This window comes from Coregonus clupeaformis, chromosome 15 (genome assembly GCF_020615455.1).
Source record: "Coregonus clupeaformis isolate EN_2021a chromosome 15, ASM2061545v1, whole genome shotgun sequence".
NCBI lineage: Eukaryota > Metazoa > Chordata > Actinopteri > Salmoniformes > Salmonidae > Coregonus > Coregonus clupeaformis.
Genome location: NC_059206.1, coordinates 33,474,775 through 33,618,748, shown reverse-complemented (window position 1 = coordinate 33,618,748; position 143,974 = coordinate 33,474,775). Strand labels below are relative to the sequence as shown.

The 143,974-nt window shown below is 44.0% G+C and overlaps 1 protein-coding gene across 1 annotated transcript; it reads right to left on the bottom strand.

Moving 5' to 3' along the window:
• Window positions 1-45,861: 45,861 nt before the first annotated feature.
• On the bottom strand, window positions 45,862-142,462 carry LOC121582571 (transmembrane protein 132D-like; the record flags this gene model as incomplete). Its single annotated transcript, XM_041898460.2, has 7 exons — window positions 45,862-48,181; window positions 48,898-49,089; window positions 58,746-59,028; window positions 62,167-62,375; window positions 73,590-73,733; window positions 102,977-103,163; window positions 142,317-142,462. Coding segments are annotated over 7 exons (2,217 nt in total), but the record flags the coding sequence as incomplete, so codon positions are not given.
• Window positions 142,463-143,974: the final 1,512 nt, after the last annotated feature.

The window sequence follows — 143,974 nt, the reverse complement described above, 5'->3', positions numbered from 1 at the left end:
TTGTAAGTGCTATGCAAACACAGTTCATGTAGAGTTGGAATTTAATATTTGCACCTACCGAACAATTAAGTTACCTCTGCTACAATACTTTCCTTGGAAAAAATAGTTATTCCATTTGTAAAAAAAATAATCTCTCTCTCTCTCTCTCTCTCTCTCTCTCTCTCTCTATATATATATATATATATATATATATATATATAGATATATATATATACAGTGAGGGAAAAAAGTATTTGATCCCCTGCTGATTTTGTACGTTTGCCCACTGACAAAGACATGATCAGTCTATAATTTTAATGGTAGGTTTATTTGAACACTGAGAGACAGAATAACAACACAAAAATCCAGAAAAACGCATGTCAAAAATGTTATGAATTGATTTGCATTTTAATGAGGGAAATAAGTATTTGACCCCTCTACAAAACATGACTTAGTACTTGGTGGCAAAACCCTTGTTGGCAATCACAGAGGTCAGACGTTTCTTGTAGTTGGCCACCAGGTTTGCATACATCTCAGGAGGGATTTTGTCCCACTCCTCTTTGCAGATCTTCTCCAAGTCATTAAGGTTTCAAGGCTGACGTTTGGCAACTCGAACCTTCAGCTCCCTCCACAGATTTTCTATGGGATTAAGGTCTGGAGACTGGCTAGGCCACTCCAGGACCTTAATGTGCTTCTTCTTGAGCCACTCCTTTGTTGCATTGGCCGTGTGTTTTGGGTCATTGTCATGCTGGAATACCCATCCACAACCCATTTTCAATGCCCTGGCTGAGGGAAGGAGGTTCTCACCCAAGATTTGACGGTACATGGCCCCGTCCATCGTCCCTTTGATGCGGTGAAGTTGTCCTGTCCCCTTAGCAGAAAAACACCCCCAAAGCATAATGTTTCCACCTCCATGTTTGACGGTGGGGATGGTGTTCTTGGGGTCATAGGCAGCATTCCTCCTCCTCCAAACACGGCGAGTTGAGTTGATGCCAAAGAGCTCGATTTTGGTCTCATCTGACCACAACACTTTTACCCAGTTCTCCTCTGAATCATTCAGATGTTCATTGGCAAACTTCAGACGGCCCTGTATATGTTCTTTCTTGAGCAGGGGGACCTTGCAGGCGCTGCAGGACTTCAGTCCTTCACGGCATAGTGTGTTACCAATTGTTTTCTTGGTGACTATGGTCCCAGCTGCCTTGAGATCATTGACAAGATCCTCCTGTGTAGTTCTGGGCTGATTCCTCACCGTTCTCATGATCATTGCAACTCCACGAGGTGAGATCTTGCATGGAGCCCCAGGCCGAGGGAGATTTACAGTTATTTTGTGTTTCTTCCATTTGCGAATAATCGCACCAACTGTTGTCACCTTCTCAACAAGCTTGTAGCCCATTCCAGCCTTGTGTAGGTCTATAATCTTGTCCCTGACATCCTACGAGAGATCTTTGGTCTTGGCCATGGTGGAGAGTTTGGAATCTGATTGATTGATTGCTTCTGTGGACAGGTGTCTTTTATACAGGTAACAAACTGAGATTAGGAGCACTCCCTTTAAGAGTGCGCTCCTAATCTCAGCTCGTTACCTGTATAAAAGACACCTGGGAGGCAGAAATCTTTCTGATTGAGAGGGGGTCAAATACTTATTTCCCTCATTAAAATGCAAATAAATTTATAACATTTTTCACATGCATTTTTCTGGATTTTTTTTTTTGTTATTCTGTCTCTCAGTGTTCAAATAAACCTACCATTAAAATTATAGACTGATCATTTCTTTGTCAGTGGGCAAACATACAAAATCAGCAGGGGATCAAATACTTTTTTCCCTCACTGTATATATATAATCTTGTCCTCAGCACAGAGTAATTTTTTCATGTGTAAATGAAGACGAATGGTGCTCTGTCTATGCAATGCTGTTGCCTTTTTTAGGCTGAAATGTGATGTTCAATTCCTATGAGATTTAAAGTGGAACTGACAGCATTTTAGCAACATCAAATCTTATTAAAATCTGTTCATATACACCCCCAGGGAGAATATTAATTTTTTTTTTTGTTACATTTTCTGACAAGCGAGCGCTTAGATATGGGCATTTTCACACGTTCATAAATTCTTTGAATATTTTGGAATTACGTATAGCAGCCGTGCGTTTGGTTTGGACAATTAATATAATTAATAGACACTGCAGTAAATAAAACATAATAAAAACATCTGTCTCGTCCAGGACCGGAGTCTACGCAGACCGGTGCGCTATAGCCAATCAGAGCTACAGTAGGCCTTTATGTAGACAAGCCATTTGCCACACGGGCCTGCCATCATTCACTTTGAACTGGACAGTGTGTTTACAGGCAGTTGCAAATGCTCAACTTTAGATAATTAGAATGCTTTCGGCAAAAACCACAAAACACACCTGAATGGATTTCTGCAAATATGTAAAGACGACGGGAGTCATCTTACATTTGGGAACTTTACAGTCCTATTGATCAACAACCATAAAAAGGTAGGCTATCTTTCCCTATATGCACATCAACAACAACAAAATCAACAACTAATGCTAGCCAGAGCAGGATGAGCTAAAATCTAACAAAATAACATTAGATAAACCCTCTCAAACCTTTTTAGCTAGTTGGCCATCAAAATTGCACTGATAAACGATGGGGAATAGTAAGTAGCCTGCTCGTCCTTCTGCAGCTTGCCTGCCAATACATGCTTGTCCTAACCAAGCACCCAAGCTAACTGGCTAAAGTTGTCTAGCTTGATAGCTAGCTACTTCTAGACACAAATGAGAGAACACCTCACTCTGACCATTTTACTCGCCCAAGGAGAGCTAGTTAGGCTGTTTACATGTTATCTAAAGTGTTCGTGACTAACTATTACTTTTTTTTGTCTACGCTTACTGACACTGGTCATATTCAGCGGGTGTTGCATGTTTGTAAATCCATCGGTTATTCTGTGCTCTGTCACACTCAGATGAGAGTGCTCTGAAATCGGAGTAGATAGCCAGAGTGAATTTGTGAATGCAAGAGATATGCTAACTGGATAACTGTCGTTCCAAGTTCAGTGTAGCTAGCTAGCGATTCACATTTCTTGCTAGCTAACGAAATGACACCTGAATCTCTAGCTGTGTAGCCACCGATAAAGGATATGAGGGGGAAAAGTCAGTCACTCACCCACCCCTCCAATGATGTGACATCCTCCTATCAGCTAGCTAGCTATCTAGCTAACGTTAGGCTCTGTGTTTTTAGCTTGTTACATAAATAGATACGCTAGCCTATTAGCCACATTATGACTGACTTGTGATCATTGCCCTTGCTAGTTTGATTGTATTGACATTCCCAACCTTAGTTACATTCGTCCGTTTTGGTCCAAATTATTAAGTCATTAAAACTGAAACAGTGCATCCTAAATGGAGGCAGCCAGTAACATACCTGGCCAGCTGTGATTTACAACTGCTAGCAATATTTTTGGGACTACTAAGAAATGTATTGGTGAATTACATTAATCATGCATTGAACCGCATCAATCTATTCTGCCGACAATGCCTTACTGTACGTCATGAAACGTTGAGTAAAATATAATCAATCTTTAAAACCTCTTATGGTTTTGTAGCATAAACTGGGAATTGTATATTTGGACAGATTTTATGATTGTCTGTTTGTTTCATATCTGCAAAGTAGTTAAAACGCTGTCAGTTCCACTTTAACCAATAAATGGATAAAGGACTAAGTGGATACATCGGGAGCAGAATTTAATCAGTATTGTCTTCCACCATCATTCCTTTTTTATTTAAAACACATAGTAATTGGTGAAATTGTCTGAATAGTTTTTTCTTTAATACTATAGAGGCCATTGGAAATTGTGAGAGTCCCTGAGTATTGGTTTGTCCATCTGTGTGGTGTGGCATACAGTACAGTATGTGTCAGGGGGCCTCAGAGGTCCCTACCTGTATGCTGCCTGTGACCTGAAGTCACCCACTGAATGAGGTCCATTTTGACTGCTGGAAGTGAATGAGAGAGAGAGAGAGAGAGAGAGAGAGAGAGAGAGAGAGAGAGAGAGAGAGAGAGAGAGAGAGAGAGAGAGAGAGAGAGAGAGAGAGAGAGAGAGAGAGAGAGAGAGAGAGAGAGAGAGAGAGAGCAAGCGAGAGATCTCCCTCTTGCTTCTTGCGATAGTGCCACCACACACCTGAGGAAATGCTGTTTTCTATCTTTTGTCGGAGTACACAAGTGATAACTCTCTCCCTCTCTAAGGTGTAACAGTGGCGACACATCTCTAAATTACATTTCAGCAGCAGATTTATAAAAAGCAGGTGCCCGGCTTACACTAGCCCAGATAATCTGATGCGCTGAGCCTCGAAAACTGGCAGCGGAGGATTTGACAGCATGCATCATTCCCTCCTGCTGTAGTGGGTGGCGGATTTGAAATGTTGATAAAGGCACTTTTAATAACTTTCCCCCAAAATGGTCTCCCTCTACATGTCCAGCATGTTTGCTATGTGGGTAAATTCTCTCCCCTCCAGTTGGTTTATCTTTCTTACAGGAGCTGGAGAGGTAAATACACTTTCACCTCTGAGAGTTCCACTGAATCAAAGTGGTTTCTGTAGTGTCTCTGACCACAAAATTCATGTAATAATAGAGATTACATTAACTGATATTAATGTATAAAGGCAAAAATCACAGAATATACTTCACACTTGACATTCTATTTTAAAAAATCGGCTATTTCAAATGTACAACAACGCAATAATGGCACGGTAGTTAAGACATTTTTCTAGATAAAACATGTTTTGGATTGACATGCTTTCTCTAAAGCCCTTTGCATTTCTTGTTTCTCATTAGTGAACAACAGGGAGGAAGGACAATCTCCCTGCATCCGCACTATCATTACAGTGACCCTTTAATCTGGAGCATCAGTTTCCCTATTGACAGATTTAAGGGATTTGTGTCATTGTGTTGGAGAGGGATTAGTGTGAATTAGTGGACCCTATCCATGGCACATGCCCTTTAATGTGGGCCAGAGACGAGATTGTCGCTTACTTGTTGCTATGCTAACAACAGTACCCTCTGTTATATTCAGTACGCTCTAATGGGGACAAATGCTGTTCAACTGAAATCGAACAGGAGCACTCGTACTCGACAGGTTTGAATGTTGCCATCTCAGTTTAGTGGTTAATGCCTATTTAACATGACTCTGCTTCAGGTTTGCCATAATAGATGGAATGTTATTCTAATTATGTAGTGTTTTTTTTACTAATGATATACAGTGCCTCTAGCCTTGTGCTTCGGTTGTTTCATGTAGGCTACAGTATTTTCTTATTGAATTCTCTGATCCTATGTTACTCAAACTTTACCTTTACTGTACCTGTCCTTGTGAGAGTGAAGTGACTGTTAAAGGAAGTTTATATGTGAGAAGTGTTTAATAGAAAGCACCTAGCCCCAGGTACTGTTTTGAGATGAAGAAGAGAGGAGATCAGAAAACCAACAGTCTAACAGTGTCACGGTGTGCAACAGGAGTTCTGCCTGGTGGTTCATTAACTCACAAAAGGCAGGCATCAACAGATCTCCTGGTGCTTGTTACTGCCGTCACACACATCTCACCGATCGACAGTCTCCTGCGTCACTCACTGCTAAGCAACGATAATATCAGTCTGTAAAGCAGGGCAGGGTTACTATGGAGCACAATGATGAGGATGAACACAAATGAAACAGCGGCAGAGAAAAGGAAACCAGGCCAGTAGAGCTTAGCAGCCAAGTCGACTGACATCTGGAGAACAGGGGAAGGAAGAGAGGGAGGGAGAGAGAGAGGGAGGGAGAGAGCGAGTCAGAGGGAGGGAGAGGGGGGAGAGAGAGAGGGAGGGAGAGAGAGAGGGAGGGAGGGAGAGAGGGGGAGAGAGAGAGGGAGGGAGAGAGAGAGGGAGGGAGAGAGGGGGGAGAGAGAGAGGGCGAGAGAGAGGGAGGGAGGGAGAGAGCGAGTCAGAGGGAGGGAGAGAGGGGGAGAGAGAGAGGGCGAGAGCAAGGGAGGGAGATAGAAAGGGAGAGGACACAGTAAAACAAGGAGATTAAGCCCACAGCAGCCTGTGTATAATGAGGTAGCCAGTGAAGCCTGTGATGAGGACCTGAGAGTGACCACACACAGTCAATGCCCCACGGCCCCCTGGGACAGACACTCTCGGGTCAGGGGAGCACTGGAGCAGAACAAACAACAAAATACATTTTTCTCTCTCTTTCCCTCTCTCTGCGGAACTCGAGCCAGTCAATCAATACCCTAGCCTGAGGGAGAGGAATGTGACTCATTCACAGAAAATGTTTTTGGGAGAGTAGAGGTCTCACAGTGTGTCTAGATTGTTTGTGGAGCAGAAGATTTAAACTGGTGGCAGATACATGTTTCATACTGTATATAATCACTCCATGATTATATTAGTACGGGGGGTAAATTCTAGATCCTCTATTGATAAACCTGTAGGATGAATTTGCCCTACAATGTACCAGTGCAGATTTGCTTTTTGCTGAATCATCATGACTGTATATCTCCTTCCAGGAATCTGCAGGGTGCTTTCGGGGGAAAGTGATTTTTGGAAAGTGAGACAAAGGGTTCCACTGCAAGACCATGGTGCTTACCTACGGAGCAACAAGAGGAACTGACCCTCCCTACCTTCAGGCTATGCTCAAACCCTACACCCCAACCCGAGCATTCCGTTCTGCCACCTCAGGTCTCTTGGCCCTTCCACCCCTACGGGAGGGCAGCTCTGTCCTGGCACCCCAATGGTGGAACCAGCTTCCCCCTGAAGCTAGGACAGCAGAGTCCCTACCCATCTTCCAAAAACATCTGAAACCCTACCCCTTCAAACAGCAGTCTACTGATAGCTACGTTATTGAGGACAAATGTACTTTTTATGCCTGTGATATGTTGTTGTCCCACCTAGCTATCTTATGATGAATGTACTAACTGTAAGTCGCTCTGGATAAGAGCGTCTACTAAATTAATAAAATGTAAATGTAAATGTTAACTATCTACCCCATCTCTAAACAGGATTTACACAGTTGTACCAGTAGAGAAATGGACGGAGGAGGGTGGGAGGCTTTTACAGTAATCCAACAAACGCTTGCTGTCAAAACAATGTAGGGTCATCTAACTCATTAGAACTGTTCCGCTGTATTGTCGAGTATGAAGCTGTGATGACCGTTTTGCTTCCAGTGACATGTAATTAATGTGTACACTACACTCACTACATAAAGATAATCACGGCAATTGCACATTGAGTGACACAGCATCTATTGTTGTATGATGTAGCTGTTTTACACTGGAACCAGTCCAAGTTTGGTCTAAGAAGGTTAAATCATGTGTTTAACACCATATACGGTACTTTACCATAGTCTTTTCACAAAACATACACTATTGTATACAGTACTTGTGTAAAGGCGGAACATATGGTGAATTCAAACTATGTCGTTTGTCTTGGTACCAGACTGAAAATAAAAATGTTTCTTTACAGAGCTAGCTAAAACTTCCGTGGCAGCATAAAAGGTGTTTATTTATAATGGAATATTCGCATTCATCCCAGAGATAGCTGGAGGCATTAGTCTGGGTCTGCAGTTATTTTTCACTTCATTTCAGATCTAAAGAGCACAGGAGTGTGTGTGTGCACGTGTGTGTGTGTGTAGGATAAGGATAAAAGCAGCTAAAGCAAACTGGCCTGTCAAAGACAGCAGGAATAAGGGAAACAAATGAAGAGAGTGAGGAGGACTAGAGAACCTGCAATGTTTTCTCTTTGTTCAGCAGAGGAACATATTTGGCCAAATCGTCAGTATCAGCCATCCCCATTTGTTTGGAGAACTGCTCCTGTCTCACATGTAGCAACAGATTGTGTGTTCTCTATCCTTTTGATCTCTGACAACAGTTATTTTTCCATCACAGCACAGGTTGCTGTCATCCTGGCTGAGGCCCCGAAAACTCTATCTCTATCTCCTTCTCCTCCCTCTCCTCCCTCTCATCTCTCCTCCTTCTCATCTCTCTCCTCCCTCTCCTCCCTCTCCTCCCTCTCCTCTCCTCTCCTCCCACTCCTCTCTCTCGTCTCCTCCCTCTCCTCTCCTCTCATCCCTCTCCTCTCTCTCCTCCCTCTACTCCCTCTCCTCTCCTCCCTCTCCTCCCTCTCCTCTCCTCCCTCTCCTCCCTCTCCTCTCCTCTCCTCCCTCTCCTCTCCTCCCTCTCCTCCCTCTCCTCTCCTCTCCTCCCTCTCCTCCCTCTCATCTCCTCCCTCTCCCAGATCCCATTCCCTATTGCTCTCTTTTCCCTTCAGATTTCTGAAATGTGTTGACACTGTACTTTATGTAATTTTTTGGCCAAGGGGTATTAGGTATGACTTTCAAACTTCTGTGAACAAAATAGTGCGGTCAGTATGAGGCAAGAGGTGAAATAAGTCACGTTCTCTTTGGATGGGTCAGTTCTCTCTCATATGTACCTATACGGTAATAAACAATTGATGCTCTGTACATGGTCATGAACCGACAGTGCACTTCACTTACTACTCACTTCTCTCTCTCTCTCTCTCTCTCTCTCTCTCTCTCTCTCTCTCTTTCTGTAACGATCCCGGCAGTCTGAGTCGGGTCCTGTCTGTGGACTAGTTTTCTGCTCGTGATCTCCAGTTTCCCGAGGGTTCTGGAACGCTCCGGGGAGCTCTCTTGATTTCCGCACCTGCATCCCATCAGCAATCTGCACACCTGGTCCTGATCATCACCCTTCTTAGGCTCTGGCCAACATCCATTCCCTGCCGGATCGTTAGCCATGAACAGTAGGTTTACCAGAGTATCAGTCTTAGAGCGTCTAGCGTTAGTTTTGTTGTTTTGCACCTTGTTGATTTGTTGTTTACTTACCTCCGTTTTGTTCCATCTGCAGTCACTCGTCCGGAACCTTCATCCAACCTCTGCCTGGTGGTCGGCGGCTGCCGAGCCATGATCGGATCAACCACTGCACCCCCAACAACTAATCAACGCCGCCCGCTCTGTTCCCTGGATTATTCAGCATCACTCTTGAACTTGTAAATAAACACTCACCTTCGTTTCAACTTACCTTGTCCTGGTCTGCTTCTGGGTTCTGGCTTTGTAACTTCGTGACAGAACGATCCGGCCAGTAATGAACCCAGCGGACCTGGACTCTGTTCGCCATGCCATTTCCCATCAGGAGAAGATGTTGGGACAACATAGCATGGCACTACAGGAGATAGCGTTGTCAGTTCGGAACCTTTCTACCGGTCTGACGGAGGTCCAGAACCAGCGCAAGTTTCCGGTGGAGGATCCACTACGGGGTTTCACCCATCTCGCCTGCCGCGTCTGGAGCTGTGTCCTTCCGTGAGCCCAAGGTTCCGACGCCGGATAAATATGAGGGGGAGCTGGGAAGATGCCGTTCTTTCCTTATGCAGTGTGGGTTAGTGTTCGATCTACAGCCCTACTCTTATGCCACAGACAAGGCTAGGATAGCCTTTGTGATTGAGTTGCTGCGTGGTCGAGCGCTGGAGTGGGCTTCAGCCGTTTGGGAACGACAAGACCCTGCATGGCTTCATACCAGGGGTTCACGGCCGAGATGAGGAAGCTCTTCGACCATTCCGTCCGAGGGAGGGACGCAGCTAGGCGCCTGTTTTCGCTTCACCAAGGAACTCGCAGCGTGGCCGACTTCGTGATCGAGTTCAAGACGTTGGCTGTGGAGAGTGGGTGGAATGAGGAGTCTCTGCAAGCGGCCTTTTACCAGGGTCTGTCGGAGCAGCTCAAGGATGAGTTGATCTCCTATCCGGAGCCTAGTGACCTGGACAGCTTGGTAGCCTTGTCTATTCGGGTGGATAATCGAGTCCGAGAGCCGAAGGAGGGAGAAGCAATGGGGTCCGTCCAATCGATCAGCTTCTCAGTTCCCAGTCGGGTCGGGTGGTGGACCAGAACACGTCGATCATTCTCCACCACAAAGGATTAGTGGAGAGGTCCTCTCTCCCGATTCTGAACCCATGCAAGTGGGGCGGCACGGGTTAACCAAGGAGGAGCGTCAACATAGACGTAAGACCAACTGCTGCCTCTACTGTGGTAGCTCGGGACATTACATCTCCACTTGTTCCCGGGCGGTCGTCAAACTGCCCGGCTCGCTAAAGTTGGGAGGACTTTTAGCGAGCCAGTTTCAACCTCTCAGTACCTCTGTCAGACCCCGTTTCGGCTACCCTTGTGAACAGGAATCAGAGCTTAGCGATTAACGCTTTTATCGATTCAGGTGCCGATGGAAGCTTTCTTGATGCCGAGTTGGTGGAACAGCTGGGGCTTTCCAAGGAGCAATTGCCGGAAGCCATTGAAGCGACCACTCTGAACGGCAGTAGTCTGGCACGTATCACGATGAGGACTGAACCGGTTAAGATGCTGTTGTCGGGGAATCATTCGGAGATGATTTCATTCTTCATTCTGCCGTCTTCCCATGTTCCTCTGGTCCTTGGATACCCCCTGGCTGAAGGAACACAATCCCACGTTCGATTGGGTGACGGGCAAGGTAACGAGTTGGAGCCTTGATTGTCATGCTAACTGTCTCAAGACTGCCTGTCCCCATTCGGTTCCCAGTCAGGTGATTGAGGCTAAACCCCCAGATTTGTCCCTGGTTCCCGAGACATATCACGATTTGGGGGAAGTGTTCAGTAAGCAGAAGGCTCTGTCACTCCCTCCCCACCGACCATATGATTGTGCCATCAACCTGTTCCCTGGAGCTGTCTACCCCAAGGGAAGGTTATACAGTATCTCCCGCCCTGAACGTGAGGCTTTGGAGACCTACATCAAGGAGTCCCTAGCTGCTGGTCTCGTTCGTCCCTCGTCATCACCCCTGGGGGCAGGATTCTTCTTTGTGGGTAAGAAGGATGGCTCTCTTCGACCGTGTATTGATTATCGGGGGTTGAATGACATCACGGTCAAGAACAAGTATCCCCTGCCCTTGATGAGTTCTGCCTTCGACTCCTTACAGGGTGCTCACGGTGTTCACTAAGCTAGACCTACGCAATGCGTATCACATGGTCCGGATCAGAGAGGGAGACGAGTGGTTGACGGGTTTCAATACACCGATGGGTCACTTCGAGTATCAGGTGATGCCGTTTGGACTGACCAATGCTCCAGCGGTATTCCAGAGTATGGTGAACTGACGTTCCTGAGAGATATGATCGGTCTCTTTGTGTTTGTTTACCTGGATGACATTCTGATCTTCTCGAAGGAACCTTCCGACCACGTCCAGCATGTCCGGCAGGTTCTGCAGCGATTGTTGGAGAATCGCCTGTTCGTGAAGGCCGAGAAGTGCGAGTTTCACGCCCACACGACATCCTTTCTCGGGTACATCATCTCCAGGGGAGAGATTAGGATGGACCAGGAGAAGGTTAGAGCGGTTCTGGAATGGGCCCAGCCCGGTACGAGATTGCAGCTCCAGAGATTTTTGGGGTTTGCGAATTTCTACCGCAGATTCATCCGGGGATTACAGCCGTGTGGCCGCTCCGTTAACGGCCTTGACTTCCAGTATCAGGAGCTTCAAGTGGAATCCGGAGGCGGATCGAGCGTTTCTGGATTTGAAGAGGCGATTCACCAACGCACCGATTCTCTCTCAACCGGACACGCCCGTCAGTTCGTCGTTGAAGTGGACGCGTCTGATGTGGGAGTTGGCGCCATCCTGTCGCAGCGATGCTCCACGGACAGTAAAACTCCATCCCTGCGCCTACTACTCGTCGCCTTTCGCCTGCGGAGAGGAATTACGATGTGGGTAACCGGGAGCTTCTCGCGGTGAAACTTGCCTTGGAGGAGTGGCGCCACTGGTTGGAGGGGGCGGAGCAGCCGTTTATTGTCTGGACTGACCACAAGAATCTTGCTTACGTGCAATCGGCTAGACGTCTCAACTCCCGTCCAGGCCAGGTGGTCGTTGTTTTTCGGACGATTCAATTTTTCCCTGACGTTCCGACCTGGATCTAAGAACGGCAAGGCGGGACGCCTTGTCTCGGATGTTCTCCAAGACGGAGGAGAGTGGGTCCAAGACCGAGACAATTCTCCCCGAACTGCGTCGTGGGAGCGGTTAGGTGGAAGATTGAGGAGGAGGTGATGGCGGCTCTTCGGACGCAGCCCGGTCCCGTAACGGTCCACCCGGTCGGTTGTTTGTGCCTGAGTCGGTTCGTCCTGCGGTCCTCAAATGGTCCCACGCCAGCAAGATGGCTTGTCACCCTGGCGTGGCTCGGACGATGGCGTTTCTTCGCAGACGTTTTTGGTGGCCGCCATGGCCGAGGATACTCGGGGTTATGTTGCTGCCTGTCCAGTGTGTGCGCAGAATAAGAGTACCAATCGCCCAGCTCTGGACTACTTCACCCCCTTCCTATTCCCCGGCGACCATGGTCGCATCTGGCCCTGGACTTTGTCACTGGGTTGCCCGCTTCTGAGGGGAACACGGTCGTTCTGACTATCGTGGACAGATTCAGCAAGTTCGCCCACTTTGTGCCAATTGCCAAGCTTCCCCTCTGCCTCGAGACGTCCGAGGTCCTGGTTAGGGAGGTTTTCAGGGTCCACGGGTTGCCCAGTGATATCGTTTCCGACCGTGGCCCTCAGTTTACCTCTGCTGTCTGGAAGTCCTTCTGTTTGGCCATTGGAGCTACAGTCAGTCTCACATCTGGTTTTCACCCCCAATCTAATGGTCAGGCGGAGAGAGCCAACCAGAAGATGGAATCCACACTACGCTGCCTGGCCTCTTCCAACCCCACCTCCTGGGTCTCTCAGTTGCCTTGGGTTGAGTATGCCCACAATACTCTCCCTACATCTGCCACTGGGATGTCTCCCTTCCAGTGCCTGTATGGCTACCAACCTCCCCTTGTTCCCTTCTCAGGAGAAGGAGCTCTCAGTGCCTTCTGTTCAGGCCCATATTCGTCGTTGCCACCGGACCTGGCATCGGGCCAGAAAGGCACTCCTTAGAGTTTCGGACCGGTATCAGCTCCAGGCGAATCGTCGCCGGATCCCCGCTTCCCACCTACACCATCGGAGATAGGGTCTGGTTGGCCACACGGGATCTTCCTTTACGGACTGAGTCTAGGAAGTTGTTACCGAAGTTCATTGGTCCGTTTGTGGTGGAGAAGGTGATCAATCCGGTGGCAGTTCGACTCAAACTCCCGAGGACGCTCAGAGTCCATCCCACCTTTCATGTCTCCTGCCTCAAGCCTGTTTTCCTCAGTCCTCTGTTGCCTCCTCCGCCTCCTCCCTCCTCCTCCTCGGATGATCGGAGGTGGTCCTGCCTACACGGTGCGACGCATCATGGATTCCAGACGGCGGGCCGGGGTTTCCAGTATCTCGTGGACTGGGAGGGGTATGGTCCTGAAGAGAGGAGTTGGATTCCGCGGCGACAGATCCTAGATGCTGACCTCATCCGTGACTTCTACCGCCTCCATCCTGGCGCTCCGGGAGTCCGCCCGGTGGCGTTCGTCGGAGGGGGGTACTGTAACGATCCCGGCAGTCTGAGTCGGGTCCTGTCTGTGGACTAGTTTTCTGCTCGTGATCTCCAGTTTCCCCGAGGGTTCTGGAACGCTCGGGGAGCTCTCTTGATTTCCGCACCTGCATCCCATCAGCAATCTGCACACCTGGTCCTGATCATCACCCTTCTTAGGCTCTGGCCAACATCCATTCCCTGCCGGATCGTTAGCCATGAACAGTAGGTTTACCAGAGTATCAGTCTTAGAGCGTCTAGCGTTAGTTTTGTTGTTTTGCACCTTGTTGATTTGTTGTTTACTTACCTCCGTTTTGTTCCATCTGCAGTCACCGTCCGGAACCTTCATCCAACCTCTGCCTGCGTGGTGGCGGCTGCCGAGCCATGATCGGATCAACCACTGCACCCCCAACAACTAATCAACGCCGCCCGCTCTGTTCCCTGGATTATTCAGCATCACTCTTGAACTTGTAAATAAACACTCACCTTCGTTTCAACTTACCTTGTCCTGGTCTGCTTCTGGGTTCTGGCTTTGTAACTCGTGACACTCTCTCTCTCTCTCTCTCTCTCTCTCTCTCTCTCTCTCCTCCCTCCCTCCCTCCCTCCCTCCCTCCCTCCCTCTCAGCCAGGAGTCCGTTACACACCACTCAACAAGTCCTCACTATGACACAATAACAAGAAAAGGTGTTTTCGGTTTAGCTACTTACACAACTTGAATGTGTTTACCTCAGCTCTTTTCATCATTCAGGTTGTGCAGCGTTCAGGTTAGCAGCATTCCAATGATGACAGCAACGCCACAAATGAGGCGAGGTGTTGGGATGATGTCACAAGAAATGAGAACGCCCGCTGTGAGGGGATGTTTGTAGCCCTTTTAAGCAATGTTGTCAACACATTCAGTATCATCTGAGACCGTAAACCCTCTTTTAAAATATAATATTTCAAAAAATATATTCTCAGGATAGACAGCACCTAGAAATATATTACATGAGTATCTGTAGCTTAGAATGACAAAATGACAGATACAGTCACCTCCAAAATTATTGGCACCCTTGATAAAGATGAGCAAGAAATACTATAAAATAAATCAGAGCTCTTCTCTGTCCTGGCACCCCAATGGTGAAACCAGCTTCCCCCTGAAGCTAGGACAGCAGAGTCCCTGCCCATCTTCAGAAAGCACCAGAAACCCTACCTCTTCAAAGAGTATCTTAAATTATCCCCCCTTTATTGAAGAAAAGTGTACTTACTGTGACTGTCCAGAGTCGTTCCTGGGTCATCGCTCCATTTCCTGCTCCCCTGGCCTCTCTGCCCTTACATCCTAACTCGACAACTGGGGCCATGACCTGAAAAAGCCATCTGTTTGTGTTGCTGTCTCTTTTTTGGATGGACACATTTTAAAGCTTGGCTAATGTTTGGAGCGCTGCTAGATGGTTACTGGCATTTTGTGGATCTGAGATGAAAGAGATGAAATGTTCATCATATTTTCTCTCTGCCTTTTCATGTGAAATACCATCAACACCTTCCTTTGTCACCTGAAGTAGCTTGTGATAAAAACAAATGTACAGTTTCTTTGGAAATGAACGTCACAAGGCTAGGCATTAGCTCAGGAAATTAATGTCTACAGACATCTTCAGGTAGCAGGCAAGGTTAATTACAAGCATGATTCACAGTCTGTGTCCACAATAGAAATCTGATTGAGCTATGCAGGGCTAGACCTTCACCTATAGAGGAAGTGCTCAGCCACAGCAGTGACAACTTCAAAGGTTCTCACACATTATTGTAATGTCTGAGGGGAGAATTGCAATAGAGTGAAAGTCTCTATTTGTCAGTAGTGGCGGCAGAGACATCCTTTACAGCACAGCTAATGGGAGGGGCGTGTCCGTGGAAGGGACGCAAGATTTGGAAACAGTTTCCTCTATGACACGAGGCTTTGATTACTGTGTAGATTACTGTGCAGAACACCACAGACGCTGGATGTCACAAATTGTACTGGATTGCATTTCCTGATCAAGGGGCCGTGGGCGAGGGGGGCGGCACAGCAGGTGGTCTAGCTCACAAAGGCGTCTGATGTCGAGACATCTGCAGGGAGCCTCAGAGAAAGGTGTCTCACTGTCCAACGCTCTGACAGCACAGTCCAACGGCAGGCAGCGTAATGACAACGTGTGGCTGGTGTCGGAGTGGAGACAGAGGAAAGTTATTACCTGTGGGGTGGAGGCTCTCTGGCAGGCAGATATGGATGCTTTGATGGAAGGCTCTGTTCTCCGTGTGACGTTAACATGTACTATTGTACAACTCAAATATTCATAAGGCCATAGACATGACGTTTGGAGACTAGTTTAAGTTGTTTTTATTTGTTGACTTTCTATCAGCCTTTTATAGTCCAAAAAGCTGCCAAATGGATCATTTGATTTCTTGTCAGAGAGCAGCAAAGCTCCAGATAGTCATTAATCGAAGGGACTATAACAAAAAAACTGAAACAAACCTTAACGTAGCGTTGGGATGGTATGCCCCCCTTCAAGACATTTTTACAATACAGCTGGCCACACTTGAAACCTTTATTGATCCTGACATGCTTTAGCTTTAGCATCTGTCCTATTGTATTGGGCGAGCTTTAAACCATGTCAATGGTCTGTTTGTCACAGTGGAATTGAGAATGAATTAGCATTCAAACAAAATGTTTTTCCTTAAGTGCAAAAGTACTCATATAATCTGTGACTGGAGCTCAGTGATGTGAGAATGGACTGCTGGAATACTTGTCAAAAATGTGGTCACTTTATCCCACTCTGCGACTCAACGAATGGACTCTCTCTCTCTCTCTCTCTCTCTCTCTCTCTCTCTCTCTCTCTCTCTCTCTCTCTCTATCAAACACTCGCATACACAGACACACAGACACACACACACACACACACACACACACACACACACACACACACACACACACACACACACACACACACACACACACACACACACACACACACACACACACACACACACACACACACACACACACACACACACACACACACACACACACACACACACTGGACCAGTGGAGCAGCACAGCACAGCTCACTCAGGTGACCCATGCCTCTCTGGTGTCAATTGACCACAGTCAATTCGCATAAACACTAGATGAAAACAACGAGACACTACAACGCGACCAAGCTGATAGTGTCACTCAGCCACCAAGTCAACCAGCCTGACAAACAGGAAATACTGAGAGAGTAGTTGTCCGTCAAGCCAATACACAGAGACAGTGTCATAGTTTCACAGAGAACATGTACTGCAATTTTCTGCTGAAGTCTTGATTCGATTGTAATGGTTCTATTAAAAACACATGCTGACCTCTGATTTTGTCTCTAGGCAGTATTTTATCCTGTCTTGTTGAGTGAGGTAACCATAAAATAAAGAATTATTTATTTGGATCTCTATGGAAGTAACAGTATATAGTTTTAATAATACAATAGAATGCACTGATCAGATTAAAATACATTCGCCTCATAATCAATCAAAATGTATGACTATGATGGTAGACTCTCTGTGGTACGCATTGCTAGTTAACAGGCTTACCGATCCTGTTCTTTAATCCAGTGGGAATACTAACGTAATATGACAAGTGGCAGAGGGAGAGCCTGTATTTGTGCTAACTGTCAGAACAGGAGTCATAGTCATGCTAGCCAGATAATGGCTCTGATGTTGCTCATGTCTCCGTATGGGTCTCCAGGGTTTCAGAACACTGCAAGAACACAGGTTCAAGTAATTATCAAAAATACAATTCCCTCTAAGAGAGAGAAACATACCTTTTTTATTCTCACTTATACATTCACACTCCACATCTCTCTGGAGCCATGGTTTTCACTCACCACATCCATGTGATAATTCTAGCTAGTTAAGCAGACATGGTTTCAAAGGCTTCCGTACAGTAGGTGGGTAGTGTTGGACTCTTGACAACAGCAGTCATGATCTCACATAGACATTTGGTGCTCTCTGATGCCCACATGCTCTCTTCAGATCAGCGGTCAGGATGTTCAAATGAGCAAACGGACTGAGCCTTTTGAGAGGGACTTCAGTGGCAGTATAAGGGAAATAAATCAATGACTGAATGTTGGAGGCTCAAATATCAGGTGACACAGAGCTGAAATGTCAGTAGAGGTCTGGACAAAGTGTGTAAAACCTGCTAATCTTTTTTTTATGTTAAGTTATTTTGATGCCGATCACCTTTCAAGTGTTGATTCCATGCTATCTCCAGACTCCTGAGAGGTCTCCTGTGGACAAGGCCAGACCAGACCAGAGCAGCCTCTAATGAGCCTTAGCTGATTAACATAGAGCCTCTCACTGTGTCCCAGCCTCCACATCATTAACACCCACCTAAGCACACTAAACACAGTGACTGGCAGCACTGCTGAGGAAACAGCTGCATTAACCGACGCCAGCTTGTCTGTTAATACCTCTTCATTAGCTTGTTTTTCACATTGTCAAACACAAGGAACACAGGTGGACAAACAAATACGATAGTTGAGTGCACAAATACGTCAACATGACTCCTCAAAGGTACTCTTCTCGCCCCTGTTTATCAGTGAGATGTTAGTGAGTCCTCAGAGGATGTCAATAAATGTGTTAGCGCTCAAAATGCTCTATAGCAGTTAGTGAAGGGCTTTAACAACATAGAATGTAATTTAGTTACTAAGATAATCAGCCTCAACACATTCACACTTGCATTTAGTTTGTTATGCAGTTGCATCTCAGTGAAGCTATGGACAATCCATAATCTTTTTGGACCTGTTTTATGTAGGTTTAAAGGTTCATGGCCTTTCATATTTTCTTATTGGGTTGTTATGGGATTTTAGAGGTCAAACAAAAGTTTGATCTAGTTCAATACCTTCTCTCCAGCTGAGCCATTTAGGCTTCAGCAGATGTTGTTCAATTCATTTAAATTAGCTGATACGATATCTCAACTCAGCGCATTGTCATGAGTGGCCCATGCAGTTACATTTTACATTTATATTTTAGTAATCTCGCAGACGCTCTATTCCAGAGGGATTTACAATGCATTAGTGCATTCATCTTAAAATAACTAGGTGAGACAACAAAATATCACAATTGTAGCAAGTATATTTTCCCTCAACAAAGTCAGTGCTAGTAGGAAAAGACAAAAGCCGTGGGATTTATATAAGATAGTCTTTAAAGAGGTAGGTTTTCAGACATTTTCAGAAGATGTTGCAGGGTCTCCACTGTTCTGACATTAGGGGAAACTGGTTCCACCATTGGGGTGCCAGGACAGAGAAGAGCTTGAGGCCCAATCACACCTAGACCAAAGGTAAGACCAAGAACAAAGGTACACTTTGTTTCCAGACGCACGGCAGGACGCTGGTGTAGGTGGGGTCACCCCCCTGCCTGTGTTTGTGTCTGAGTAAGACTGAGTCTGGGTATCTGTTTATTGTACCCACCCGGCCTCCATCACACACACTGTCCAAAACATACACAGATACCTGCCCAACTGTCTCAGAGCTCTGTTTTCCATTAGCTTAGCAAAGAAGGCATGGAGAGAGGCAGAGACTGGAATGAGAAATAAGGGAACACACAGACGCTACAGAACTAAAATATGAGATGAATTTCCAGAAGTGAAAATGGCTGTAGCCAAGGTAAATTTGAGAGATGGATAGAAGCTTTGATTCAGGGTGTTGGTGGATAATAAGAAAATATTATTTTTTCTTTGTGTCCAGTAATAGTGTTGAACATGATTACGTAATGTTCTGATCATGTAATCTTATTCAACTAGCTACCTTCACACACAGACCTCCAACATGCACGCATGCACACACACACACACACATGTACAAACACACAAGCACGCGCACTTGCACACACACACATCCAATTAAACAGACTTGATTCATATCTGTGGTCAGGTAGCATCCTTTCAAAACTGCTATTCAAATTAGCTGTCTGGCTGGGCTCCACTGGGGAGCAGAAGAAAACAAAGGGTACGCTTGCTGTGTTTTGCTTCCTCTCTGTTGGCAATCCTCTCACGCCGCACTGGTTGGTTCCTGTTAAGGGCACATCTGCCATTTTTCACCCTCCCACTGCTCCTTGCCGCTCCCTCCCCCTCCCTCTCCTTCTTTTTCCCACCTCTCCCCCATATGCTCTCCTGCGTAATGATACCAGGCTCTGTCCAGTCTAATGTGAACCTGATGCTCGGTGGGAAAAAGGGAGCCAATGCAATATATGGGTCCATCTCTGGTCTTTAACCCATTAGATATTATGAAGCGATTGATAAACATAATGATTATGTTGATTCAGATTCAATTTTCCTGAAGTTTACCAGAAATAAATCTATCACTTGTGATTACTATAATGTTAAGCAATTTAACAGCTTGTATAGCAGTTTATCTAATTCCAAGACAAGCTTATTTTCTACCTTTCATTTGAACGTCTCGCAGTTTTCCTAAAAATCATGACCACCTTGTTCATTATCTGTCTTCTCTCTGTCATGAATGTTCCATTGTTGCCCTTTTCAGAAACATGGTTGACTGAAGAGACAGCCATGCTTTATGACACATCTCCTTATAATGCTGTTCACCACTGTAAAACATCAAGAGCGGGACGAGGAGTGACAATTTATTATCATAAACATTTTCTATTCTTTGTGAGAGAGGACCTCGCACTTACATCTGATAACGTTGATGTTGAATCTCTTTTCATAGAAATTCCCTCCTGTTCATTTTTTGGTGGTAAAAAAGTGGTAATTGGATGCATCTATCGGCCACCTGATTCTGACATTGGTAGTTTCATTGATATCCTTGCATCAACCTTGGATTTGATTAATAATGAAGAGAAAATGTGTTTACTATTGGGTGATTATAACATAAATGTATTTAAAACTCACTGACATCTGATTTGTTGAATACTTTACAGTCCGGCAATCTGTTTCCCCTCATCTTTATGCCCACAAGAGGGACCAGTTCATCTGCCACCCTTATTGATAATATGTTTTACAAATTATTTGAATAATGTGGCTAATACAGGTATACTTTATACTGACATTTCTGACCACTTTCCAATTTTTCACTTCTCTTTGGCAGCTGGAAAAGTTGGATGGGAAAGTAGAATATTTAACAAAAGTAATTGTGAGTGCTTTAAGATGTTGATTGATGATATTTCATGGGGAAATGTTTATAATCAGGCCGATGTGGAGTCTGCTTACCAGACTTTTCTCACATCTTTCAATTCTGTATTTCACCACTGCTTTCCCTTAGTTAAATCACATAAGAGAGCAGCAGAAGGGTTCTGGAAACAACCGGTCTCAAAAAAACAAAGTTTCTCACAAATCCCTCTCCCGTGAATTCTGCAAATTACAAAAGTATAAGAACAAATTTACTCACTGTTATGTAATTTTTTTTTAAAAAATGTTCTTAATTGAAGCTGACATTTATCTCAACGAGTAGCATCTCAAAATACAACGAAAATAGAACCACCAAATCACCTAGTAATTTCCGATAAACAAAATAGACTGTCCAATCGATGATATGAATCATGGATGCTATACTATACAATCAGTGATGAACACAACACAACACTCACCTACTTCGGATATCCCAGAAAATATATTTTACTAACAAATGTCAAGAATCCTTAAATAATATGAAGTCAACATAGAAAATCGCCAATCCACTATTGAATAAGAAAAAAGTATCTACAACTATTTCATCTCAATTTATTGTTGGAAATAAGACCTATAGTGAATGTGGGTTCCTCCCTGTCAAAGAAAATTGAGAAAGCTGATGGAAATCCCTTGTATTACATTAAGGGACATTTCCCTTCTGCTTAGTTTGATCCTCCTGATGTAATGTAGGTGATGGAGGTAATTGGTAACTTAAAGATATCAGCAGCAGGTCATGATGAGATTGATGCCTCTTTGGTGAAATCAGTGCCTTCCTCGATTTCTGAGCCTCTAACGTGCATTTTCACCAAATGTATGCAAACTGGTATTGTTCCTAAAGATGAGAAAATTGCCAAAGTTATCCCCCTCTTAGATCTGGGGATCCAATATCTTTTACATAGTATTGCCCAATATCTGTACTACCATGTTTTTCTAAAATCCTAGAAAAATTTGTGTATAAGAGAATCATTTTTTTAGATTTATCCAAACCGTTTAACACGGTAGATCATTAAATATTACTTTCTAAATTCCATTATTACGGTTTTCATGATTATACATATAATTGGTTATATAGTTATGTTTATGATAGACAACAATTTGTTTATGCAAACGCCTATAGGTGTGCCACAGGGTTCGGTAATTGAACGTTTGTTATTCCTAATCTATATCAATGACCTTGCTGCTTTGTCTTCTACCATACTTCCCATTCTCTTTGCTGATGATACCAGATAGATTTTATTACACAATAATTTTGATTCACTAATTAATGAAGCCAACTCAGGCATGGTCAAATTTTCTGAATGGTTCTAGATAAACAAATTATTTATAAATGTTAAAAAATCCAACTTTAGTTTATTCACTAGTAAAAATAAGAAATATTGTAAAACATTTTTTTTACAAAAAATATATATATTAAAAAGAGCCAGAATCTCAATTGGTGGGAATGAAATGGAACAAGTCACATCCTGTCACGACTTCCGCCAAGGCTGCCCCCCCTCCTGGTCCGGGCAGGCTTCGGCGTTCGTCGTCACCGGAGTACTAGCTACTGCCGATCCCATTCTCATCACTCCACTTGTCATGTCTTGTCAATCACACACACCTGGTGCTCATTCCCCTAATTAGTATGTGTATAAGTGTTCCCTCTGTTCCCCTTGTCTTTGTGAGTGATTGTTTTGTTGTGAGAGCGTGTAGCTCGGTTGAGCTACATTTCACTGTGTTATTGCCAAGGTGGATGTTTTCCCTTGTACAGTTTTGTTTGATGTTTGGGGCGTTTGATTTAGCCAAACGGATTAAACTCTGGACTTCGGTATTTTACCTCCTACGCCTGACTCCTTCTTTCACACCTCGTCACAAAATCACTCACCTGATCTGATATGGAGTCAGCAGGAGAAGACCGCATGCCTGGAGATGTGACAAGGGTCCCGGAGCATTCCACGAAGTTGGCCAGCTTGGGGGAAGCGATGGATCGGGTTCTACAGGTGGTAGAACACCTGGAGAGGAGAGGATCCGATCAATCGAGACCAGCTGGTCAACCGGATCCAGCCACCTACACACCAGCCCCTGGAGGGATCCAGATATCCCGGCCACCGGCATTTGACGGGACTGCAGCGCGATGTAAGGTATTCCTACTCCAACTGGAGTTGTATTTCTCCAGCATCAGACCGGAGCCCCGGGAGCGGGAGAAGGTATCCGTCCTCGTTTCCTGCCTTTGTGGAGAGCCCTGGAGTGGGCCAATGCGGTATGGAACGAGGGAGTGTACCAGGTTGAGAACTACGGGGAGTTTGCTTGCCTCTTCGGCCCATTTTTGATCACCCGCCTGAGGATTGAGAGGCGGGCGAATGACTGGTTCATCTAAGGCAGGACCGCTCAGGACTACGCGCTGGAGTTCCGGCCGCAGCTGGGTCCGGGTGGAACGAGCGGGCCCTGATAGACCATTTCCGGTGCCACCTAAGGGAGGACGTCCGACGGGCGCTAGCCTGCCGGGATGCCATGCTATCATTCTCCCAACTGGTGGACATGGCCATCCGGCTGGACAATCTGCTAGCAGCCAGAGGACGTCCTGGTAGGGGTCTGCCCGTTCCCACTCCGGAACGACTCAGACCCCGAGCAGATGGAGCTGGGGGGAGCCGCTGGTCGAGAGAGCGCAGGAGGACTGTGACAGTGCCACTCTGGTGGCACGAAGGGACAATCCACCTCACGTTGCAGTCAACGTTCTTTTGGGTCTGGAGGCGGTAGGCAGGGTACTCACGCGTCACCCCAGGTAACAAACACCCAAACGTGTTATGAGCCATTTGTGGCACACTGTACTTTATCTATCTCCTTTCCAGATCACTTGGTAGGTTCCCAGTGTAAGGCGTTAGTCGATTCAGGCGCAGCTGGGAATTTTATGGACAGGGCATTTGCACACCATCAAGGCATTTCATTGGTTCCCCTAACCATTCCACTTCTCATCAGAGCACTAGATAGTCAACCATTAGGGTCCGGGTTGGTTAAGGAAGTTACTGTACCAGTCATCATGATTATACAGGAGACACATGTTGAGCAGATCACCTTGATGATTATTGAGTCTCCTGCTTACCCTGTAGTCTTGGGTATCCCGTGGTTAGCCCTTCACAACCCCCAATTTCTCATGGCCGCAGAGGGTTCTCTACGGGGTGGTCGCGTTAGTGTCTGGGTAGGTGTCTAGGTGTTTCCGTTGGTGTGACCACGTTGGAAAGTCCAGACGGTACCCCCACCGTGCGCATTCCCCCCGAATACCATGATCTGGCACTCGCGTTTTCCAAGACGCAAGTGACTAAATTACCACCTCATCGGGAGGGGGATTGCACGATAAACCTTCGGGTAGACGCTGTACCTCCCAGGAGTCATATGTATCCCTCGTCGCAGGCTGAAACAGAGGCTATGGAAATATACATCACCGAGTCTCTGCACCAGGGGTATATATGTCCCTCCTCTTCACCTGCCTCCTCGAGTTTCTTCTTTGTGAAGAAGAAAGATGTCGGTTTACGCCTGTGCATTGATTATCAACCACTGAATAATGTGATGGTACGATTTAGTTATCCTCTTCCCCTCATTCCTTCAGTGATTGAGTCAATGCATGGGGCCCATTTTTTTCACCAAATTAGATCTCAGGAGCGCCACAACCTGGTGTGTATTCGGGAAGGGGATGAGTGAAAACAGCATTCAGCACAACCTCGGGGCATTATGAATACCTGGTGATGCCCTACGGTTTGATGAATGCTCCATCCGTTTTCCAGTCCTTTGTGAACGAGGTGTTTCCCTCCTGGTGTATTCCGCTATGCGCGCCGAGCATGTGTCCCTGGTTCGCAAAATACTGGTCCAACTGTTGGAAAATTATATTTATGCCAAGGCAGAGAAGTGTGAGTTTTTTCAGCAGTCAATCTCCTTCCTCGGATATCGCATTACCACCACAGGTGTGGAGATGGAGGGAGACCGCATTGCAGCCGTGCACAATTGGCTGACTCCAACCACGGTAAAGGAGGTGCAGCGCTTCCTGGGCTTTGCAAAAATGCTATCGAGGTTTATTCGGGTTTTGGCAAGGTCGCAGCTCCCATTACCTTCTTGTTGAAGGTGGGCCGTCCCGGCTCTGCTGGTCTGCTGAGGCTGATTTGGCATTCAGTAGATTGCGGGGGTCTGTTCACCTCAGCCCCGGCACAGGCCCACCCCGATCCATCACTACCGTTCGTAGTGGAGGTGGATGCGTCCGAGGTAGGTCTTATCCCAACGCTCGGGCACGCCACCCAAGCTCCGCCCCGTGCCTTCTTTTCTAAGAAGCTCAGCTTGGCAGAGCAGAACTACGGCGTTGGTGATCGGGAGCTGTTGGCTGTTGTCCGAGCTTTGACGGTGTGGAGACATTGGCTCGAAGGGGCGAATCACCCTTTCCTCGTCTGGACAGACCACCGTAACCTGAAGTACATTCGGGCAGCGAGGAGGCTGAATCCTCACCAGGCAAGGTGGGCCCTCTTCTTCAGCCGGTTTGATTTCACACTCTCATACATTCCGGGTACGAAGAACGTGAAGGCAGACGCACTGTCTCGGCTGTATGACACAGAGGAGAGGCCCAGAGACAACACCCCATACTCCCGGCCTCATGCATTGTGGCGCCGGTAGTATGGGTGATGGACGAGATATAGTGCAGGCATTACGCACAGATCCATCTCCACCGCAGTGTCAGCTGGGCTGCAGTATGTGATCGTCTGATCTACTGGGCACACATGTCAACCTCCTCTGGTCATCTAGGTATCGGTCGTACAATGCGCTGCCTGACCGAGAAGTACTGGTGGCCTACCTTGGCTAAGGACGTTAGGGTGTACAGTGAAGGAAAAAAGTATTTGATCCCCTGCTGAATTTGTATGTTTGCCCACTGACAAAGAAATTATCAGTCTATAATTTTAATGGTAGGTTTATTTGAACACTGAGAGACAGAATAACAACAAAAAAATCCAGAAAAAACGCATGTAAACATTTTTATAAATTGATTTGCATTTTAATGAGGGAAATAAGTATTTGACCCCCTCTCAATCAGAAAGATTTCTGGCTCCCAGGTATCATTTATAAAAGACACCTGTCCACAGAAGCAATCAATCAATCCGATTCCAAACTCTCCACCATGGCTAAGACCAAAGAGCTCTCCAAGGATGTCAGGGACAAGATTGTAGACCTACACAAGGCTGGAATGGGCTACAAGACCATCAACAAGCAGCTTGGTGAGTAGATGACAACTGTTGGTGCGATTATTCGCAAATGGAAGAAACACAAAAGAACTGTCAATCTCCCTCGGCCTGGGGCTCCATGCAAGATCTCACTCGTGAGTTGCAATGATCATGAGAACGGTGAGGAATCAGCCCAGAACTACACGGGAGGATCTTGTCAATGATCTCAAGGCAGCTGGGACCATAGTCACCAAGAAAACAATTGGTAACACACTACGCCGTGAAGGACTGAAATCCTGCAGCGCCCGCAAGGTCCCCCTGCTCAAGAAAGCACATATACAGGCCCGTCTGAAGTTTGCCAATGAACATCTGAATGATCCAGAGGAGAACTGGGTGAAAGTGTTGTGGTCAGATGTGACCAAAATAGAGCTCTTTGGCATCAACTCAACTAACTGTGTTTGGAGGAGGAGGAATGCTGCCTATGACCCCAAGAACACCATCCCCACCGTCAAACATGGAGGTGGAAACATTATGCTTTAGGGGTTTTTTCTGCTAAGGGGACAGGACAATTTGAACTCAGAGGAAATGCACTGCATCAAAGGGACGATGGATGGGGCCATGTACCGTCAAATCTTGGGTGAGAACCTCCTTCCCTCAGCCAGGGCATTGAAAATGGGTCGTGGATGGGTATTCCAGCATGACAATGACCCAAAACACACATCCACTAGTTTCCTCTGAGTTCAAATTGATGAAAAGATATCCTGCAAAGATCATATTCAATTTGTCTGTAGCAAAGTGATGAAATCTGTTGGTATCATCAGAAAGATTAGTGGTTTGGTTCATCAGGCTTGCTTCCTAACTCTATACTATAGCTTAATTTACCCATATCTCATTTACTGTAACATTGTCTGGGCCAGAACATATGCCTCCTACCTACACAAATTACTCATCCTACAAAATACATTTGCAAGACTAGCCACCTCTTCTAATTACCTGGTTCCATCTGCACCTTTGTTTAAGAGACTCAATAACTTGTCTATTTACGGCATTAATGTACGCCAATTATACACGCTCATCTACAAATACTCATAACTCCCAGACAGTTTACCTAAACCCTTCAATGGATTCTTCCAGGTTAATTCTGAAATCCATCTATATAATACAAGACACTGCGATAACCTTCACCCTCCCCACTGCCGCACGTCACATAGTCAATTCTCTATCAGATACAGAGGTACCATACTCTGGAATTCTTATCTTCACATTGCCAAAACATCATCATCCTTCAATAACTTCAAGTGAAGACTGGGATCAGCCTGATGAACCAAACTACCCAACATCCCCTCCATGTAGCCTAACTCTCACACTCACACACACATGCACACACACATAATCAAACATGTTTTTTCTTGTATACTGAGTATGTACAATTATAATTAAAAGTTTTGTTTAACTGATTGAACCAAACACATTTTTGGGAGGACTTATATTTGTGGTGTGGTTGCACACAGTTTGACCAGTTTTTTATCTTTACTGTTTTGTGTTTCACTTATTTTCTTTGGTGCGAATAAATAAAACCTGGAAGAAAAACTACAACCTAATGCACCCCAGTGCTCATTGCACCTGACATGCTTTCACTCTGCCCTCTCTCCACTCTCACTCTCAGACTGACTCACAGGCATTTGTTGCATTGTGAGACAGATGGTATGAAGCAGATTTCTGTGGATGTGAGGGAGGAATAGAGGAAGGGAGTGAGAGAAAATGTAGTGAGAGAGAAATATAGTAAGAGAGAGACAGAGAGAGAGAGAGAGAGAGAGAGAGAGCGAGAGAGAGAGAGAGAGAGAGAGAGAGAGAGAGAGAGAGAGAGAGAGAGAGAGAGAGAGAGAGAGAGACGGAGAGACAGAGAGAGAGAGAGAACAGAGAGAGAGAGAGAGAGAGAGAGAGACAGAGAGAGAGACAGAGACAGAGAGAGAGAGAGAGAGAGAGAGAGAGAGAGAGAGAGAGAGAGAGAGAGAGAGAGAGAGAGAGAGAGAGAGAGCGGTAGAGGAGGGAGTTACAGAGAGAGAGAGAAATTCCCAGATCTAGGGTTTGATGTCTAAATCCTCTGATTTAAAAACAACAGTTTGTTGTGGTGTGGGTGAGGCTGGTACTTTCACTGCGTGCTGACCTAGCAGGAATTCCAGCCTTCCTCTGTGAAGATATGCCTGGTATTTCTCTATGGTACGATTGGTCTGGCCTACAGTATATGATTTGACCTTATCTAGCATTCATAAAATGAACTTTGTGGCCCACCCACCTGTAAAGGGAATTTTAACTGAAAAGGGCTACATTTTCTAATTAGAAATAGGGCTAAAACCGGACGCTGTTAGTGAGGAATCGAGGCTCCTGATTGGCTGTTAGAGCAGACTGGACTGTGGTGTGTTATGGGCTCCTGAGTCACCACAGCTCTCATTAGCCACATTAGGAAAAGGACATTGCTCCACTGCTGCTTTCCCCCAGGCACCTCGGCAAATGGCACAAGGAATTATCTTCACATTTTATGCTTTTAAACAACCAGCTGTTCCACAAATGCCTTGTCCCAACGGTGACTCTTACTAGCGGTCTGGATCCAGCATCCACCCAGATGAATGTGAATCTGGGTTTGAGTGGAAAGGGTAACACAGAGAATCGGGCTGACTCTCTGCTTCCCCAAAAAGCTGATTTAGCCCTCACCTATAATGGTCAGGGTTAATTAAATTGGCAAGCCATTTACACTTCACCCCCCAATTATTGGCTCCATCGAGTGCTGAGTCATTGCGAGATCTAGAGAATCATTCTACCACCTGGACAATGGCCACACTCTCCAAGCCAACAGGATGCTAATGCCAGCACAGGGGCTGTGTCCCAAATGGAACCCTATTACCTATATAGTTTGGGACTCAATCTGTCCACTGACAGACAGAGAGAGGGTGTTTGACAGGGGACGTCAGGTCAGGGCAGCAAATAAATGTTTGAATGTGAAAGTGAGCACGTGTAAAGAGCAAAGGAAGACAGGCTGACACCACTGGGGTAATGGACCTGCCAGAGGCTCTTCTCTGTTCTTCTCTGAGAACACCTTACACACACACACACACACACACATTATCACTGATTCGTAACGAGCTGTAATCATTCGAAAACAGATACCTGAGAGAGAGAGAGAGAGAGAGAGAGGGGGGAGAAGAGACAGAGAAGCCGAGGTGAGTGCTGAATTTATTGGAGCTCCAGCGGGGGCTCTGAGATGCACCTCTTCTTCAGAGCGGGCTTGTAATCTCTCCTGTCAGCCCTCAGCTACAGGCTGTAATTGGATAAATCGCAAGCCTGAGATGAAGTGAAATTAGGCTTGGCAGCGCAAGGGCCTCCCCTCTCCTCTGACACAGATCATCTGATCCCTTTTTTACAGCACATTAAATATTGAGAGACCTGTTCTGCTGCTGCAGCCTCAAATTAAGAGATGCCTACTTACGATTTGTGTTGCCACAAGAAAGAGTATCACGTCGTCACCGAGCGATGGGGAACATGCAGGCCCTTAGGGTGGAGAGGGTAATTAAAATCTGAAGTAGTAGCTCTTTTGAACGTCTGTTAAAATATCTCAAGAGCACCAGACATATTCATCAGTCTGTATTGACGTCAGTGGCAGACCAAGTAAATATCGTAGCTGTGTGGTTTCTGTGGACAGTCTAAGAGCATTGGGAATAGCTTTGGAAGTATAAGACTTTACCCTTCGAGGATGGATGGTTTTTGTCTTTTTGCTGAGTCACCCTAATTTCCTAAAAAGCTAGGGTGATTATCAGGTCTTGACAGGTCAGAACTAACATCTAAAGATGGCATTTTTTTTAGTTGCTGTCTCCCTTTCGGCCTGACTTCTGTTCCATACTCACCTCTCTCTCTGGGTCTCTTTCACCTTCTGTGTCAACGCTCTCACTGACTGTCTTAGGGTAAAGAGACTCAGTTCTGTCGCCTCTTTGAACAAGAGATGAAAGCTTCTCCAAGGCCCTGTTTTCTCCACAGATGTTTGACATTAAAAAAGTTGTCCGACATCAGGAGGTATCTCTTTCTTTCTCTCTCTCTATCTCTCTCTCTCACACACACACAAGCACATACAGTGCCTATAGAAAGTTTACACCCCCCTTGGATTTCTTCAGATTTTCTTGTGTTACAAAGTGGGATTAAAAATGATTGAAATGTCATTTCTTGTCAATAATCTGCACAAAATAGTTTTTGTTGAGATTAATGAAAAATAAAACACTAAAATACAAAATACCTTGATTAGATAAGTATACACCCCCTGAGTCAATACATGTTAGAAACACCTTTGGCAGTGATTACAGCTGTGAGTCTCATAAGAGCTTTGCACACCTGTATTGTGCAATATTTGGCCATTATTCTTTAAAAAATTCTACAAGCTCTGTCAAGGTGTTGGGGAACATGGCTAGACAGCAATTTCCAAGTCTTGCCATAGATTTTCAAGCAGATTTAAGTCAAAACTGTAACTTGGCCTCTCAGGAACATTCACTGTCTTCTTCGTAAGCAACTCCAGTGTAGATTTGGCTTTGTGTTGTTGGTTATTGTCCTGCTGATAGGTGAATTCCTCTCCCAGTGTCTAGTGTAGAGCAGACTGAAGCAGGTTTTCGTCTAGGATTTTGCCTATGCTTAGTTGCATCCCATTTCTTTTCATCCTGAAAAACTCTGCAGGTCAAGCATACCAATACCATGATGCAACCACCACAATGCTTGAAAATAAGGAGGCATTATTCAGTGATGTGTTGTGTTGGATTTACCCCTACCATAAGGCTTTGCATTTAGGTGAAGAATGGTATTCCTGTGCCGTGTTTTTCTTTGCAGTATTACTTTAGTATGCATGTTTTGGAATATTTTTATTATGGATATTTTTATTATTCTTTTCACTCTGTCATTTAGGTCATTACCATCACAGCCATTGATATTTTTTATAAACATTTGTAGAATTTACTTTTCACTTTGACACTATAGAGTATTTTGTGTAGATCAAAGACAAAAAAAATACAAAAAATGTTTTATCTCAATAACACTTCAAATGTGAAAAAAGTTCAAGAGAGAGTAGGCTTTCTAAAGGCATTATTTCTATTCACAGACATGTGCACACAGAAACACACACACTGTCATTTATCAGTGTAATAAAACTCATTTCATGCCAATGTAGATACACACCATCAACTTTGCTCCTCTTTAATCTTGACTTTTTTTCAATTATGCAATATACCATTAGCAATCCCACACGGCACATCTCTCCAAAGACTGCCATATACATTTGATCACTGTCTGATTTGTACGTACATGTTATTTTCTGTGTACAGTACAGAACTAACCTCTGAATCCCTTTTCTAACACATATTTTATGTTCTCTGATGTATTTCTCCAACATACTGGCTTTGAATTGTGAAAAGAACACATTACAATGGACCAGTATCATCTAACGGACATTTCGAAATGTACTGCTCCAACTGCACCCCCTCCCCAACATTACAAATATTTTCCAAATGACCCTCCTCTTTTACTGCAAAATTTTTTTTTGCACACTATCCCCCTCATAAAATGAACTCAGAAATAATGATTTCTGTTTCACCACACACAACCAATAAGCAACGCATAACTGCATACCGATTACCGACTTCGAGCACTTCATCATGGTTTGTGTTTTCAACACCACAATCAAATAGAGTATGTCAATCTCGAAAAACTGAAAATACATCCCTCCCTACTCAGTATCATAGGCTTGGCTTGACAATCTCTGAATGTCATTAAACTTTTTTTGTGTTTTGTAACAGATGTCTCTTTCCATTCATCGAATGGCCGGTGCGCAGTTTGGATGCTGGAATTATATTTGAGTGGAGTGGACCAACGTGCGCACGTAGCCTACAGGAGACTTTTGAAGTAGCCTAATCAGATTTAAACATTGTGACTGGTTGTGTTTATGCCACACATAAAAGTTAATACATTTTAACATTTAAATGAAAAATATTTAGGCTATATTGAAGCGTTAGGTTCTAGGTCGAGGAATAGCCGCTCGGATCATAGGTAGAACGGCATAGGCCTATGTAGGATGACTTGGGAGAAGGATGATCGGCAACAGACAGCGCATCAGTAACAGAAAAAAAAATACAGCTAGACTGTCCTGTACTTTGCCTCTGTCGAGAGTAGACCCACAAATGATCCAAATGAAATGAAACATTCAAATAACAAGGCTTTTGCTCCATTATTCAAATTACATTTTCACTGCAGTTTACAGCCTAGAGTAGAATTGTACTTAATTGTACTCACTTGAAAACAATAATGCAAATATTCATTGCATTTTGGTGTTGTAGGCTAATCTAGGTAGGATAATTGTATTATCCCTAAGGCCATCCAAAATAAATTAACTGTATAACGGATAAACGTTTTTGAAAAGTGAGACGAGGCAGCGATAAAAAAAAATCATGATTAAAAAATGTATAAAAGCTGTACCCCTTTTATTAATACTAAACAAACTTTGACCAACACCTAGCGACCTCACCAATAGATTTTAGCCTTTTGTTATTGTAGCGAACGGTGGGGCAGGGAATACAACACCCTCTGCATCGTGCCAATAGGGTTAACCCACTTTCTGGGAATTGTAACGTTACTCATATCGTGAGGTTTGCTACTCTGCCCCCTCCGTACTTGAAGGCACCTCCCTGTGCTTCAACTACTCAGCCAATGTAGCAAACGGCAAGACAAGGAAGTGAAACCGGGTCACTGACGTGAAAGGCAAACACCCTTTGCATCTTGAAAATAGGGTTAACTAACTTGGTAGGAATAGTATTATGACATTTTACATTTGTCACATTTTGTTACATTTAGGGTTAAGTGCCTTGCTCAAGAGCACATCGACAGATGTTTCACCTTGTCAACTTGGGGATTAGAACCAGTGACCTTTCACTTACCTCTAGGCACCCTCATTATGGCTCATATGGGGAGGATTGTGACAGTGTCATGGTTTTGCAATGACAGTCACAGGGACCAGGGTTTGAGTCCCAGTCAAGGTACCTACCTAATCCACCAAGTTGGTGTTAGGTGTTGGAGAGCACCATTGAAAGTTTGTCCCAGCTGAGTTTTAGTAACAGTACATTTGTGTTAGTGTTTCTGTCAGGTTTCTGTACTGCACATGGGATGGCAGAGTATGCAATACAAATGTGCACCTGATTGATACAAATCATCATGATATTATTCTGCCAGGTAGGCCTACTTTGCAGTCAACATTTAATGGGAAGGTTTTTGGGGGGGAAACTTTGAAAATTACTGTTTCAGCATAATGAATGTTACAGAGCCGATAGGCTACAGATCAGCTTTAATATTGCAGATAGATTGCAACTTCCATCAATGTAATTGTCTGCATCACTTCCAATCCCCCATATGTTTTTTTTCTCGCAAATATATACATCCTAGTAAAAATTCCCTGTCTTAGGTCAGTTAGGATCACCACTTTATTTTAAGAATGTGAAATGTCAGAATAATATGTCACGCCCTGACTCAGGGGACTCTTATATGTTGAGTCAGGGTGTGTTATTCTATGTTGTGTATATCTATGTTGCAGTCTAGGTGTTGTATATCTATGTTTGGCCGGGTGTGATTCCCAATCAGAGACAGGTGTCGCTCGTTGATTGGGGATCATACTTAGGCAGCCTATTGGCACTAGTTAGTTGTGGGATCTTGTTCTGTGAGTAGGCTTGTTTTGTGTGTAGCCTTAGGACTTCACGTTTCGTTGGGTTGTTGTTTTGTCGTGTGTTTATCATTTAAATAAACATGTACGCATTTCACGCTGCGCCTTGGTCTGACCCGTCCTTAAACGAACGTGACATAACAGTAGAGAGAATAATTTATTTCAGCTTTTATTTCTTTCATCACATTCCCAGTGGGTCAGAAGTGTACACACACTCAATTGGTATTTGGTAGCATTGCCTTTAAATTGTTTAACTTGGGTCAAACGTTTCGGGTAGCCTTCCACAAGCTTCCCACAATAAGTTGGGTGAATTTTGGCCCATTCCTCCATACAGAGCTGGTGTAACTGAGTCAGGTTTGTAGGCCTCCTTGCTCGCACACGCTTTTTAAGTTCTGCCCACACATTTTCTACAGGATTGAGGTCAGGGCTTTATGATGGCGACTCCAATACCTTGACTTTGTTGTCCTTAAGCCATTTTGCCACAACTTTGGAAGTATGCTTGGAGTCATTGTCCATTTGGAAGACCCATTTGCAACCAAGCTTTAACTTCCTGACTGATGTCTTGAGATTTTGCTTCAATATATCCACATAATTTGCCTTCCTCATGATGCCATCTATTTTGTGAAGTGCACCAGACCCTCCTTCAGCAAAGCACCCCCACAGCATGATGCTTCTACCCCTGTTTTTCAAGGTTGGGATGGTGTTCTTCGGCTTGCAAGCCATCCCCTTTTTCATCAGACCAGAGGACATTTCTCCAAAAAATATGATCTTTGTCCCCATCTGCAGTTGCACACAGTGGTCTGGCTTTTTTATGGCGGTTTTGGAGCAGTGGCTTCTTCCTTGCTGAGCGGCCTTTCAGGTTATGTCGATATAGGACTTGTTTTACTGTGGATATTGATACTTTTGTACCTGTTTCCTCCAGCATCTTCACAAGGTCCTTTGCTGTTGTTCTGGGATTGATTTGCACTTTTCGCACCAAAGTACGTTCATCTCTAGGAGACAGAACGCGTCTCCTTCCTGAGCGGTATGACGGCTACGTGGTCCCATGGTGTTTATACTTGCGTACTATTGTTTGTACAGATGAACATGGTCCCTTTAAGCATTTGGAAATTGCTCCCAAGGATGAACCAGACTTGTGGAGGTCTACAATTTTCTTTCTGAGGTCTTGGCTGATTTCATTTGATTTTCCCATGATGTCAAGCAAAGAGGCACTGAGTTTGAAGGTAGGCCTTGAAATACATCCACAGGTACACCTCCAATTGACTCAAATTATGTCAATTAGCCTATCAGAAGTTTCTAAAGCCATGACATCATTTTCTGGAATTTTCCAAGCTGTTTAAAGGCACAGTCAACTTAGTGTATGTAAACTTCTGACCCACTGGAATTGTGATACAGTAAATTATAAGTGAAATAATCTGTCTGTAAACAATTGTTGGAAAAATTACTTGTGTCATGCACAAAGTAGATGTCCTAACCGACTTGCCAAAACTATAGTTTGTTAACAATACATTTGTGGAGTGGTTGAAAAACAAGTTTTAATGACTCCAACCTAAGTGTATGTAAACTTCCGACTTCAACTGTACATACACATGCATATACACATACATACATATAAATACATATACATACATACATACATACATACATACATACATACATACACATATCCTTTAAAAAAATATATTTCCCTTTATTACTTTCCAACCCCACCACCCCTTCCGTAATTGGGGTAAACTAGTGAACAATAACGCTTAGGCCTCTTCTTCCAGCTTATACATACTATATACATTTTATGGACCGGGTCAATTTTACAATAATTGTAATTTGTTTGCTTTTACTCCTGAACTTCCTCTACCCTCAACCTCTCCGATCATTTTCATGATGTCCATCCGGTTTGCTTCTATATGCCATATCTTTCTAACTATGCTCTTTCACAAAAGCTCTCAACCTATAACCTATATACTTGTTATGGACACAGTATGCTTTACATTAGTTATCTTGTTGTTATTAGTTGTTGTTATTAGTCCCATCATTCAGCTCCATTCAACACCTCCCATCTATCTCTTAACACCAACCATATTGGATTTCTATTTGCCATATATTTTTCAACTGTACTGTGATGTTTCACAAAAGTTCTGAACCCTTCTATTCTCATTGTTTAAATTATTGATCGATTTACTATTACTTTTCAAATCACCCAGTACTGCTATCTGCAGGGTCAGCTCCAGGTAAATATTGCAATCCTTCAGCCATTCCTGGACCTGTGACCAAAAACAAGCTACAAATGGACAGTACCAAAACAAATGATCTAATGATTCTGTCTCTTCGCAGCAAAATCTGCAAAGCTGGGAATATTGTGTCCCCCATATAAATAAAATTCTATTGGTAGCAAGAATTTTGTATAATAATTTAAATTGAAAAATTCGAACTTTTGAATCCAGTGTTGTTTTGCGTATCAGTTCATAAACACTATGCCTTGGAATCGGTACGTAAAAAATCTCTTCCCAACTATTTTGCAATCTATATAGGACGGCTGTCAATCCTTTGGTCCTTAAATGAAACTGGTATACTTATTTATTTATCACAATTTTCTTTAACCAATTATGTTCTTTAATGCAGGGCCGACAGACTTACCTGTAGAAGTGTTTACTTCAGGCTGACTACAATTGGTTGGACATGATTTGGAAAGGCACACACCTGTCTATATAAGGTCCCACAGTTGTCTATATAAGGCTGTAACGTAACAAAATATGGAAAAAGTCAAGGGGTCTGAATACTTTCCGAATGCACTGTATATACAAAATTAGTTTTGCAGTGACACAATTAGACCGGAAGGCTACAAAAACAACAACATTTTTACTGTTTGCGATTCACAAATGATTATTTTGATTCCCATGATTTAATTCAATTTTTTTTTATGTGAAGAGAGGCATCCGTTATATAGTAAATTATTTTTGTATGGCCTAAACAAGCTCAATAGAGGAGCTTTTTGAGCTGCGTGTCTCATGTCTTGACTCTTTCATGTGCAATGACACACCTAGCCTCTCTGTTGCCTATCAGCTATTCCTTTATGTTCTTGTGGAGTTATATAGAAAATTGGTGCAGGTTATTTTATGTGTGGTATGATTACTAGTTAACCTATTACAGATCTGGACAAACAATCCACCCTACCACTATTGTCACTATGGATAGAGGGCAGACTAGAGTTGACTGTATACCAAAATACCGTGATAGGGGAGGCGCATGCAAGCAGTTGAGGAATTTTGGCTACATGGAAGAAATCATGTAGTCAAACCTGCAAAATGGGGAATGTAAACCACTGAAAAAAATTCACTACCCTCCCCTGTGCCCAATACAAAAGTCACAACTCCCCCACCCCCCCACCCCCCAAAGCAAAGCAAAAAAGTAAGACAACCCTCCCCTAATTTGGACCAGCTCCCCCAACCCTGTACATTTCGAACGGTCACTAACATATAGATAATCAATAGGACGCTGAGGTTGTACCAGTGAACAGGAACACCCACATTTGATATGAAGGACGGTTCTACATTATTCATTGAAGCTGTATAACAGCATGATAATTTTGTATCAGTTGCTGTGATTTTAAACCACCCCTAATGTGTGTATACACATCTGAGTGTTTGTGTTCCTCATGGCATATCCTCTGTTGAAACACACTAATCACACCTGCCAAGGCATTCTACAGCAGCAGCCAAGGAGAGATGTTGTTACAATTACAAGTGTTGACGAGACTGCTGGCACTGTCTCAGTAGTCAACAAGCAACGACATAGGGAGAGGGAGAAAAACATTTCCTCAGACTCCTTTTAAGTCAGTCTGCATGAGAAGATGTCTCTGCGATGTCCGGGATCTGAGCAGACTGTGTATTGTGATCATACAGTATCATCTGTCCAGACAGAAGCTACTTATTTTAGTGTTGGTCTGGGCCTGATTCCATTCTATTATATCTCCCGACAATATGTACTGCCCTCTTGACACCTGCACAAACTTTCTATTACATGTAATTACAGTAGACTTTCCTAGCGTGGGTGGGTTGATCACTTCACTGTCACAATGAGAGTGTCAACAGTCATCATTACCACGATCACAGCCCTAAGTGCCAATCCCCACCAGACACTGACAACATAGACCTAAATACAGAAATACCATCTGAGATAAAACGAGAAGCAGAAAATAAAACAGACTTCTTCCACAGAGGGGTCCCATGGAGGAATAGAGAGGGGGGTGGGTTATATGCAGTATCTCAATTAGGATCTCAATAAGGCCGACACTTGGGGGAATATGAGCGAACCACACGCATCTAATACACTGCGATGAATCATTTCCCTTAATGAACTCTTCATTGTTTCTGTGGCTCGCTTGACACAGTGCTTATCTCTGAGGGCTGCTCCATTGCAGTTCTTTGTACACATGGCTTGGATAAAGGCAGTCTCTTATACGAAACTTCAGTGAGTGTCTGCTTAGCTTTGCCATGTTGACCCTGTAGAAATACAATGTCAGGGGAGGAGGGAACAATACCACAGTCACAGCTGCTTTAATTTCACTGATCTAACTCATAAATCACCTCTCACACACACACACACACACACACACACACACAGGAACATACGTACAAACACATGCATACTCACCCACACGCACACACACCAACAATGTGAAAGGGCCTGCCAACTCCAATAGAGAAACATTTGTGAAAGAACCATTTATCAAGTTTCAAGTTTTAATGTCACATGCACAAGTACAGTGAAATGCCTTTCTTGCAAACTCAAAACCCAACAATGCAATAATCAATGACAATGTATTACTAGAAAATAAAACACGAGAAATAAGAATAAGAAATATGAAATACACAATAAAGTAAGTCAGTAAGCATACTATATACAGGAAACATGCTTTTTTAAAGTCAGTTCCAATACCATATTACAATGTGCAGGGATACTGGAGTGATGGAGGTAGATATGTATAGGGGTAAGGTGACTAGGCAACAGGATATAAGATAAACAGCGTATCAGTAGCTTGTGTGTGCGGGTGTGTAGATACAGTATAAATGTATGTGCATATTATGTGTGAGTGAGAAAGTGATGGAGTGAGTGTTCGTGTGTGTGTTGGAGTGACAGTGTGTGTGAACGTGTAGGGCCCTGTGAGTATGCATAGAGACAGTGCAAAAATTGAAATAAAAGGTCAATGAAAATACAAGGTTAACTCAGATAGTCGTATTGCTTGGGGATAGAAACTGTTCAAGAGCCTGTTGGTGTCAGACTTGATGCACCGGTACTTCTTGCCGTGCGGCAGCAGAGAAAATATTCTATGGCTTAGGGGCTGGAGTCTTTTCCGGGCCTTCTTTTCACACCGCCTGATACAGAGGTCCTGGATGGTAGGGAGCTCAGCCCCAGTGATGTACTGGGCTGTCCGCATTACCCTCTGTAGCGCTGTGTGATCGAGGGCGGTGCTATTGTTATACCAACCAGTGAAGCAGCCCGTCAATATGCTCTCAATGGTATACAGTGGGGGAAAAAAGTATTTAGTCAGCCGCCAATTGTGCAAGTTCTCCCACTTAAAAAGATGAGAGAGGCCTGTAATTTTCATCATAGGTACACGTCAACTATGACAGACAAAATGAGAAAAAAAAATCCAGAAAATCACATTGTAGGATTTTTAATGAATTTATTTGCAAATTATGGTGGAAAATAAGTATTTGGTCACCTACAAACAAGCAAGATTTCTGGCTCTCACAGACCTGTAACTTCTTCTTTAAGAGGCTCCTCTGTCCTCCACTCGTTACCTGTATTAATGGCACCTGTTTGAACTTGTTATCAGTATAGAAGACACCTGTCCACAACCTCAAACAGTCACACTCCAAACTCCACTATGGCCAAGACCAAAGAGCTGTCAAAAGGACACCAGAAACAAAATTGTAGACCTGCACCAGGCTGGGAAGACTGAATATGCAATAGGTAAGCAGCTTGGTTTGAAGAAATCAACTGTGGGAGCAATTATTAGGAAATGGAAGACATACAAGACCACTGATAATCTCCCTCGATCTGGGGCTCCACGCAAGATCTCATCCCGTGGGGTCAAAATGATCACAAGAACGGTGAGCAAAAATCCCAGAACCACACAGGGGGACCTAGTGAATGACCTGCAGAGAGCTGGGACCAAAGTAACAAAGCCTACCATCAGTAACACACTACGTCGCCAGGGACTCAAATCCTGCAGTGCCAGACGTGTCCCCCTGCTTAAGCCAGTACATGTCCAGGCCCGTCTGAAGTTTGCTAGAGTGCATTTGGATGATCCAGAAGAGGATTTGGAGAATGTCATATGGTCAGATGAAACCAAAATATAACTTTTTGGTAAAAACTCAACTCGTCGTGTTTGGAGGACAAAGAATGCTGAGTTGCATCCAAAGAACACCATACCTACTGTGAAGCATGGGGAGGAAACATCATGCTTTGGGGCTGTTTTTCTGCAAAGGGACCAGGATGACTGATCCGTGTAAAGGAAAGAATGAATGGGGCCATGTATCGTGAGATTTTGAGTGAAAACCTCCTTCCATCAGCAAGGGCATTGAAGATGACACGTGGCTGGGTCTTTCAGCATGACAATGATCCCAAACACACCGCCCGGGCAACGAAGGAGTGGCTTCGTAAGAAGCATTTCAAGGTCCTGGAGTGGCCTAGCCAGTCTCCAGATCTCAACCCCATAGAAAATCTTTGGAGGGAGTTGAAAGTCTGTGTTGCCCAGCGACAGCCCCAAGACATCACTGCTCTAGAGGAGATCTGCATGGAGGAATGGGCCAAAATACCAGCAACAGTGTGTGAAAACCTTGTGAAGACTTACAGAAAACGTTTGACCTGTGTCATTGCCAACAAAGGGTATATAACAAAGTATTGAGAAACTTTTGTTATTGACCAAATACTTTTTTTCCACCATAATTTGCAAAGAAATTCATAGAAAATCCTACAATGTGATTTTCTGGATTTTTTTCTCCTCATTTTGTCTGTCATAGTTGACGTGTACCTATGATGAAAATTACAGGCCTCTCTCATCTTTTTAAGTGGGAGAACTTGCACAATTGGTGGCTGACTAAATACTTTTTTCCCCACTGTAGCTGTAGAACCTTTTGAGGATTTGAGGGCCCATGCCACTTTTTCAACCTCCTGAGGCGGAAGAGGCACTGTCGCGTCTTCTTCACAACTGTGCATATCTGTTTGGACCATTTTAAGGCTTTAGTGATTTGGACACAGAGGAACTTGAAGCTATCTACCTACTCCACTGCCGCCCCGTCGATGTGGATGGGGGCGTAATCGCCCCTCCGTTTCCTGTAGTCCACGATCAGCTGCTTGGTCTTGCAGATGTTGAGGGAGATGTTGTTGCTCCGGCACCACACTGTCAGTTCCCGGCACCACACTGTCAGTTCACTGACCTCCTCCCTGTAGGCTGACTCATCGTCGCCGGTGATCAGGCCTACCACCGTCGTGTCGTCAGCAAACTTGATGATGGTGTTGGAGTCGTGTGTGGCCACGCAGTCGTGGGTGAACAGGGAGTACAGGAGGGGACTAAGCACACACCCCTGTGGGACCCCTGTGTTAAGGGTCAGTGTGGCGGAGGTGATGTTGCCTACCCTCACCACCTGAGGTCGGCCCGTCAGGAAGTCCAGGATCCAGTTGCAGAGGGAGGTGTTCAGACCAAGAGTCCTAAGCTTGGTAACGAGCTTGGAGGGGACAAAGGTGTTGAATGCTGAGCTGTAGTCAATGAGCAGCATTCTCACATAGGTATTCATTTTGTCTAGGTGGGTGAGGGCAGTGTGGAGAGCAATTGAGATTGTGTCGTCTCTGGATCTGTTCGGGCGGTATGCAAATGAGAGTGGGTCTAGGGTGGCTGGGATGGTGGAGATAATGTGTGCCATAACCAGCCTCTCAAAGCACTTCATGATTCCAGAAGTGAGTGTTACAGGGTGGTAGTCATTGTGGCATGAAGCCTTAGAGTTCTTAGGAACAGGAATGATTGTGGTCATCTTAAAACATGTGGGGATTACAGACTGGGACAAGGAGAGGTTGAAAATTGCAGTGAATATGCCTGCCAGCTGTTCTGCGCATGCTCTGAGAACGCGCCCTGGAATACCGTTGGGGCCCGCGGCCTTGCAGTTGTTGACCTGATTAAAGACCCTTCTCATGTCGGCCTCGAAGAGTGAGATCATCCAATCCTCTAGGTCGGTGATGGCTCTCACACCCAGCTCGATGTTGTTGTTGTCAAAGTGGGCATAAAATGCATTGAGTTTGTCTGGTAGAGAGGCATCATTGGGCGGATCACGGTTGGGTCTTCCTTTGTAATCCATAATGGACTGTAGCCCCTGCCATATGTGGCAGGCGTTGCAGCCTGTGTAATATGATTCCACTTTATTCCTATATTGTCCTTTTGCTCATTTGATGACTCTGTGGAGGTCATAGCGGGACTTCTTGTACTTATTCCTGTCCTTGGCTGTAGCATCAGGGTTGTATAAGATAGCTCTGTGTGCGGTAGCTCTGTTCTTTAATTTTGTGCCAACCTCTGTGTTAATCCAGGGCTTTTGATTGGGGAAGCAGCGAACCCTCACTGTGGGTACAATGTCGCCGATGCATTTTCTAATGAAGCCGGGGATGGTGGTTAGCTCGTCAATGTTATTGGCGGAATCTCAAAACATATTCCAATCAGCGCTAGCAAAGTAGTCCTGTAGCATAATCTCTGATTCTGGTGACCATTTCTCAACAGAGCGAATGGAGGGTACTTCCTGTTTCAGCTTCTGCTTGTAAAACAGGAAGCAAGAGTATGGAGTCATGATCTGATTTGCCGAATGGCAAATGAGGGAGGGCCTTGTATGCTTGCTTGTGAGTAGAATAGCAGTGGTCTAGGACTTTATCGCCCCTAGTGGCGTTGGAGACGTTATGATGGAAGTTGAGCATCACGTGTCTTAGTGATGCCGCATAAAAATCGCCAGAAACCAGAAAGGCAGCCTCTGGGTGTAGGTTTTCCTGCTTGTTTATAGTCTTGTACAGTTCGGTAAGCGCCAGCTTGTTATTTTTATTGTACTGAGGTGGAATGTATACAGCAGTCACGTAACAGCTGAAACTCCCTCGGGAGGTAGAAGGGTTGGCATTTGACCATCAGGTATTCTAAAGGGTGAACAGTGGGTCGACACTTCCACCGCGCCTGAAATAGCACACCAGTTGGTGTTGATGAAGAGGCAAACCCCTCCCCCCTTGATTTCCCCGACTCCACTGTCCTGTCTGCCCGGTGAATGGAGAATCCATTGAGTTGGATAGCCATGGGGGATATCTTGTCCAAGAGCCATGTTTCTGAAAAGTAAAGAATATTGCAGTTCCGAGAGTCCCGTTGGTAGCAAATCCACAATCAGAGGTCATCCATTTTACTATCAAGTGACTGTACAGTACATTGGCCAGTAGAATGGAGGGAAGAGGAGGTTTTCCCTTCACATTAATCTCAAAAGAATCACAAAATAGCAAAGTTGGGTCAGAGCTTGCAAAACGGCGGCCATCCAGTACGGCACATGCGTGCGCGCGCGCACACACACACACACACACACACACACACACACACACACACACACACACACACACACACACACACACACACACACAGCAAGTATATGGTGGGAAAGTGGGACAAGTTTAATCTGTTTTGGCCAGGATCAATAGAGAAAGAACAGTGAGCAGCTGAAAGAGACAACAGGACCAACAACAGCAAGGGAGGCCTCACTCACTCATACCTACTCATACTCAGTTCACAAACATACAGTGGGGAGAACAAGTATTTGATACACTGCCGATTTTGCAGGTTTTCCTACTTACAAAGCATGTAGAGGTCTGTAATTTTTATCATAGGTACACTTCAACTGTGAGAGACGGAAATTAAAACAAAAATCCAGAAAATCACATTGTATGATTTTTAAGTAATTAATTTGCATTTTATTGCATGACATAAGTATTTGATACCTCAGAAAAGCAGAACTTAATATTTGGTACAGAAACCTTTGTTTGCAATTACAGAGATCATACGTTTCCTGTAGGTCTTGACAAGGTTTGCACACACTGCAGCAGGGATTTTGGCCCACTCCTCCATACAGACCTTCTCCAGATCCTTCAGGTTTTGGGGCTGTCGCTGGGCAATACGGACTTTCAGCTCCCTCCAAAGATTTTCTATTGGGTTCAGGTCTGGAGACTGGCTAGGCCACTCCAGGACCTTGAGATGCTTCTTAAGGAGCCACTCCTTACTTGCCCTGGCTGTGTGTTTCGGGTCGTTGTCATGCTGGAAGACCCAGCCACGACCCATCTTCAATGCTCTTACTGAGGGAAGGAGGTTGTTGGCCAAGATCTCGCGATACATGGCCCCATCCATCCTCCCCTCAATACGGTGCAGTCGTCCTGTCCCCTTTGCAGAAAAGCATCCCCAAAGAATGATGTTTCCACCTCCATGCTTCACGGTTCGGGATGGTGTTCTTGGGGTTGTACTCATCCTTCTTCTTCCTCCAAACACGGCGAGTGGAGTTTAGACCAAAAAGCTCTATTTTTGTCTCATCAGACCACATGACCTTCTCCCATTCCTCCTCTGGATCATCCAGATGGTCATTGGCAAAACTTCAGACGGGCCTGGACATGCGCTGGCTTGAGCAGGGGGACCTTGCGTGCGCTGCAGGATTTTAATCCATGACGGCGTAGTGTGTTACTAATGGTTTTCTTTGAGACTGTGGTCCCAGCTCTCTTCAGGTCATTGACCAGGTCCTGCCGTGTAGTTCTGGGCTGATCCCTCACCTTCCTCATGATCATTGATGCCCCACGAGGTGAGATCTTGCATGGAGCCCCAGACCGAGGGTGATTGACCGTCATCTTGAACTTCTTCCATTTTCTAATAATTGCGCCAACAGTTGTTGCCTTCTTACCAAGCTGCTTGCCTATTGTCCTGTAGCCCATCCCAGCCTTGTGCAGGTCTACAATTTTATCCCTGATGTCCTTACACAGCTCTCTGGTCTTGGCCCTTGTGGAGAGGTAGGAGTCTGTTTGATTTAGTGTGTGGACAGGTGTCTTTTATACAGGTAACGAATTCAAACAGGTGCAGTTAATACAGGTAATGAGAGGAGAACAGGAGGGCTTCTTAAAGAAAAACTAACAGGTCTGTGAGAGCCGGAATTCTTACTGGTTGGTAGGTGATCAAATACTTATGTCATGCAATAAAATGCAAATTCATTACTTAAAAATTATACAATGTGAGTTTCTGGATTTTTGTTTTAGATTCCGTCTCTCACAGTTGAAGTGTACCTATGATAAAAATTACAGACCTCTACATGCCTTTGTAAGTAGGAAAACCTGCAAAATTGGCAGTGTATCAAATACTTGTTCTCCCCACTGTATGCCCTCTGCCAATTATTCATTCAGGCTTTCAAACTGATTTACAAACTAATTTTTTACTCATGATGAGCTCACAACAATTAATTTCACTAAGATGCACAAGGTTCCAAAAACTCTCTACTGCTCTTCAAATGAAAACCAACCCTTCTAACTGAAAATCATCTAGCGTATTGTATTGGTACAGTGTGTTATCTAAACACACACAGAGAATACATACAAAGTGCAGCGATTTGGATGGGGACTCATTGCGTCCCTCCCTCTCTCCTCTTCACAGGTGCTGGGGCTTGTACTTCATTAGAACATCATTGACACCTGGGTTGTTAAATGGGTACAATAATTTAGCTTGAAGGGCTGTAAATACTGTAAAATGTGACATTAACATGTAGTAAAACACATCCTAGTAATCATTAATTAGCTTGCCCATTCACAAAGGGGAGCCATACCTGTGTTCTAGGGGAGAGATACAAATTGTCTAGGAGAGGTACAAAATGCTTTTTAATGTATTAGAGTTGGAGAGGAAGCTGTGACATACACTATGAGTAGCATTAGAGTAAATTCTGGAAATAGTTGTGATACTCTTTAGGGCCAATTAGTTTTTCCTAATCACATGACCTGACCAGGAAAAACTCTGGTCTCCATAGGCTAACATGTGATCAGAAAAACTCATACACATGTTCAAAAGATGGAAATAGTTCTGATGTTGTAAAACAACTCTTGGTTCAGCCAGGTCTGAAGTAGTACCTTGGGGATGCAGACATCACAATAACTTATTTCCCCAGCTTTCTATCTGTCTGGCAGATGCACAAATACCATCAAAGCTGACAGGAGGCCCATCTCGTTAGAGCAGCAGTCGGTTTGTACAAATGGAGAGGTTGGATGGGTACCTCAGTCTGGACAGATAGATAGAGGGATGAATTAAACGTCTACACAAATTAATCAAACAGAAACAGGAGAGCGAGGTTTCACCTTCAGTTTTAATCAAATCTAGATGCCATTCTGAAAACAGTAAGGGATGGACATCTATTGATCTGATTGATGGGGAGGGAGGCGGGGATGGGGATGGACGCGTCAGTAGTTTTGCCACAGAGCGGATCACTATTTAATCTGGAACTCAGCAGCTCATGTCATTAGAGTGTAGTTTAATGCATCCCTATACTACTATGCTATACTGATCTGCACCAACCATTGGTTCTGGTAATTGACCTGTACTATATTATGTGTTTGGGTTCTATGGCTCAGTCTGAAATCATCTGCAGTGATTATGGTCCATCTGAAAGTGGAATAAATAGATACCAAATGGGGATTTAACAAGATGTCGCTCACCAACAGTTACGCTCACCACTAATTACAGGTAGGTTCAGAATTGAACTAATTACAGGAGTGTAAAAATCTCCATGTAGGCTACAGGTTTAACCTAGAAATTGGAAACAGTCAAGGGAATCATATCAACTACTGTGACAACAAAATAACAAAAGAATGTCACAAACAGCAAGGAGACACTCCTGTTGCCTTCTAATAATAAGGAAAGATAAAACAAAAAAAAGAAAGAATAAGAAAACACAGACACACCTAGACCTCAGCTATACAATGAATGTCATGTCTTTGACAGGGATGTGTGTGAGAGATGCATGTGTCTCATAGGGAGGACTCTACAGTATGTACACATTTATTTCTGATGTATCAACAGGAACTAAGACAGGCTTTGTCTTTGTCTTCAGTAACATGCATGTTGGTCTCTGGAGAACAAAATTAAATGCAAAAAGGAGGACAGGCTAAAGAAAGACGTTAGAAAATATTGTCTCTCATACTCCAAACCAGTCTCTCTCCTCAACTTATTTACAACTTTGATAGCTTTGGACACTTCTCTCATAGACTATGTAATTGCTTAACAACATCAAAGACAGTAGGATAAAGAAATTATGATTTAAAAAGTTAACAAAGAGAGCTGTGCGTGAAAACAAAATGAAACAAGCTTTTCTATTATTAAAGACAGGGAGCAGACATATCTACTAATACAAGTGTCATTCAAGTTTCCCCTAATTTCTGATCCTCAACCATTCCGATAGTAACAATGGAAACAACAATGGCTGCCATCTTGTTGTCATGGCGAGGTACAGTGCCAATCAGTTTCAGTAAAACGCACCCCTCACTCCCTCCTTACTCTGAAGGCATTCGGGTGTGTTAGAGTTACTCATTCGTCCACAAAAAATATAAGCGGCTCTATACAATGTTCTTTGTAGCGTTCTCGTTCAACCTCTCCATGTAATTCCGGAGCTCTTGCGAGTCCCCCAGCTCGATGTCTGGACACACCCACTTAATGTCGCTGGTCTGTCCGAGTGCCAGCGGGCTCAGAACTGGGCATCCGTTATTGGGCTTGACGTTGGAGAACGTGGTGAATTTGACCCTCTTCCTCTTGGTGGTGGGTGAGTTGAGTGACTCGTTCCTGCCTCCGGGACAGCTTCCCTGGGCACTGCCCTTCAGGGCCCCTCCATTCAGCAGCTGGCTGCCCTCCTCCAGGGTTGAGCCCAGCTCGTCCTGCTGCTGCTGCAGGCATAAGCCCTCATCCTGGCCCAGCCACACCCAGTCGTGGGCATGGGGCATTGCCTCAGGGGCCTCCAGGGGCAGTTCCTTGCTGCGGTACTTGAGGGCGTAGGAGATGCAGTTGATGAGGAAGACCAGGATGGCCAAGCAGAAGACCCCCAGCAGGGCGTACATACCGATCTCCAGGTCTGTAAGGCCACGGCGGGACGACAGCAGGTCTTCCTCTGTGCTGCGGCCCCGTGGCAGCTCCGCCTGGGCAGGGAACTCAGAGAACTCTCCAGGGACTCCTCCGTCGGCCGACAGCCTGTCCCCGTTGGGCCGCACCGGGATGGGGGCCTTAACCGTGGTAGCGCCCCGATTCATGATTCCAGCCTCAATGTCAGAGATGGAGCCTCCATAGTAGGGCAGGTCTGGTCGGGTTCTGCCTCCGGGGCGGCTGTACGGATCCTCAGAGCTGCCAAACCTAACACGGACGTTTCCTACCCCAGCTGCCAGGATGATGCGTCGCTTCGTCTTATGGCAGCTCTCTGATGATGTCATCTCTACGCGCACCAGTAACCCTTGACCTTCGCCCTTCGCCACGATGACCGGCCACTTCCACTCCGCGCTGCGCTGTACTGACACCACCTGCTCGTCCAATGAGGTGGCTGTGAGCACAAAGTGGGCGGGGTCATAGTGGTCCAGAGGGGTCATGGAGCCGTCACTGAACTGAAGCCAGGCACTAATAAGGGACTCCTGAGGACACATACATACAAACAAACACACACACACAAGCATGCACGCACACACACAGACATCAGTGCGTCACCAGTCTTGTTTTTCCATCAAAAGGGTAAACTAAACAACGCTGTCTGAGTAGCGCTTCAACAAAACCAATCTCTACCCACATGTCTACTCTATAACACCAACTCCCCTTGGGACACACTGCAGCATAAAAGGAAATAATGCTTCCCTGTCAATGTAAACTGTTACTGTTACTAGACACAAGCAACCGGTATCAGCAGGAATCTCATCTTTTCATCTTTATCAAGAGAGAAAAAGAAAGAAAGAGTGAGTGTAGAAGTAATGAGAGAGAGAGAACCCCTACAGATGTACAGAGATGTTTTAATTAGCCAGATTTAAAAGCACAGGAGAATTTCAGTTGAGCAGGAGGTCTCTGCAGCTGTTCCTCTGAAAATATGTACATTTCAGAAGCAGACATGTTCATTGAGATTAGATCAATACTTTGATATCAGAATCTGATCATATTCACTATAAAGGATAAAATGGCAGCCAATTTAACTCCACCTATTCCGGGTGAGAAAGTTACAGTTTACCTTTAGCCTTACAGATCGCTCACATATCTCATATACACATTTTGAAAATTCCCATATACCATTTCTATCTATTGGTGAACATATGATACTGTATATTTGGTGCAGTCGGTTGCTCAGGCATGTGTGTATGGTTACCTGTTTGAGTTTCTGCATTACTTCCTGTGTGGTAGTCGTGGCGATGATGGCCCTGTTGCTCCCTGGGCTGAGCTGGAGGGACAGAGAGAGGCCAGAGACCAGCTGCACTCCCAGCTCTGTCACACTCACTTTGTCTTCCAGAACCCTGACCATCCGCTCAGCCAGGATCAAGTCAGACAGAGGAGACATCACCTGCAACATTATACACATACATTAGCATAAACACAGACAAACACACACACACACACACACTTGTATTGATTCAACTTCAAATATATAATGTCACATCACCTGTACAAGCATTCACACTGAAGCCAACACCATCAATAATAGACGGAGGGAAGAGCAAAGATGTCAACATGACAAGCTTATATTAACACTGAAGAAAGAACATAATGATGGAGGAACATCATGACCCAAGCTCTTTCATAATGTACTGTGCTTATATGAATCAAGACAAGATGATGCATGTACTGTGCATCTGCGATCACCAGCCACACACTCAGACACACTCAGACACACACACACTCTGCCTGAGTCTCTCTGACTGGCAGTTCCCTGGCTCCGAGGGCTACTGGAGATGTAAGCATGTAAATGTGAGTGATGTGTGATGAGAAGGGAAGTACTTCCATCCACACTCATTAGGCCTGAGTCTCCTCTACACCCTCCTCCTCTCCACCACCCGTCCACACACAGACCCACACCTCCACTCCTTTCACGCTGCCATAATGAACTGTCAGCACTGATCACTGCCTCATCTGAAAAGGACCACGGCCAACACACTCCTCCTCCACAGCACCATACTGTTAAAGCTGCACGCTACTGGCTGCATGCTAACAACACAGCTAAACACACTGGGAACACACAAGGCCAGCTGTGTAGATATGTGTACTGTGGCACCTGTAGGGCTGGGTCAAAGGTCGAACATATAAGGCCCAGGGGTCATTTGTGACCCGTTTCAGAAAGATGGGTGTATGACGGACGTCACTACTTCACAGGAGAATCATTTGAATGTAAAAAATGTTTTTTCATCCCAAAAATGTTTTGGTTTCTTCAGTAATGCCTTCTTGAACATGTGAACTGTCATGTTCCTTAATAACAAACACGTATGTCATCTTTAAATACGAAAAAAAGACAGGAACCTTCCCACTAGCGATGATTGGCTGAGATAATGGATGGGTTGGACATGACGAGAGATGAGTTCTGATTGGTCTGCCATGTTGCAGGCTTCTGTCTAAAACATGAGCAGCTAAGATAATCCTTGTGACCGCGTTTAAAAAAACAAAGATTGGAAAACTGTAAAAGGGTTGCTACTGCTCTCAACAACATTGCTGCCATGAATTTAGCAGGCGCTATCGATGAAGCTCAGTGGGAAAAGGTTGTGATGGAGTACTTTCTGGAGGACGATCGTGCCATGCTGAATCTCTTTGACTCTGAAAACAAATCGGACGATGAGGAAATCCCTTACTTAAGTAAAAACATTTGAATTGAACCAGACATTGTAAAGTCTTCTGATGACAGTGATGGGAAACAAACGGAGATGAACAGCGTTGTCATGGAAGAAGTGAAATCAGTGGAATACCCGCTGGAAAAGGAGTATGAGAAGGAGATGGAGAACATTTTGATGTTTGATTGCAAATGTGGAGGGAGTCGAAAAGAGAACACAGAAGGCAGTGGTATAAAAGTAGAGTCTAGCTACATTTCAGATATTATGCATTTCTACTCAAGTCATTTTCATTGCAAGTTAAAGCATACTGTTAGCTAGCTACTCTAAGGCTTCATGCCACAATGACTACCGCCCTGTAGCACTCACTTCCGAAATCATGAAGTGCTTTGAGAGGCTGGTTATGGCACACATTAACTCCACTGTCCCAGACACCCTAGACATTTACATTTGATACATTTTTAGTCATTTAGCAGACGCTCTTATCCAGAGCGACTTACAGTTAGTGAGTGCATACATTTTCATACTGGCCCCGCGCCATGCTCTACCAACTGAGCTACACAGGGCCACTCCAATTTGCATACCGCCCCAACAGATCCATTGATGACGCAATCTCAATTGCTCTCCACACTGCCCTCACCCACCTAGATAAAAGGAATACCTATGTGAGAATGCTGTTCATTGACTACAGCTCAGTGTTCAACATCATTGTCCCCTCCAAGCTCATCACCAAGCTTAGGACTCTTGGTCTGAACACCTCCCTCTGCAACTGGATCCTGGACTTCCTGACGGGCCGACCCCAGGTGGTGAGGGTAGGCAACATCACCTCCGCCACATTGACCCTCAACACATGGGCCCCACAGGGGTGTGTGCTTAGTCCCCTCCTGTACTCCCTGTTCACCCACGACTGCGTGGCCACGCAGGACTCCAACACCATCATCAAGTTTGCTGACCACGCGATGATGGTAGGCCTGATCTCCGACGACGATGAGTCAGCCTACAGGGAGGAGGTCAGTGACCTGGCAGTGTGGTACCAGAACAACAACCTCTCCTTCCACATCAGTAAAACCAAGGAGCTGATCGTGGACTACAGGAAACGGGGGGCGAGCACGCCCCCATCCACGTCGACGGGACTGCAGTGGAGCAGGTCAACCGTCAAGTTCCTCTGTGTCCACATCACTAAAGACTTAAAATGGTCCAAACACACGCTCACAGTCGTCTCTTCCCCCCTCAGGAGGTTGAAAAAGTTTGGCATGGGCCCTCAAATCCTCAAAAAGTTCTACAGCTGTACCATTGAGAGCATTTTGACTGGCTGCATCACTGCCTGGTATGGCAATAGCACCGCCCTCGATCGCAAAGTGCTACAGAGGGTGGTGTGGACAGCCCAGTGCATCACTGGGGCCGAGTTCCCTGCCGTCCAGGACATCTATATAAGGTGGTGTCACGCCCTGACTCAGGGGACGCTTATTTGTTGAGTCAGGGTGTGTATATTCTATGTTGTATAGTTCTATGTTTTCTATCTAGTATGTATAGATCTATGTTGGCCGGTGTGGTTCCCAATCAGAGGCAGCTGTCGCTCGTTGTCTCTGATTGGGGACCATACTTAGGCAGCCTATTGGCACTGTCAAGTTGTGGGATCTTGTTCCGGTTAAGGTATGTTGTGTTGTGCTGCCTTGGATTTCACGTTTCGTTGGTTTGTTGTTTTGTCGGTTGTTTATTAATTTAAATAAACATGTACGTATATCACGCTGCGCCTTGGTCTGACCCGTCTGTTAACGAACGTGACAGAAGATCCTACCAAACGAGGACCAAGCAGCGTGTCCAGGCTGAGCGGATGGCTATGTCACAGGTGGCCAATTTGTGGTCATGGGAGGAGATATTCGCGGGGAAAGGACCATGGGCTAAGGTAGATTCCCAGGCAGGAGAGGAGCAATGGCAACACGGAGGAGGCCGGTCGAGGAGGAAGCCTGAGAAGCAGCCCCAATAAAAAAAATTGGGGGGGGGGGGCAAACGGGGTGGTTGGCGGAGCCTAGGGTTAGAGCAGAGCCAACTCCCCGTACTCACGCGAAGAGGCGTATGACTGGGCAAGCTCCGTGTTATGCGGAGCTACGTACTGTGCCGCCAGTGCGCCGGCACAGTCCTGTACGTCCTGTGCTTGCACAACGCACGTGCCGTGCGAAGATGGGCATCCAGCCAGGACGGGGTGTGCCGGCTCAACACTCCTGGTCTCCAGTACGCCTCCTCGGTCCCGCATATCCTGCGCCAGTTCTACGAACTGTATCGCCAGTGCGCGTGCACAGCCCAGTGCGTCCTGTGCCAGCACCCCGCACGTGTAGTGCGAAAGTGGGCAGCCAGCCAGGACGGGTTGTGCCAGCTCTCCGCTCTAGACCTCCAGTCCGCCTCCACAGTCCGGCCCGGCCTGTTTCTGCTCCTCGCACCAAGCCAGTGGTGCGCGTCGCCAGCCCGGCCCGGCCTGTTCCTGCTCCTCGCACCAAGCCAGTGGTGCGTGTTCCCAGCCCGGCCCGGCCTGTTCCTGCTCCTCGCACCAAGCCAGTGGTACGCGTCGCCAGCCCGGCCCGGCCTGTTCCTGCTCCTCGCACCAAGCCAGTGGTGCGCGTCGCCAGTCCGGCCCGGCCTGTTCCCGCTCCTCGCACCAAGCCAGTGGTGTGCGTCGCCAGCCCGGCCTGTTCCTGCTCCTCGCACCAAACCTGTGGTGCGTGTTCCCAGCCCGGCCCAGCCTGTTCCTGCTCCTCGCACCAAGCCAGTGGTGCGCGTCGCCAGCCCGGCCCGGCCTGTTCCTGCTCCTCGCACCAAGCCAGTGGTGCACGTCGCCAGTCCGGCCCGGCCTGTTCCCGCTCCACCGGTGCCTGATCCAGCTCCGGTCAGCTGCTCCAGTCTGGAGCCAGAGCAGTCCGCTCCACCGGTGCCTGATCCAGCTCCGGTCAGCGGCTCCACTCCGGAGCCAGAGCAGTCCACTCCACTGGGGTCCAGTCCAGCTCCGGTCAGCGGCTCCACTCCGGAGCCAGAGCAGTCCGCTCCACCGGTGCCTGATCCAGCTCCGGTCAGCGGCTCCACTCCGGATCCAGAGTAGTCCGCTCCACCGGGGTCTAGTCCAGATCCGGTCAGCGGCTCCACTCCGGAGCCAGAGCAGTCCGCTCCACCGGTGCCTGATCCAGCTCCGGTCAGCGGCTCCACTCCGGAGCCAGAGCAGTCCGCTCCACCGGGGTCCAGTCCAGATCCGGTCAGCGGCTCGACTCCGGAGCCAGAGCAGTCCGCTCCACCGGTGCCAGTCCAGCTCCGGTCAGCGGCTCCAGTCCGGACCCAGACGTCAGCCCCTCTCCAGGTTCGGGGTCTCCCACACCAGGGTCCAGACAGGGCTTGGAGTATAGTGGGAGGAAGGAGAGGGGAAGCAGCGCGCCGAGGTCCAGACCAGACCAGGGGCGCAACAGGGAGGTGGAGAATAGGTGTTTGTCACGCCCGGAGTGGATCCGCCTCCGAGGCGGAATGCCCACCCGGCCCCTACCCTGTTAAGTAACGGTTGTGCGGTCGGAGTCCGCACCTTTGGGGGGTACTGTCACGCCCTGACTCAGGGGACGCTTATTTGTTGAGTCAGGGTGTGTATATTCTATGTTGTGTAGTTCTACGTTTTCTATCTAGTATGTATAGATCTATGTTGGCCGGTGTGGTTCCCAATCAGAGGCAGCTGTCGCTCGTTGTCTCTGATTGGGGACAATACTTAGGCAGGCTATTGGCACTGTCAAGTTGTGGGATCTTGTTCCGGTTAAGGTATGTTGTGTTGTGCTGCCTTGGACTTCACGTTTCGTTGGTTTGTTGTTTTGTCGGTTGTTTATTCATGTAAATAAACATGTACGTATATCACGCTGCGCCTTGGTCTGACCCATCTGTAAACGAACGTGACAGGTGGTGTGATAGGAAGGCCCGGAAAATCTTTAAAGACTCCAACCACCCAAGCCATAGACTATTATCTCTGCTCTGCACTGCAAGCGGAACCGGTCCATTAAGTCTGGCACCAACAGGCTCTTGAACAGCTTCTATCCCCAAGCAATATGATTGATAAATAGCTAACAAAATGACTACACAGACTATCTGAGTTAACCTTTGATCTTCATTGACCATTTATTTTTATTTTTTCACTGTCTCTATGCACACTCGCAGGGCCTTACACACTCACACACACACTCACTCCATCACCTTCTCACTCACACATAATATGCACGTACATTTATACTGACTCTACACACACCCACACTCACTCACATACAAGCTGCTGCTACTCTGTTTATCTTACATCCTGTTGCCTAGTCACCTTACCCCTATACATATCTACCTTCATCACTCTTGTAACCCTGCACATTGTAAATATTGTATTGGAACTGACCCTGTATATAGTGTGCTTACTTACTTACTTATTGTGTTCTTCATATTTCTTCTTATTTCTTGTGGTTTTTGTTCTAGTATTACATTGTTATTGATTATTGCATTGTTGGGTTTTGAGTTTGCAAGAAAGGCATTTCACTGTACTTGTGCATGTGACATAAAAAACTTGAGCTAGCTAGCTAGCTAGCTAACATTAGCTGGCTGGCTCGCTAGCTACGTGCATGATCTGTGTAGTAATATTATTCATATCTCAGAAAACCATTTGCATAGCTAACTAGCTAACATTGAATCTAGTTGGTTAGCTTTAGCTACCTGCATATTCATACTACATCATTTCATGCATGGTGGCTAGCTATGATATTCCGTTGTATGGGTTGTATTTCTACTGTATGGGTTGGGATTATGGTTCATTGTTTAGCTGCTAGCTAGCTTACATGTTTAAACAAAAGACTCCACTTCGCCAGATGATTACATGACCCATCAACTTGGCCAGGCGTGTCTGGGGGTGATTATGGCCTTCTATTGTATTTCATGAACATGTGAACAGGTTCTAGGCAATAGAGACCCATACACTTAGATAGATGTGATTGAGGAGTGGTTATAGCCTCTCTTTCACATGACCCATCAATTGAGGCAATTGTGTCTGGGTAAGCCTTGTCTAATAATGATTAAATATTTTTATCTGGAATTTGTCTTTCAGCATTTTGGTATTTTGGTATTTTATTAGGAAAGCAGCAGCTACTCTTCCTGGGGTCCACACAAAACATGAAACATTACATCATACAGAACATTAATAGACAAGAACAGCTCAAGGACAAAACTACATCAATTTTAAAAAGGCACACGTAGCCTACATATCAATACATACACACAAACTATCTAGGTCAAATAGGGGAGCTGCGTTGTGCCGTGAGGTGTTGCTTTATCTGTTGTTTGAAACCAGGTTTGCTGTTCATTTGAGCAATATGAGATGGAACGGAGTTCCATACAATAATGACTCTATATAATTCTGTATGCTTTCTTGAATTTGTTCTGGATTTGGGGACTGTGAAAAGACCCCTGGTGGCATGTCTGGTGGGGTAATTTTGTGTGTCAGAGCTGTGTGTAAGTTGACTATGCAAACAATTTGGAATGTTCAACACATTAATGTTTCTTATAAAAAATAAGAAGTGATGCAGTCAATCTCTCCACAACTCTTAGCCAAGAGAGACTGGCATGCATAGTATTTATATTAGCCCTCTGATTACAATGAAGAGCAAGACGTGCCACTCGGTTCTGGGCCAGCTGCAGTTTAACTAAGTCTTTCCTTGCAGCACTCGACCACACGACTGGTCACTAATCAAGATAAGACAAAACTAGAGCATGCTGACTCTCCTCCACCAGTCATACAAGGAGAATGGTCTAATGCCTCCCATCAAAAAGAGAGCTGGCCCAAGCAAGCACAGGTTACAACTGAAGCATGAGGACTTGCAGCGAGTTGTGAACTTCATCAACAACTATGCAGAGGATAATGCAATAGTATTACCAGGACGCCACCCAGGACACAAAAACTTTGGTGGAAGGCTGCTGCCATGTGACAAAGCAGCGGTGTGGCATCTCTACAACGAACTGATGACAACACTTGGTATGTAAAGCATAAAGAACATATCTTTTGATTATTTCATTTACCACCAAAAAATTGCCACTACTTTTAGTGATCTTATATTTTTTATAAAGTTTATCTTTACCTGGAGTTTTTCCTTATTGTAGGCTACTACTTTTACCACTTTTAGTCTTGAACTCTTGGGTTGGTTACTACACTACCTTAGACACTATGTTTAAGACATAGCCTCACGTGAATCCTTAAAAGAGATGGGTGGAGCTAAGGCTTAAGAGGGTGTGAACAAAGAAGTGTAAAAACTGAACCAAAACTTTTCAAGGGCCATTTCTCTTTTCAAGTGGAGTTACAAGTTTATAAACGTTCAAAGCAGCATTACTTTGCAATTTTTCCTCCAATTGCAGTGTAGAACATACCGTTTTGAAGCTCTGAGTCTGTACTTTTATCAAATGTCAGAAACACCAGTTACAATTTTGGAACAACTGAAAGGAGATGGGGTGTCACATTTGCAGCCTGTGGTTTGAAGTGATATGACCCCCCCACATGTGCTATCATGAGCATATAGGTAGAGGTAGGTACCTTGTTGTTACCTTGATGCTTTTAGGTCTATTTAGGACTATTTTATTATCTAAGAGGGTACATTGTGTCACTGGTCAGATTAAGCCAAAGCTTTATCCTAAAATCCAGCAGCACACCTACCACCACATTTTCATTCAATGTCCTTTAATCTACTCTATAATGAAGTGAAATAAAATAATGAATAAATAAAAGTAACTTATAAAAGTAAAGAGGGCCTTATTTTATTACATATGTTGGTGACATTGTAGAGACATTGGCAAAACATTGAACCATTCAAAGCTGCATTTGAAGCTTTCAGTAAGCTTTGTCCTGCCTTAGTTACTAATGCAAGTGTTAGGGCTTGGGAAAAGCAGTGATTGTACCTTATAAAGCTAATAACCGGTTTTATGAGGTAGAGTGATTTATCAATTTAGTGGCAGCTAAAACAACGGGGCAGGGAGAGATGCATCTGACACATGAAATGGGTTTTATTTTTGGTAACCGTGGAGACCCAGGGCTATCTACTCCCTTTACAGCAGAATTCCTTTTGATAGTTTGATTACAAGACCCTCCTTGCCGATTGCAGTGATTTGCTCTTCTTTTTATTGGATTTTAATTCTAGACAATTGAGGACCCTCTTGTTTGTAGCTGGATCTACAATCACTCCAGTGAAGCGAGAGGCAATTTTGCTATCAAATAAAACTTCAAAGGCTCTCTAACAGCACTGTCAATACTCCTTTGAGGTTGCTGCATTTGGGGTTCTCTGAGTGCCAGTGTGTGTGTGCGCTTCAGGGGGGACAGGAAAAAAGAAATGAAGAGAGAGAGAGAGAAAGAGAGAGAGAAGTATAGTGTGTTCTGTTTTGTGCGTTTGTGTGTTTCTTTGCATGTGAGTGATCAGCATCAGAAGGATGCTTTAAAACTATAGATTTTGTTTTACTTTGAGTGTTTGTTTGTGTGTGTGTGTGTGTGTGTGTGTGTGTGTGTGTGTGTGTGTGTGTGTAATAAGCCCCCTATAATAGCAGGGGAGGGGAGGGACAGTGACATGATGGCTTTGTAGCAGAGTGAATGATTACAGGGTTATCAAGGTTGCCTTTGACATTCATAAAGTGCCTCGCCACTCTTATTGAGTCATAGACATTCTCAAACCATCCAAAAGGACGCAAACAAATAGAGGGACAACACAGTGCAACCATTGATATGATTTCCATCAATTTCCCTGCTGTTTGTTTCTGCCTCTGGGCCAAGGTCGCCATTGGAAATGAGAAATGGTTCTCAACTGACAACCGGGGCACATAAAGGTAATAGGGTATTGTACATCGACACACACAACTGCAACTCATCAATAAGGAGAAGAGATGCAGGTCCATGGCTCAGGCCTTGGCAAAGCTGTTGTGTTGTTGGGAAAAAGCTTGATCGATTGTGTTTTACACCGTAAGTGGGCACAGTAATGATCTAAATGGGATGGGGGTATGTGAGTGGGGTGTGTGAGCCTACATGCCCTCAGAGACTCAGCAGCCTTTATTGGCCGTGCTTCAGGCACACGTTGTTTTGTCAGGCCCTGATTGGCTAAGTGTTTGTGCTGTGCCGAGATCGATTCTGTTGCCTTTTTAAAGTCTCCCTCTCAACGAGCCTCCGTTTACTTTGTATTTTCCAATCGTTCCTCCTCCATTCCCCATCCTCTAATATTTTGTCCAAGCAGGTGCTCTCTTTCTTTCTCTCACGCTCTCTTAATCATGTTGTTTCTTTCTCCCCTTTGCTCTCTCTCTCTCACACACTAATACTCTCATTATCACTCTTTCCTCCTCCCTCCCTCCCTCCCTCCCTCCCTCTCGCTCTCCCCCTCTCTCTTACCTGTAGTTTGGCTGTGCCGGTGCTGAGGCCCATCAGGACCTGTCCCTTCAGTAGGCGGGCCACACGTTGGTCCTCCACCCTCAGCGAATCCTGGACCAGGTCAGTCACGTCCACCTGCCAATCACTGCCCAGCAGGAAGTCCTGTTGGCCCAGCCCATCAGCTCCCAGGGCCACAAAGTGTGTGAAGACCCGCACCGTGGTGCTCTGGTACTGAGGGACACAGCCACTCTCTGTCCTATCACTGTCCACTTTATCACCATCATCCTCACTCACCCTCTCATACCTGGAGAAAATAAAAATAAAAATGCTTGGTAAGAAGCATAAAAGGAGCATTAAAGTAGGAAAATTAAAATCAAATCAACAGTTTACTGCAGTTACCACAGACACATTTGGATGTGGGTATTTGTTTACTCCGAAGCAAAATATCAAATAATCACAATGCAACCAAATTTCAGAGGAAAAATATGTTTACTTGCAAGGTGACTTTTGAGAAAGTCTTTAGAAAAAGTTCTGAAACTGTTCTTTAGAAAATGTTCTCTACTCTATTCTATTCCACCATTACACTTACTTCTCTGTCTCTATCTTCTCCTTCATTCTTTTCCATTGTTTGAATTGAAAGAGGGATTGAAACCCTGGTCTGTAGGGACACAGTCTTCCAACCTGGTCTCAGAGCATTTCGTATTATTCTGTACGTAAATCTGAGACACTCCATTTAGTATGATATATTCATTTTCATATGGTATGTATTAATTTGTATGATATCTTTCGTAGGATATGTTATGAATTAGAATTCGTATTATATGTTACGAATTTGCAAATGTACAATATGTTACAAATTTGCTAAACATATGTTACGAATTCTAGGTAGGTGGCTAGTTGGCTAACATTTATAGCCATTAATCTAAAATAATTCATAGATTTTAAACAAAATAACACTTTCTGTTTGACAAGATGAATATGAGATGAAAGGTGAGTTCCTAACGGGATCAGGAAGCCAAGCTAGAGCTCTGTGAGATATTCACAGCGATGGGGTTAGACATTTTGACCAAGAGACGTTTAGAACATATGCAAAATCTCTCTAACACTGATTATACAAATATGGATTTTACAGTTGAAAGGAAGGTGAAATCTTATAGTTAATCATTTTATAATTTCATTATGCTATATTCAGAAAGCATATAAATCATGTCAAGCCTTATTCATACAGTTTTGTTGAATAGGAAATACATCATATAAAATATTTCATATTTTCATATTTTTATCATGTTTGTACTGTGTACTTGAGCTTGTGTCCTCAAAAGTGACTACACACCTCAGCAATTTATAACTGTTTTTACCAGAAAGGTGAGATTTTAACCTTTCTTTGAGTATGCAGCATTACTAGTTACTGTTTATTGCCCTCTGATGAAAAATAACTACTTTTGGGGATTACGTTGATTAGCTAGGCTAGGGGTTAGGGGTTAGGGTTAAGGTCAGGGTTAAGTTTAGGAGTTAGGTTAAAGGGTTAAGGTTAGGGGAAGGGTTAGGTAAAAGGGTTAAATTTAGAGTTAGGTAAAGGGTTAGCTAAAGGGGTTAAGGCTAGGGGAAGGGTTAGCTAACGTTCTAAGTAGTTGCAAAGTAGCTAAAAAGTAGTAAGTAGTTGAAAAGTTGGTAATTAGCTAAAATGCTAAAGTTGTCTGTGATGAGATCGTTTTTTTGCCTTAAGTAACCATCTGTCTTATGTAACAATACCAAACGTAACATCTAACTGTAAGTCGCTCTGGATAAGAGCGTCTGCTAAATGACTAAAATGTAAATATCATACTAAATGGAGTGTCTCGGAGTTACATACAGAATAATACGAAATGCTCTGAGACCAGGTTGAGTCTTCTTCATCTACTGTGATGAACCCCATACAGCAGCAGTAGGGCTGATGAGGTAAAGTACAGACCAGGGAGAGGCAGCTCTGTTCAGCCCAGTGACAGACAGAGCGTGGCCCAACGACTCTAACCTCCTGTAAACAGTGGAGCACTGTGAACACAGGGGCTACAGCCATTACCCTGACACCACTCCACTCTCCATTCCCTCCAACTCTCTACCTCTCGTTCTCTCTACCTTACATGTTTTCTCATTCAAATCTCTTTCTTTCTCTCTCTCCACTCAGTCTCTCTCGTTCTTTCTCCACTGAATAATTTTTTAAAAACACCTCCCCCCTCTCTCTCTCTCTCTCTCTCTCTCTCTCTCTCTCTCTCTCTCTCTCTCTCTCTCTCTCTCTCTCTCTCTCTCTCTCGCCCACCCCACCCCCCCACCCCGACACTGACAACTTCCATTAGGTTTAATGATGCATGACCATCCAGGCAGAAAAACAGGCTGACAGGTCAACATGCTGGAGCTGACTGGCTTAGGTGCCCGGGCCCCCCATTCCTCCCCCCACCACCTCTTCACCGGTGGGATGACACACACACGACAGCCTAATCGAGGTGACATTTGCAGCAGGGAGCAGACAAAAGCAGGCAAGCCGTGTTCTCACGGACGACCGTCAAGTCAGATAAGGTCTGGGCCTATAATGAGCTCGCTTTCAGACTCACGACTCGACTGGCCTTCTCACCTCTCCTACCCACTGGACTAGAGAGATCAGGGGCTCAGAGAGGGCCATGACAGCAGGGGCATATGTGTTAGAGCGCCACCTGGTGGCCCCAGGGTTAAAGGGTTTGCACAGTGCATTGGGGATATGTTGTACTTTGAAGTGGATTTAAGCATGCATTGTGCAAGACTACTGAACAATCTATAGAACATATGCCTCAAGCTAAAGAACTCAAGCTTAATTGCCCGAATGTAATTGCCCGTTCTATAACATTGAGCGAAAATGAAAGACAGACTCCAACTCTATTCTTCTCTCTCTGTCTACCTTGTTCAGACATGCTTTTGCCACCAATCAATCTCGCTTTCACAACAAACAGGAACAAGACTGCCTGTGTAAGGACATTGCCAGAATGTTGTGGAGGTGAGAACAGATATGAGTCAGTGACAGAAATGAGAGACTGAGTCATGGCAGTAATTGAAAGTCACATTTTCTCCCCTCAGAGAGACCATCTGAGTCACCGGCGTCACCTGGGTATCCTGAACACAGCGGTGGCCATAGAGAGGGGGCGTGATGGGGGACGGACAGGTGTAGGCTCCATGATTAAGACATTAGCATCATCACAGTTATTCTAAACCTCCAGATGAAGATACCTATATGTGGGCAGACTGGTACAAGACTACTTAAAAAATAAGTTTTAAATATGTGGGAGGTGGTGGTACAACCATCAAAATTAACAAGATGCTTGAAGATGATTCTTGAACGTCAGTATTTTACTCTGCACTGCAATTACTGTGAAAGTCAATCTCCCAAGCAGTTTGAAATAGGTAACACATCTCACTGTCTGGTAAAACTACTCGCCTCCTGTTGCCGGCAGCCACGGGGACCCTCCAGCCCTTGATCTGGCTGAGTTCGGGGTCGGCCACGTCGATAAGCAGTGGGAGGCGGGGCATCCACACACTCATCTCCAGTTGGGCACTCAGGTAGCTGTAGGTGAAGTTGAGCACCATCCTCATCCTCCCCCTCGTCTCCTTCCCATTAACAAACACATAGTCACAACGATCCGACACCTTGGGTGAAGAGGATGAGAGAGAGGAGAAATAGGAAAACATGTTATTAAGAGAAAGACAAAAGAAACTACACTGAGTGTACAAAACATTAAGGACACCTGCTATTTCCATGAAATAGACTGACCAGGTGAATCCAGGTGATCCCTTATTGATGCCACTTGTTAAATCCACTTCAATGAGTGTAGATGAAAGGGAGGAGACTGGTTAAAGAAGGATTTTTAAGCCTTGAGACAATTGAGATATCCACCACCCAAAGGGCATCCATCCAACGACACAACTGTAGGAAGCATGGGAGTCAACATGGGCCAGCATCCCTGTGGAACGCTTTCTAAACCTAGTAGAGTCCATGCCCTGACGAATTGAGGCTGTTCTGAGGCCATCTGGTGGTGGGGGGGGGGGGTGTTCTTAATGTTTTGTACACTCAGTTTAAGTTCAAAATGTAGGCTACTGCTTTATGAAAGAATAAGATACAACAGTGCATTGTCTAAGGGAAGTCCAGGGTCGAAAGTTACATCAAATTATTTCAATGCAAATATTAGTCATACAAGTTTGTACAGCTAGAGGGAGACAAATATTTTATTATTTTATCCTTCAAAGAAAATCGGCCATTTATAAAGACTTGACATTTCTCCCTCTGCTCTGTAATGATTCAGGTGACAGACTTGACATTCCTTGACCAAGCCCTTGAAATCTCTATTCAAGTGTGTGTGTGTGTGTGTTTGTGTGCGTGCACCAGTGGAGGCTGCTGAGGGGAGGATGGCTCATAGTAATGGCTGGAATGGAGTCTTGTATGTGCGAGAGCGCACATACAAGGCCAGTGTGATGGAATGGGCCAAAAATCTCAACAGATGGACCAGAGAAAGACACAAATCCCTGGCCACCCCTCTTTATGATTGGCTAAATCCGCCATGTCTCCTCCAATCAGCTCCAAAGCCTCTCAGATATAGATGGACCAATGGCATGGCAGGGTTTCTAAAGAGCATCTAAGACACTTATGAACTTCTATCTTCAAACAAACTAAACCACTCGATCAGGCATGTATTCTTTCACAAAAGCCTGTGAGGACAGATTTTGTTTTAGTGTCTCCATATTCAATGGCTTGTTAAAGCCTTTCGTTTATAATCACAACCATTTTCCATTCATCTGAAGCTTTGGATGGAGCAATAATGAAGATGGGCATCACTGCTAATCTCAGCATGCCCACAGTTTGGGTGTTCAATTAGTCTTTTATAAAACTAGTCAAAAGCAGACTATCATCACTCTTCGCTAGAAGTGTTTTGACAGTTTTCTCTACAAATTATGTGTCAGAACATCCACTCCTCATAGCTTCACTCTGTCAGTTCTCTCTCTCGCTCTCTCTTTATCCTTTTCTCTCCCTCCTGTCTCTCTGTGCTTCTCTTCTCACACGTCTTCTATCTTCGTTTTAACTGTCATTAAAACAGGCTGTGCATCAGAACCTACTTTAACCTGGATGAAGCTTCTAGAGCTTCTCTTTGTTGGCCTGTTCCTTCCTTCCTTCCTTCCTTCCTTCCTTCCTTCCTTCCTTTCTTCCTTTCTTCCTTTCTTCCTTTCTTCCTTCCTTCCTTCCTTCCTTCCTTCCTTCCTTCCTTCCTTCCTTCCTTCCTTCCTTCCTTCCTTCCTTCCTTCCTTCCTTCCTTCCTACACAACCTTTCAGGGGGTTGCAGTTTATTATGTGTGTTTGTGTCATCTGACATAGCAAATTAAACATTCCCAGCTATATTAACACGCACACACACACACGCATGCAAGAACACACACATGCGCACACAATCCTTCTCCTCCCTCTCTTCATTTTCCAGACACTGTGCAAGTCTTTTAAAAGTCACCCACCCAGAAAGCGATCTGAAACAATCCCTCTCACTCTATTAATCCTTGCTTTCTCTCTATCTATTTATCCCTTCCTCCTGCCCTCTCTCCCTCTCTCTCTCTCGCTGCCTCTCTCTCCCCCCCTCTCTCTCTCTCTCTTGCTGCCTCTCTCTCCCTCTCTCTCTCGCGCTGCCTCTCTCTCTCTCCCTCGCTGCCTCTCTCTCCCTCTCTCTCTCTCGCTGCCTCTCTCTCTCTCTCTCTCTCTCTCTCTCTCTCTCTCTCTCTCTCTCTCTCTCTCTCTCTCTCTATCTAGAACCTAAAAGGGTTCTTTGGCTGTCGCTATAGGATAACCCTTTGAAGATCCTTTTTGGTTCCAGGTAGAACATTTTTGGGTTCTTTTCCACAGATGGTTCTACCTGGAAACAAAAAGGGTTATCCTATGGGGACAGGAGAAACCCTTTTGGAACCCTTTTTTCTAAGAGTGTATATGTTCCTTCATCTGCCTCTCGACAGTGTCAATAACTATTCAACTACAAAGTTGAATTAAAGTTACTTTGAGGCTTGTGAGATTTTGACACGGAATGTTCCACATCAAGTAACAAATATAGACATTGCCATCACATTGATTTTCTCTGTAATTGTCGGCCGTGGATATGTGAAGAAAATGACTTAGTTTCCAGTGTTCTTTGGCTAGAAGATAAGAATTCAATAACGTTGCATGCAACAGATAATTACTATTATGTTCATTATTCAAGCTTATAGAAAATAATGTTTTGTTTGAATGAAATTACTAAGACTAGCTTGGAAAGAAGACATGCATGTACATGTAGGGGAGAGTGGGGTAAGTTGAGTAATATTTTACATTCAGCATCATTCCATCAAGGGAAATATAGTATTATTTCTTACAAAGATATTTACATATATTTCAGGATGTTGAGTATCCTTGGAAATAATCAGAATTCGTGTCAACTTTACAGTTTTGAAAACACAGCTTGTAAAAAAAAAAAAGTGGTCTCTTGGCACAACTTACAGTACCCAGGCATGGGGTAAATTGAGTTGCAGGACATGGTAAATTAATCTGGATACAAACTTCTGTCCTGAATGAAAAATGACCACTACCTTTTTAAAACCATGTCTATCTTTATTTCCCAAACACAATTCAACACAATCACAATCACTTTTTGTCTATGAATCATTTTAAGCATATTTTAATACAGGCTAACAAAAACATTGTACTTTTTAAAATACTTTTAATATAAGCTAGGCCCTGTTGTTACCTCATATACTAGCGATAATAACTGGCTTGAAAAAAAGTGTTACTGACACATCAAATCAAATCAAATGTTATTTGTCACATACATATGTTTAGCAGATATTATTGTGGGTGTAGCGAAATGCTTGTGCTTCTAGCTCTGACAGTGCAGTAATATCTAACAAGTAATATCTAACAATTTCACAACATATACCCAATACACACAAATCTAAGTAAGGAATGGAATTTAAGAATACAGTTGAAGTCGGAAGTTTACATACACCTTAGCCAAATACATTTAAACTCAGTTTTCCACAATTCCTGACATTTAATCCTAGTAAAAATTCCCTGTCTTAGGTCAGCTAGGAAAACCACTTTATTTTAAGAATGTGAAATGTCAGAATAATAGTAGAGAGAATGATTTATTTCAGCTTTTATTTCTTCATCACATTCCCAGTGGGTCAGAAGTTTACATACACTCAATTAGTATTTGGTAGCATTGCCTTTAAATTGGTCAAACGTTTCGGGTAGCGTTCCACAAGCTTCCCACAATAAGTTAGGTGAATTTTGGCCCATTCCTCCTGACAGAGCTGGTGTAACTGAGTCAGGTTTGTAGGCCTCTTTGCTCGCACACGCTTTTTAAGTTCTGCCCACAAATGTTCTACAGGATTGAGGTCAGGGCTTTGTGATGGCCACTCCAATACCTTGACTTTGTTGTCCTTAAGCAATTTTGCCACAACTTTGGAAGTATGCTTGGGGTCATTGCCCATTTGGAAGACCCATTTGCGACCAAGCTTTAACTTCCTTACTGATGTCTTGAGATATTGCTTCAATATATCCACATAATTTTCCTTCCTCATGATGCCATTTATTTTGTGAATTGCACCAGTCCCTCCTGCAGCAAAGCACCCCCACAGCATGATAATGCCACCCCCGTGCTTCATGGTTGGGATGGTGTTCTTCGGCTTGAAACATCGCCTTTTTCTTCCAAACATAACGATGGTCATTATGGCCAAACAGTTCTATTTTTGTTTCATCAGACCAGAGGACATTTCTCCAAAAAGTACAATCTTTGTCCCCATGTGCAGTTGCAAACCGTAGTCTGACTTTTTAATGGCGGTTTTGGAGCAGTGGCTTCTTCCTTGCTGAGTAGCCTTTCAGGTTACGTCGATATAGGACTTGCTTTACTGTGGATATAAATACTTTCGTACCTGTTTCCTCCAGAATCTTCACAAGGTCCTTTGCTGTTATTCTGGGATTGATTTGCACTTTTCACACCAAAGTACGTTCATCTCTAGGAAACAGAACGCGTCTCCTTCCTGAGCGGTATGATGGCTGTGTGGTCCCATGCTGTTTATTCAGTGAGGGAAAAAAGTATTTGATCCCCTGCTGATTTTGTACGTTTGCCCACTGACAAAGACATGATCAGTCTATAATTTTAATGGTAGGTTTATTTGAACAGTGAGAGACAGAATATCAACAAAAAAATCCAGAAAAATGCATGTAAAAAATGTTATAAATTGATTTGCATTTTAATGAGGGAAATAAGTATTTGACCCCTCTGCAAAACATGACTTAGTACTTGGTTGCAAAACCCTTGTTGGCAATCACAGAGGTCAGACGTTTCTTGTAGCTGGCTACCAGGTTTGCAGACATCTCAGGAGGGATTTTGTCCCACTCCTCTTTGCAGATCTTCTCCAAGTCATTAAGGTTTCGAGGCTGACGTTTGGCAACTCGAACCTTCAGCTCCCTCCACAGATTTTCTATGGGATTAAGGTCTGGAGACTGGCTAGGCCACTCCAGGACCTTAATGTGCTTCTTCTTGAGCCACTCCTTTGTTGCCTTGGCCGTGTGTTTTGGGTCATTGTCATGCTGGAATACCCATCCACGACCCATTTTCAATGCCCTGGCTGAGGGAAGGAGGTTCTCACCCAAGATTTGACGGTACATAGCCCCGTCCATCGTCCCTTTGATGCGGTGAAGTTGTCCTGTCCCCTTAGCAGAAAAACACCCCCAAAGCATAATGTTTCCACCTCCATGTTTGACGGTGTGGATGGTGTTCTTGGGGTCATAGGCAGCATTCCTCCTCCTCCAAACATGGCGAGTTGAGTTGATGCCAAAGAGCTTGATTTTGGTCTCATCTGACCACAACACTTTCACCCAGTTCTCCTCTGAATCATTCAGATGTTCATTGGCAAACTTCAGTCGGGCCTGTATATGTGCTTTCTTGAGCAGGGGAACCTTGTGGGCACTGCAGGATTTCAGTCCTTCACGGCGTAGTGTGTTACCAATTGTTTTCTTGGTGACTATGGTCCCAGCTGTCTTGAGAACATTGACAAGATCCTCCCGTGTAGTTCTGGGCTGATTCCTCACCGTTCTCATGATCATTGCAACTCCACGAGGTGAGATCTTGCATGGGGCCCCAGGCCGAGGGAGATTGACAGTTCTTTTGTGTTTCTTCCATTTGCGAAAAATCGCACCAACTGTTGTCACCTTCTCACCAAGCTGCTTGGCGATGGTCTTTTAGCCCATTCCAGCCTTGTGTAGGTCTACAATCTTGTCCCTGACATCCTTGGAGAGCTCTTTGGTCTTGTCCATGGTGGAGAGTTTGGAATCTGATTGATTGATTGCTTCTGTGGACAGGTGTCTTTTATACAGGTAACAAACTGATATTAGGAGCACTCCCTTTAAGAGTGTGCTCCTAATCTCAGCTCGTTACCTGTATAAAAGACACCTGGGAGCCAGAAACCTTTCTGATTGAGAGGGGGTCAAATACTTATTTCCCTCATTAAAATGCAAATCAATTTAGAACATTTTCGACATGCGTTTTTCTGGATTTTTTTGTTGTTATTCTGTCTCTCACTGTTCAAATAAACCAACCATTAAAATTATAGACTGATCATTTCTTTGTCAGTGGGCAAACGTACAAAATCAGCAGGGGATCAAATACTTTTTTCCCTCACTGTACTTGCGTACTATTGTTTGTACAGATGAACGTGGTACCTTCAGGCGTTTGGAAATTGCTCTTAAAGATGAACCAGACTTGTTGAGGTCTACAATTTTTTTTCTGAGGTCTTGGCTGATTTCTTTTGATTTTTCCATGATGTCAAGCAAAGAGGCACTGAGTTTGCAGGTAGGCCTTGAAATACATCCACAGGTACACCTCCAATTGACTCAGATTATGTCAATTAGCCTATCAGAAGCTTCTAAAGCCATGACATCATTTTCTGGAGTCAACTTAGTGTATGTAAACTTCTGACCCACTGGAATTGTGATGCAGTGAATTATAAGAGAAATTATCTGTCTGTAAACAATTGTTGGAAAAATTACTTGTGTCATGAACAAAGCAGATGTCCTAACCGACTTGCCAAAACTATAGTTTTTTGACAAGACATTTGTGGAGTGGTTGAACAACAAGTTTTAAAGTGTATGTGAACTTCCAACTTCAACTCTATATACATGGACAAGCAATGACAGAGCAGCATGGACTAAGATACAGTAGAATATTATAGAATACAGTATATACATATGAGATGAGTAATGCAAGATATGTAAACATTATTACAATGACTAGTGGCCTGTGATTTCAATAGGCAGCAGCTGCCTCTGGTGTGCTAGTGATGGATATTTAACAGCCTGATGGCCTTGAGATAGAAGCTGTGTTTCATTCTCTCGGTCCCAGCTTTGATGATAGCGGGGTGAAAAGGCAGTGGCTCGGGTGGTTGATGTCCTTGATGATCTTTTTGGCCTTCCTGTGACATCGGGTGCTGTAGGTGTCCTGGAGGGCGGGTAGTTTGATCCCGGTAATGCGTTCGGCAGACCGCACCACCCTCTGGAGAGCCCTGCGGTTGCGGGCGGTGCTGTTGCCGTACCAGGCGGTGATACAGCCCGACAGGATGCTCTCAATTGTGCATCTGTAAAAGTTTGTGAGGGTTTTAGGTGCCATGCCACATTTTTTCAGCCTCCTGAGGTTGAAGAGGCTCTGTTGGTCGACATTTGATTGTGAGGTATTCTAGGTCGGGTGAACAAAAGGACTTGAGTTCCTGTATGTTACTACAATTACACCATGAGTCTTTAATCATGAAACACACACCTCCGCCCTTCTGCTTCCCGGAGAGATATTTCTTTCTGAACTGAGAACCCATCTGGCTCGACCGATTTCAACAGAATATCCCCAGAGAGCCATGTTTCCGTGAAACCAAGTATGTTACAGGCCTTGATGTCTCTCTGGAAAGAAATCCTTGTCCTGAGCTCATCGACCTTGTTATCCAAAGACTGAACATTAGCGAGTAATACACTTGGAAGCGGTGGGTGGCCTCCTAAGTCGAACCAGCAGACCACTCTGAGTGCCTCTCCTCCGCCGGCAATGTTTTGGGTCAGCCGCTGGAATCAGTTCAATTGCCCTGGGGAGAGCAAACAAAGGATCTGCTTTGGGAAAGTCGTATTCCTGGTCGTAATGCTGGTGAGTTACCGCCGCTCTGACATCCAATAGTTTTTCCCGGCTGTATGTAATGATACAAAACACTTTCTGAGCTAATAATAAAAAAAAATTATACATAAAAAAACAAAATACCGCAAAGTTTCCTAAGAGCTAGTCATGAGGCCGCCATCTTCGTCGGCGCCAGGTACAGCCTGGTGGAGTGAAATAGGTGCAGTGAAATGTGTTGTTTTACAGGGTCAGCCATAATAGTACAGCACCCCTGGAGGAAATTAGGGTTAAGTGCCTTGCTCAAGGGCACATCGACATATTTTCACCTTGTAAGGTCGGTTATTCAAACCAGCGACCTTTCAGTTACTGGCCCAATGCTCTAACTGCTAGGCTACCTGCCGCCCTGACACCTGGGAAGAAAACACTTCAATTGGCTCAACTTACCATGGCCATTGGCTCAACTTACTCCAAGGCAAACATTTTAACTACATTAGCACACACATCTACAAGGATGCACTTTCATGCTAGGTTTAGGAACTCATATTGAAGCTTATAAAGACCCCAACTGATGTATAGAACAATCTTTAAATGATCTACTTTGGTTTAGATACATGCATCATGAAATCTCTAAAAAAAAACATAACATTTTTTGACCTTACTTGTGTACCACTTTTTCCATGTGTTTTTTTCCTTCACAGACTCCATGAAATTATGACCTCTTCCTAAGTATTTAGTCAAATTATTAATTTTGTGTACGGTTTCCTAGAAACAAGGGTGGCTCAACTTACTATCACAATTATATTAGGCTTTGACAGTGTAATCTTCCAATAACACTGTGGCCCATGAGGTTTATAATCACCGTCTTCAAAGGTAATTTCACATGAAAGTACGGTACATACATTTGATTTAATACAAACGGGAAACTAGCTTGACACCAGATGCTTGGGGGGTCTTCTCTCCAGAGGTCAACATCACTCAGTGGTTAATGAAACGTACAGGGACCTCTCACTCTCACACACACAACTTTAGATGTACAACCAGAAACACACACAAAATAAATACACACATGCTGTGCATAAACACACACATACACAAACACGCACCAACCCGCACACCCACACATAAATGCACACACACCCACATGCACACATCCCTCAAAGGGAGGGGGAGTTTGGACGCACTCTTTCCCCTCTCTCTCATTGTCATATCCTAAGTATTTATCAGTGTGTGCTATTTGGGACAGAAAACAGGGAGGGATGTTGAGAGTGGAGCGCTGTCTGTCTATCTGTGGTGAATAGAATACCTGTAACATCTCTCATTGTGTCTCTACCCTCTGGCCTAACTGCTCAAACTAGACATCTCTCTCTCTAACGGTTAAAACAGCAAACAATTTACAGCCAGGAGCCGATTACATACTTCAAAAGACTTCAAGGGCATTGCTATCACCAAGGGAAACAGTTTAAGACAGTTTGATCATTTCTAATACTGTATATATAGTCAACACAGCATAATTATCAGTTGCAGCTTATTCATTATAGACTGAAATAGCACCAACTCCAGCAATTGTGGAGTTTCACAAAAATCAATGCCTACTCTGAGTTTTGTGCAAAAAGCGTGGGATATACACTATAGAAATAACATATTATTATTAACAGCATTTTAATTAGCCCTGACAAACAATGGCATACACTGTGATTGTGTCTATGTCTAATTAGGGTACCTTCACCAATCTAGCTGGCAAAGATAATTCATTAAATTATGAAAAACCCACAGCATATGGTAATTCTGCCTGACGAGGTTAGTCTTGTGGCTTGCGAAAGTATTCACCCCCCTTGGAATTTTTCCAATTTTGTTGCTTGCAACCTGGAATTTAAATGGATTTTTGGGGGGTTTGTATCATTTGATTTACACAACATGCCTACCACTTTGAAGATGCAAAATATTTTATATTGTGAAACAAACAAAAAAGAAGACAAAAAAAACAGAACTTGAGCGTGCATAACTATTCACCCCCCCCAAAGTCAATACTTTGTAGAGCCACATTTTGCAGCAATTACAGCTGCAAGTCTCTTGGGGTATGTCTCCATAACCTTGGCTCATCTAGCCACTGGGATTTTTGCCCATTCTTCAAGGCAAAACTGCTCCAGCTCCTTCAAGTTGGATGGGTTCCGCTGGTGTACAGCAGTCTTTAAGTCATACCACAGATTCTCAATTGAATTGAGGTCTTGGCTTTGACTAGGTCATTCCAAGACATTTAAATGTTTCCCCTTAAACCACTCAAGTGTTGCTTTAGCAGTATGCTTAGGGTCATTGTCCTGCTGGAAGGTGAACCTCTGTCCCAGTCTCAAATCTCTGGAAGACTGAAACAGGTTTCCCTCAAGAATTTCCCTGTATTTAGCGCCATCCATCATTCCTTCAATTCTGACCAGTTTCCCAGTCCCTGCCGAGGAAAAACATCTCCACAGCATGATGCTGCCACCACCATGCTTCACTGTGGGGATGGTGTTCTCGGGGTGATGAGAGGTGTTGGGTTTGCGCCAGACATAGCGTTTTCCTTGATGGCCGAAAAGCTCAATTTTAGTCTCATCTGACCAGAGTACCTTCTTCCATATGTTTGGGGAGTCTCACACATGACTTTTGGCGAACACCAAACGTGTTTGCTTATTTTTTTCTTGAAGCACTATTCCGTAAAGCCCAGCTTTGCGGAGTGTATGGCTTAAAGTGGTCCTATGGACAGATATTCCATTCTCCGCTGTGGAGCTTTGCAGCTCCTTCAGGGTTATCTTTGGTCTCTTTGTTGCCTCTCTGATTAAAGCCCTCCTTGCCTGGTTCGTGAGTTTTGGTGGGCGGCCCTCTCTAGGCAGGTTTGTTGTGGTGCCATATTCTTTCCACTTTTTAATAATGGATTTAATGGTGCTCCGTGAAATGCTCAACGTTTCGGATATTTTTTTTATAACCCAACCCCGATCTGTACTTCTCCAAAACGTTGTCCCTGACCTGTTTGGAGAGCTCCTTGGTCTTCATGGTGCCGCTTGCTTGGTGGTGCCCCTTGCTTAGTGGTGTTGCAGACTGTGGGGCCTTTCAGAACAGGTGTATATATACTGAGATCATGTGACAGATCATGTGACACTTAGATTGCACACAGGTGGACTTTATTTAAATAACTATGTGACTTCTGAAGGTAATTGGTTGCACCAGATCTTATTTAGGGGCTTCATAGAAAAGGGGGTGAATAGATATGCACGCACCACTTTTCTGTTAATTATTTTTAATTATTTTTTTGAAACAAGTTATTTTTTTCATTTCACTTCACGAATTTGGACTATTTTGTTTATGTCCATTGCATGAAATCCAAATAAAAATCCATTTAAATTACAGGTTGTAATGCAACAAAATTGGAAAAACGCCAAGGGGGATGAATACTTTTGCAAGGCACTGTACATACGTACATGTACACACTATCAAATGTGCTATTTATTCTGTGTTGTACTATAGGACACATAATTCACTCATCAAGGTTAGTCTATATGGCCTTGTGCCTGTGAAGGATGAGAGACTAAAAGACGTAAAGACAACCCATTATTGTCATACTCTATGTACTGTAGCTGAACTCAAGTCCTCTGTTGGGTTGAAAAGGATGGATTCCCCTTAGTCTATGTCCTCAAGGTTTCCTCTCAATGTTGTATCCTCTATAGTGTACACTCACCTTGACCACCTCTTCATCGGTTGACCGACACTCCACCGACTCTGTTACATCCGTAACTGTGCCGTCTGTTCCCACGGTGACCACCTTTACCGGCACGGCAACTGTCCTCCCGGTGAGCACGGCTGTATTCAGGATCTCAGTGTTCTGAGAGGGAGAAGAGAAGAGGAATTCAGAGTTAAGTTCTACTGAAGAGAGCAACCACACTGACAGATGCAATGTTCACTTTACTTATTGCAATATAACCTAAGATCACAAGTACTCTCTCTCACATTGTCAACTAATTGGAATTAGCCTTCAACTGACAGTAGAAATAGTCATAGATTTCAATAAATGAGTCAATAGTATGTACAATAAATGCTTGCACATCTGCTGTACGTCCTAATAATTTCACATAAATAAAAATAGTGAAACATTAAAAAAGTTATAATTTTTAGATAACACTATACTAAATATATTCACCTTGTCACCAAATAATTGATTAAAACACACTGTTTTGCAATGAAGGTCTACAGTAGCCTCAACAGCACTCTATAGGGTAGCACCATGGTGTAGCCGGAGGACAGCTAGTTTCCGTCCTCCTTTGGGTACATTGACTTCAATACAAAACCTAGCAGAAGAGAGAGAGCTAGCTATATTTCGTTGTATTTTTTCACTTTCACTTACTTAGCTATCGAATACAGCTACCTAGTTTAGCCTACTCAAACACCCGGTTTAAACAGAGAGGGACGCTATGTTGGCTAGCTGGCTATGGCTATCCAATACTGGAACTCTTCCAAGTCAAGGTAAGCTTTTGGTTTTATTAATTTATTGCCACTGGGGCCCACCGTTTATAACTGCTAAACTGCTTGCTGTAAACTGCACTGCATGATTGTAGCGGGTTTACTAATGTGTTAGTTGTAGTAGCTATGTTGACTATGATATGGTGACACAACGATGTAGGCTGTGTATAGAGGTCAGCTGTTATGGTATGAAGTTTTAGCTTGGAAATGTATTTTCGTCTGGTCACAGACAGCTGTTGTGTTGTGCAATGAAGTCCACAAGCGAAGGGAAAATGTGAGAGGAGGAGAGTGCATAGATGTAAGAAGGAATTATACAACGAGCAAAGTGATCATGCTGTTTGTATGTGGCCGCTATGAAAGTGAACTGTGTTAGCGGGTGATCAGGGGTGTATTCATTCCGCCGATTCTGTTGAAAACGTTTCTTAAATGGAACGAAATGGGGATAAACATACCTGAATTTGTCCAATAGAAACTCTCGTTTGCAACTGTTTGGACTAATGATTACACCCTAGATCAACTAGACGCAGGCAAGAGTGTGCAACGCGGTATTGAATGTGTCACTGTCTGTCACTTTGATTACTCACATTTTTCTCTCGACCTGTGCACCTACGTTGAAAACTTTCATTCGTAGGCTAGGTTGTCGAAACCTCATGATGGGTATAGTGAAAATGAAAGTATCATTTAGTAGCCTAAAGCTATTGATGTTACATTGAGCCACTGATTAATACCCCAGATTGCCAGTCTCTAAAGACACAGTATATCATGAACATTGTAATAGAGACTGTAAGTTGCTGCTTTCTTTAAATGACAAGACTTGAACAGTGATGATAAGATATGTGTGATGTTGACGCCGTGACTCAGACAAAGAAGGAAGAAGATCATTACTGTATATGAATGAATCTACTCGTAATCCCCCCGGCTGTACTATCATGTACAGGTGCACACACAAACACTAGACATACACCAGACCCAGACCCAGACCCAGACCCACACACACACACACACACACTCACACACACACATACACACTCACACACACACACACACTCACACGAGCAGATCCCACGCAGTGCAGCTTAGTTTTAATAAAATACCAGTTAATAGGCCTACATCTGTGAAAGACAATGTTAAAATGGACCCCAGACAGGCCTTTGTTCCCTACACCAGGCTCCTCTCTGTTCACTTTGTTAATTCCATTGGCCCTCTCCTTTTGAGCAAAACAGATAACATTATTTAACGCTCTGCTGTGCATAATGGCATTTCAGTCTTCTTTCTTTCCTCTCCCTTTCTTTCTCTCTCACTCTCATTCTCATGCTCATGCTTACTCTCACTCACACTCTCACTCTCAGTCTCTCTATCCCTCTCTGCTGATTCCTCTCTCAAGGATCCAGTCTTTTTCCCTCTCTATCATTTCACCTCTAATGTTCTTTAATCGGAAGTGTATATATTAGCTCACCTCTGAATTCAACCTGATGATTATTTTGATCAAACATTAGTCTCCAATGCTCTCCCCATAAAATAACTTGAATGTATCGTTTTCCTTTGATTATGCTAATGTAAGTCAGATGAGCAGCCAGGGCCAGGTGTGCAAACACAATGCTGACACAGTCTGACAAGGAGCCATCCACACTGTTTCATCTACTGTCAAAATATCAATTTAACCAGACCTGGGAAATGGCTCCGATAAACATTGGGCAAAATTGGATTGAGGAACCACTTTCTCTCCTATTAAATTAAAATCTGGGGAAGACAGTTAATTCAAAGTAACAGTTCCACTTTTTGACAAAGGCAATATTTTGAACTGTCAGTCAAAACATCCATTCAGGAGCTTTTGAAATAAACAATGTCTTCTTCATTGAAGGTTTTCACCTATGGAAGATATTCAACAGTATCGAGCCCTCCCTCACAATGGGTTTGATTGTGCTATGACATAATCATAGACATGAATCAAATAATCTATGTAACCCATCCATAAACCTAGAGATAATATGTTTATTGTATAATATAATATAAATCCATTGGAAACAAATTAGAGCAGTGGTCATCAACAGGTCGATCGCAATCAACTGGTTGATCTCTAAGGCATTTCTACTCGATCGCCAAACATTTCTGTAAAAAACCCAACGAGAAAGCCTTGCGTTCCTATTTTCTTTTCTTTTATTTGTCTCATGCTGTTGGCGGTAGGTGGACCCGATTCAGCTGCCCTGCGCGCCAGGTAGGCAAAGTGTTCCCATCAAATCAAGTGCACTGTAGGCCTACCGCTGGCCAATCGGATGGCTCAGATTACTGTGTCTGTGGTAACGTAGCTGGCATAAAAGACAGCTACAGCAAAGTTGATACTGAGATTTCAAAACGTTTAACTTCATGAAAAGAGAGACTGTCAATGAATACAGAAAATAGTTGCTGTTTTTATGAGTGAGTTCATGTTTTTAAATTCTTACTCAACACTGTCAACACTTTTTATTCAACACTTTTATATGCCATAAAATGAGCGCTCTTCCTGCTTCCACTTGTGCTACACTGCAGCTGTAATGAATGACTAGGAAAGTGTATCGATAGGTTTGTGTTGTTATTATTAGCGGCTTGGGTCTTTTTTAGTTTCAAGGAATATTTCACTTTCTCTGTAACAACATGAATTTGTGCACGAGGCAGAAATAATGCAGTGCGACTCGAGTTTCACCATCAGCTGGCTGGAAGACCGTGTCCCTTTTTGGTCAGTGTCAGCGGAAGGAAAGGGAGAGCTGAGGGACATTGAGAGGCGGACCAGCTGCTCTCTCCCTCCGCTGAGACTGACCATCAGATACAGGCACCATCAGCCCAGTAAAATAAAAAATAAAACTTTATGCTCACTCAGCTGTGCCTCACAAGTAATACAACAACTGATATATTACAGGTGTGATCACATAGCCTACCTCACATCTGTTTTCAATAGGTTAATGTTGCGTAGGTGTACGTTTTTTAAGTAATGTTAAAAATAAATCTGAGCGGTAGATCTCGGCTTGAATTTTGACTCAGAAAGTGATCTTGACTCAGAAAATTCCACAAATTAACTTTTAAGAAGGCACACCTGTTAATTGAAATGCATTCCAGGTGACTCCCTCATGAAGCTGGTTGAGAGAATGCCAAGACTGTGCAAAGCTGTCATCAAGGCAAAGGGTGGCTATTTGAAGAATCTCAAATATAAAATATATTTTGATTTGTTTAACACTTTTCTGGTTACTACATGATTCCATATGTGTTATTTCATAGTTTTGATGTCTTCACTATTATTCTACAATGTAGAAAATAGTAAAAATAAAGAAAAACCCTTGAATGAGTAGGTTTGTTCAAACTTTTCACTGGTATTGTTTGTTAAAGCCACTAAATACGGGCTACAATACACAATAAGGCCGACATCAAACGGCAACGTAAAAAAATTATCACCAGCACAACAATCACCCGCCGAATGCAAAGCATGCAGGACAAATTAGAGTTCAAACTACAGAACTAATAAAATTGAACGGGATTACTCACAGTCATCAAGGCCGCATTGGAGACAAAGAAAACTTGACCAAACAATTGGTAACCAGGAAGCATAGTTTTGATGTTTTCACTATTATTCTACAATGTAGAAAATAGTAAAAATAAAGAAAAACCCTTGAATGAGTAGGTGTGTCCAAACTTTTGACTGGTACTGTATATATTGGACACGGGAAAAACGGCCAATGGGACTCTTTTTGTTTTCTTATGACTTTTGCACTATTTTTCAGTTGTCATAATCAACTATATTGAGCATTTGGCTGACCAGTGGGCAACGGCCCCGGTTTTCTGATTTGCTGAGCTTAGGTGGCACAAATCCTGTGGCGTACTGCATTAGCATCGAACAGCCCCCGCGATATGCAACTTTTCATGGAAGTCAGGAACCAATATAAACAATTAGTTAGGAAAGCAAAGGCTAACTTTTTCAAACAGAAATTTGCAACCTGTAGCACTAACTCCAAAAAGTTTTGGGACACTGTAAAGTCCATGGAGAATAAGAGCCCCTCCTCCCAACTGCCCACTGCACTGAGGCTAGGAAACACTGTCACTACCGATAAATCTACGATAATCGAAAATTTCAACAAGCATTTTGCTACGGCTGGCCATGGTTTCCACCTGGCTACCCCTACCCCGGCCACCAGCTCTGCACCCTCCGCTGCAACTTGCCCATGCCCCCCGCTTCTCCTTCACCCAAATTCAGATAGCTCATGTTCTGAAAGAGCTGCAAAATCTGGACCCCTACAAATCAGCTGGGCTAGACAATCTGGACCCTTTCTTTCTAAAATTAGCCGACGAAATGGTCGCAACCCCTATTCCCAGCCTGTTCAACCTCTCTTTCGTATCGTCTGAGATCCCCAGACATTGGAAAGCTGCCACGGTCATCCCCCTCTTCAAAGGGGGAGACACTCTAGATCCAAACTGTTACAGACCTATATCCATCCTGCTCTGCCTTTCGAAAGTATTTGAAAGCCAAGTTAACAAACCGATCACTGACCATTTCGATTCCCACCGTACCTTCTCCGCTATGTAATCTGGTTTCCGAGCTGGTCATGGGTGTACCTCAGCCACGCTCAAGGTCCTAAACTATATAATAACTGCGATCGATAAAAGACAGTACTGTGCAGCCGTCTTCATTGACCTGGCCAAGGCTTTTGACTTATTGGCAGACTAAATAGCCTTGGTTTCTCAAATGACTGCCTCGCCTGGTTCACCAACTACTTCTCAGATAGAGTTCAATGTGACAAATCGGAGGGCCTGTTGTCTGGACCTATGGCAGTCTCTATGGGGGTGCCACAGGGTTCAATTCTCGGGCCGACTCTATTCTCTGTGTATATCAATGATGTTGCTCTTGCTGCTGGTGACTCTCAGATCCACCTCTACGCAGACGACACCATTTCGCAGACGACACCTCCAAACGAGCTTCAATGCCATACAACACTTCTTCCGTGGCCTCCAACTGCTCTTAAACGTTAGTAAAACTAAATGCATGCTCTTCAATCGAACGCTGCTTGCACCCGCCTGCCCAACTAGAATCACTACTCTCGCCGGGTCTGACTTAGAATATGTGGACAACTACAAATACCTAGGTGTCTGGTTAGACCGTAAACTCTCCTTCCAGACTCACATTAAGCATCTCCAATCCAAAGTTAAATCTAGAACTGGCTTCCTATTTCACAACAAAGCCTCCTTCACTCATGCTGCTAAACAAGCCCTCGTAAAACTGACTATCCTACCGATCCTTGACTTTGGCTTTGTCATTTACATAATAGCTTCCAACACTCTACTCAGCAAATTGGATGTAGTCTATCCCAGTGCCATCCGTTTTGTCACCAAAGCCCCATATACTACCCACCATTGTGACCTGTACGCTCTCGTTGGCTGGCCCTCACTACATATTCGTCGCCAAGCCCACTGGCTCCAGGTCATCTATAAATCACTTCTAGGCAAATCCCTGCCTTATCTTAGCTCATTGGTCACCATAGCAACACCCACCCGTAGTATGCGTTCCAGCAGGTATATCTCACTGGTCATCCCCAAAGCCAACTCCTCCTTTGGTCGCCATTCCTTCCAGTTCTCTGCTGCAAATGACTGGAACGAACTGCAAAAATCTCTGAAGCTGGAGACACTTATCTCCCTCACTATCTTTAAGCATCAGTTGTCAGAGCAGCTTACTGATCACTGCACCTGTACACAGCCCATCTGTAATTAGCCCACCCAACTACCTCATCCCCATATTGTTATTTACATTGTTATTTTTTTTGCTCATTTGCACCCCAGTATCTCTATTTGCACATCATCTTCTGCACATCTATCACTCCAGTGTTAATACTAAATTATAATTGTAATTATTTTGCACTATGGCCTATTTATTGCCTTACCTCCATAACTTACTACATTTGCACACACTGTATATAGATTTTCTATTGTGTTATTGACTGTACGTTTTATTTATTCCATATGTAACTCTGTGTTGTTGTTGTTGTTTTTACCGCACTGCTTTGCTTTATCTTGGCCAGGTCGCAGTTGTAAATGAGAACTTGTTCTCAACTGGCTTATCTGGTTAAATAAAGGTGGAATAAATAAAATAAAATAAATACAAATTCACATTCAAAGTCAAACGCGCATCAACAAAGAGAGTGAGACCCGGAAAGTTGGTGCCGAAAAAGTAAAAAAAACCAAGAAAGGGCTCTTGAGGCTGGCTCTGCTAAATGTGTGAAATTATCCGACTTATTTGCTAAAAGTTCTGGTTCTGCTGGTCTGAGTGCTGTGTCTGTGAGAAATGACATATCAGCTGCTGTAGTGCAGTCGAAGTAGGAGGAAAACAGAGAAAGACACACTGACACAGAACATGTTGCCTACTGCTGCCAGTTAGGCCTAATATTTTGGCTCTATATTGTATGATATATATGTTTATACCTACTATAGTAGGCTAATTAGGGAAAGGGGATTCGTTGGAACATTTAGACACTAGGCTACTTGCAATATGCACTGTACAAAACATTAGGAACACCTTCCTAATATTGAGTTGCACCTCCTTTTTCCCTCAGAACAGCCTCAGTTCGTCGGGCATGGACTACAAGGTGTCAAAAGCTTTCCACAGGGATGCTGGGCCATGTTAACTCCCATGCTTACCAAAGTTGTGTCAAGTTGGCTGGATGTCCTTTGGGTGGTGGACCATTCTTGATACACACGATAAACTGTTGAGTGTGAAAAACCCAGCAGCGTTGCAGATCTTGACACACTCAAACCGGTGTGTCTGGCACCTACTACTACCCCGTTCAAAGGCACTTAAATCTGTTGTCTTTCCCATTCACCCTCTGAATGGCACACATACACAATCCATGTCTCAATTGTCTCAAGGCTTTGAAATCCTTCTTTAACCTGTCTCTTCCCCTTTATGTACACTGATTGAAGTGGATTTAACAGGTGATATCAATAAGGGATCATAGCTTTCACCTTTTCAGTTTATGTCATGGAAAGAGCAGTTCCTAATGTCTTGTCCACTCAGTGTAGCCTAGCAAGTGATTAGATTGGCTTTTATAACACATAGGCAAGGCAATAGCCATCTACTAGACATTTATACAGTGCTTTTTACCAAACACAAGTCATCATGTATTTCAATAAAGGTCAATTCTGGGACTGTCTGAGTATATATATATTTTTTATCAATGTTTATTCGCTTCTGAATATCAGTCTCTATCACGTTTCAGGAGAAGACCCAGATGCAGACAGTGTCAAAGTAACAAAAGTTTATTACAAAAACAGGGGGCAGGCAAACGACAGGTCAAGGGCAGGCAGAGGTCAGTAATCCAGATCAGAGTCCAAAAGGTACAGAACGGCAGGCAGTCTCAGGGTCAGGGTAGGTAGAATAGTCAAAACCGGGAAAACTAGAAAACATTAACTTGAGAAAGACAGGAGCAAGGGGAAAACCGCTGGTATGCTTGACGAAACAAAACGAACTGGCAACAGACAAACAGAGAACACAGGTATGAATATGGGCGACACCTGGATGGAGGTGGAGACAATCACAAAGACAGGTGAAACTGATCAGGTTGTGACAGTCTCAGTGAGTGGGTTTATGAGCTGTAGTAACGAGTGACTCTGGTGTCGGATTACATTACATAGGCTGGAAAGTCCCGCTTATCTCCCACTTATTTAATTCGCTGATAGGCCTGTCACTACTTGGCGGAAAGATATGCATACTGGCACACTGTCAAACGAAGCACAACGCTGGAAATCTATCTGCATCCACAATAACTAGTCTCGGCATCATTCTTTGACAAACACAGAAGGTTGTATATTGAATTCAATAGAAGAAAACAGAGAGAGGGAGAGAGAGAGACTGCCAGTTTCTTAATGTAGCCATTGGCTGTATTATATAGCCAAAACATTAAGGAACTGGCAGTCACTCTCTCTCCTTCTCTATCTCTGTTTTCTTCTACTGAATTATATGTAGCATAATATTTAAACACTTAGCTAAGTGGGCAGGAGGGAACACTTGACATGCACTAATTTGAAATATGTTGTTAGGCTGTTATAAGATATTATATAAGCCAATGGTCATCTATAATTCCTTTATTCAGTGATTTTCTTCATCTAACATCTGTATTTAAACATTCACAACTAGAATGGGTAACACTTTATTTTAAAGGGATACTTTGGGATTTTCAGATGAACTCGTGGATAAAATTTTTATGTCTCTGTGTCCAGTATGAAGGAAGTTAAAGATAGTTTCGCAAGCCAATGCTAACTAGCATTAGCACAATGACTGGAAGTCTATGGGTATCTGCTAGCATGCTAGTACATACCATGTTATTGCGCTAAATATATATATATAAATGTGTTTATTCATTCACAACTAGGATGTTGCAGAGACAGCTCAGAGGTGAGTGCAGCGGGGGTAGGAAGAAAACAGAGAGTTCCTTAATATGTTGGCTCTATATGTAATAGCAATTCACACTTAGGAGTTACAGACAGACAGACAGACAGACAGACAGACAGACAGACAGACAGACAGACAGACAGACAGACAGACAGACAGACAGACAGACAGACAGACAGACAGACAGACAGACAGACAGACAGACAGACAGACAGACAGAGTTGAGGGAGGAGTTGAGCAGTTATTTATTGAATTGACTTATGCTGGTGGGAATTAATGATTTCTGGGCTCTGGCGGTTTTGTAAAGATGGTTACAGTGGGTGTGTCAGGTCGGTGGCAATTCTCGCTCCTGCCCTCACTACTCTCTCCAAGAACAGCGCCATGTTCTTGAAATTAACTCCACTGATTTTGCTTGACAGCTTTACTATTTTATGTAGTTGTTTTTTATTTGCGATGGATAGCTGATTGTACCAGGCTTGGAAACAGAATGTGAGAACACTCTGAACAAAGGATGTGTAGAATATGGTTGTTATTCTTTTATTGACCTGATATTTATTTAATTCGCCTCATAAAATACAGTTGTTGTTGTCCTTTTTTGTATATCTGTTGTGTGTTTGCAGTCCAGGAGAGTTTTGAGTCAATTATAGTTCCAAGATATGTATTATTGTTCAACTGATTATATTTATTCTGAGTCAATGTGGATGGGGTTGTGTCTTCTTTTATAGTTCTGAAGTTTATTGTCATTTCCTTTTTTTTTCATTAAGAAGGAGTCTGTTTCCCTTGCACAATTGGGTGAAGTGTGTTATTTCTGTCCTGTAGTCATACTCGGACCCCTCTATTACCGCGCACGGGCTGGTGTGGCTGAAATGCCAGGGCTGAATTTTTCATCAATATCATAGCAGATGTACAGTGTGCCATTACGAATTTCTGTAGCCTTACTATCCTGTTGCACTATTCCATTGTATTACATCTACAGTATATTGCCTTATCATGTTTTCATTCTCTTTCAACTGTGAAGATAACAACCGCAATAATGAAATAAGTCTCAAATACTCATCTGAGACCAGGGATAATCCAATCGATTGTAACAACAATATTGTCTAAGGAACACAGCCAAGTTATCTTAATTCAGTGTATACCCACTTCCTGGTTCATTCAATGTTACGCCCCAAATAAATGAACCATGGTAAAACCACTTCATGTGTGCTGTGCAGTTGGCTCATGCACATACAGTATGTTTCCATGGTGACTTATACAGGTAAGGCTCATGACTCCAGGCTCTTACACCCTAAAGGTAGTGTGTATGTATTCAAGAGTAGTAGGAGGGCATATCAGCGTGTGTGCGTTTGTGTGTGTGTGTGTGAACTGAAATTTGCCTAAAAAATTCCAAAATTCCCTCAAATGGGAAATATCCATTGCCGACTGGGCATAGGGCGCTGTCCATTTCAGCACTCCGGAGCCCCGCGACCCCTGTCTCATGAGTGGCAGCAGAAGATAGCCCTATTTGCTAAAAGACCAAGTCCATATTATGGCAAGAACACTCAAATAAGCAAAGACAAACGACAGTCCATCATTACTTTAAGACTTGAAGGTCAATCAATACGAAAGTTTCTTCAAGTGCAGTCGCAAAAACCATCAAGCGCTATGATGAAACTGGCTCACATGAGGACCGCCACAGGAATGGAAGACCCAGAGTTACCTCTGCTGCAGAGGATAAGTTCATTAGAGTTACCAGCCTCAGAAATTGCAGCCCAAATAAATGCTTCACAGAGTTCAAGTCACAGACACATCTCAACATCAACTGTTCAGATGGGACTGTGTGAATCAGGCCTTCATGGTCTGAATTGCTGCCAAGAAACCACTACTAAAGGACACCAATAAGAAGAAGAGACCTGCTTGGGCCAAGAAACATGAGCAATGGACATTAGTCTGGAGTCCAAATTTGGAGATTTTTGGTTACAACCGCTGTGTCTTTGTGAGACGCGGTGTGGGTGAACAGATGATCTCCGCACGTGTAGTTCCCACCGTAAAGCATGGAGGAGTGGTCCTCCTGAGGTCCTCACGAGTGGCGCAGTGGTCTAAGGCACTGCATCGCAGTGCTAGCTGTGCCACTAGAGATCCTGGTTCAAATCCAGGCTCTGTCGTAGCCGGCAGCGACCGGGAGACCCATGGGGCGGCGCACAATTGGTCCAGGGTAGGGGAGGGAATGGCCGGCAGGGATGTAGCTCAGTTGGTAGAGCATGGCAATTGCAACGCCAGGCTTGTGGGTTCACACGGGGGGCCAGTATGAATTATTATATATTTAAATCATATTTAAAATAATAATGTATGCACTCACTAACTGTAAGTTGCTCTGGATAAGAGCGTCTGCTTAAAAATGTAAAAAAGGAGGAGGTGTTATGGTGTGGGTGTGCTTAGCTGGTGACTCTGTCTGTGATTTATTTAGAATTCAAGGCACACTTAACCAGCATGGCTACCACAGCATTCTGCAGCGATACGCCATCCAATCTGGTTTGGGCTTAGTGGGACTATCATTTGTTTTTGAACAGGACAATGACCCAACACACCTCCAGGCTGTGTAAGGGCTATTTTACCAAGAAGGAGAGTGATGGAGTGCTGCATCAGATGACCTGGCCTCCACAATCCGCCGACCTCAACCCAATTGAGATGGTTTGGGATGAGTCGGAAGGCAGGGTGAAGGAAAAGCAGCCAACAAGTGCTTAGCTTATGTGGGAACTCCTTCAAGACTGTTGGAAAAGCATTCCAGGTGAAGATGGTTGAGAGAATGCCAAGCGTGTGCAAAGCTGTCATAAAGGCAAACAGTGGCTATTTGAATAATCTCAAATCTCAAATATATTTTTATTTGTTTAACACTTTTTTGCTTACTACATGATTCCATATGTGTTATTTCATAGTTTTGATGTCTTCACTATTATTCTACAATGTAGAAAATAGTATAAATAAATAAAAAACCTTGAATGAATAGGTGTGTCAAAACTTTTGACTGGTACTGTATATATTTTCATTTCGTAACATTGTCGAGATGTTAATGGTTTTGATTTATAAGCAATTCTCCTTTTATACACTTGATCTATTTAATGATGTTGTGTTTAGAAACTTTTCCTTTGACATTTAAATGGCATTTATCTGACAATTTATTCTGTTTTTATATAGACATTTCGTTAGATCTTTTTGCAATATTAGTTATGTATATTTGCTGTTATCGAAACGTTATAAATTCTGTTCATTTCTTTGAAATATTGTTGATAAAATATAATTTACTGCCCTTTCTCGTCCCTTTGAGGAACCAATGCTGAAATTAACGTGAAAATAAAACAATGGTTCCTCTAAAACTCCTGACTCCTGTGTGTGTGTGATTGTGTATAGCTATTTGAACCGCAAATCTACTTTAGTGTGACTATGTGTGCATGCGTCTATGTTAGAGCGCTGTAAAGGTGTGCACATGTCTTCAGGAGAGGTATGTGTTTAAGAACGGCTGAGGTGTGATTGACGGGGTCTAGTCTGTGTGTTTCGCAGGGCACTCCCTTAGCATTCAGCTCTGCCTCTGCAAGGGCTCAATCTCGCCCATCTGGCCTTGGGGGTGTGAGATTTGCTGTGATGCGGGTGGCACCTGAACCAGGCCAGCTCATCCTCGACTCTCCCGCTATCCCCCCTCTCCTCCCTGGGGCCTGGACCTGCCGCCTGGGCCCTCCTGGGGCTAAGAGTGGCTGGTGGAGAGCATGCCTTATTAATGGCCCATGGTATGACGCTCTGGCCCAGCGGTTGATAAGCGATCCAACATACACAGAGAGACACACACACTGATCCACTCACACACATACACCAATCATTACCACACACACTCGGCTTGAGGAGCGGACCATCCAGCGCGTCCTGACCCAGCAGGGGAGGATTGCCTCCTCACACACACGCTTTTCTTAAGATTGCACACAGAGAGGGAGGGAATCGATTAAAGGCCATTACACCTCTGTGCGGTTGGGGGGGGGGGTTGATCGGGAGATGGATGATTTGTGTGTAAGGACCAAGCGCGGCTCTGATATTCGTAGTAGGCCTCAAGCTCAAGGACGGACCCAGCTAGAGGGGCTTTAAAACACACGCATGCACAAACAGCAGGATGATTAAGAAGGCTATTGATCAGTGCGCTGGGCTCCCTTTAGGCTATGTGTGTGCATCCGTAAGGATGGCAGGCATGCTCTAGGCTCACCAGCAGCATCACTGACAGGCAGGAGATGACACACAGTGCTCACACAAACCAACAACGCTCACACAGGAAGATGGGTATCGACCGGAGGCATCTTGGGGACAAGGAGAAGAATGCCCAATTGCTGTTGAACACATTGAGGGGGCCAAGTCAGGCTTGTGTTATTGCTTTGTTATTGTGATATTGTTAGGCCTCCTACTATGGATTGACTCTGACCTTTTTGTGGTTCATCTAACACTGGGGGCTGAGGAGAGCTGATCCTGGATCTGTGGTAATGAGCTATAGCTCAGCCTCATATTATTCTATAGCTCATCCTTACTATTCTCCAGTGCAAACCTGTCTTCAGTAACTGAAAGCTAAGGAGAGAGGAATATTTCTGTTTTCTGTATATCCACACCCATATTTTCCCCAGAGAAATAAACAGTTTTCAACCAGTAAGTTCAATACACTCTGAGAATGTTATATTTTCAATGGTTATGGCCAGGGATGAGGGCGGCAGGCACAGCAATGAGCAGGAGGCTGGAAATGCATTGGCTGATAAATGGAATGACAAGATGAAGATGGCAGACAGGGAAAAATCAGCAAAATGGTATTTCATCAACGACATCATTCACAGAGATATGTCAGTCATTTCCAACAGGTCTAGGGAAGGAAAGGGTAGGCTAGTTCAATCACCAGTTTTCATAACATTTACATTTTAGTCATTTAGCAGACACTCTAATCCAGAGCGATTTACAGTTAGTGCATTCATTTTAAGATAGCTAGGTGAGACAGCCACATATCTCAGTCATTGTAAGTACCATTTTTCTCAATAAAGTAGCTATCAGCAAAGTCAGTTAATTAACAAAAGGCAAGGGTGTGGGATTATTTAAGATACTCTTTGAAGAGGTAGGGTTTCAGATGTTTTTGGAAGATGGGCAGGGACTCTGCTGTCCTAGCATCAGGGGGGAGCTCGTTGAACCATTGGGGTGCCAGGATAGCTGATTCTTGACCATTTAATGGCAGGCATTATCTTTTATGAAATGATTGTCTCACATATTGCCAACTGGACTGTACCTTGACTCATTCTACTGTTCACTTGGAGTGGGGTTTGTAGTTCTTGATTTCTCATGCCTGGGTATTAGCAAATACATATTTATTTTGTTGGGCATTCTGCCATCTGAAGAAGTAATAAATACCAGTATTGATTATTTCATCAGGACTCACTGTGATTTATACCCTCCTCATTAATTACATATTGATTTATTACACAAATTGTTGGCTTGATAATCTGTGGGTTTTGGTTATTGTGTATTTGTTACCAGCTTGACAACTGAGCTCTGATTCCTGTTAGGGACTAAATATTAAAGCACTGCTATTTTCTTTTCTCATCTGTGATAAAGCCTGTTTAGGACCGTTAGCGGTTCTGAAGGCCTTTTGATTAAAATGAGCTTGGGTCCTTCAGTTTGCTGAAGTCAGGCCCTGCCCTGTTCTCTGAGCTGCTGTGAGGTTAGGAGCCTGACAGTATGAGGAGAGTAAAAACAAGCTAACATGAAAACAAACACACAAACCACACAAACATAGAGGCGGACAGAAAGGGCTAGTCTTGGAAATGAAGCTTGACACAAATAGATGTTGCTGTTTTAAGACAAGGTATAGAAAGAGAGAGAGAGGGTGAAAGTGTGTGTGTATGTGTGAGAGCGAGCGAGAAAGAACAAGAGAGAGATATAGAGTATGAGAGATAGAGAGAGAGCGAGAGAGAGAGAGAGAGAGAGAGAAAGCAGCCGTTAAGCCCTATCAGCTGAAATAAAACAAATCCTCACCAGAATCTGGATAGCGTTTGATGGGAGCTGACTTTTCCCGCACTACTTTGTTTGATTTCTGTTTTCTCACAGCGACTTAAGAGTGTGGTGAGAGGGGGAGCCAGGATAGAGATTAGCTTTTTTTCACGTGAGAGAGAATTAGTGCTGTCGACACACACCCCAGGAAGACAAAGCAGTGAATTAAAATCCAACATATCCACAAGAGGACTTAATTAAGTTATGAGGGGTATTAAATGCACATGAAGACAGCCAATGCTTCCTAGAGAGTAGCTTGCTCAGCATGCTAGCGGACAGCCCCACTCTGCTAGCTAGGCTACTATTACCACTGACTGGCTGCTATGTCAGTTCATTAAATGCTTCTTAGAGGATACTTAGTATGCTAGCATGCTAGCAGACAGCCCCAATCTGCTAGCTAGCTACAGCAAGGTACTATTACCACTGACTGACTACTAGGTCTTTACCTAAACACAGTTCTTGACAGAGAAACAACATGAATGATGGGAGGCTGCCATCTCTGGCTGGTGTGATGTTGTGATTGTTGTGTGTATAAATCACTGATGCAGGACAGCTTTCTCTTTTGACTTATCTCCTTAATCTCCCCTCGCCTTTAGAGGACATTACTTTGACATTGGGATGAGTGAATGTTTGTCTTTATTGTCGACACTTTGTCATTACCCGTCATGTCACCAATGTAGACATAGCTTGGAACACTTACATTTAGGCAAACCCCGGTTATTTCAGATAATAGCACTAATCCATGGGACTATGTTAGAGAAATGCTAATGGTAGTGATTAGAGTGCTATGGAACTGTGAGCATAATACTAATATTAGCATTTGACAGAAAGCAAGCTTTGAGGTTGTTAATGAAATGCTAATGATAGTGTTTCTGATATAAAGAGCTTTCTTATAATGAGAAAACAGAGACAAACATCACTAGAAATTGAACAAGAAATATGCATGGGAAGGATGCAGGATGCTGTACTCTGTCACGATCGTCTTCAAAAGGAGTAGACCAATACGCAGCGTGTTGAGCGAACATGATTGACTTTATTATATTAAAGTGCAAAAACCAAAACAATAGACGATTCGTAAAGTCCACAGTAACAATGACCGTAAAGGAACAAAAACCCACAACACCCAAAGGAAAACATACAGATTAAATATGGCTCCCAATCAGAGACAACCAGCCGACAGCTGACACTCGTTGCCTCTGATTGGGAGTCATACAGGCAAACATAGAAACAGAACAACTAGAATACCCAACATAGAAAACGAACACATAGAATGCACACACCCTGGCTCAACATATAGAGTCCCCGAGCCAGGGTGTGACAGTACCCCCCCCTAAAGGCGCGGACTGCGACCGTGTCTAAACACCCCAAACAGGGGAGGGCTGGGTGGGCATTCCTCCTCGGAGGCGGCTCCGGCTCCGGCTTTGACCACCACCCCTCCATACTACCCCCGTAGCGCCCCTGGTCCGGTCTGACCCCGCTGGCTGGATCTGGACTGGACATTGACGGAGCGGATTGCTTACGCTCCGTTGTGGAGCAGCTGACCGGTCTTACCAGGCTGACGACTCGCACCCCGGGCTTGGTGCGAGTAGCAGGAACGGGCTGAACCAGGCTGACGACTCGCACCCCTGGCTTGGTGCGAGTGGCAGGAACAGGCTGGACCAGGCTGGCGACTCGCACCCCTGGCTTGGTGCGAGTGGCAGGAACAGACCGGGCCGGGCTGGCGACTCGCACCCCTGGCTTGGTGCGTGGAGCAGGAACAGGCCGGGCTGGGCTGGCGACGCACACCGTAGGTTTGGTGCGTGGAGCAGGAACAGGCCGGGCAGGGCTGGCGACGCACACCGTAGGTTTGGTGCGTGGAGCAGGGACAGGCCGGGCTGGGCTGACGACGCACCCCGTAGGCTTGGTGCGTGGAGCAGGAACAGGCCGGACTGGGCTATGGAGACGGATAGGAGACCTGGAGTGAAGAGCTGCCACAACCCGTCCTGGCTGAATGCCTACCTTCACACACTCTGTGTGAGGCATCAGCACAGGACGTACAGGGCTGTGTACCCGTACTGGCATAACAGCACGTGACACTGGCGCAGGATATCCGGGACCGAGGAGAGGCACTGGAGGCCGCGAGCGCTGAGCCGGCACACTCCGTCCTGGCTGCATGCCCACCTTCGCACAACACGTGCGGGGTGCTCGCACAGGACGTACCGGACTATGCCGGACCACTCGCGGCACAGTGCGCATCTCCGCATACCGCGGAACCTGCCCAGTCTCATGCTGCCATGCCTGAGTACGGGGAGTTGGCTCTGCTCTCCATCCAGGCTCCGCCAACCTGCCTTCTGGCCCCCAAAAGCCGGTGGCCTCCTCTCTTAATCTCCCGATTCGCCCTGTGGCAGCCTCCTGCTGCCCAGTCGCCCATGCCGTGTGCCCCCCCCCTAAAAAATTATTGGGGGTGTCTCTCGCCTTTCCGACCACGGCCCGGTTGACGCCGCTTCTCCACTCCTGCCTGGGTCTCCCCCTTCATCGCCCTCCGGTACCGGACGGCCTCCTCCTCGGTAATCTGCCCCCAACCGAGGAGGACATCCACCAGCGTCACCTCCTGCGTGTGTTCCTGGACACGCTGCTTGGTCTTTGTATGGTGGGTTTTTCTGTCACGATCGTCTTCAAAAGGAGTAGACCAATACGCAGCGTGTTGAGCGAACATGATTGACTTTATTATATTAAAGTGCAAAAACCAAAACAATAGACGATTCGTAAAGTCCACAGTAACAATGACCGTAAAGGAACAAAAACCCACAACACCCAAAGGAAAACATACAGATTAAATATGGCTCCCAATCAGAGACAACCAGCCGACAGCTGACACTCGTTGCCTCTGATTGGGAGTCATACAGGCAAACATAGAAACAGAACAACTAGAATACCCAACATAGAAAACGAACACATAGAATGCACACACCCTGGCTCAACATATAGAGTCCCCGAGCCAGGGTGTGACATACTCTTTCAAGCCTGTTAATTTAACGGATGGTTTCTCTCTCCCTCCCCTCTCGCTCTCTCACACGTCTCTCTCACTGGCATATTATTTTTCTCTCTCTCCTTCTCCTTCTCTCTCGCTCTTCCTCTCCCCCTCTCTCTCTATCTCTCTCTTCCTCCCTTTGCATGTTCATTGTTTAGCGTGCTGTCCGTGGACCTGAATTAATTGTTCTAATTTCTTTCTATCATTTACACATTTCTCTCAATCCTGACAGAAAGACAATGAAGTGGGTGACTGTGTGGGGAGGCAGAGAGGCAAAGGACCAACAGGTCTATGGGTGAACGAGGACAGGTGGCACTTTATATCCAGAGTAGCAGTGATGATTGGCACCTAGTGGTTTCCCCTGCCAAGACAGACAGCTCCCGTCATTAACTGAGTGTAATCATGTTTTCTCTCTATCTTCAATCTCCTGCTCTCAGAGTGTAATATCCACCAGGTTCACATGTCTACTTGTAAGATGTAAGCCAGGGATGAGTCATAAAGTAATAATGGATGGGCCACGCACTCGGAACCAACGCTGTCAACATGCTGTGTTTGTGTATATATGTGTGTGTGTGTGTGTGTGTGTGTGTGTGTGTGTGTGTGTGTGTGTGTGTGTGTGTGTGTGTGTGTGTGTGTGTGTGTGTGTGTGTGTGTGTGTGTGTGTGTGTGTGTGTGTGTGTGATGAGGAAAGTTAATAAGAGTAGAAAACCGTAGCCTGACCATGTCTCTCTCAGTGTATGGGCATTGGCACAAACATAATGGGGCCCCAGCCATTACAGACAGAATCACACCTGGCTCCCACTACTTCTTGAAAAGACTCAAGATGTTCTCAAATGTTTTCCACAGCGATCCATCTTTACTTTCCTCTTCTTTCCTGCTATTACTCTAAGTCATTTTATTTTCTAATCGAATGTATTACATACTGTCCTTGTGACAGGTTAAAGGACATATTCATAGCCTGTTATACACTAAAAAGTATTAGTAAGTTCATGGTATGTAAGGATCTTAAAATATCTAAGGTTAAAAAGAGAATGCATCCAGTACTAGTTCATAGAGATTGATAAAATGCATAAATGTGTTTAAAATCCGTCAAGAGTCAAAGGGTTAATATTGTAAGAGGAATGTGTAAATGTTATATTGACTACTTTATTTTGTGGTGCCTAATTTAAGGGTAAAAGTGTTCATCTGTGATCTACTAAATGCTCTTAATCTATGAGCCTGAGATCGATTGCTCTGGTCTCCACCCAACTTCCTGGGGGAATCGCGGTCTTTTCTCATTACACTAAATTTGTCAGTGAGGAAACATAACTGCGTCACGTTCGTGATTATTTCTCCCCTTTTTCAGGTACGTTATTGATATGAAACGAGTTAATTTGAATGTAATAACTTGCTAACCTGTGAAGAGAGTTTAAGGTATGTGTTAGTAACATCTTGAGGAAGTTAGAGTTAAGTTGAAGAGAGTTATTAGGTGCGTGTGTGACTGTAATCTGCTTGGTTGCAAGCGATAGCTTCGTACTGAGAGTAGCTGCCATTTTATGCTAATTGTGAATGAACATGTGCGTTGTTAATAATAATATTTGGGGTTATTTGTATAATGTGTTTCGAATACTTTGTTGACATGGTTGATAAATGTAGTTATGGGTTACTGAGCTAAAGCTACTTTGTGTTTGACAGTTATATTGAAACATTTGTATATGTTTTAGTGAATTACAGTTTATGCTGTTGTGACTTGAATAAGCTTTGTACCCTACAAAACTCTGGTTCCTGTAGATCTGTTGTTCTGTAAAATGTGGTATTTTTGTAAAATCATTACACAAAATTTGTCAGTGAGGAAACATAACTGCGTCACGTTCGTGATTATTTCTCCCCTTTTTCAGGGGTGTAACATTTTGGAGGCTCCGCTGAGATTGCTGCTCAGATGTCCGGCTTCCACATCCTGGTCGCTGAATTCCGAGCCAGCTAAATCCCTACATAACAACCCAGGCAGGCTGCAGTGAGGAAAGTGTTGCTGTTCGAGGGGAGCTGGAAGTTGGGGGTTAAGTACGTGTCAACTGAGGCCGTTGAGAGACCATCAGAGACAGTAAGGACCACCTAATTCAGAGTCAACTCCTGCACAGTAAAGGTCCCTCCTGTCCTGTCAACATGACAACCGCCTTGGAAGAACTACAGGAAGAGGTAGTAGGAGAATTGCACACCCTGACTAAAGACAAGTTACTAGACGTATGTGATTTCCTTGACATATCAGGCGAACAGAGAAGAGATGTTCAAGACAAATCCCGCATATCACTGATGACTCACATTATGATGTTCCTTGAAAGAGAGGAAGTTGCAGAGTTAGAAGATGGCGGCATGTCGGAATTATTGTTACTTAAAGACAAAATGACAGAGATGATCAGTGGCATAGATAGCAAGACAGGGCAAACTGACCATGATATTGAAACAGCCAGAACACATCACAGAATAGAGGGACTGAGAACTGTAACCCCACAACAAGGGGTGGGAACTGAGCAGAGTACTGCAGACCAAGCCAGTGATTCTCTGCGCCAGCCCCAACCCCCTGCCCATCTTCAGAGGAGCATGCAGCTCTCACCCAGTGCACAGCCCGGCTCATACTGGCGCAAAGAGTTAAAAAATTTCTGGTCAGATAGGTGAACCGGGCCAGAAAGATAAACTGACTTTTTCCAGCCTTGCCCATCAGATTGAGAATGGACTTAACAGAGGCTATCCTGAGGTAGAAATAGTAGACGCAGTAATCAGGGCTATTTCTCAGGCTCACTGCTACGCAGCTACTTGGAAGGTAAACCCCAGCTAACTCTTCCCACACTTAGATGCATCCCGCGTTCTCCCACTTCCAAGAGAAGAGTGCAACAGAGCTTTACAAACAGCTAGCTTCAGAAGCACAGCATAGCAAGGAGACCCCTCAAAGCTTCCTGATGCGCGTCTTAGATTTGAGGCAGAAAGTACTATTTGCGTCCCAGGAGTCAGAATCAGGGCTTAAGTATGACCCTGCTCTAGTCCAGCGCATGTGTTTACACAAGTCCTTACAGGTCTCCAGAGTGACAGTATCAGGATAGACATGCAGCCTCTCCTGCTTGATAGCGAAACATCAGATGAGGTTTTGCTAGAGAAGCTTAACATTGCTTGTGCTAATGAGATAGAAAGACGAAACAAAAAGCGTTTTAATGCCCCACAGCCTGCTACAACTGTAAGTGTAGTTCAGTTAGAAGATACGCCATCTGCAAAGTGTCCTGTGAAGGAAGCCAAAGCTAAGATACCCGCAGAACTGTTAACAGAGTTAGCTGAACTTAAGACAGGTGTAGCTTCCTAAAAGGTCTCAGTGCAGAGATTGCTCAGGATTAAGGAGACATTACAGCAGCCTATGTTTCAGTCATCGCCTTATGCCCATGCCCCACTTCCAGTTAGGAGGCCAGATAGGGACCCCCAGCCACCTGTTTCCCAGCAGCAGTATTACAGCAACTACAGTCAGCCCCAAGCACCTGACCCTGCGCAGTATCAATATGCACCTAACCTGTATACCAACCGCTCTGCTCAAGCTCCAAGGAGGTGTTTTGTCTGCCAGCAGGCCAGAACAGATGCACGCTGCACACACTGCTTCCGATGTGGGAGTGAGGAACATTTTCAAGCTGGATGTAAAATCCGGGAGTCAGACCATCCAAAGAGGCCCCTTTAAACGGGGAAGGGTTACCGCTGAGGGACAAGTGTTAACCGTAGCTACCAAAAAGTCCCAGAAATGTGCAAATTGTGCCAGAGAAGAGTCATTTGAGAACCTGAAACAATGTTCATCATGTAAAAGAGACACTGTACTGTTCCAAAGGATGTCAAAACCAACATTGGACTAAACATAAGGAAAAATGCACTCACCTGAAAATTGACTCTACCTGTGAAAAAGCTTTCCTGTACAGAAGAAAATGCCCACTCTTTACCATCCCTAGCTCAAGGTTGCCACCCCCATAAGGTCACCTCGCTAGTCGGTAGACAGTGCCTTGTTGAGTGTCACCTGAATCGCCACCACCTCCAAGCTCTATGGGACACAGGCTCTCAGGTATCGGCATTGATGAACGATGGAAAGCGGAATCTCTCCCAAACGCAAGGCTGAGGGATGTTTCAGAAATTCTGGACTCACCTGATGATCTAAGATTGACGGCAGCAAATGGGACTGAAATGCCGTACCTGGGATGGATTGAAACAACTTTTCGGGCTAGCCTCTGAAACTGACCAAACGAAGGAACTGATCATCCCAGTGCTGGTAATGAAAGGCTGTCACCTATCTCATCCCATCATAGGTTTCAATGTTATTGAGCACATCCTGACAAGGACCGAAAGACTAAACGGTACAGTACAGTAAAAAAGCTTCCCAAGCCTCAAAAGAAATAAGGTGAGGGCTTTTATACAGGCTGTTAGCGCAGAACAGACAGATGAATACGCAGTGAAGACCAAGAAAGAGAAGGTTGCTGTACCAAAACACAGTAGCATTCAGATTGAGTGCCGGGTAGCTTCCCAGCCTTTCAAAGATGACATGACAATGCTTTTCCAGCCAGACCTGAACCCGCAGTGGCCAGATGAACTTGAGTTCTTTGACACACTAGTCAGAGTTAAGAAAGGTGTTTTTCCAGTTGTCATGCTTGATGTCTCTAACCCCACTGACCACGACATTGCCCTGCTAGGACGCACCATAATCGGTACAGTACAAACCATTATGACTGTGTTACCTGCCCAAGTCTTTGAAAAAGCTGTCACCCCAGCCACAGTGAATCACACTAGTGTTCAAACTCCATGTACTGCTACTGAACAGTGGGATCCACCAGTAGGTTTAAGTCACCTAACCGAAGAACAGAGAGAGGTTGTTAGGAAAAATGCTTAGAGAAGAGTGTCACTCCTTCTCCAGATCAGACAATGACATTGGCTGCATTGAACGATTGAAAATGACTATTTCTCTAAAGGACTCTGAACCAGTCAAGCGCACATACATGTCAGTGCCCAGGCCACTGTATCAGGAGATGAAGGGTTACCTTCATGACCTCATAGCCCAGGGTTGGGTTAGGAAGTCAAACTCTTCATATTCTTCACCTGTCGTGTGCGTTAGGAAGAAGGGACGGGACCCTCCGGTTGTGTATAGATTACAGAGACCTGAACAGAAAGACACATCCCGACCGCCAGCCCATCCCCGGGTCCAGGACAGTCATGGACAGTTTAGGGTGGTAATTCCCTGGTTCTCCCTTTTTAGATCAGGGAAAAGCATATCACCAAGGGTTCATCTCTGAAGAAAGCAGATCACTGACAGCATTTGTGACCCCCATGGGGACTCTGTGAGTGGATACGTATGCCATTCGGCCTCATGAACGCTCCTGCAGCTTTTCAGCGTTGTATGGAGGAATGTTTGGAAGGGCTCCGGGACAACATCTGCATTCCCTTATCTGGACGACACGCTAGTTTCAGTAAAACTTTCGACAGCCATGTCGAATGATGTGCAAAAAGGTTTTGCAGCGCCTCAGAGAGTATGGCATCAAACCTAAGCCAAGTAAGTGTGATCTCTTTAAACCCCAGGTCCGTTATTTGGGCAGAATAGTGTCTGCAGACGGCAGCAAAGTTGACCCAGCCGATTTTGAAGCAGTAAGAGCATTGAAAGAGATCAGACACAGACCGTGGGCCAGCTCAGAAAAAATGCTTGGTTTACTCACTTACTACAGACAGTACATCAAAGACTTTTCTAGGAGGGCCAGCTGTCTGTATGACCTCCTGAAAGCAGATTCAGAGAAATTACCTGACCACCCACGGAAAAGCAAAACAAAGAAAGTAAGTCATGTGGTGCCCTCAAACAAGCCAATCCTGTGGACTGACCAGCATCAACAGGCACTTGAACAGCTGATTGAGGTCTGCTTCACCCACCAGTCTTAGGTTTCCCCTGACTTCACTCAGCCATTTGTGGTACACACTGATGCGTCACACCAAGGCTTGGGGAGCAGTTCTTTATCAAGAGCAAGATGGGAAGCTTAGGGTCATTGCTTATGGCTCTCGAACCTTAACAGCAGCTGAGAAGAACTATCACTACCACCTCTGGCAAGCTAGAATTTCTAGCTCTAAAATGGGCAATCACTGATAAGTTCCATGATTATTTGTACTATGCTCCGACCTTCACTGTATACAGTGATAACAACCCGCTCAGCTACATTCTGTCTACTGCAAACTGAACGCTAACCACTTCCAGGTGGGTTGCAGAATTGATTTCCACTTTACAACAAAGTACAGGCCAGGCAGAGAGAACGGTGATGCAGATGCTTTGTCGAGGGATGCCACTGGATGTAGAGTCACTGATGAGAGAATGTTCTGAGGAGCTTCACCAGACACCATTGCCGCCACTATACAAGCAGTAGAGGTACAGAAAGAGCCTTTTGTGCCTTGGTCAATTTCAGCTGCATCTATGTCAGTATCAGCTGAAGGTGAGACAACTACAGCAACAATCAGCTCGATCCCAAAAGAGAGGGATAAGAGAGGCACAAGAGTCTGATCCGGTCATCCGTCCTGTGCTCGAATTTCAAGCTGTCTGGTTCCAAACCGCCAGTTAAAGAGCAAAAGGAATTCAGTCCAAAGACAAAATGCCTATTCAGAGAATGGGACAAATTGACAATCGACAGTGATGGTATTCTTTCAGAATCACTACAGCCCGCAAGCAGTTAGTTCTACCAGAGCAGTACAAAGGTAAAGTGATGGAAGAGTTGCACAATAACATGGGACACCAAAGGTACTGACCGCACTGTATCACTAGTACGTGACCGCTTCTTCTGGCCTTATATGCAATCTGACATCGAGCACTATGTGACTAAAACTTGTAGCTGTGTCAACCCAGAAAAAAGCCAGGCCATGAAACAAGAGCTCCTCTGACAAACATTGTGACAACACAGCCATTTGAACTGGTATGTATAGATTTCCTCCATCTCGACAGATGCAAAGGGGGATATGAGTACATCCTCGTGATTGTTGACCATTTTACACGTTTCACTCAAGCCTACGCCACCACATCAAAGTCAGGAAAAACTGCTGCAAATCTCATCTTCAATGACTTTGCCCTGGAAGTTTGGGTTCCCTCCCGCATCCACCATGACCAAGGGGAGAATTCGAAAATCAGTTGTTCCATCAGTTAAAGAAACTCAGTGGCATGGCGGGTCCAGAACAACACCCTACCACCCGATGGGGAACGGTCAAGTGGAACGAATGAACAGAACATTGTTGCAAATGCTAAAGACACTAACTGAGACACAAAGTCAAACTGGAAGGAGTCTCTAAACAAACTGGTTTATGCCTATAACTGCACCCGTTGCGAAGTGACTGGCTATTCACCATTTTATCTTCTGTTTGGGAGATCACCCAGGCTTCCAGTTGATATGTTCTTTGGATTGTGCACAGAGGCAGGTTCCAGTAACCAGCGAGACTACGTGGAGAACTGGAAACGAGGAATGGAAGAAGCATACGCCATTGCAAATGAAAATGCTCAGAAAGCTGCTGAAAGAAGTAAAAAGTACTATGACACTAAAGTTAGGAGTTCAGTGCTACAGCCTGGCATGAGCGAAGTTCTGATTAAAAACCTGACACCAAGAGGAAGGACCAGGCAAACTCCGTAACTATTGGGAAGATCAAATTCACACAGTAGTGAGACAAATGGGTTCAGACCTGCCGATTTATGAGTTGAGACCAGAAAAGGGTAGGGGACGCTCCAGGGTCCTGCACAGAAACCTGCTCATGTCCTGTGACCACTTACCTTTGAGAGACAACCAGAAATGACTAAAGATGACAAAAGTAAGAAAAGAGACATCAGCCTGGATCACAGCCTCTAGATTCTGATGAAGACAGCGGGGATGAATATGACCTTCATCATGAGCCGCTACAGGTCCCCACATTTCCTACAGTACCTGAGAGGGTATGCTGAACCAGCGAGAGAGTCTGGAAAACAGGCCCCCACCAGTGAAACAAACAGTTGCGGTGCCAGTTCCTGATACGCTTACCAGCACAGCCTCTTGTTGAAAATCAGCTGGAGGAGAAAACAACAGTTAAAGAACTGCCTGCTGAGGAGATAGAACTCGCCTGCTGAAAATGTGCTGGATGATCGTCCACTAAGTGCCTTTCCTTCATTAACTGCTGCTGCTGAACCCGAGGAACCAGCTTACCAGCTGCCACAAAGAGAGAGACACCCTCCAAGACGTATCACCTATGATCAGCTTGGTATCCCTTCCTGCTACAGTATCCAGCCACAGCCACAGTTGTTCCTGTCTACCCTGCACCAGGACTGGTTCCATGGCTGCCATCACTACAGGGATATTACCTTCAGCCACCCTACATGTATGGACTTCAGCAAACTTGAGGCCACAGACAGAGTTGACATGTTTGACCATGGACTACTGACTGATTTCACAGACTTTCACAAGACAATTAGCAGACTATGCATATAGATCATTAAAACTGATGGACTGTTGACAATAGTATGAGAAAAGACTGCTATGGACTGTTTATACAGCTGGTCAACAGATATGGACTGTGAATATAATTTCTTGGTTCTATTTGAACTGTGAACTTTGACCTCTGCTCAAGGACTAGCTTACAGAAGAGGATTTTCTACGTCCAGTGCTTATAGACTGTTTAAGAAGATAATGTTGGTAATGTTGGGACAACATTTATTTTGTCGGGAGAGTGTGACAGGTTAAAGGACATATTCATAGCCTGTTATACACTAAAAAGTATAGTAAGTTCATGGTATGTAAGGATCTTAAAATATCTAAGGTTAAAAAGAGAATGCATCCAGTACTAGTTCATAGAGATTGATAAAATGCATAAATGTGTTTAAAATCCGTCAAGAGTCAAAAGGGGTTAATATTGTAAGAGGAATGTGTAAATGTTATATTGACTACTTTATTTTGTGGTGCCTAATTTAAGGGTAAAAGTGTTCATCTGTGATCTACTAAATGCTCTTAATCTATGAGCCTGAGATCGATTGCTCTGGTCTCCACCCAACTTCCTGGGGGAATCGCGGTCTTTTTTCTCATTACACTAAATTTGTCAGTGAGGAAACATAACTGCGTCACGTTCGTGATTATTTCTCCCCTTTTTCAGGTACGTTATTGATATGAAACGAGTTAATTTGAAATGTAATAACTTGCTAACCTGTGAAGAGAGTTTAAGGTATGTGTTAGTAACATCTTGAGGAAGTTAGAGTTAAGTTGAAGAGAGTTATTAGGTGCGTGTGTGACTGTAATCTGCTTGGTTGTGATAGCTTCGTACTGAGAGTAGCTGCCATTTTATGCTAATTGTGAATGAACATGTGTCGTTGTTAATAATAATATTTGGGGTTATTTGTATAATGTGTTTGAATACTTTGTTGACATGGTTGATAAATGTAGTTATGGGTTACTGAGCTAAAGCTACTTTGTGTTTGACAGTTATATTGAAACATTTGTATATGTTTTAGTGAATTACAGTTTATGCTGTTGTGACTTGAATAAGCTTTGTACCCTACAAAACTCTGGTTCCTGTAGATCTGTTGTTCTGTAAAAATGTGGTATTTTGTAAAATCATTACACAAAATTTGTCAGTGAGGAAACATAACTGCGTCACGTTCGTGATTATTTCTCCCCTTTTTCAGGGTGTAACATCTCCTCACTAGCTAATTAAAGGATTGAAGTAAAGTCTATGCTTTGCTTTGTTACATCACAGACCCTAGTAGCAACTACAGAAGCAGGAGGAGCTAATCGTCTGACAATAGGGGAAATATCAGACCTATTGGAGTGGAGCCAGCCAAAGGTTAAAGACACAGTAGAAGTCTATGTGTTGTTGTCATGGGCTGAATACATAAATGTTTGTGGGGGTGAAGTGCTTTCTCACCAATTACCATAAGAGCTTAGAAGGTATTTGATTTCCACACAACCCATTACCCACCACAATCTGCAGTTTGGAAAATTACAACTAAAATCTGCCTGCACCATACATTTTTATTTTCATGGTGAAAAAAACTAACATCTACAACTCAAAACAACACTGAAAGCCAAAAAGTTGCAAACTATTTATCATAAATAAATATGCATTATTGTAATACATTTGGCTGTCTAGAGTCACTTGCCGATGTACAGTATCCATTCGCTTTTTAAAAGGATTATCCTGAGTCCAAACTCAATGTCACGCCCTGGCTCTGGGGACTCTTAAATGTTGAGCCAGGGTGTGGATTTTCTATGTTTAGTTTTCTATGTTTTTTGTTCTAGATCGTTTAGTTCTATGTTGGCCAGGGTGGTTCCCAATCAGAGGCAGCTGTAGCTCGTTGTCTCTGATTGGGGACCATACTTAGGCAGCCTGTTGGCACCAGTTAGTTTGTGGGATCTTGTTCCGTTAAGGTTTGTGTTGTTGTAACCTCAGGACTTCACGTATTGTTCGTTTTGTTGTTTTGTTCGTGTGTTGTGTACCTAATAAAATGTACGCTTATCACGCTGCGCCTTGGTTCCACGAGTCATCAGTAAACGAGCGTGACACTCAATTCACTTCTCAATGATGGAAAGTATCGAAAGCTCTATTAGCCAAATTACAGCCAATTAAAAAGTGCAGGCTTAGTGTTTAACCAAAGCAGAGAGGTCTGGGCTTTCAACACGGAACTTCAGCTTGTTCACCTCACTACTCAGACACACCACTTTCAAAATGGCATCCTAGCTTCACAGTCAACACATAATGATCATATCATTAAAAGGTTCAAAAAGAGCAATTTGACTTTCCTCAGTTTTTTTCAGATACAGGCAGTAGACGGAGACAAAGACATCAAAGTGTTAGAGCAGGAGGAAATCGATGATATGAGTGTTTAGAATTGCAAAGAGAGGTAAAAACAATCAGTACAGCGGGTGTCAGCTTTGGAGAGAGGAGAGACAAAGCCTCCTGCAGAGTGTAGTCAGCCATGTGAGGTAAAGCTGCATGCATGCACGCACACACACACACACACACACACACACACACACTGACATGCACAAAACACACAAACACAGTCTGGCTTGCACACACACAGACACACAAACAGACGAGAGACAAAGCCTCCTGCAGAGTGCAGTCAGCCATGTGAGATAAAGCTGCACACATACACACACACTCTTTCTGGTTCCTCTGGGGCGCCACTCACCATGGCCAGTGGCACAATGCCACCCAGGTCCTGTGGAGCCAGGCGGATGAGGGTCTGGATCTCGTCAGTGAGGGAGCGAGTTAGAGGGTACTCCACCTGCCACGTCACCACCCGGCTGCCCAGTGGGTCCAGCAGCCCGTTCACCTCCAGATCCACCTGGACGACCCTCTGGTAGCCCGCCTCTGGTCTGGGGTAGAAGGGAGAAGAGGTATAGAGAGGTGGTTTTTATTTGTCTGCCAAGTGATCTTCGGTGTTTAGAAAAGGCACTATGATGTATTGGCATTATTATTATCATTGAGACAAAAAGAGACCCTGAAATAGAAGGGAAGAGCGCGTGCCACACAGACAAGTATTCCTAAAAAAAGAGAGCTGTTAAATAGTATAACATGTATCTAATGAAACCCAACCTGAGTTTAGTTTAATTCTGCCACACACTCCCCCAGAAGCATGAGGGAGAAAAAAGCAATTTACTTTTGTTCCTCCTTGGCAAAGCATAACACTGGCTCTCCACTGATTGTGATGCAAACAAAGATGCAGAAAAACAATGAATACAAAAATCCTAAACTTATTTGATTTGCTGAGCCTTCCATTTGATCAGCCTGCCTGACTGTCTGTCGCCTGGCATTCTATATCTAAGATAAAACTAGATACAAAACATCCCTGGCAAACAAACAAATGTGCATTTGGAATCCTGAAACTACATCTTGCGCCAGGGACCTGGAACTACATCTTCCGCAAAGGACCTGAAACTACATCTTGTGCCAGGGACCTGAAACTACAACTGACGCCAGGGACCTGGAACTACATCTTCCGCAAAGGACCTGAAACTACATCTTGCGTCAGGGACCTGAAACTACATCTTGCGCCAGGGACCTGAAACTACAACTTGCGCCAGGGACCTGGAACTACATCTTCCGCAAAGGACCTGAAACTACATCTTGCGCCAGGGACCTGAAACTTGCTGTCAATGCTGTGTATTACTTACAAACAAACCCTTTTCTGTTACTTTTTAATTTTTAGTTAAGTGGAGTATGAGACGCCACTTAGTCTTCAAGGTAAGTGCTCACTGACACAGATAGGCATTATACAATCCACAGGAGAATGAGTTAGTTGGAAACTGACGTCTGTATTGTATTGTACCAACTACCAAGTTGTGTCCTTATTGTGCAACAGGAGCAATGTTTTATTCTGTTCAAATCAATTCTGACACACACACACACACACACACACACACACACACACACACACACACACCGCTCTCCCCATGCAGTGTCCAGCAGAGGGCAGTGTTTTAGCTGGTGGCTGGTATTGCCACGGCATGTGTTTGGGATTATAAATGGCTGCAGCCTGCTGGCTAGAGAGGTCAGCCTGCTTCCCTCTGTGTCTCATTATAAACATAACCATACTTTGCTCTTTCAATGCATCCGGAGAGAGGGAGCAACATTTCCATAGACCACTATAACTGAACAAAGCACAGAGTCAGCTACCAGCTGCTTTTTCTGCTGCTGCTGCTTCTTCAACAAGCATGCCTGAGACAGACAAACGCTGAAAGAAATAGGGTTATAGCTAAGAATAAGACACACAATACAGAGTGTAGTTACTGTGTGAGAGTGATGTGTCAAGAGGCTTTTCCTAGATTGTCGGGCTGTATCGACCTGTGAGTCAATGAGCTAACAGCAGTCAAGAATATACACACACGCTTACACAGCCAGGTCACCCGTGATACAAATCAGTATTCGACGTCCATCCATGTTTGAGGACGTTGGGAGATGACATGGAAACTGGCCAATAGGGCAACAGTGAACGCTGTTACCTTCAAGTAGGTTTCGGTTTTGCTAGGGCATTGTGGACAGGGATGGCGGATGGGTGTAAGCATCTGCCTCCAATGCCAAAGGCAGCATGTATGAATCCAGCAATAGAAAGTTGTTTTAAGCCTTTCCCAAACCTTAACCCTTACCTTAACCATACAGAATTAATACCTAACCTTACAATTTCAGAGTTAATGCCTAAACTTAACCCTAAGCTTTAATATTTGGAGTTTTGGTGCCAAAGGTTGCATGTTCGAATCCAGCGATATAACGTTTTTTTGAGATTTTTGTTTTAAGCCTATCCCAAACCTTAACCCTTACCTTAACCATTCGGAGTTAATACTTAACCTTAGGATTTCAGTGTTAATGCCTAAACTTAACCCTAAGCTGAACAATTCAAAGTTAATGCCTAAACCTTAAACACTTGAAATTTGACGTTTGGAATAACTAATAATAATGGTCACCATAGCAGCACCCACCCGTAGTCTGCGCTCCAGCAGGTATATCTCACTGGTCATTCCCAAAGCCAACACCTCCTTTGGCCGCCATTCCTTCCAGTTCTCTGCTGCCAATGACTGGAATGAATTGCAAAAATCTCTGAAGCTGGAGACTCTTATCTCCCTCAATAACTTTAAGCATCAGTTGTCAGAGCACCTTACCGATCACTGCACCTGTACACAGCCCATCTGAAATTAGCCCACCCAACTACCTCATCCCTATATTGTTATTTATTTTGCTCTTTTGCACCCCAGTATCTCTATTTGCACATAATCTCTTGCACATCTAGCATTCCAGTGTTAATACTATTGTAATTATTTTGCACTATAGCCTATTTATTGCCTTACCTCCATAACTTGCTACATTTGCACACACTGTATATATATTTTCTGTTGTATTTTTGACTTTATGTTTTTTACCCCATATGTAACTCTGTGTTGTTTTTATTGCACTGCTTTGCTTTATCTTGGCCAGGTCGCAGTTGTAAATGAGAACCTGTTCTCAACTGGCTTACCTGGTTAAATAAAGGTGAAATAAAATTAAAAAAAAAAAAAAAAAAACGTAGAAATTCTGACGTGAGACCGTGAGAGCTAGTTGCACTTAAAAAAGCATGCGTACACACACATAGACACACAATAACTCATTGTTGGGCTTAGTGAGATTCCTCTCCAGCAGAGAGCTGCGGTGACAAAGGGCTCCAGGAAGGAATGAAAGTATGACAGGTTGAAATTACAGCCCTTAAAATGTTTTATAATGAGACGGAATCTACTCAACAGGAAGGGCCTGTGCAGCAGCAGTGTGTGTTCTTTATGCCTAACAACTTTATGAATGGGGCTGAGATAACACAGGACGAAAGGCACCTCTTTTCTTTGGAGACTCTAGGAGGATCCTTTCAGGCACAGCAGCTTTTTGGTTAGCAGTGACAACAATATATCAAAAGAACAGAATCAATTTCAACACAAAGCCGCCACGCTGTGGAGCAGGCTGTTTCTTCCGTGCCGCAGCAGGCCTGTTTGGGTTGTGTGTGTGTGTGTGTTTGTGGTGGGGAGAAATAACACAGGACCTTTGAGGTAGAGGCAGATGAGATGTAGCTAGGCAGGCATGGGCGCTAATCGGTGGAGGAATATCAATTCCAATAGGTCAGAGGTAAGGGCTGGTGCTCTGTGGTGGGCTGGAAGTTGTCTGAAGCCGAGACCCAGCAGGACAGTAACCCAGACAAAGTGCATCTGTTTCAGGTTCAGCCGCCGCCCCCCCCCACCCCCACTACCCTGTCAGAGTGTTTGCTGTGATCTCCCTCACTTGTGTCAAATATTGAGTCATAACAGCAATGTGGTTCAGAGAAAGGACTGGGTTACGTTCCCTGCTCCTCTGATCTTCTCATCCAGTACATATTCTATGTATGTGTAATATTGTCATATTGTAATATGTATATGTAATATTGTATCAGTTTGCAGCCTAGTTGAAGAGGAAGCCTGACTATTAGAGAGTCAGAATTTACCCAGAGCAAGGTCCTACAAAAGGCAATTCATTAATACTTCAACTATTCATATTTACTCTGACACTGAGCTTGAATTCTCAGTAGTTCTCAGCCATGAAAACACTAATACCATACAGGAGTGATGTTGAAAGAAAGAGTCACTGTTTAAATGTTACCAGACATCACATGAATATGGACACCAAAGCAGGGAGGAAGCCAATACCCCTCAGGTTATTGGTTGAGAGTGTAATGGGAGAGCCAACGAGCTGTGGGCTATGGAGGGTCCGAAGAGGGTCCGAAATGACATCAACCAACCCCAGAACAACAACGAGCCTATCCGGTTGTGTCTGCAGTGCCTGTTGGTGACTCGGCTATGAACAACTGTGAGACTCCAGTGACACTCCAGTGAGAGTCTAGTGAGACTCATGAGATTTGCCCTCAGGTCTGCTGCAGTAATATATGTGTATGGGAGCACACAAGGTTTTAATTAGTATGTCAATGTTTCATGTTGTATGTTTATGTATGCATGATGCATGTACCTACCTTCTCATTTGCTGTGCTCGTCCAGCATAATTGCCCCTTGTGGAATAAATGAAGTATTTTGAATTTATTTGAATTGATGCTAATGGTTCATCAGCAGTGGAAATGGAAGTAAAGCGATGCCCCAGCAGCCAGTCTGGGTCACTCTCAGGAGAGTGTTCATGCCATATTACTGTCCATAATTATGTTCAGGCCTGTTCCCAGTGAGCTGGACAGACTGGGAGGAGAGAACTCTATGATGGGGCTAGGCCAGGGCAGGGCAGCTGATGAGTTACGGCTGTCCTTGAGCAGATAGAGAGAGATGAGTGGAGCAGGTACTACATTAAGCCAAGCCAGATCATGGCTGCATTGTAAAATGCCAAGGACACCTGTCTTAGTGAATGACTGGTACATCACTACAGACGGTGTTGAAGTAATTTATATACAAGTGAACATAAGGCAAAGTCCTCAATCATGTCAAAGAGCTAAACCAAACACTGACAAGCTGTGTATCCCAAAGCGATCTGTAATCATAGAACACCCAGAGAACCCTTACAGCAGCACCTGTCACCAGAGAAGAGAGAGACCCTTAGACTACAGACATTTTGCTTCCCATAAAAAGTAAGACATCATACAGTGCCTTGCAAAAGTATTCATCCCCCTTGGTGTTTTTCCTATTTTGTTGCATTACAACCTGTAATTTAAATGGATTTTTATTTGGATTTCATGTAATGGACATACACAAAATAGTCCAAATTGGTGAAGTGAAATGAAAAAAATAACTTGTTTCAAAGATTTCAAATAAATAAATAACGGAAAAGTGGTGCGTGCATATGTATTCACCCCCTTTGCTATGAAACCCCTAAATAAGATTTGGTGCAACCAATTACCTTCAGAAGTCACGTAATTAGTTAAATAAAGTCCACCTGTGTGCAATCTAAGTGTCACATGATCTGTCACATGATCTCAGTATATATACACCTGTTCTGAAAGGCCCCACAGTCTGCAACACCACTAAGCAAGGGGCACCACCAAGCAAGTGGCACAATGAAGACCAAGGAGCTCTCCGAACAGGTCAGGGACAAAGTTGTGGAGAAGTACAGATCGGGGTTGGGTTATAAAAAAATATCCAAAACTTTGAACATCCCACGGAGCACCATTAAATCCATTATTAAAAAATGGAAATAATATGGCACCACAACAAACCTGCCAAGAGAGGGCCGCCCACCAAAACTCACGGACCAGGCAAGGAGGGCATTAATCAGAGAGGCAACAAAGAGACCAAAGATAACCCTGAAAGAGCTGCAAAGCTCCACAGCGGAGATTGGAGTATCTGTCCATAGGACCACTTTAAGCCATACACTCCACAGAGCTGGGCTTTACAGAAGAGTGGCCAGAAAAAAGCCATCGCTTAAAGAAAGAAATAAGCAAACACGTTTGGTGTTCGCCAAAAGTCATGTGGGAGACTCCCCAAACATATGGAAGAAGGTACAATGGTCAGATGAGACTAAAATGTAGCTTGTTGGCCATCAAGGAAAACGCTATGTCTGGTGTAAACCCAACACCTCTCATCACCTCCGAGAACACCATCCCCACAGTGAAGCATGGTGGTGGCAGCATCATGCTGTGGGGATGTTTTTCATCGGCAGGGACTGGGAAACTGGTCAGAATTGAAGGAATGATGGATGGCGCTAAATACAGGGAAATTCTTGAGGGAAACCTGTTTCAGTCTTCCAGAGATTTGAGACTGGGACAGAGGTTCACCTTCCAGTAGGACAATGACCCTAAGCATACTGCCAAAGCAACACTCGAGTGGTTTAAGGGGAAGCATTTAAATGTCTTGGAATGGCCTAGTCAAAGCCAAGACCTCAATCCAATTGAGAATCTGTATGACTTAAAGATTGATGTACACCAGCGGAACCCATCCAACTTGAAGGAGCTGGAGCAGTTGTGCCTTGAAGAATGGGCAAAAATCCCAGTGGCTACATTTACATTTTAGTCATTTAGCAGACGCTCTTATCCAGAGCGACTTACAGTTAGTAAGTGCATACATTATCTTTTAATTTTTTTAATTTTTCATACTGGCCCCCCGTGGGAAACGAACCCACAACCCTGGCGTTGCCAACGCCATGCTCTACCAACTGAGTTACATCCCTGCCGGCCATTCCCTCCACTACCCTGGACGAATTGTGCGCCACCCCATGGGTCTCCCGGTCACGGCCGGCTACAACAGAGCCTGGATTCGAACCAGGATCTCTAGTGGCACAGCTAGCACTGCGATGCAGTGCCTTAGACCACTGCACCACATCTAGCTTGGCTAGATGTGCCAAGCTTATAGAGACATACCCCAAGAGACTTGCAGCTATAATTGCTGCAAAAGGTGGCTCTACAAAGTATTTACTTTGGGGGGATGAATAGTTATGCATGCTCAGGTTTTCTGTTTTGCATCTTCAAAGTGGTATGCATGTTGTGTAAATCAAATGATACAAACCCCAAAAAATTCATTTTAATTCCAGGTTGTAAGGCAACAAAATAGGAAAAATGCTTAGTGGGGTGAATAATTTCGCAAGCCACTCTATATCCTCCTTAACGCTACCCTATATAGACAACAATGCAAGGTTATTATAGTAAACTAAAACTTAAACTAAAACCAAAACTAAACATGTAAAAACAATTTAGTAAACTGAAATTAAATAATTAACAAACCCATTTGAAAAACTAAAACTACACTGAAAATATTAACATCAACTCCAAAACTAACTAAAATTAAGTACAGTATTTCAGTTTTATTTAGATTTAGTAATTTTTTTGGCAACATTTTAATGGGGTTTTCAAGATACATTGAGATTGACTTTAATTTAAAGGTAGACTCAGAGAGATGACATTGCCACGAGCAGCACCGGAGATATTGGTCACGTTCCCCTGCTCAGACATTACATGCATCAACCAGTGGTTGCGTACCACACCATCGACTGTGCAGTCGGGCACCAGATTGCTATAACATGTCAGTCGTGTTCCTCTGCTGATGCATAACATATCTTACAATGCCTAGATAGGTATTATACGTATCAGCTAACCACATCATATGGTATAGCAGTCTGGAACCCGTCTGCACAGTCGATGACTTGGCACCCAACCATGATGTGGTTAGCTGATACGCAAAATACTAGGGATGTAACGCTTCACCAATACGCATCGGTCCCCGGTTCAAATATTTAAGGTACACTACATGACCAAAAGTATGTGGACACCTGCTCGTCGAACATCTCATTCCAAAATCATGGGCATTAATATGGAGTTGTTCCCCCCTTTGTTGCTATAACAGCTACCACTCTTCTGGGAAGGCTTTCCACTAGATGTTGGAATTCAGCCATAAGAGCATTAGTGAGGTTGGGCACTGATATTGGGCGATAAGGCCTGGCTCGCAGTCAGCGTTCCAATTCATCCCAAAGGTGTTTGATGGGGTTGAGGTCAGGGCTCTGTGCAGGCCAGTCAAGTTCTTCCACACCGATCTCAACAAACCATTTCTGTATGAACCAAGCTTTATGCACAGGGGCATTGTCATGCTGAAACAGGAAAGGGACTTCCCCAAATTGTTGACATAAAGTTGGAAGCACAGAATCGTCTAGAATGTCATTGTATGCTGTAGCGATGAGATTGTCCTTCACTAGAACTAAGGGACCTAGCCCGAACCATGAAAAACAGCCCCAGTCCATTATTCCTCCTCCACCAAACTTTACAGTTGGCAATATGCATTCGCGCAGGTAGCAATCTCCTGGCATCCACCAAACTCAGATCCGTCCGTCGATCTCCTAGATGGCGAAGTGTGATTCATCACTCCAGAGAATGCGTTTCCACTGCTCCAGAGTCCAATTGTGGCGGGCTTTACACCACTCCAGCCGACGCTTGGCATTGCGCATGGTGATCTTAGACTTGTGTGCGGCTGCTCGGCCATGGAAACCCATTTCACGAAGCTCCTGACGAACAGTTATTGTACTGAAGTTGCTTCCAGAGGCAGTTTGGAACTCGGTAATGAATGTTGCAACTCGGTAGTGAATGTTGCTACGCGCTTCAGCACTTGGCAGTTCCGTTCTGTGAGCTTGTGTGGCCTAGTACTTTATGGCTGAGCCGTTGTTGCTCCTAGACTTTTCCACTTCACAATAACAGCACTTACAGTTGACCGGGGCAGCTCTAACAGGGCAGATATTTGACGAACTGTCTTGTTGGGAAGGTGGCATTCTATGACGGTGCCACGTTGAAAGTCACTGAGCTCTTCAGTAAGGCCATTCTACTGCCAATGTTTCTATGGAGATTGCATGACTGTGTACGCTCGATTTTATAAACCTGTCAGCAATGGGTGTGGCTGAAATAGCCGAATCCACTCATTTGAAGGGGTGCCCACAAACTTGTGTATATATAGTGTATGAGTAAATCGTTCCGCGGGACCCCAAACCGATCCAAATGTAGCATGCATCAGTGTCGGGGAAGCTACTCTGAAATATAGTTTACCAAGCAACCAATTACTTCACACTGGAAGAAGTTAAGCTACACTAAAGCTACCTTAAAAACATCTAGTTTACTTAACTAAAGTTACTTTGAAAAAGTAGTTCACTACATCCAAACTACTTCACGAAAAACGATCATACCTACAGTTGAAGTCAGAAGTTAACATACACTTAGGTTGGAGTCATTAAAAATCATTTTTCAACCACTCCTCAAATTTCTTGTTAACAAACTATAGTTTTGGCAAGTCGATTAGGACATCTACTTTGTGCATGACACAACTAATTTTTCCAACAACTGTTTACAGACAGATTATTTCAATTATAATTCACTGTATCACAATTCCAGTGGGTCAGAAGTTTACATACACTAAGTTGACTGTCCCTTTAAACAGCTTGAAAAATTCCAGAAAATGATGTCATGGCTTTAGAAGCTTCTGATAGGCTAATTGACATCATTTGAGTCAATTGGAGGTGTACCTGTGGATGTATTTCAAGGCCTATCTTCAAACTCTGCTTGACATCATCGGAAAATCTAACGAAATCAGTCAAGACCTCAGAAAAAAAATGATAGACTTCCACAAGTCTGGTTCATCCTTGGGAGCAATTTCCAAACACCTGAAGGTACCACGTTCATCTGTACAAACAATAGTACGCAAGTATAAACACCATGAGACCACACAGCCGTCATACCGCTCAGGAAGGAGACACATTCTGTTTCCTAGAGATTAACGTACTTTGGTGCGAAAAGTGCAAATCAATCCCAGAACAACAGCAAAGGACCTTGTGAAGATGCTGGAGTTAACAGGCACAAAAGTGTCTACCAGCTGCGCAGAAAGTGGACCTACTCATGGATGCGCATCGCAATTGTAAAATAAACACAATTGGAGACACCACGTCATTTTTGGAGACATGTGATTGACAGTAAACTATTGTAGATGCGACTGCTAACTAAATAAAACATTTTAGCTGGCTAGCTAATCATCTTAGCTAAATGTGGGGCAAACAATTCAGTTATTTACCGTTAATTTGAGGGGATTGGGGGTGAAAGAAATCGAGTTACATAGTGATACTTACGATATACTGTATCAAATCGCATATAACCATATCCACCCTGTCCAAAGTCTCTACTTGGCTCAGTTCTCCAGTAAACTTGTGATTATCAACACTAACCTCACCTCGTTGTGGCGCGGACAGCCACCTAATCCCTCATCCAGTTGAGTGGCAATGTTATTTTTTCGTTCGTACCATTTTTTGAAAATCCTCGGGTCTGATGAAACAAAAATAGAACTGTTTGGCCATAATGACCATTGTGATGTTAGGAGGAAAAAGGGGATAGCTTGCAAGCCGAAGAACACCATCCCAACCATGAAGCACGGGGGTGGCAGCATCATGCTGTGGGGGTGCTTTGCTGCAGGAGGGACTGGTGCACTTCACAAAATAGATGGCATCATAAGGAAGGACAATTACGTGGATATATTGAAGCAACATCTCAAGACATCAGTCAGGAAGTTAAAGCTTGGTCGCAAATGGGTCTTCCAAATGGATTCCAATGACCCCAAGCGTACTTCCAAAGTTGTGGCAAAATGGCTTAAGGACAACAAAGTCAAGGTATTGGAGTGGCCATCACAAAGCCCTGACCTCAATCCTATAGAAATGTTGTGGGCAGAACTGGAAAAGCGTGTGCGAGCAAGGAGGCCTACAAACCTGACTCAGTTACATCAGCTCTGTCAGGAAGAATGGGCCAAAATTCACCCAACTTATTGTGGGAAGCTTGTGGAATGCCACCTGAAACGTTTAACCCAAGTTAAACAGTTTAAAGGTAACGCTACCAAATACTAATTGAGTGTATGTAAACTTCTGACCCACTGGGAATGTGATGAAAGAAATAAAAGCTGAAATAAATCATTCTCTCTACTATTATTCTGACATTTCACATTCTTAAAATAAAGTGGTGATCCTAACTGACCTAAGACAGGGAATTTTTACTAGGATTAAATGTCAGGAAATGTGAAAAACTGAGTTTAAATGTATTTGGCTAAGGTGTATGTAAACTTCCGACTTCAACTGTATCAATACATACACACTATCTAGGTCAAATAGGGGAGAGGCGTTGTAGTTAAGTTGAGTTTTAAAAAGGCTTCTAAAGTTTGTAATTTCGAATTTGACAGTTCAGACTTGATTTGCCCTAACAAAATGTATCAACTCTACAAAAATGTCCATTAATTATAACCCACATATTCATTCAAATTTCCTTTTGTTGCAAGATTATTTTCCTGCTGTAGCAAACTGGCGCAAATTAAGATCCTACATCTGTAAGTTTCAAGTGAGAATTAGGCAGGTCTGATGCCAACAAAGAAAGGAAATGTTTTGCTCATATTACTCTCTTTCTACCTTCCGAAAATACCTCATATTTTGTGACAACTGATGCATCCTCTCGTTCAGTGTCGAACTCAGCATGTAACTGTGTTGACAGTCATTGATCAATAAGTCAAATTGCACACTGTGCGCTGGTTGGCGCGCTGACCAATGAGAGGTTTACCTTCAGCATTCAAATGTTTGTATAATGGCTTGTGCAATATTAGGCTTTATTAGTTGAGTGAAGTTATTATGAAATGTGCTGTTGAAAATTGTTTTTTACTAGAATAAAGTAGCCTATGCTATCGCCAGAGACACAACTCTCATCTGGCTATAGCATACCTGCTGATCGGGGTTTAGGTTACATTAGATTTAATTTTTATTGTTCCGGTTCATCATTAGTAATAGATTTGGTAGTTTTTCTTTAAACAATCAGTGTATATGGTCATTTTTAGATATACAGGGTAAAGTTGATAATTTCATAACGAGGACAGCAATCACTTTTGCTACCCGCGCCGTCGAAGCGGGAGGACAAGAAAAGTCCAACTTCCAAACAGTCTAAACCATTTGATTTGAGACAGGGATGAAATCCAAAGTTGTGCAAATGTTTTAAGAAAAATATTGATACATTACTAGCTCAAACACTTTGAATCTGCAAGAAATTACAAACTATTGGGTGATGTTGATTTCAGATCAAAAGTGGGTGACAAAAAGTAAACATTGCCCCCCTCATCTAATAGTAGGGTGGTAGATGCCCAGTTTCCCTTATAGCTCAGCTCAGGTGCCTATATACACCATAGAAATTTACATAATTTACACACACACAGAGAGAGAGAGAGAGAGAGAGAGAGAGAGAGAGAGAGAGAGAGAGAGAGAGAGAGAGAGAGAGAGAGAGAGAGAGAGAGAGAGAGAGAGAGAGAGAGAGAGAGAGAGAGAGAGAGAGAGAGAGAGAGAGAGAGAGAGAGAGAGAGAGAGAGAGAGAGAGAGAGAGAGAGAGAGAGAGAGAGAGAGAGAGAGAGAGAGAGAGAGAGAGAGAAGTCAGCTCAGACAGATCCAGCTCAGAGAGGCCCGGCTCATGAGCTCCATCAGCAGCAGATTTGAATTTTGAATGGAAAATGAATGTGTTTATGCAACAAATGTTAGTGCATCGTATCACATTGAACTGAATTGTAACCGAATTGCACCGAATCATTTCAAACTAAAACGGAACCAATATACTTAGATCAGCAAAGGCATCAGCAAAGTCTGAGCAGAGGATCGCGCCCCATGAGATGAGATGCGAAGCAAGCCTTTGCTCTCAAACAGCCACACAGTGTATCTGAGTACGTGCACGCTGCTACCACGTGGTAGCTACGGGACCAAAACAGCAGAGAAGTTTAGCCTCGCGCTTCAACGCTCATGGATGTTCAGGAAATTGACATCCTACTACTGTTTACCTGGTGCATCTTCGTCATCTCGCTGAGTCTACCTTTAAACCTAACCTAACCTAACCTAACCTATGACCTGACCAATCAACTTATGCATTACTGCCCCTCAGTGGCAAGAAGTTACATCCCAAAGAAAACACAAAAACTATACAACATATAAATGGCTCCTAGCCTCCCATGCATTGGCTACTCTCTGTCTCTAACACTAAAACTGAAACGAAGTAAAATAAAAACAAAATATAAATGTTGTTATAAAACTTGAAACTAAATAAAACAAGTAAATCAGATCTGAAAACTGAAACTAAACTGAATTTCAAAAAAAAATCTCATAGAAATAAAAATGAATATTTTAAACACAAAACTATAATAACCTTGCAACAATGACATAAAAAACAAACAGCCTCGAACACAACCCTGGTTATTGTGCTTTTTCAATCTAGGCCAGTGATTAAACATTCATAACAAACTCATTCTGCTACATGATTTGAGTCTCTCGGCTGTAATGAAGTTGACTGATACTGAGGATGAAGTTGTGCTGTGGACATCAGATAGTAGCCTAGCGCTGACATGGTAAAATATATGAACACGACTGTAAGTCGCTTTGGATAAAAGCATCTGCTAAATGGCATATATTATATTAAATATGATATATACAGTGCTTTCGGAAAGTATTCAGACCCCTTTACTTTTTCCACATTTTGTTACATTGCAGCCTTATTATAAAATTGATTAAATAAAACAAATCCTCAGCAATCTACACACAATACACCATAATGACAAAGCGAAAACAGTTTTTTTGAACTTTTAGCAAATGTATTAAAAACAAAAAACTGAAACATCTTATTTACACAAGCATCCAGACCCTTTGCTATGAGACTCCAAAATTGAGGTCAGGTGCATCCTGTTTCCATTGAACATCCTTGAGATGCTTCTACAACTTGATTGGAGTCCACCTGTGGTAAAGTCAATTGATTGGACATGATTTGGAAAGGCACACATCTGTCTATATAAGGTCCCACAGTTGACAGTGCATGTCAGAGCAAAAACCAAGCCATGAGGTCGAAGGAATAGTCCGTAGAGCTCAGAGACAGGAGCTCCGAGACAGGATTGTGTCGAGGCACAGATCTGGGGTAGGGTACCAAAAAATGTCTGGAGCATTGAAGGTCCCCAAGAACACAGTGGCCTCCATCATTCTTAAATGGAAGAAGTTTGGAACCACCAAGACTCTTCCTAGAGCTAGCCGCCCGGCCAAACTGAGCAATCGGGGGAGAAGGGTCAGGGAGGTGACCAAGAACCCGATGGTCACTCTGACAGAGCTCAAGAATTCCTCTGTGGAGATGGGAGAAACTTCCAGAAGACCAACAATCTCTGCAACACTCCACCAATCAGGCCTTTATGACAGAGTGGCCAGACGGAAGCCACTCCTCAGTAAAAGGCACATGACAGCACGCTTGGAGTTTGCCAAAAGGCACATTAAGACTCTCAGACCATGAGAAACAAGATTCTCTGGTTTGATGAAACCAAAATTGAACTCTTTGGCCTGAATGCCAAGAGTCATGTCTGTAGTAAACCTGGCACCATCACTACGGTGAAGCATGGTGGTGGTAGCATCATGCTGTGGAGATGTCTTCCAGCGGCAGGGACAGGGAGACTAGTTAGGATCGAGGCAAAGGTTAACGGAGCAAAGTACAGAGAGATCCTTGATGAAAACCTGCTCCAGAGCGCTCAGGACCTCAGACTGGTGCTATGATTCACTTTCCAACAGGACAACGACCCTAAGCACACAGCCAAGACAACACAAGTGTGGCTTCGGGACAAGTCTCTGAATGTCCTTGCGTGGCCCAGCCAGAGCCCGGACTTGAACTTGATCGAACATCTCTGGAGAGACCTGAAAATAGCTGTGCAGCAACGCTCCCCATCCAACCTGACAGAGCTTGAGAGGATCTGCAGAGAAGAATAGGAGAAACTCCACAAATACAGGTGTGCCAAGCTTGTAGCATCATACCCAAGAAGACTCGATGCTGTAATCGCTGCCAAAGGTGCTTCAACAAAGTACTGAGTAAAGGGTCTGAATACTTACGTAGATGTGATATTTCAGTTTTTTGTTTTGTAATAAATTAGCAAAAATGTATAAAAACCTGTTTTTACTTCGTCATTATGGGTATTGTGTGTAGATTGATGAGGGGGGAAAAACAATTCAATCAATTTTAGAATAAGGCTGTAACGTAACAACATTTTGAAAAAGTCAAGGGGTCTGAATACTTTCCGAAGGCACTGTGTATATATATATATATATATCAGGCCTCCTGTAGCTTAGTTGGTTGAGCATGGCGCTTGCAATGCAGGGTTGTGGGTTCGATTCCCACGGAGGGCCAGTATGAAAAATGTATGCACTCACTAACTGTAAGTCGCTCTGGATAAGAGCGTCTGCTAAATGACAAAAAAATAAAAAATAAATGCCCTGACCTCAATTTTATAGAAAATGTGTGGGCAGAACTGAAAAAGCGTGTGTGAGCAAGGAGGCCTACAAACCTGACTAAGTAATATATCCACAGTAAAACGACTCATATATTGACATGACCTGAAAGGCCGCTCAGCAAGGAAGAAGCCGGACTACGGTTTGCAACTGTTCATGGGGACAACGATCGTACTTTTTGGAGAAATGTCCTCTGGTCTGATGAAACAAAAATAGATCTGTTTGGCCATAATGACCATCATTATGTTTGGAGGAAAAAAGGGATGGCTTGCAAGCCAAAGAACACCATCCCAACCGTGACGCACGGGGGTGGCAGCATCATGCTGTGGGGGTGCTTTGCTATAGGAGGGACTAGTGCACTTCACAAATTAGATGGCATCATGAGGAAGGAAAGTTATGTGGATATATTGAAGCAACATCTCAAGACATCAATCAGGAAGTTAAAGCTTGGTCGCAAATAGGCCTTCCAAATGGACAATGACCCCAAGCACACTTCCAAAGTTGTGGCAAAATGGCTTAAGGACAACAAAGTCAAGGCCTCCTGTAGCTCTGTTGGTAGAGCATGGATTGGGTTGTGGGTTCAATTCCCACGGGGAGCCAGTATGAAAAATGTTTTCACTCACTAACTGTAAGTCGCTCTGGATAAGAGTGTCTGCTAAATGACACACACAAAAAAGAAATGCCCTGACCTCAATCCTATAGAAGATTTGTGGGCAGAACTGAAAAAGTGTGTGCGAGCAAGGTGGCCTACAAACCTGACTCAGTTATACCAGCTTTGTCAGGAGGAATGGGCCAAAATTCACCCAACTTATTGTGGGAATCTTGTGGAAGGCTACCCGAAACATTTGACCCAAGTTAAACAATTTAAAGGCAATGCTACCAAATACTAATTGAGTGTATGTAAACTTATGACCCACTGGGAATGTGATGAAAATAATAAAAGTTGAAATAAATCATTCTCTCTACTATTATTCTGACATTTCACATTCTTAAAATAAAGTGGTGATCCTAACTGACCTAAGACAGAGAATCTTTACTAGGATCAAATGTCAGGAATTGTGAAAAACTGAGTTTAAACGTATTTGGCTAAGGCGTATGTACACTTCCGACTTCAACTGTATATATTATATGATGATGCTAAAGTGCTAAGTGCAGTCCTTCACCATCACATTCTCTCTCCCTCACTCTGACAGCGCCGGGGATGAGAGACGGTGGCATCCTCTCCCGGCACGCTAATTCATGTTCTCCGTGCCGCGAGCGGCAATGAGTTCCAATCCCCAATCAGCGGCTCTGAGTAATTAAGCAGGGGAATGAACACGCAAAATCACATGCTCATGCGCTCATGAACACCGGGGTGTGCGTGCTAATGCCCACACGTGCACTACATGCAAATTGGGGCTCAAGTTTGAGAGAATAGAATCTCCCATAAAACAGTCACAGTCACAACACAGCTCATCTCTTCTACTCCACATCCGGCACAACAGGGGATCATCTACCATGCATGTCAGATACTCAGATGCTGGCTTCTTTATTTATTTTTAATGGAACATAATACAATTTGGAGTTCTCTATGATTGAGGGGAGGAATTGATGAAAAGGAAAGCGTGAGTTTAGTGACTCTTGCACTACCCAGAGCCCCCTCCCCACCTCCCGTTTGCTGAGATTGATTGGTAAATTGTTGGAAGTCGTCCGTGATATCGGAGGACTAATTAAAGGAACTTCATCTAAATGGACAACACACATGGTCTTACACACAACTCAACTCTCTCCCCCAACCAACAGGGAAGTACTGGGAAGTACAACAGGGAAGTACAACAGGGAAGTACTGGGATTTCACATTACTGTATCCCTAATATCGTCCTCAGTGTTCTCTCTCCATAGTAATTTGCACAAACACACACATAAACAGACACATGCACATACACACATGCATACACACACATAGAGGCAGAAAAAAAGAAAGAGAAAGAGAGAGAGAGAGATTCTCCAGGACACTGGAGAATTCCTGCTGGGATGTCTGTACGTTTGTACACCACTATAACAATGACTTGACAGGTAGTACACAGCCTACACAAAGAATACAAGCTATCAACAATACAAGACTGCTGTATACGTCTAGCGAGAGATAGGAAGAACGAGCCGAAATGTCTTTAATGTCAGATATTCTAGCGAGACCAGTGGTGTAGTGGAGGGTAAACGCAAGTGTAGCACATGGGGATGTGTAAAACTTACTCCTCAGCCTGAAGTGTCCCCACTTGCACCAGCAAATAGCTAGCTTTTCGCATTGCTCTGACTGGTAAGATGCTTCAGGAGGGCGATCACATGTGCTAGTAAGGCAGAGGTCCCGAGTTCGCGCCAGGTATGGGCCGAATGGGGAGGAAGTGGTACTCGCTAAGCAAGCAAACTGTTGGGCAAAAAAACAAGTACAGGACGTCCACAAGTAAACTCAGTTTACCCACATGTTTTTTTGCCCAACAGTTTACCCACCTTTTGCAGAAAAATGCATTGAAAGTATAGGGAGCGTTTTTCTTTTTTCATCTCGACCAGCAATCAGAGTTTACCCACCTATTTATTTTCCCCACTACATCATAGAGCGAGACGCAGTTTTTCCCCCCAGCTAACGGAGGAGTGGATGAAAAGGTGAGCCGGTGAGGTGTACACCAGCGAGCTCTGGACGGATGAATGAACAAGTGTATGAGTATAGGGATGAATCTGTTCTTCTCTGTGTACCATGCTAACACACAATCAAACCGTAGCACGCGCTGGAAGCATCATCCTGCTCTCCATCGTTTCCATGATCTCATTACCGCTGTATACATAGCCCTGAAACGGCATGTACAATTTAACCCAATTTGAAGGATTGTTCTCATGATATGGTAATACCGGCCCAGGGCCGCAATCCTCCTCCAGTGCGTTGTGACAGCTCCCCTTCGCTTTCTCCTCCTCTCTTCTGTTTTTTTCCCTCTCTCTCTCCTAGAGTAGACAGTCAATGTGGTGTTCCTGGCAAGGGAACCCTCCCTCCCATCTCCAGTGCATTAGATTAGCAGGAGCAGACATTCATCATTCCCAACGTGCATTTGTTACCATGAGAAATAGGCACATGAAGCTGTGGAGTAATATGTTCTATATGAGGCCATGTGTGTATTTTAGGATGTGTGCTGTGTCAAATTAGCCAAAGCTACAGGCAGAAAGTTACACAGGAAATATCAATAAAGGATGTTTTCCTCTTTTCATTCCCAGTTACTGCAGATGGGTTGAATGTGTTGATATTTACATACATTCTGAGTACCCAGCAATATGTGGATATGGCAGTGATCGCTGTGTTGGAGAGCCATCCAAGGCAAGCCTCATTGACAGAATAATGACAAGCGCAGATTGAATGGGGGAGGGGTTCGATATCCAGCCCTCTCTAGTTTATAAAGAGAACCTCAGACGTTCAGTGCCGAGGCCACTGCGCCAAGCTCAAGGCACACCGCAAAGGAAAACAGCCAATCAATTGTGAGTTGAGGCCATTGGAGCCACATTTACTGCTGTGAATTAGAGCTAACGTCGCACAATGCAATCAGATTCCAATGATGACTCAGAGTTCAGTAAACTTATGAATATACAGTGCATTCGGAAAGTATTCAGACCCCTTCCCTTTTTCCACATTTTGTTACGTTACAGCCTTATTCTAAAATTGATTAAATAAAACTTTTTCCTTATCAATATACACACAATACCACATAATGACAAATAGAAAACAGATTTTTAGAAATGTTTGCAAATGTATTAAAAATAAGTATTCAGACACTTTGCTATGAGACACGAAATTGAGCTCAGGTGCATCCTGTTTCCATTTATCATCCTTGAGAAGTTTGTACAACTTGATTGGAGTCCACCTGTTTTAAATTATATTGATTGGACATGATTTGGAAAGGCACACACCTGTCTATATAAGGTCCCACAGTATATAAGGTCGAAGGAATTGTCCATAGAGCTCCGAGACAGGATTGTGTCGAGGCACAGATCTGGGGAAGGGTACCAAAACATTTCTGGAGCATTGAAGGTCCCCAAGAATACAGAGGCCTCCATCATTCTTAAATGGAAGAAGTTTGGAACCACCAAGACTCTTCCTAGAGCTGGCCGCCCAGCCAAACTGAGCAATCGGGGGAGAAGGGCCTTGGTCAGGGAGGTGACCAAGAACCCAATGGTCACTCTGACAGAGCTCCAGAGTTCGTCTGTGGAGATGGGAGAACCTTCCAGAAGGACAACCATCTCTGCAGCACTCAGGCCATTATGGTAGAGTGGCCAGACGGAAGCCACTCCTCAGTAAAAGGCACATGACAGCCCACATGGAGTTTGCCAAAAGGCACCCAAAAGCCTCTCAGACCATGAGAAACAAGATTCTCTGGTCTGATGATTGAACTCTTTTGCCTGAATGCCAAGCGTCACGTCTGGAGGAAACCTGGCACCATCACTACGGTGAAGCATGGGGGTGGCCGCATCATGCTGTGGGGATGTTTTTCTGCGGCATGGAATGGGAAACTAGTCAGAATTGAGGCAAAGATGAATGGAGCAAAGTATAGAGAGATCCTTGATGAAAACCTGCTCCAGAGCGCTCAGGACCTCAGACTGGGGCTAAGGTTCACCTTCCAACAGGACAACGACCCTAAGCACACAGCCAAGACAACACAGGAGTGGCTTCGAGACAAGTCTCTGAATGTCCTTGAGTGGCCCAGCCAGAGCCCGGACTTGAACTCGATCGAACATCTCTGGAGAAACCTGAAAATAGCTGTGCAGCGACGCTCCCCATCCAACCTGACAGAGCTTTAGAGGATCTGCAGAGAAGAATGGGAGAAACTCCCCAAATACAGGTGTGCCAAGCTTGTAGCGTCCAAGAAGACTCGAGGCTGTAATCGCTGGCAAAGGTGCTTCAACAAAGTACTGAGTAAAGGGTCTGAATACTTATATAAATGTGATATTTCCAGTTTTTTTTTTATTAATCTGAAAGAAAATCTAGAAAGCAGTTTTTGCTTTGTCATTATTGGATATTGTGTGTATATTGATGAATGCAAAAAATTATTAAATCAATTTTAGAATAAGGCTGTAAAGTAAAAAAAGGTGGAAAAAGTCACGGGGTCTTAATACTTTCTGAATACACTGTATTTCACAATCCTTTTAAACTATCATCCTTCCATTCCTATGCTTATCTGTGTGAGCGCTAATGCATGGGCAACACTCTACTTACTGCCTACTGATATTATGTGGGATTTGCAAGGCAGGCCGAGGAGCTTTGAGATCGTTAGAAGGATCCCGGGCATCGATCACGCGTTATTTAATTTGCGTGAGTGGCGTATGAATCCTGGTCACATTGTGTGGGCTTCGCGTGGTTATGAAATCATAAATGCCCCATAATGCAGGGGGTCTAAGCCGGTGGGATCATAATAAAAAAAAAGCTGATTTATTTACGGGGACCTGTCATCATTAATGGAAATCCTCAAAATGGCCGTCCAAAGGGAATGTAATACAATTATTTAATCTCCCTCTGTGATTTATACTGCCACCTCCCACTCAGAATCTCCCCTGCCTCCTCACCCCTCTCTCATATCATATCTAAGACATCACATTAAAGATGTAGGATCTTAATTTGAACCAGTTTGCTACAGCAGGAAAATAATCCTGCAGCAACAGGAAATGTGAATTATTATGTGGATTATAATTAATGTAGAGTTCAAAAGGTACTCGCACTCAAAACCATGAAAAGGAATAACCCAAGGAGGCCGAGATGCAAAAATAATATACTTAATTTAATCCATGCTCAAAAGAATACAAAAAGTGAAAGTGCAAGGTACTATAAAAAATTAAACAAAAATTGAGCATACGTTTCAGCCTTATGCCTTCATCAGTGCTGTACAAACAAATTAAGAAGACACGTACTTAAGGAGACACACCTGCTGTGTGTAACAGGCGCAACAGGTGCAAGCAGATAGTTGATTAGATACTGGCGAATAGGGAGTCAATGCATATTAAAATGGAATATGTAGAACATACAAAAAATTGACAATTCTCAAATGTCACATATAATTGAAAAAAGACAACGGTCTAGGCTACATGACAATTTCAGAAGCAATAGATATGAATTGAATACTCAAGTAGGCAAAAAAGCTCAGAGGGTGGGGCGGGGCATGGCAGGGCAGGGGTCTGCAAGTCTGTGTAGACAACATCAAGAAACATGGAAGGTCCAATTCCTCATTAAGCCTTTGGGGGTATAGAGTTTTTAAGTAGAAGATCCACTGGAGAAGGCACTCATCCATATTGCTGCATCTGCAGCTAGAGAAAACATTGTCAATGTCTAGCACCTGGTGATTTCAGGTCATTTCTTCTGATGGCACTGCGGTGCTCATTGATGCCTAACTGTAGTTGTCTGTGTGTAATGCCATTGTATTGCAAGCCACATGGACAAGACAGTAGATTACATTGCTAGATCCACAGGTAATGAATCTATTGATAGTGTATTCCTTATTTGCGACGAAAGATCTGAAGGTGTTGCGCTTTTTAATACCTGTACAGGCCGCACAATTGTGGCAGGGGAAGAAACCACGGGCATCATCCAGATGTTTCTTAGGAGATTTCGATGAGTCATAAGTATCTGCGCACACCAGTATGTCCCTGAGGCTGCGGGTCCTGGAGTGAGTGAACAGGGGGAGATCATGAATCACATCAGAGCACACAGTGTGCTGATGCAATCAGGAGTTTTGGACTAAATGGTGTGAGATCCTTAAGAAGGCTTCTCTGGACCTAATGGGCCTCATCATTGACCTCAAACAGAAGGAAGTTATTAGTATTCAGACAGAAATGGATGAACAAGAACAGAAACTGAAATCCTCCATATCCGAAGCTGACATTAATAAGATTTAAAGAGGATTTGAAGTCCCTAATGGAGGAATACCTACAAGAACTCAGCAAGAAAAAACGGAGAACATTCAAGAGGGATGCTGTCGACTACAGAGATGGTAAGGTCTAACCCTGGCTCACCAAACCCAAAACCTCCTCCCTATCTTAACGGGTCCCGTTTGGAGATGACATCCAAACCTCTGAATCTAGTGCATCAGAGGTGATTTTTTTTTTATCTCTCCACTTCGTTGACCAAACATTACCATTGTGGACGCAATGTGGACACAACAAACGCCATGCGCGCAGGAGCCGGACCCACTACTAGTCAATCTATCTGCTGATACTCTCAACGAGGATGAAGAGTTTCTGCTTGATTCATTAGAGTCTATTGACGCACTCGTGCGTCAATCTAAGCAACATAATAACAAAAACCCCATCAAAATTTGTCAGCTTAAGCTAGAGATTTATGTTTGTTTTACCTACGAACTATTATGGAAAGGAGAGACTCTCACGAACACGATGGTGTTCTCTGTTTTGCTCTACGACCCCCACAAGTGTCACGGGACTTGTCTGAAGGTAACCGGTACCGGTTTAAAAAAACAAATGGAAGTATGAAGGTAGTTTTGTTCCTACCCAAAAAGGGGTTAAATATGTATAGGACCACTTTAAGCTGTACACTCCACAGAGCTGGGCTTTACAGAAGAGTGGCCTCCCCAAACACATGGAAGAAGGTACTCTGATCAGATTAGTCTAAAATTGAGCTTTTTGGCCATCAAGGAAAACGCTATGTCTGGTGCACACCCAACACCTCTCATCACCCCGAGAACACCATCCCCACAGTGAAGCAGGGTGGTGGCAGCATCATGGTGTGGGGATGTTTTTCATCGGCAGGGACTGGGAAACTGGTCAGAATTGAAGGAATGATGGATGGTGCTAAATACAGGGAAATTCTTGAGGGAAACCTGTTTCAGTCTTCCAGAGATTTGAGACTGGGACGGAGGTTCACCTTCCAGCAGGACAATGACCCTAAGCATACTGCTAAAACAACACTTGAGTGGTTTAAGGGGAAACATTTAAATGTCTTGGAATGGCCTAGTCAAAGCCCAGACCTCAATCCAATTGAGAATCTGTGGTATGACTTAAATATTGCTGTACACCAGCAAACCCATCCAACTTGAAGGAGCTGGAGCAGTTTTGCCCTGAAGAATGGGCAACAATCCCAGTGGCTAGATGTGCCAAGCTTATAGATACATACCCCAAGAGACTTGCAGCTGTAATTGCTGCAAAAGTTGGCTCTGCAAAGTATTGACTTGAATAGTGAATAATTATGCACGCTCAAGTTCTGTTTTTTTTGTCTTATTTCTTGTTTGTTTCACAATAAAACATGTTTTGCATCTTCAAAGTGGTAGGCATGTTGTGTAAATCAAATGATACAAACCCTCCCAAAAAATCCATTCAAATTCCAGGTTGTAAGGCAACAAAATAGTAAAAATGCCAAGGGTGGTGAATACTTTCGCAAGCCACTGTACCTTACCTTGGAAGAGTTCCAGTGTTGGATAGCCATAGCCAGGTAGCTAACATAGCATTCCTCTCTGTTTGATCCGGGTGTTTGAGTCGGCTAAACTAGCTAGCTACATTCTCTAGCTAAGTGAAAGTGAAAGTAAAAATATACAGTGGGGGAAAAAAGTATTTAGTCAGCCACCAATTGTGCAAGTTCTCCCACTTAAAAAGATAAGAGAGGCCTGTAATTTTCATCATAGGTACACGTCAACTATGACAGACAAAATGAGAAAAAAAAATCCAGAAAATCACATTGTAGGATTTTCTATGAATTTATTTGCAAATTATGGTGGAAAATAAGTATTTGGTCAATAACAAAAGTTTCTCAATACTTTGTTATATACCCTTTGTTGGCAATGACACAGGTCAAACGTTTTCTGTAAGTCTTCACAAGGTTTTCACACACTGTTGCTGGTATTTTGGCCCATTCCTCCATGCAGATCTCCTCTAGAGCAGTGATGTTTTGGGGCTGTCGCTGGGCAACACAGACTTTCAACTCCCTCCAAAGATTTTCAATGGGGTTGAGATCTGGAGACTGGCTAGGCCACTCCAGGACCTTGAAATGCTTCTTACGAAGCCACTCCTTCATTGCCCGGGCGGTGTGTTTGGGATCATTGTCATGCTGAAAGACCCAGCCACGTTTCATCTTCAATGCCCTTGCTGATTGAAGGAGGTTTTCACTCAAAATCTCACGATACATGGCCCCATTCATTCTTTCCTTTACACGGATCAGTCGTCCTGGTCCCTTTGCAGAAAAACAGCCCCAAAGCATGATGTTTCCACCCCCATGCTTCACAGTAGGTATGGTGTTCTTTGGATGTAACTCAGCATTCTTTGTCCTCCAAACACGACGAGTTGAGTTTTTACCAAAAAGTTATATTTTGGTTTCATCTGACCATATGACATTCTCCCAATCCTCTTCTGGATCATCCAAATGCACTCTAGCAAACTTCAGACGGGCCTGGACATGTACTGGCTTAAGCAGGGGGACACGTCTGGCACTGCAGGATTTGAGTCCCTGGCGGCGTAGTGTGTTACTGATGGTAGGCTTTGTTACTTTGGTCCCAGCTCTCTGCAGGTCATTTACTAGGTCCACCCGTGTGGTTCTGGGATTTTTGCTCACCGTTCTTGTGATCATTTTGACCCCACGGGGTGAGATCTTGCGTGGAGCCCCAGATCGAGGGGAGATTATCAGTGGTCTTGTATGTCTTCCATTTCCTAATAATTGCTCCCACAGTTGATTTCTTCAAACCAAGCTGCTTACCTATTGCTGATTCAGTCTTCCCAGCCTGGTGCAGGTCTACAATTTTGTTTCTGGTGTCCTTTGACAGCTCTTTGGTCTTGGCCATAGTGGAGTTTGGAGTGTGACTGTTTGAGGTTGTGGACAGGTGTCTTTTATACTGATAACTTAAACCTAGATACGAGAGGAGGACAGAGGAGCCTCTTAAAGAAGAAGTTACAGGTCTGTGAGAGCCAGAAATCTTGCTTGTTTGTAGGTGACCAAAGACTTATTTTCCACCATAATTTGCAAATAAATTCATTAAAAATCCTACAATGTGATTTTCTGGATTTTCTTTTCTCAATTTGTCTGTCATAGTTGACGTGTACCTATGATGAAAATTACAGGCCTCTCTCATCTTTTTAAGTGGGAGAACTTGCACAATTGATGGCTGACTAAGTAGTTTTTTTTCCCACTGTATATATATACAACCAAATCTCTCTCTCTCTATGAGTCAACTACTCACCACATTTTATGCACTCTAGTGCTAGCTAGCTGTAGCTTATGCTTTCAGTACTAGATTCATTCTCTGTTCTTTTGATTGGGTTGACAACATATCAGTTCATGCTGCAAGAGCTCTGATAGGTTGGAGGACGTCCTCCAGAAGTTGTCATAATTACTTTGTAAGTCTATGGAATGGGGTGAGAACCATGAGCCTCCTAGGTTTTGTATTGAAGTCAATGTACCCAGAGGAGGACAGAAGCTAGCTGTCCTCGAGCTACACCATGGTGCACACCTACAGCGTGCTGCTGAGGGTTCTAAAGACCTTCATTGCAAAACAGTGTGTTTAAATAAATTATTTGGTGACGTGAATATATGTAGTATAGTTTTATCTGAAAAGTATCACTTTCTTAATGTTTAACTATTTTTATGAAATTCACTGAGGAGGATGGTCCTCCCCTTCCTCCTTTGAGGAGCCTCCACTGTTGTACATCAACATTGGACTGCAGGCTTTACATTACGCTTTAGAATCTATAGCTGACTCTAATCCTGGCTGAGTTGGTACTGACTAAGAACAATTTTTGTTATTATCTAAAATCCCGAGGCACCTCAATGGGCACTACCTTCACCTCTGATAATGTCAACCTTTTTATGGGCTTCATTGAAGATAAATATATCCATTCTAATAATCATTTTTCTGATAATACTGTGGTCTACAAATGCTATATTGATGACTTGGAAAGGCACCAAAATGGAACTGGACTCCATCAGTATGACAATGGCTTAGTTGACTCCAAATCAGTTTGGAATGTGACCCTGCCAAGATACATTTTCTAGACACGTGATTTTTTTTAAACAATTTGTTCTACACTACCCTCTATGTCAAAAGAACAAACAAAAACAGCCTTCTGCATGCATCAAGCTACCACCCCGACTCTTTGAAGAGGTGCTTGCCATACAGCCAATTATTACGCATCAGACGCATCTGTACTCGAAATTAGGATTTTATCATTGAATCGAATTTCCTTCACAGAGGTTACTCCACATAAAGTTTGGACTTCCGATAAAGTCCGGGCTATGGACGGATGTTACGCATTACAAGGCAAGCGCAACAAAAAAATGAATACTTTTCTGTGGTGTCCTGTACCGAATACACTCCTTACAGCTCTGACAAAAACATTATTAAACAACACTGGCATGTATTGCAAACTGTGGGATCTGATGCCTTTCATAATCTTCCCCTGTTCACTCACTCCAGGACCCGCAGCCTCAGGGACATGCTGGTGAGCGCAGACACTTATGACGCATCGAAATCTCCTAAGGAACATCTGGATGATGCCCATGGTTTCTTACTCTGCCGCAATTGTGCGACCTGTACGGGTATGAAAAAGTGCAACACCTTCAGATCTTTCGTCACAAATAAGGAATACACTATCAATCGATTCATTACCTGTGGATCTAGCAATGTCTATCTACTGTCTTGTCCATGTGGCTTACAATACACTGGCATTGCGTTCAGACAACTATGGTTACGCATCAACGAGCATCGCAGTGCCATCAGAAGAAATTACCTGAAATCACCAGGTGCTAGACATTTTCATGAGGCTAATCATGCTGTGACTGATCATAAATTCCGTGCCATTGACAGTTTTTTTCTCTCTCCTTATTTGCCAGTATCTAATCAACTATCAGCTTGCACCTGTTGCACCTGTTATGCACAGCAGGTGTGTCTCCTTAAGTACATGTCTTCTTAATTTGTCTGTACAGCACTGATGAAGGCATAAGGCTGAAACGTATGCTCCATTTTTGTTAAATTTTTTATAGTACCTTGCACTTTCACTTTTTGTATTCTTTTGAGCATGGATTCAATTAAGTATATTATTTTTGCATCTCCGCCTCCTTGGGTTATTCCTATTCATGGTTTTGAGTTTGAGTACCTTTTGTTACAGATCTTTTTTCTCCTATACACCGGACGCCTTCCATTCTAGCCTGAATACTGGCTTTCTACAATTACAATTCAGGGACATTTTTGTAGGGTTTGATAAATATTTCGTAAGGGAAAATCAATTTTGACATTTCAAAGTGGATATTACAAATTTCAGAAGCCTTTTTAAACCTTAAATACAGTGAGGGAAAAAAAAAATTTGATCCCCTGCTGATTTTGTACGTTTGCCCACTGACAAAGAAATGATCAGTCTATAATTTTAATGGTAGGGTTATTTGAACAGTGACAGACAGAATAACAACAACAAAATCCAGAAAAACGCATGTAAAAAATGTTATAAATTGATTTGCATTTTAATGAGGGAAATAAGTATTTGACCCCCTCTCAATCAGAAAGATTTCTGCCTCCCAGGTGTCTTTTATACAGGTAACGAGCTGAGATTAGGAGCACACTCTTAAAGGGAGTGCTCCTAATCTCAGCTTGTTACCTGTATAAAAGACACCTGTCCACAGAAGCAATCAATCAATCAGATTCCAAACTCTCCACCATGGCCAAGACCAAAGAGCTCTCCAAGGATGTCAGGGACAAGATTGTAGACCTACACAAGGCTGGAATGGGCTACAAGACCATCGCCAAGCAGCTTGGTGAGAAGGTGACAACAGTTGGTGCGATTATTCGCAAATGGAAGAAACACAAAATAACTTTCAATCTCCCTCGGCCTGGGGCTCCATGCAAGATCTCACCTCGTGGAGTTGCAATGATCATGAGAACGGTGAGGTATCAGCCCAGAACTACACGGGAGGATCTAGTCAATGATCTCAAGGCAGCTGGGACCATAGTCACCAAGAAAACAATTGGCAACACACTACGCTGTGAAGGACTGAAATCCTGCAGCGCCTGCAAGGTCCCCCTGCTCAAGAAAGCACATATACAGGCCCGTCCGAAGTTTGCCAATGAACATCTGAATGATTCAGAGGAGAACTGGGTGAAAGTGTTGTGGTCAGATGAGACCAAAATCAAGCTCTTTGGCATCAACTCAACTCGCCGTGTTTGGAGGAGGAGGAATGCTGCCTATGACCCCAAGAACACCATCCCCACCGTCAAACATGGAGGTGGAAACATTATGCTTTGGGGGTATTTTTCTGGTAAGGGGACAGGACAACTTCACCGCATCAAAGGGACGATAGACGGGGCCATGTACCGTCAAATCTTGGGTGAGAACCTCCTTGCCTCAGCCAGGGCATTGAAAATGGGTTGTGGATGGGTATTCCAGCATGACAATGAACCAAAACACACGGCCAAGGCAACAAAGGAGTCGCTCAAGAAGAAGCACATTAAGGTCCTGGAGTGGCCTAGCCAGTCTCCAGACCTTAATCCCATAGAAAATCTGTGGAGGGAGCTGAAGGTTTGCGTTGCCAAACGTCAGCCTCGAAACCTTAATGACTTGGAGAAGATCTGCAAAGAGGAGTGGGACAAAATCCCTCCTGAGATGTGTGCAAACCTGGTGGCCAACTACAAGAAACGTCTGAGCTCTGTGCTAGCCAACAAGGGTTTTGCCACCAAGTACTAAGTCATGTTTTGCAGAGGGGTCAAATACTTATTTCCCTCATTAAAATTCAAATCAATTTATAACATTTTTGACATTTTTGATTTTTTTGTTGTTATTCTGTCTCTCACTGTTCAAATAAACCTACCATTAAAATTATAGATTGATCATTTCTTTGTCAGTGGGCAAACATACAAAATCAGCAGGGGATCAAATACATTTTTCCCTCACTGTACACTGCAAGTTTTACATTTCCTGCATTGCAGGAAGGCTGTCCTGCAACAGTGTGATCAAATTAAGATCCTACATCTGTAGATAATCTACATGGATAGCATCTCCTCCTACACACAGCCTTGACTTGTATCTCTCCCCTATATCTGCATGTAGAAAGGGCATGCACTCTAATAGCTATTTGGACTGGCGACCTCGGAAAGTGTCCCAAATGGCACCCTATTTCCTACTCTACCCTCCATATGTATCTGGATAGTGAAGCATTTTTTAATTATTATTTGGTTTTAAAACTCCAGCCCCTATGGGCCCTGGTCAAAAGTAGTGCACTATATAGGGAATATGGTGCCATTTTGGACACAGACCGGGGACGGGAAGGGGTGGAAAACATGGTTCCCGGTGGGGAAGTGGGTGGTTGGAGGGAAACCTGTTGGATGGGTGGGGGGGATGTGGAGGTGGGTCTCGCATCCTTGGCAGATTAATGAGGTGGAGAAGCAGAGGTAAGAGTGCAGGTCAGCGCGTGGTCACCCAGGGGTCAGCAGCCTCATTAACTCTGTCCAGACAGCCCAGTTTAATGGACTACATCAACAGGGATGGTGTGGGGGGAGGGGATACTTAGAGTAAGGAGGTGGAAATAAAAGTAATTGGAGTGCTGCTAATGTTGTTTGTGACGGTGCATGTAAAAAAGCAGAGCAAATAGCTGTCGTTAATGCTAGTACTTGATTGAGAATGACAGAGACTGAGAATGCTCTTTAGGATTGGGCTCTCTCAGTTTTCTATAGACAGTACAGGATTCCCACAGGATTTAAGATGGAAACATTCCGTCTATCAAATATACTTCTGATATGTGGGGTTGTGTGTGGGTGAGTGAGTTCATCATTCACTAGGCTACAAACTCATAAGGTATTCTAAGGGTTTTCCCCTGTAGAATAGTTCCACTTCTAACTACAGAGTGTGGCTATACCTGAAAAGGGTCTGGTAGTCTATCCAAACCTGACACTATAAATAGGCTTAAAAGACTGCAATGGTGTGCTCTATTTCTTTAAGAGACCATATACGGAACTCACAGAAAATGTAAGATATGTACACATAGGGATAAAGGATTGGTGAGATGTGCTCTGTTTCTTTAAGAGAGTATAGGGCTCTATGAGAAATATAAGAAATGGGGTAGGCACAGGTGATTACATGGCACATTTCCTCTAGTCCCACAAGGTAATGAAACATTCGGAGATGGATTGACTGTGGGAGAGAGAGACAGAAATTCCGAAAGTGACAAGGGAAGGAAAAAAGAGTGGCATTGGGAGAGAAAGAAAGACAAAGAGAGAAAAATAAAAGAAAACAGTAGGATAGAAGTCAAACCTGTCTTTAGATGAGACAAAATCATGTCCAAAAATAAAGCTGACATTAAAGGTACGGAGAACAGAACAACGACAACAGAAAAGACAAGACAGCTCAATCTAATCCCTCTTACTGAGCGTCAATGAGGAGAAGAAAAATAACAAGGAAGTGAGAGTAGTGTATCATACATGGTGTTAAGGTGAGACTCTGCTGGGGCTTTACGAACCATCCGAGCCAGCTGAGAGATTAGGCAGACCCATTGAATCCAGGATTAGACACAGTTCACAGAGTACTGTGAGGATCTCACAACGAGCCCTCTCACAACACGAAGAATCAATAAAGTGAATATGTCTATGTACACTGAAAAAAATATAAACGCAACATGCAACAATTTCAAAGATTTTACTGAGTTACAGTTCATATTAGGAAATCAGTCAATTTAAATAAAATCATTAGGCCCTAATCGATGGATTTCACATGACTGGGAATACAGAAATTCATCTGTTGGACACAGATAGAGTACCTTAAAAAAAAGGTAGGGGCGTGGTTCAGAAAACCAGTCAGTATCTGACCACCATTTGCCTCATGCAGCGTGACACGCAGTCGTACACGTCGATCCAGAGCATCCCAAACCTGCTCAATGGGTGACATGTCTGGTGAGTATGCAGGCCATGGAAGAACTGGGACATTTTCAGCTTCCAGGAATTGTGCACAGATCCTTGCAACATGGGGCCGTGCATTATCATGATGAAACATGAGGTGATGGCGGCGGATGAATGGCACGACAATGTGCCTCAGATTCTCATCACGGTATCTCTGTGCATTCAAATTGCCATCGATAAAATGCAATTGTGTTCATTGTCCGTAGCTCATGCCTGCTCATACCATAACCCCACCGCCACCATGGGGCATTCTGTTGAAAACTTTAACGTCAGCAAAGAGCTGACCCACACAATGCCATACATGCTTTCTGCCATCTGCTGGGTACAGTTGAAACCGTGATTCAACAGTGAAGAGCACACTTCTCTAGTGTGCCAGTGGCCATCGAAGGTGAGCATTTGCCCACTAAAGTCGGTTACGACACCGAACTGCAGTGAGGTCAAGATACTGGTGAGGATGACGAGCATGCAGATGAGCTTTCCTGAGACCGTTTCTGACAGTTTGTGCAGAAATTCTTCAGTTGTGCAAACCCACAGTTTCATCAGCTGTACGGGTGGCTGGTCTAAGACGATCCTGCAAGTGAAGAAGCCGGATGTGGAGGTCCTGGGCTGGCGTGGTTACATGTGGTCTGTGGTTGTGAGGTAGGTTGGATGCACTGCCAAATTCTCTAAAACGACATTGGCTTATGGTAGAGAAATGAACATTCAATTCTCTGGCAACAGCTCTGGTGGATATTCCTGCAGTCAGTATGCCAATTGCACGCTCCCTCTAAACTTGAGACATCTATGACATTGGGTTGTGTCACAAAACTGCACATTTTAGAGTGGCCTTTAATTGTCCCCAGCACAAGGTGCACCTGTGTAATGATCATGCTGTTTAATCAGCTTCTTGATATGCTACACCTGTCTGGTGGATGGATTATCTTGGCAAAGGAGAAATGCTCACTAACAGGGATGTAAACAAATTTGGGGACAAAATTGGAGAGAAATAAGCTTTTTGTACATATGGAACATTTCTGGAATCTTTTATTTCAGCTCATGAAACATGGGACCAATACTTTACATGTTGCGTTTATATTTTTGTTTAGTATATATAACAGTATAATGCCTGTGGTGTTCGATGTAATGCATATCACACTGTTGAATAGAGAGTCTGACTGTGGGGCTGTGTGGGTTCTATAACAAGAGGGGAAACCCATGTTTATTAAACAATAAGGACATCTCTGACGATTGCACTCAGCTCAACCAATCACAGATATACGAATAATTTGCACATCCTGTCAACATCCCTTTGACATTCTTACACTTACATGTATTTCCCTTCTAAGAATCAACTGGTTATGCTAATCAAATCATCCGCAAATTATGCCATTTTAGTACGAGAAGGTAGCTGTACATCAGTAGGTCTATATACTCTATAACATATCTACACTGAGTGTTCAAACCATTAGGAACACCTTCCTAACATTGAGTTGCACCCCCTTTTGCCCTCAGAACAGCAACAATTCATCAGGGCATAGACTCTACAAGGTGTCGAAAGCGTTCCACAGGGATGCTGTGTCACGCCCTGACTCAAGGGACTCGTATATGTTGAGTCAGGGTGTGTATGTTCTATGTTGTATATTTCTAGGTTGATGTTCTAGTATGTCTATTTCTATGTTGGCCGGTGTGGTTCCCAATCAGAGGCAGCTGTCGCTCGTTGTCTCTGATTGGGGACCATACTTAGGCAGCCTTTTGGCACTAGTTAGTTGTGGGATCTTGTTCCGTGTTAAGGTATGTTGTGTTGCGCTGCCTTGGACTTCACGTATCGTTTGTTTATTGTTTTGTCATTATTTTTATTAGTTAATAAACATGTATGCATATCACGCTGCGCCTTGGTCCGTCCCGTCTGTAAGCGATCGTGACATGCTGGCCCATTTCGACTCCAATGCTTCCCACAGCTGTGTCAAGTTGGCTGGATGCCCTTTGGGTGGTGGACCATTCTTGATACACACGAGAAAGTGTTGAGTGTGAAAACCCCAGCAGCATTGCAGTTCTTGACACACTCAAACCGGTTTACCTGGCACCTACTACCATACCCCTTCAAAGGCACTTAAATATTTTGTCTTTCCCATTCACCCTCTGAATGGCACAAATACACAATCCATGTCTAAAAAAAAATACTTATTTAACCTGTCTCCTCCCCTTCATCTACACTGATTGAAGTGGATTTAACAAGTGACATCAATAAGGGATCATAGCTTTCACCTGGATTCACCTGGTCAGTCTATGTCATGGAAAGAGCAGGTGTTCCTAATGTTTGTACACTCAGTATATGTGCATTCATTTGTGATGAGGGTATGGGGTGTGATGTGTGGTGTACAGAGGGAGGCCTTTGATTGGTGGAGGATTGCATGGAGGCACAGTAGCTTTCTCCTTTCATTTCACACACAGTTTGAGAGTAATATGAAAAAACACCACGGAGAAGAATGAGATACAGCAGGAGAGAAAGACAAATGGAGAGAGAAATAGAAAATGGAGAAAGACAAGGAAGAAGGTGTGGGGTGAGAGAGACTTCTACGAAGAAGGAGAGAGGGGTAGAGAGAGACAGGTAGATATAGCAACAAAACAAGAGGGGGATGGAGCGTTTTGGGGACCCCATAGAGAAACTGAGCAAAAAGGCAATATACAGTAGAATGGAATATTCGGGTACTTTTTCTCCTCAGTCTTGGGACCTCCGTGACACAAATCCCTGCTAACAGGGATAGAGATGACATGGTGACTTTGATAGTTCCTGGGGGAGATCTCTACAGCACGTACATTGGTGTCTTCTTTTCATCTGCCTCCTGACATGGTTTCATTTTATGATCTCTTTCATTATGTGTCTGTCATATGTCGATGTTTTTCGATCCATAAACATGTCCATTATGCTTCAGCTCAGGATGAACAGACAAACTGAGGATGGAGGAGTTTTCTCATGACACTATCCAGTCCCGATAAGTAAGTGATGTTTTATACAGTCACACTTCCATCAGTATAAAAAAAGCAGTATACGTTCAGTACGCTGTCCACGGTCCTGAAATGTGCATTAGGCCTATTTTATCTCATCTCTCTTTGTCCCTCTCTCTCGCTCTCTCTCTCTCTCTCTCTCACACACACACACACACACACACACACACACAGGCACACGTTGGCACAACCTTACTCCCGCTGACCCCATTACAAAAAATTAACCACCCTCCCAAAGTTACAAATATTTTCACATGACCCTCCCCTTGTACTGTAAAAAATAATTGCACACCCTCCCCCTCATAAAAGTAACTCTAAAATTATGATTACCACCGCAAACAACAATAACTATAGCAACCCTGCATTTATAAACGTGGATATCGACTTGACCACTTCAGCATGGTTTTGGGGCACAGTAGATGCCACACAGGGCTATGGGCCAGAAGTGTGAGGGTTCGGCGACAACCACGGACGAACTCACTCTCCCTGCCTGTGTCATTACACTATGATCAGAGCCGGCTGCAGACAATGATCAGCTAGAGGGAAATCAGATTTTCAACATTTTTATGCTATACAATCTGATTGTATATGCTATACAACTTGCACCAATTGTGCAAGTTCTCCCACTTAAAAAGATGAGAGAGGCCTGTAATTTTCATCATAGGTACACGTCAACTATGACAGACAAATTGAGAAAAAAAATCCTGAAAATCACATTGTGGGATTTTTTATGAATTTATTTGCAAATTATGGTGGAAAATAAGTATTAGACTACATATATTACCTTTAGAAGTGTTAACTTCAGGCTGACTATTAGCATCTATTGAGTTGCAATATCCCATACATTGAATGTCCAAATCAACTTAAAGTATATACAAAATGAGTTTTGCAGCGACACAATTCTAAAGGAAGGCTACAGCTACATTCTTTCCTTTTACTGTTTGTGATTCAAAAATTATCATTTTGATTCTCATGATTCGATTCACCGTGATTTAACCGAACCCCAACTACTACAATGGCAAATAGTTAAAAAATAATTGTTTCATAAGAATAAAATGATTTTTTTTTTTTACTATTTTGAGAAATGTGAAAAGGGGCACCCGTTATATAGTAAAAACATTTTGTATGGCCTAAACAAGATCAATAGGGGAGCTTTTTGAGCTGCGTGTCTCATGTCTTGACTCTTTCATGTGCAATGACACACCTAGCCTCTCTGTTGCCTATCAGCTATTCCTTTATGTTCTTGTGGAGTTATATAGAAAATTGGTACAGGTTATTTTATGTGTGGTATGATTGCTAGTTAACCTATTACAGATCTGGACAAACAATCCACCTACCACCATTGTCACTATGGATAGAGGGCAAGATAGAGTTGACTGTATCCCAAAACAACTTGATAGGGGAGGCGCATGCAAGCAGATGAGGACATGTGGCTATATGGAAGAAATTATATAGTAAAACCTGCAAAATAGGGAATGTAAACCACTGAAAAACTGTCCCTAAAAGAGCTTTATAAACAAAAAGAGATCAATGCATTGATCTACGAGACTTCAAAGAGAGCCAACATACTTTCTGATACAGAATGCAGTGATGTGGACTGAACCTGTCGCCTGTAATAAAGCGTAGTGTGCTGTGATAAATGTCACTGCTGATTATGTTAAAGGCTTATGGACACAATGTGACCTTTCTGTGGCATTATATACTCTGAGAGGCAGGGTCATGTGACACATGCACACGTATTACTACATTACTGTGTAATGTGTATAAGCTGTGTGTGTGGTTTCAGGTAGGCTGTTATAAACAATAATATTCTCTTGGAGAACTGTGGAAAACCTAACAGCTTTACAAAGTCTAAGAGAGATGTGCTTTAGGTCTAAACATTTCCTTACTCATTCGACTGTAACTTGAGAGTAATTGGCAGCAAACTGAATCACTTATGTTGCTCGACAGGAAATGTAACTACGAAAACACAGTAAACACAACAAATATATATCTTCTTTAGACATCTCCCTGCACAACCTGAATTTCAAGGAGGAGAGGGAAAAAACAATCTAATAACAGTGCAGTACTTGAATATAATTTGTGAAGAGGTCCACAGGCAAGGAGGCAAGATTTGTTTATGTTAATGTTTCCTCTCCTCGAGCACAAGAAAGCCTCACCACAATGAATTGTAGACATCTCCGTCCGGAAGGCTTCCCCAACTCCCTCGTTACTTTCAGGTTGATGTTTAACAGCTGCAAAGTCAAAATTGGCTATATCGTAAAACTTAATGAAAACAAAAATAGGCTTTTTGATCTTCATTTAAGGCTAGGGTTAGTCATTAGGGTTAGCTGTGTGGTTAAGGTTAGGGTTAAAGCTGCAATACAGTGAGGGAAAAAAGTATTTGATCCCCTGCTGATTTTGTACGTTTGCCCACTGACAAATAAATTATCAGTCTATAATTTTAATGGTAGGGTTATTTTAACAGTGAGAGACAGAATAACAACAAAAAAATTGAGAAAAACACGTCAAAAATTTTATAAATTTATTTGCATTTTAATGAGGGAAATAAGTATTTGACCTCCTCTCAATCAGAAAGATTTCTGGCTCACAGGTGTCTTTTATACATGTAACGAGCTGAGATTAGGAGCACACTCTTAAAGGGAGTGCTCCTAATCTCAGCTTGTTACCTGTATAAAAGACACCTGTCCACAGAAGCAATCAATCAATCAGATTCCTAACTCGCAACCATGGCCAAGACCAAAGAGCTCTCCAAGGATGTCAGGGACAAGATTGTAGACCTACACAAGGCTGGAATGGGCTATAAGACCATCGCCAAGCAGCTTGGTGAGAAGGTGACAACAGTTGGTGCGATTATTCGCAAATGGAAGAAACACAAAATAACTATCAATCTCCCTCGGCCTGGGGCTCCATGCAAGATCTCACCTCGTGGAGTTGCAATGATCATGAGAACAGTGAAGAATCAGCCCAGAACTACACGGGAGGATCTAGTCAATGATCTCAAGGCAGCTGGGACCATACTCACCAAGAAAACAATTGGTAACACACTACGCCGTGAAGGACTGAAATCCTGCAGCGCCCGCAAGGTCCCCCTGCTCAAGAAAGCACATATACAGTTTACCAATGACCATTTGAATGATTCAGAGGAGAACTGGGTGAAAGTGTTGTGGTCAGATGAGACCAAAATCGAGCTCTTTGGCATCAACTCAACTCGCCGTGTTTGGAGGAGGAGGAATGCTGCCCATGACCCCAAGAGCACCATCCCCACCGTCAAACATGGAGGTGGAAACATTATGCTTTGGGGGTGTTTTTCTGCTAAGGGGACAGGACAACTTCACCACATCAAAGGGACGATGGACGGGGCCATGTACCGTCAAATCTTGTGTGAGAACCTCCTTCCCTCAGCCAGGGCATTGAAAATGGGTCGTGGGTGGGTATTCCAGCATGACAATGACCCAAAACACACGGCCAAGGCAACAAAGGAGTGGCTCAAGAAGAAGCACATTAAGGTCCTGGAGTGGCCTAGCCAGTCTCCAGACCTTAATCCCATAGAAAATGGGAGCTGAAGGTTCGAGTTGCCAAATGTCAGCCTCAAAACCTTAATGACTTGGAGAAGATCTGCAAAGAGGAGTGGGACAAAATCCCTCCTGAGATGTGTGCAAACCTGGTGGCCAACTACAAGAAACGTCTGACCTCTGTGATTGCCAACAAGGGTTTTGCCACCAAGTACTAAGTCATGTTTTGCAGAGGGGTCAAATACTTATTTCCCTCATTAAAATGCAAATCAATTCATAACATTTTTGACATGTGTTTTCTGGATTTTTGTTGTTGTTATTCTGTCTCTCACTGATCAAATAAACCTACCATTAAAATTATAGACTGATCATGTCTTTGTCAGTGGGCAAACTTACAAAATCAGCAGGGGATCAAATACTTTTTTCCCTCACTGTATGTAACTTTTTGGGTGACCCGACCAAATTCACATAGAAATGAGCATTATAGATCTGTCATTCTCGTTGGAAGGAAGTCTAAGAAGCGGTATATCTGTTCTATATGTGCTATTTAAATGCTTCCCGTTCTTTTGTTTCATTTTTGTGTCTTTTACTTTTGGTTTTGTACACCAGCTTCAAACAGTTGAAAATACAATTTATTTGGTTATTGAAAATATATTTCACAGCGGTTTTGTCACATAAACTGAAATTACAATTTTAGCAACCAGGAAATGGTGGAGCGATTTATTCATAATGCGCCTTTAAGGGTTAGGTTTAACATCAGATTTTATGACTTTGTGGATGTGCCAGCTAGTGACCACTCTGCAGAGGTGCCTCCAGTACGAGTCATCCCAATAAATGCCAGCCGGCTCCCTACTTCCTTATCTCTAAACTGACACATGTCACCGCTGAGGATGATTCTCACACAGATTTCTCTAATTAATGTTTGAGAGAAAAAATTACAAATAATCTCCACTTAATTAACATTGGAAAGTTTTGCCGTTGTTTTTAGCCACTAACTGGGGACTGACTAATAGTAATACGTATTCATGAGATAAATGTAAATTATGTAAATGCCACCAGGGGGTAGACCATAGGGACAGAGAGTATGCCAAGGAGCACGGAATATGGCTGTCAATCATCACAGCACTAGGCTGACCAGTAATCCCAAACACACTGCAGGGGAGAGGGCTGGAAATATGAGACAGATAAGGGACAGTTCAACATTTGGTCATACTCTAGGTGTCATATAAAATGCACACACCTCTCCAACATTTAAAATATTTCCACATGACCCTCTCCTTGTACTGTAAACAAAATTGCACACCCTCCCCCCTCATATAATTTACTCAAACATAATGATTAACAACACAAATAACAACAACTGTAGCAACCTTGTGTTTATAAACAGGATATTGAGTATGCGTGCAGAAAAGCGTAGTGCATAAAGGAAGTACAAAAACACCTTAATAGAGGAGGTGCATGCAAGCAGATGAGGACATTTGGCTATATGGAAGAAATTATATAGTAAAACCTGTAAAATGGGAAAATGCCATGTGCCCAATAAAAAATCACACAACCCTCCCCAAAGCTAAAAAATAAGTTAGACAACCTTCCCCACTGTATAAATGGAAACTGAGTCCAATGGGAGCCAAATGCACTAATGTTTAGCTCAGAAGTTCAGTGGCTCAGTAGTGAAATCGTTATCATTAATGATGGTCCCTTTGGGAGGGGGTTGTGGGGGGCTCTAACAACAGTAAGCAGCACACCATGACAGTTGCTTTAGCCCATAATACATCATTAGGACCCATTTTCCCTGACCACTTGGCCTGACCAGGAAAAACTCCTGGCCCTAACCATGATCCATCAAATCTGCTATTACAGTGTGTTGAATCCTAATTAACAAGAACTAGGTGCCACTGACCTCTGACCGAAGGTGTTCTCCTTGCGGTGACAGTGGAGGGTGATGACCCTGTGTCCCTCACTCCTCACGTCCTGACTCACTGTCCATAGGACTGGGTTACTGGCCCGCGCCCCCAGGAACGCCACGCCATCCTTCGACTTCACCCTGGAGGAGAGAGAGGTCAGATGTCAGACAACAACATTAAATAGGACTGATTACTATGTCTGCATCCTAAATGGCCCTGGTCAAAAGTAGTGCACTATATAGGAAAAAGGGTGCCATGGCTTTAATGTGATGTCACTGGTCTAGCATACTAGGCTATGTGTATGCACTGTATTGTATATACACTGCTCAAAACAATAAAGGGAACACTTAAACAACACATCCTAGATCTGAATGAATGAAATAATCTTATTAAATACTTTTTTCTTCACACAATAATTATCAATAGAAATCAAATGTATCAACCCATGGAGGTCTGGATTTGGAGTCACCCTCAAAATTTAAGTGGAAAACCACACTACAGGCTGATCCAACTTTGATGTAATGTCCTTAAAACAAGTCTAAATGAGGCTCAGTAGTGTGTGTGGCCTCCACGTGCCTGTATGACCTCCCTACAACGCCTGGGCATGCTCCTGATGAGGTGGCGGATGGTCTCCTGAGGGATCTCCTCCCAGACCTGGACTAAAGCATCCGCCAATTCCTGGACAGTCTGTGGTGCAACGTGGCGTGGCGTTGGTGGATGGAGCGAGACATGATGTCCCAGATGTGCTCAATTGGATTCAGGTCTGGGGAATGGGCGGGCCAGTCAATAGCATCAATGCCTTCCTCTTGCAGGAACTACTGACACACTCCAGCCACATGAGGTCTAGCATTGTCTTGCATTAGGAGGAACCCAGGGCCAACCGCACCAGCATATGGTCTCACAAGGGGTCTGAGGATCTCATCTCGGTACCTAATGGCAGTCAGGCTACCTCTGGCGAGCACATGGAGGGCTGTGCGGCCCCCCAAAGAAATGCCACCGCACACCATGACTGACCCACCGCCAAACCGGTCATGCTGGAGGATGTTGCAGGCAGCAGAACGTTCTCCACGGCGTCTCCAGACTCTGTCACGTCTGTCACATGTGCTCAGTGTGAACCTGCTTTAATCTGTGAAGAGCACAGGGCGCCAGTGGCGTAATTTGCCAATCTTGGTGTTCTCTGGCAAATGCCAAACGTCCTGCACGGTGTTGGGCTGTAAGCACAACCCCCACCTGTGGACGTCGGGCCCCCTCATACCACCCTCTTGGAGTCTGTTTCTGACCGTTTGAGCAGACACATGCACATTTGTGGCCTGCTGGAGGTCATTTTGCAGGGCTCTGGCAGTGCTCCTCCTGCTCCTCCTTGCACAAAGGCGGAGGTAGCGGTCCTGCTGCTGGGTTGTTGCCCTCCTACGGCCTCCTCCACGTCTCCTGATGTACTGGTCTGTCTCCTGGTAGCGCCTCCATGCTCTGGACACTACGCTGACAGACACAGCAAACCTTCTTGCCACAGCTCGCATTGATGTGCCATCCTGGATGAGCTGCACTACCTGAGCCACTTGTGTGGGTTGTAGACTCCGTCTCATGCTACCACTGGAGTGAAAGCACCACCAGCATTCAAAAGGGACCAAAACATCAGCCAGGAAGCATAGGAACT